This window comes from Equus quagga, chromosome 20, assembly GCF_021613505.1.
Source record: "Equus quagga isolate Etosha38 chromosome 20, UCLA_HA_Equagga_1.0, whole genome shotgun sequence".
In the NCBI taxonomy this organism is placed as follows: Eukaryota; Metazoa; Chordata; class Mammalia; order Perissodactyla; family Equidae; genus Equus; species Equus quagga.
In genome coordinates this window covers 15,336,617-15,479,549 of record NC_060286.1, presented here as the reverse complement: position 1 = coordinate 15,479,549, position 142,933 = coordinate 15,336,617, and the positions used below count along the sequence as shown (strand labels likewise).

The 142,933-nt window shown below is 38.3% G+C and overlaps 1 protein-coding gene across 1 annotated transcript; it reads left to right on the top strand.

Annotated features, from left to right (window-relative positions):
• The first annotated feature begins 38,906 nt into the window (after nt 1-38,906).
• SYNJ2BP (synaptojanin 2 binding protein) lies at nt 38,907-113,756 on the top strand. Its single transcript, XM_046647353.1, has 6 exons — nt 38,907-39,077; nt 62,300-62,436; nt 72,867-72,962; nt 95,052-95,123; nt 111,613-111,675; nt 113,371-113,756. Exons 1-6 carry the CDS (start codon nt 39,014-39,016, stop codon nt 113,485-113,487), a joined length of 549 nt encoding a protein of 182 aa, XP_046503309.1. The 5' UTR covers nt 38,907-39,013; the 3' UTR covers nt 113,488-113,756.
• Nucleotides 113,757-142,933: the final 29,177 nt, after the last annotated feature.

Here is a 142,933-nt window from a genome sequence, read left to right as displayed (position 1 = left end):
ATTGTATATATGTACCACACCTTCTTTATCTATTCGTCTGTTGATGGACACTTAGGTTGCTTCCATGTCTTGGCTATTGTAAACAGTGCTGCAATAAACATTGGGGTGCATAGGACTTTTGGGATTACTGACTTCAAGCTCTTTGGATAAATACCCAGTAGTGGGATGGCTGGATCGTATGGTAGTTCTATTTTTAATTTTTTGAGGAATCTCCATACTGTTTTCCATAGTAGCTTCACCAGTTTGCATTCCCACCAGCAGTGTATGAGGGTTCCTTTTTCTCCGCAACCTCTCCAACATTTGTTGCTATTAGTTTTAGATATTTTTGTCATTCTGATGGGCTTAAGGTGATATCTTAGTGTAGTTTTGATTTGCATTTCCCTGATGATCAGCGATGATGAGCATCTTTTCATGTGCCTATTGGCCATCAGTATATCTTCTTTGGAGAAATGTCTGTTCATGTCTCCAGCCTATTTTTTGATTGGGTTGTTTGATGTTTTGTTGTTGAGTTGTGAGAGTTCTTTATATATTATGGATATTAAGCCTTTGTCAGATATATGACTTGCAAATATTTTTTTTCCCAGTTAGTGGGTTGTTTTTTTGTTTCAATCCTGTTTTCATTTGCCTTGAAGAAGCTCTTTAATCTGATGGAGTCCCATTTGTTTATTCTTTCTATTGTTTCCCTTCTCTGAGAAGGCACGGTGTCCGAAAAGATCCTTTTAATACTGATGTCAAAGAGTGTACTGCCTAGGTTTTCTTCCAGAAGCCGTATGGTTTCAGGTCTCACCTTTAGGTCTTTGATCCATTTTGAGTTTATTTTGGTGAATGGTGAAAAAGAATGGTCAATTTTCATTCTTTTACATGTGGCTTTCCAGTTTTCCCAGCACCATTTGTTGAAAAGACTTTCTTTTCTCCATTGTATGCCCTCAGCTCCTTTGTCAAAGATAAGCTGTCCATAGATGTGTGGTTTTATTTCTGGGCTTTCAATTCGGTTCCATTGATCTGTGCACCTGTTTTTGTACCAGTACCATGCTGTTTTGATTACTGTAGCTTTGTAGTATGTTTTGAAGTCAGGGGTTGTGATGCCTCCCGTTTTGTTCTTTTTTCTCAGGATTGCTTTAGAAATTCGGGGTCTTTTGTTGCCCCATATGAATTTTAGGATTCTTTGTTCTAATTCTGTAAAGAATGTCATTGGGATTCTGATTGGGATGGTGTTGAATCTGTAGATTGCTTTAGGTAGAACAGACATTTTAACTATGTTTATTCTTCCAATCCACGTACATGGAATGTCTTTCCATCTCCTTATGTCGTCATCCAATTCTCTCAGAAAGGCCTTGTAATTTTCATTATATAGGTCCTTCACTTCCTTAGTTAAATTTACCCCAAGGTATTTTATTCTTTTTGTTGCGATTGTGAATGGTATTGTATTCTTGAGTTCTTTTTCTGTTGGTTCATTACTGGAGTATAGAAATGCTACTGATTTATGCAAATTGATTTTATACCCTGCAACTTTGCTGTAGTTGTTGATTACTTCTAACCGTTTTCCAATGGATTCTTTGGGGTTTTCTATATATAAGATGATGTCGTCTGCAAACAACGAGAGTTTCACTTCTTCCCTCCCTATTTGGATTCCTTTTATTCCTTTTTCTTGCCTGATTGCTCTGGCCAGGACCTCCAGTACTATGTTAAATAAGAATGGTGATAGAGGGCTCCTTGTCTCATTCCTGTTTTCAGGGGGATGGCGTTCAGTTTTTGCCCATTGAGTATGATGTTGGCTATGGGTTTGTCTTATATGGCCTTTATTATGTTGAGGTAGTTTCCTTCTATGCCCATTTTGTTCAGAGTTTTTATCATAAATGGCTGTTGGATCTTGTCAAATGCCTTCTCTGCATCTATTGAGATGATCATGTGGTTTTTATTCCTCAGTTTGTTGATGTGGTGTATCACGTTGATTGATTTGCGGATGTTGAACCATCCCTGATACACAAGCGCATTTTTAAAAATTTTTATTGAGGTATGGCTGATATTATACTAGCTCCAGGTGTATAACATGATGATTCAATATTTGTATATATTGCATGTGATCACCACTGTAAGTCTAGTTAACATCTGTTACCATACATAGTTATAAAAATTCTTTTTCTTGTGATGAAAATTTTTAATATCTACTGTCTTAGCAACTATCAAATATACAACACAGTATCATTAACTATAGTCACCATGCTGTATATTACATCCCTATGGCTTATTTATTTTATAATTGGAAATTTGTACCTTTTGACCCTCTTCACCCATTTTGCCCACCCCTCACCTCCCACCTCTGGCAACCACCAATCTGTTCTCTATATCAAGGCCAGGGCATTCTTGATGGTTCCACAGCCTCACATGTTATATGCAGTACAGCATGCCTACTTCTCCTGGCCTTGTTCTACCAACTCCCATGGAAAATTAATCATTTCCACTGTGCCCAGGATGGGCTACTGCTTTCTCCCTGCTTCTAAGTGTCACCCTAGCAATGAGTATGCCCCATCTCCTAGGGTGGTGCCCTTGCCAGGATGGTTCTTGCAGCTACTTCAGTGTGTAATCTCATTCCTCTCATATCAGGGCATATATGTCTTCAGCCAGGTTATGCTCACACAGCAGCCCAGATATGAGGTAGGGCAGCCAGGAAGAACAGCGGGGACAGTTCCTCATGGGAAACAAGCTGTGAGCATTCATATGGATCTGCAAAGCCAATATCTTCAGGGGCATCTACCCAGATGTCACCATCTCATGCTTAAAGGTCCTGGGTTTTCCCAGGATAACAGACTTGCTCTGGATGACCCTGTAAAAGTCTCTGGCACTCTTGGACTCCACCTAATCCTGTGACTGCTCCTCAGCTATGATTTCACATCCACCCAGGAGTTTCGGGCCCTTTGGTAAGCAACCAGAGAAGCCTTCTGGAATTCACTTATAGCCTTTGCCTTTGAGTAAACTAGGGTAGTTACCCTAGTTCTCACGACCTTTTACAAGGCAGCAATACAACTTAGCGATAATCACACAACTCTGCCAAGCACATAGACATTGCTGCTTCCATATCTTTCAAACGCGTAAATCATTGCACGTGAAATAAAGTTCCCTCCACCAGGACCTTTTCCTGGGTCACCACTGGTAAATGCTTCAGCAGTGGGCTACCACTTTTTGATAGGGATAATCTTTTTCTCACGTTACTCTTAGGATAGAGTCCTCCCTGCCAGCGGAGTGTTGATTGAGCAGCTCCCAAACCCCATCCTGCTGTTTTGTCAGGCCACTCACAGCACCACTTGCATCATTTCATGTCCTTCGAGAAGCAGATGGCAAGACAGAATTATACATAAAGGAGGTTTATTGAGGGAAACATCTATAAGGATAAAGGGAGAGAAGAGAAGAAAGAGAGAGCCTTCAGGCCACGATGCATTTCCTGTGAAAGGAAGGGAAAAGAGAACTGCACAGAAGAGCCTCAGCCACAGAGTAGGTCTGAATCAGGTTCATCTAGGCCAGTGGGGAGCCCTTGAGCCAGAGGGACTCACAATTTCCTATGTTGGGCAGCAATGGCCTTATTCAAGTCTTACCATGCCCATACATTGGTTCAAGAGAAACATGGCCTGGAGCGAATGTCTCCATAGATTCAAAGGAGCCTATTGGTCTGTGATACTCCCTGCAGTGGATTCTGCCAAAGGGTGACCTGAGCAGGGCACCTCTGTGGCCCACAGAACAAGCAATTGCCATAATCAATAAGGTTTTTGTCAGGGGCCACACAAGAATCTTAAATGGAAATATAAGATGGACCACTATTCTTAAGTCCTTGAGATAAACATTATCTCTGCAAGTGCCTTACTTACATAGTCCTCCTGTGTTGGGAGAGGAGGCAGCTTAAAGAGCTTCCACTCGGCCTTGGCTGCTATAGAGACCCTTACTCTTTACGCCGGGGAACCCATGGGATCATTCTGCCAGCCGCTGAGAATATCCATAAATTTTTTGGTGAAGTACAAGGAAAATGACAGCAGGCACGTCTGTCAACACTTTGCATAGGATATGAAAGGACTTGTGCCAGCAATCTGTTTGTTACCTTACCTCCATATGCCCCCACACTAATGGAGGATAAATGGTAGCATTTTGTTTCCCTTGTTATCAATGTCAGCTCAGACCCTGTGTCTGACAACACTGGTAAAATCTGAACATCTCCCTTTCTCCAAGATCTGAGCATCATTTGAGCAAGGGGTTAGGGAATGGACTCTATAAACACATTTACTGTTGCCTTCAGAATCTTCCTTTGAGAGGATCCTGCTTCCACTCCAATAAATGAGTCTGGGTCTGAGAACTGGCTCAGGTCTGGCCATTGGGTGAGGGACTACGATTTTCCATTATGGGTACTAACATCATCTTTTAGATCTTTTTGCGAGCATAAGTTATGCTATACCTTCACGGACTCCCCATCTATCTCTATCATAGGAATATCATGTTCTACTAGACATCATCATAGACCCCTCTGGGTCAAAGTTCACAGGGTTGACATTCCAACCTTCCTTAATGTTACATGAATTACACTTTGCCTTGCTTGGTTAAATGTTGCCACCTGGCCCCTGCCATTCTGGAATCATGTCATCTTCAATGAACCTAAGGGGCCCAGTTCCATAGCAGCATCAACCTAAGTCTACAGAAGATAACCACTACTGACCTTCTCATGGGTGCCAGTGCCCCTTTCACCAGTGCATTCCTTGCACATGTAGTGAAGAGATGCCTCTGAGCCCTTCCAGGCAACATGTCCAGCTGGTGGATTTTCTAGTCTTACATGTTAAATTCATTCTAGCATGCCCACCTCTCTGAGCATTAGGCCTGATTTTCATCACACTCTGCCTTTAAGTTTCAGGAGAAGAGTACCCCTTTAAATGGAACCTTTCTGGGTTTTATAAGGTACTCCAACTTGAGAGCTGGCTGATCTGAACATTCAGGGATTCTATAGAAATTTAAAACTGCCATACAATTTCACAATTATAGTTACCATTGCTCCAGGACTTTCAAGAACTAGAGCTCTTACCTAAGCCATTGCATCTCCTTGTTTTACAAGATTTAAATTTCTATCTATAATATAATATTTCTCATTAAAAGTGCTCCTAATCTTTCATAATTGATGTTGCTATTGTAAATGGGAATTTCTCTTCCATTGAACCTTGTAAATAGTAATAGTTTATATATGTGAAAGCCATATGTTTTAGAGTTGTTTTCTCTTGTGTTTAATAACTGAATTCATTGCTGTTTGAGTTTACTTTTAATCATCAATTTAATCATTAATTCACCTGGGGTTTCCATGTATATTTTGACATCAATTGTCAATAAGACAATTTTTATTTTTCACTTCCTAGTTCTTCTGCTGTTCACTATATTATCTTGCCTGATTGCTTTGGAAAATAGTTTTTAAATGTTAAGTCATGTTGGAGATAATGAGCATCTAAGTCCTTTTCCTGTCTTTAGCGGGAATACCTCCCCTGTTTCCTCCACTGTTTCCACCTTCAGTAACATACTGACTTTAGAGCTAAGAAAATATTGACTTTACTGTATTAAGAAGGCATTAACCAACCGCAATTATGTGGAGGGATTTCACTTCTAAATCAGGAATGGGTACTGAATCTTGTCAAAAACATTTCCAATGTTCCTGAGAGTAATCATATTTTTTTTATTTTTAGACATTTTAATGTATTGAATTTTACTGTTTCTCATAATCATGGGGGTTGGTGAGCCAAGGAGTCGAAAGAAACATTTCTTGGACTCTCAAGGTCTGGCAGTAGTGCTCTTTCATTTAGAGAATAGTGTGGAATAGCATGGGGACAGGACCCATGGGCAATCAGAGCTGCTGCTGTATGGGGACAGGACCCATGGGCAGTCAGAGCTGCTGCCATGGGGACAGGACCCATGGGCAGTCAGAGCTGCTGCTGCAAACATGGGTTGAGGGTAGGGCTAAATTTAAGGCATAGGTATGTGAGTTATCTCTTTACAAGACCAAGGAAAGAATATGTTAAAAAGTCATTAAAATGGTATCAGTGCAGGTGGGGTCTGGTTATTGGGTGGTCCTATAACTTTAGATAAGAATCACACTGGATTAAGTCAGGATGTCCTATGCTTCCTGGAGGATGTTGGTGGTGGGGGAGTCAGCTACGTGAGGTTACCAGACAAGCACAATAAACAAGACTTAAGTCCTTGCCGTCCCCATTAAGAGTTTCTAGAGATAAGGTCATCCCCACTTCCTCCTGGTGCAGAGAGGGAGACACCCCCACAGATGGAGACTTCCTTCACAAATGCAAATGTCTCTAATCAAAGGGCAAGCAAATTCCACTCCTCAGAGCCTCCTTCCCATCCACAGTTTTTAAAAGTAACTAGCCTAAAATAATCCTCATCAATAATATCTATCCATCTTTACATATTCAGAATGAAAACTATTTGATCATTCTGTATTATATTTTGATAAGAAATTGGTTTCTGATTTTTCACTTTATATGATTTTTGCATCGCTATTCATAGATTGGACTATATTTCATTTTGTGAAAATTTCAGCAGGTTTAGCTACCAATGTTATATTAACTGTTATTTCCTCAAATAAATTAATGTATAATGTACATAAAATAAAAAAGAGATTTCAGTATATAGTTCTGTCAGTTTTGAAAAAAGTGTATATCCATATAATAACCAATCCAGCTGAGATAAAGAATATGTCCATCACCCCAGAAAATTCTCATACTTATTTTCAAGCAATCTCCCCATCCCTGATCCACATAACCACTGATCTGATTTCTTTCATAAAAGATTGGTTTAGCTGTTCTAGAAGTTCATATAAAAGTAGTCATACCATACCATATGTAATCATGATGTCTGGTTTCTTGCATACAACATAATGCTGTGAGATTCATCCATGTTGTTGTGTGTCTCCACATTTGTTCATTGTTATTGCTGTATAATATTCCATTTTATGGATATACAACATTTTGTTTAGCATTCCACTTGTTAATGAACATTGGAGTTGATTCCACTTTTTGTCTATTCTGAACAAAGCTGTAATGAACATTCTCGCACAAGATGTATTTGGATGTAAGTTCCAAGGAGAGGAACTGCTGAGTCATAGGGTAGGTACAAGTTTAACTTTAAAAAACTGCCAAACTCTTTATAAAGTGGTTGTACCATACTACAGTCCACCAGAAGGGTGCATGAGTTTCAGTTGCTCTACAGCCTCACCCAAACCAACTAATCTTAGGCATGCTAAGGGATGGGAAGCAATATCTCAATCTGGTTGCAATGTCCATTTCCCTGATAACTAATGATATTATGCATCCTTATTATGTTTACTGAACAGCTCTATATTTCCCTTTATGAAGTGACAGTTCAAGTCTTTTTGCCCATTCTTGTGTTGGGCTATTTGTCTTAGTGTTACTGAATTGTGAGAGCTCTTCATATATTTCAGATACATATTTCTTTGCTCTTATGTGTATTGCAAATATTTTCTCCAAATTTGTGGCTTGTCTATCCATTTTGTGAATGAAATCTTCTGAAGAGCTGACATTTTTCATTTTGATGAATCTCAACTTATCATTTTATCATTAATGTCTATTACATCCTAAGAAATCTTTGCCTATCCAAAGTTAGCAAGAATATTTGCTTTATTAAAATTCCTAGAAATGTAAGCCTTTTAGCCTTTATCTTTAGTTGTAAGATCCTCCCAAGATAATTTTTGTGTATGGTAGGTGTAAGAGTCCAGGTTAACTTTTTTCACATAAACATCCAGTTTTCCCACCACTGTGTGTGAGAGACTGTGCTTTCCTCATTAAACTATCTTGGTGCCTGTGTTAGTTTTCCATTGGTCCTGTAAAAATTAGCACATATTTAGAGGCTTAAAATAATGGAAATTTATTATCTTACAGTTCGGTAGGGCTGTATTCCTGTATGGAGGCACCAGGGGGCATTTGTTTCCTTGCCTTATTCAGCTTCTAGAGACAATCCACATTCTTTGGTGCGTGGCCCCCTTCCTCCATCATCAAAGCCAGCAGCACAGCATCTCTCTGACCATTCCTTTGAAGTCAGCCTCTGACTACAGCCTAGAATAGTTCTCCTCTTCTAAGAACTCAAGTGTTTAGATTGGGCTTACCTGCATAATCCAGGCTAATCACCCCATCTCAAGGCCCCTAACCTTAATCATATCTGCAAAGTCCCTTTTGCCATGAAAGATTACATAGTCACATGATCAGGAAATTAGGACACTAACATCCTTGTGGTTTGGGGAGCATTATTCTGCTTGCTTTTTCAAAAATAAATTGATTTTTTTTGATTCTTTAAAATATGTTTTTCCAATTGTGAAAGAAATACATGCAAATTGAAAACTTTTTTGAAAAAGAAAACATAGAAATATGTAAAGACTCGCATAAACCCCCCTAAAACTCTTAAGATAATGCTGTTAAGACTTTTGTGCATTTTCTTCTAGCGTACAGCCTTAAATTTTGTGTTTTTTTTTCATATAAAGTTATGTAATGAACATTTTCCCATAATTCTTGAGGGCAACAACTGTGTTTATCATTTTTCAAAAAATTATTTTATTGAGGTCACAGTTTATAATATTGTGTACATTTCAGATGTACATCATTATATTTCAGCTTCTGTTTAGACTGCATCGTGTTCACCACCAAATGTCTAGTTGCCATTCATCACTATACGTACATACCTCTTCACCCCTTCTGCCCTCCCTCTACCCCCTTGCCCTCTGGTAACCACTAATCTGTTCTCCTTATCTATGTGTTTCTTTGTTTATTTATCTTCCACATATGAGTGAAACCATGGTACTTGTCTTTCTTTGTCTGACTTATTTCACTTCACATAATAGCCTCAAGGTCCATCCATGTTGTTACGAATGGCATGATTTCATCTTTTTATGGCTGAGTAGTATTCCATTGTATGTATATACCACATCTTCTTTATCCATTCATCAATTGATGGGCACTTAAGTTGCTTCCAAGCCTTGGCTATTGTGAATAATGCTGTAATGAACATAAGGGCGCATATATCTTTTTGAATTAGTGTTTTCATGTTCTTTGGATAATACCCAGAAGTGGAATAGCTGGATCATATGGTATTTCTACTTTTAGTTTTTTGAAAAATCGCCATACTGTTTTTCATAGTGGCTGTACTAGTTTACATTCCCACCAGCAGCATATGAGGGTTCCTTTTTCTCCACATCCTCCCCAACATTTGTTATTTCTTGTCTTTTTGATAATAGCCATTCTGATACTTGTGAGGTAATATCTCACTGTAGCTTTGACTTGCGTTTCCCTAATAATTAGTGATGTTGAACATTTTTTCATGTGCCTGTTGGCCATCTGTATATCTTCTTTGGAAAAATGTTTGTTCATATCTTCTGTCCGTTTTTTGATCACGTTTTTCGTTCTTTTGTTGCTGAGTAGTATGAGTTATTTATATATTTTGGAAATTAATCCCTTATTGGATATATGATTTGCAAATATTTTTCAATGTTGTGCAGAAGGCTTTTAGTTTGATGTAGTGCCATTTGTTTATTTTTGCTTTTGTTTCCCTTGCCTGAGGAGACACTGTATTCGAAAAGATACTGCTAAGACCAATGTCAAAGACCATACTGCCTAAGTTTTCTTCCAAGGGTTTTATGGTTTCAGGTCATACATTCAAGTCTTTTATTCTTTTTGAGTTAATTTTTGTGCATGGTGCAAGATAATGGTCTACTTTCATACTTTTGCATGTGACTGCCCAGTTTTCCCAACACCATTTACTGAAGAGACTTTCCTTTCTCCGTTGTATGTTCTTGGCTCCTTTGTCAAAAGTTAGCTGTCCATAGATGTCTGCATTTATGTCTGGTCTTTAAATTCTGTTCCACTGATCTGTGTGTCTGTTTTTGTCCCAGTATTATGTGGTTTTGATTACTATAGCTTTGTAGTATATTTTGAAATCAGAGAGTGTGATACCTCCAGGTTTGTTCTTTTTTCTCAGGATTGCTTTGGCTGTTCAGGGTCTTTTGTTGTTCCATATAAATTAGGATTTTTTTGTTCTATTTCCATGAAAAATGTTATTGGGATTCTGATTGGAATTGCATTGAGTCTATAGGTTGTTTGGGTAATAAGGTCATTTTAACTATGTTTACTCTTCCAATCCATGAGCCTGGAATATCTTCCCATTTCTTTACGTCTTCTTCAATTTCTTTCAATAACGTCTTACAGTTTTCATTGTATAGATCTTTCACTTCCTTGGTTAAAATTATTCCTATGTATTTTATTCTTTTTTTGTGATTGTAAATGGGATTGTATTCTTGATTTCTCTGTCTGCTAGTTTGTTTTAAGTGTATAGAAATGCAACAGATTTTTGTATGTTGATTTTCTACCCTGCAACTCTACTGTATTTGTTTATTATTTCTAATAGTTGTTTTGTGGATTCTTTGGGTTTTCTATCTATAGAATCATGTCATCTGCAAATAGGACAGTTTTACTTCTTCCTTCCCAATTTGGATGCTTTTTATTTCTTTTTCTTGCCTAATTGCTCTGGCTTGGATTTCCAATACTATGTTAAACAAGAGTGACAAGAGTAGGCATCCTTGTCTTGTTCTTTTTCTTAGAGGAATAGCTTTCAGTTTCACCACTGAGTACGATGTTAGCTGTGGGCTTTTCATAAATGGTCTTTTTTATCTTGAGGTACTTTTCTTTTATACCCATTTTATTCAGAGTTTTTATCACAAACGTATGTTGGATCTCATCAAATGTTTCCTCTGCATCTATTGAGATGATTATGTGATTTTTATTCTTCACTTTGTTAATGTTCTGTATCACATTGACTGAAGTTGAAGCATCCCTGCAAGCCTGGAATAAATCCCACTTGATTGTGGTGTATGATCCTTTTAATGTATTGTTGTATTCAATTTCCTAGTATTTTGTTGGAGATTTTTGCATCTATGTTCATCAGTGATATTGGCCTATAATTTTCCTTTTTTGTGTTGTCCTTGTCTGGTTTGGGGATCAGGGTAATGCTGGCCGTGTAGAATGAGTTAGGAAGTGTCCCCTCCTCTTCAATTTTTTGGAAGAGTTTGAGAAGGATCAGCAGTAAGTCTTTGAATGTTTGCTGGAATTCACTGGGGAAGCTGTCTGGTCCTGGGAGGTCCTTTGTTTTATGGGAGGTTTTTGATTATTGTTTTGATCTTCTTCCTAGTGATCGGTCTACAGATTCTCTATTTCTTCTTGATTCAGTTTTGGAAGGTGATAGAATCTATCCATTTCTTCTAGATTGTCCAATTTTTTGGCATACAGGTTTTCATGGTATTCTCTTATAATCCTTTGTATTTCTGTAGTGTCCACTGTAATTTCTCCTCTTTAATTTCAGATTTTATTTATTTGCGCCTTCTCTCTTTTTTTCTTGGTGAGTATAGACAAAGATTTGTCAATTTTGTTTATCTTTTTAAGGAACTGACTCTTAGTTTCACTGACTTTTTCCTTTTTTTTAGCCTCTGTTTCATTTATTTCTCCTCTGATTTTTATTATTTCCTCCTTTCTACTGATTTGGGGCTTTGTTTGTTCTTCTCTAGTTCCTTTGGGTGGATTGCTAGATTATTTATTTGAAATTTTTCTTGTTTCTTGAGGTAGGTCTATATTGCTCTACATGTCCCTTCTTAGTACTGCTTTTGCTGCAACCCATAAGTTTTGGTATGTTGTATTTTCATTTTCATCTTTCTCCAGGCATTTTTTTCAATTTCTCTTTTGATTTCTTCATTGATCCAATAGTTGTTCTGTAGCATGTTGTTTAGTTTCCACATATTTGTGACTTTTGCCACTTTCTTCTTGTAGTTGATTTCTAGTTTCATACCATTGTGGTCAGAAAAGATGCTTGACATAATTTCAATCTTCTTAAATTTACTGAGATTTTTTTTGTTTCCCAAGATATCATCTGTCTTTGATAATGTTCCATGTGCACTTGAGGAGAATGAATATTCCACTGTTTTTGGATGAAATGTTCTATATATATCTATTAAGTCTATCTGGTCTAGTGTTTCACTTAAAACCACTGTTTCCTAGCTGACTTTCTGTCTGGATGATCTACCCATTGACGTAAGTGGAGTGTTAAAGTCCCCTACTATTATTTTGTTATTTTGTTACTGTCAACTTCTCAATAGAGGTCCGTTAATAGTTGCTTTATATACTTCAGTGCTCCTATGTTAGGTTCGTATATATTAATAAGTGCTATGTCTTCTTGATGGGATGTCTCTTTTATCATTATATAACATCCATCTTTTTCTCTTGGTATCTTTTTTGACTTGAAGTCTGTTTTTTCTGATATAAGTATGGCTATACCCACTTTCTTTTGGTTGCCATTTGATTGGAGTTTCATCTTCCATCCCTTCACTCCGAGCATATGTTTGTCTTTATAGCTGAGACGGACCTCTTGGAGGCAGCATATTTTTAGGTCTTGTTTTTCAGTCCATCCCACAACTCTGTGTTTTTGATTGGTGAATTCAATCCATTTACATTTAGAGCAATTATTGATATATGAGGGCTTTATAAAGTCTCATATATCACATAAATACTGCCATTTTACTTTTGTTTTCTCATTTTTCTCTCTATTTCCATTGTTTCTTTTTCCTTTCATTCATTTCTGCCATTTGTTTGTTGGTTTTCTGTGATGTTTTTCTCAGTTTTCTCTTTATTTATGGTTTGTGACTCTGCCCTGATTTTTTATTTTGTAGTTACTGTGACGTTTGTATAAAAGATCTCATAGATGAGATAGTCCATTTTCTGCTGATAGAAATCTTATCTCCATTAGCCTATGCAGTTTCTGTCCTATTCTTCTTCCCCTTCTTTGTTTTTGTTGTCACAAATCATCTTTTTATTGTGCTGTGCTTTTGTGATTGATGTGGCTTTAGTTATTTTTTATGCTTTCTTTCCTTTTAGCCTTTATGTTATAATTAATTGTTTACTGATCTAGTCTGATAAAGAGTTCCAATTTTCAGATTCCATCTGTCTGCCTGTCCCCTTGCCAGAAGCTTTGTAAACCTTTGCCTTTTTGTTTCATGCATGAGCGTTCCTTTCAACATTTCTTGTAAGGCAGGTCTAGTGATGATGAACTCCCTCAGCTTTTGTTTGTCTGGGAAAGCTTTTATTTTTTCTTCATATCTGAAGCATAACTTTGCTACATAGAGTAGTCTTGGCTGATAGTTTTTGTCTTTCAGTATTTTGAATATATCTTTCCACTCTCCCCTAGCCTGTAGAGTTTCTGCTGAAAAATCCACTGATAGTTTGATGGGTGTTCCTTTGTAAGTCATTTTCTTCTCACTGGCTGCCCTTAATATTCTTTCCTTGTCATTGATTTTTGACAGTTTTAATATAATATGCCAGAAGAAGGTCTTTTTGTGTTGAGATAATTAGGAATTCTATTATCTTCATGTACTTGTATATCCAGTTCCTTCCCCAGGTTTGGGAAGTTCTCAGTTATTATTTCTTCGAATAAGCTGTTTGCTCTTTTCTCCTTCTCTTCTCTTTCTGGGATACCTATTATCCTTATGTTGCTTTTTCTAATTGAGTTTGATATTTCTTGTAGAATATCTTCATTTTTTAAAAAATCTTAGTTCTCTCTCCTCCTCCACCTGAATCTTTTCTAGATTTCTATCTTCGAGCTTGCTAATTCTCTCTTCCATATTGTCAGCACTACTTTCAATGCTTTCTATTTTATTTTTCATCTCATTAATTGTGTTCTTCCTCTCCAGAATTTCTGTTTGGTGTTTTTTTAGAGTTTCAATCTTTCTGATAAAGTACTCCTTCTGTTCATTAATTTTACTCCTTAGCCCATTGAACTGTCTGTCTGAGTTTTCTTGTAATTCAATGAGTTTCTTCATGACAGCTATTTTGAATTCTCTGTCAATTAGATAACAATCTTCTGAGACTTCAAGTTTGGATTTTGGAGAGTTGTCATTTTCTTTCTGTTCTGCCATGTTATTGTATTTCTTCATGGTACTTGATGAGTTGATCTTCTGCTGGCACATTTGTGGTAGTAAACACCTTTCTTATCTGGGTAGGGCTTTGGTTACTTTGGTTCAGAGCTGCTTCTGGTTGTATTTGAGAGCCTGTACTTTCCACCATCCACTGCATCTGCTAGAGGCATTGTCAGTGCCCTCCTTGTGCTGTTTGTGCCTCTGAGGTTGCTGGTTCTTTGCTGCTTATGATGTTGCTGTAGTCTCAAGTATCACTATTAAGGTCACCAGGCTGTGAGCACTTCTACTGCTTCCAGAATTGCCTGGGTCTTATGTTCTTCCACTGGCTCTCCATGGGCTCTCCACAGGCTCGGGTGCTGCTGCCCCATATACCCCCTCACTGATGTTCCTGGGTTGCCTGGGGGTGCTGGCAGCAGGTGACAGAGATGCTTGTTTTATGGGTGCTGCTGTTGCTGCCAAGGGCCTGAGGTCTTATATGGAGCCTCTGATGCTGGTAGAGGCAGTGTCAGTGGTGCCACCACTGGGGGCCGGGTTAGGGGTTCTGATTTGGTTTCTGTGGCCTCAGGTCACAGGTGCCACCCACCTCTCCTGGGGGGTGAGGCAGGAGTTAAGCTGAAAGTGAATGTCATTGCTGTTCCTGCAGGCTTCAGTCCCTGGCACACACTGGTTTGCTTGCAAACCTCAGGTCAGGGCATCCCTCTCCAGCCAGGAAAATCCACATTTTGGAAAGTGTTCCTACTGCTGAAAAGACTGGCACCAAGCTGAGGGAGGGAGGTGGCTGAGTCACCAGCTCCACTGTGTCCTGAAGCCTCAGGACATGTGCACCACCTGCCACTGCTGGCGGGGCAGAGGCCAAGCTGTGAGTGAGTTTCATTGCTGCTGTGCAGCCTCTGGTCCCTGGCACACACTGCCAATGTGAGGGTCCCTGTTTTGGATTACTGCTGTAGGGGAAGGTGTAGAGGGCTATTCCTTTAGCTCCATTGCCTCCCAGATGTCCAGTCCACTCACCTTCAGGTGTATAGATGCAAGGATCTCTCTAGCATTCTGGAACTCCGTGCAGGGAGTCCTTTGTTGATCAATGGATGTTCAACTGGCTGTAACTTAGAGGGGAGAGACAAAGGGAACTCACTCCATCATGATGCTGACATCGTTCCTCTTCAATTTTGTATATTCGTTTATCGCTGGATGCTATTTTTTTCAGTTACCTATTTGACCATTCTTATGACAATATACATTATGTTGATTACTGTAACTTCATAATAACTCTTGATATCAGCAATATGTATGCGAGGGATTACTGTGAGCATCTTTGCAAACAATCTACCACAGTGATAATGTAAAGATACTGTTTATTGCATTTAGTTTTCCAAATGTTAATTGTGAGGATGTGGAGATGCAATAGAGTTTCTATATTATACTCACAACTTGGGCAAAATTTACTTATCAATTCAATAAATTCTGCATAAATATCTTAGGGTTTCCTAAATAAACAATCACGTTGTCAGTGAACAGCAACAAAAACAGCAGTTTTACATCTTCTTTCCAAACTCAACATTATGTTTATTTATTTTTCTTGTCATCCTATATTAGCAATTGTTCCAGTAAAATGTTCAATAGATGTGGTCAAAGATGGTACCCTTTATTTTTCCCAATCTTAGAGAGGAAGCATTCAATACATCTCCATTCACTATGAAAATAGCTGTTTATTTGCTTACTTTTGGTGTATGCTGTAGGGGAGAAAGACATTTCCTCTCCCCAAATGGGGGTTCGTCTGGCCGGAGAATGAATTAAATTCACATGAGACAGACTAGCAAGAGAAAATTAAACAAAGCTTTAATGAGGAACCATGGCCCGGGGCCTTTCTTCCCGAAGGAAGAAAGGGCACCGAAGAAGTGGGGTGCACGTAGTGGTTATATACCCCCAAACAGGGTGTTTCACATGTGATTGAAATGTCCCTCCCACAATAGTCACAAGATTGCCCTGTCGGCGCAGTGCTTGATGGGCACAGCAGGTAATGGTCTGCTATCTCGGTGGGCATAGCAGGAGGCAAGTCTATGTCCAGAGTTGGGCGGTCACAGGTGAGCGCAGCAGCAATCGGTTACTAGCCTAAGGAAAGATGCTTAATCCTTAAGGAATGCCAACATTGGGAGGGGGAAGGAAGTCAGTTACAGGAGGTTACCAGACTAGCACAATAAAATGCAGATTTTAAGTCCTTGCCTTTGGTATTGATTAAGAGTTTTTAGAGAGAAGGTCATCTCCTTTCTTCTTCCTGGTACAGAGAGGGAGGCACCGTTTACAGATAGATTTACCTTAGAAATGTAAACGTGTCCTAACAAAGGGCAAGTTCCATTCCTCAGAGCCTCCTTCCCTGTCCCAGTTTATCAAAAGCAATCAGCCTCAAATAATCCTGATGCCAAAGAGACATATCTTGGGGTGGCCAATTCCAGGTCCCCACAATGCTCTTCATCAAATTGAGAAAGCACTCTTCTAGAGTTTGTCAAGTCCTTTTTAAACCATGAATGGTGCTAAAATTTATCAAACACTTTTAATGCATTTAAAAATTTCATATGACTTTTTCATGTATCTTTTCACAGAATACTTAGAATTAACATTGTATCACTGCATGCCAATATGCTTTATTTTAACCACTCCCATCATTTGTGTGATTGTGACCTTATATTTTACTTCTTCATATTTTGTGAACACTGCAATATGTTATTAATATTTCTTGGAATAATTCAATGTTTTCAAAGAATATTAAAACACAAAATAGTCCTGTATATTTACCCTTGTGATACACTATTTATTCCTAGTATCATTTCACTTGTTGCTGAAAAAATTCTTTTAGCATATCTTGTAGTATAAGTTTTAAAGTAACAAATTCTTAGCATTTGTTTATATGAAAATCTGTTTATATCCTATTTTATCCTCAGTTTTATTGAGGTATAACATAGAATAAAATTCACTCATTTACAATATACAGTTCAATGAATTTGGACAATCTGTGCAATCACCACCGCAATCAAGACAGAATATTTTCTTCACCATGAGAAGCCTGTAGTGCCCCATTGCAGTCAATGCTCCCATCCACTGATGCAGAAAAGCAATTACCTGCTTCTAGTCACTATAGATTAGTTTTACCTGTTCTAGAGTTTCATATAAATGGAATCCTACAAATTTATCATTTTGTGCCTGACTTCTTTCAGTTGGTATACAAACTTTCAGATTCATCCATGTTATTGCAAACATCCGTGGTTTATTCACTTTTTTCAGGGTTTTCTCTAGAAATCTTCATTGTCCTCATCAGAACTCAATAAAAGAAGGGAATAGCTGTCTTCATAAGCTCAGAACTAGAGGCAGAAAGTTGAAAAGTCAAAACTTAAATTTATTTTATTTTTAGAAACCAAGCCCTACTAATCCTGATAATTTTATGCACTTTAGCAACTTTTATCCTTAGGAAAAAATCCTAGAATTGTAATAAGAAGTGCATTTTAAGCCTTTTGATCTGCGTTGCTAGGTCAATATTGTAGAGGAGGAAGAAATTTTCCTCTATCCTTCTAGGTTCTTCTGACTGGTCTAATAATTAAATTGACATGAGATAGAATAACAGGAGAAAATCAAACAAAATTTAATAACATGCACACACGGGAGAAACCCAGGAAAACTGAATAACTCACCAAAATGGCTGAAGCCACCACCTTAAATATCACCTTCAGCTAAAGACAAAAGAGGATGTTGGGGGTAGTGGTTTGGGACTTCAAAGAGAGGAAGGCAATTCATGTGGAGATAGAAAAGCAAATGTTTGGTAAACAAATGTTTTCGAAGCTTTGTAGAGACAATGGGACGTGGAAAGAACTCTAATCAAATTGGCCTTGCTAGATTCCTCCCTGTCTGCCACACTACATAGTTTATTTTATACTACAGCTATGTATGGTGAAAGTTCCTTCCTGGAATAGGACTTCTAACTTAAATTCTTTTAGTCAGCTGGGGGGAAGATCAAAGTTTCTTCCTGAGTGTTTTGTTCTTAAAATAATCAATTCAAAGAGACAGGTGGTAAATTCTGTTCCCCTACAATATATATAGCCAAGTCATATTTCTTGGGTGGTATATGACAGGACTGTGTTCCCAACACCCTTACCTATACTGGGGACTCTTCTAAACCTTTGCAAATTTAATAGGTGAAACAGACCTCATCATTTTAAATCACGTTAAAAATTATGAATGAAGATGAACAATTATCTTATGAATATTTCTCATCTATGTTTCTTCTTAAGCAAATTTCTTGTTCATGTCCTTTCTCTATTATTCTATAAGATCGTTTGTCTTTTCTCCTGATTTGTTGGAACCTTTCATATAAGTGACTCCTTTGGTGTTTAAGTTGATTTATATCGCTTGTTATGAAAATGGCCCATTTACTTTAAAGAGCTATTGTGTTTGCAATAGAAGAGAATTAAACAGAAAAGTATTTGGTTTTAACATAACAGCACTAGTAAGACTTTTGGTTTAAAAAAACTGTAAAGTAAACAAGAATTTATTTCTCTTGGGGAACTTTTCCCTTTAGTTTCCATCTCTTAAGTTTACTAGGATTTGCGTTCTTTAATTGGAACTACTGCTTTGCTGTGGCCACAGCAACACATCTTAGCTGCCATGAGCAGCACACACCTTGACAAAATATTTTTTTAGCAAATGGCTTTTAGATAGAATTCATTATCCAATGTGTTCATGGAGAATCTAGAAGAATTAATGTGTGGCAGACCCATAGTTGTATAATAATAATAGTAATACAAATAATGAAATTAATAGTTACTTCTATTGATCACTTACTGTATTCCAGCCACAATGTTAAATGCTTTATGTTATTTCATTTTATCTTCACTGTAATACTAGGTCACAGATGTTATTATCCTTATTTCATACATAAAGAAACTGAGACCAAAGAGCTAGGCAGCTTGCCCTGGGCTGCATAGTTGCTAAGTAGTGGAGCTGGACCTTGTCCCTGATGCTGTGCTGTCTGAGTCTTACAGGCTTATTACAGAATGCCATTGAGGTATACACTTACTTCAACAGTGGCAGCATGTGTGGTAAATTATCTTGATTGTCAAAGCTCGAGTCAGTAATACTAAACTAAGACAAGATGAGGATCAATGGGCCACAGCAAGTCTTCTTCTTATAAAAGTCAGAGATGCTTTATTGGATTCAAAGAGCCAAAAACATAGCTGCCCCAATATATTATACCTTACAGATCTCTTGATGACCATAGAATTGGAATAGGGTCTCTAATGAGGAAAAGATGGAGTTGTAAGACTTCTTACACACTAGGACAGATTGACCACTTTCTGCCCCCACCCCAGGGTTTTGAGGTATAATTGACAAATAAAATTGTGTGTGTGTGTGTGTATATGTATATATATATATAAAAGCATATATATGAAGTGTATAACATGGTGATCTGATATATGTATACATTGTGAAATGATTACCACAATCAACTTATTAACACATCCATCACCTCACATGGTTTTACTTTTCGTGTGTGAGTGTGTGTATGGTAATAATGCTTAAGATTTACTCTGTTAGCAAATTTCAAGTATACAATACAGTATTACTAACTATAGTCATCATTTTGTGCATTATATCCCCAGAATTTATTAGTATTATAACTGAAAGTTTGTATCGTTTGACCAACATCTCTCCATTTAGCTACCCTTCAGCCTATGGCAACCACCACTCTACTCTCAGTTTCTGTGAATTTGACTTTTTTTAAAAAAATTCTACATGTGAGTGAGAGAGTGAAATCATATAATATTTGACTTTTTCTGGCTTATTTCACTTAGCACAATGTCCTCCAGGTTCACCCATGGGTTGTCACAGGTTGCAAGACTTCCTTCCTTTTTATGGCTGAATTTTATATATATATATATATATATAATGTGACATATATAATTATGTGAGATACATATATCATATTTTATCTATTCATCCATTGATGGACACTTAGGTTGTTTCCAGATCTTGGTTATTGTAAATAATTCTACAGTACCATGGGGATGCAGATATCTCTTTGAGATACTGATTCCATTTCTTCCAAATATATTTCCAGAAGAGGGATTATAGGATCATATGGTAGTTTTATTTTAATTTTTTGAGGAACATACATACTGTTTCCCATAACATATGAACCAATTTACATTTCTACCAACAGAGCACAAGGATCCTCTTTTCTCTACATTCACACCAACACTTGTTATAGCTTGTCTTTTTGTTAATTGCTGTCCTAACAGGTGTGAGGTGATACCTCATTGTGGTTTTGTTTTGCATTTCTCTGACGATCAGTGATATTGAGCACCCTTTCACATACACATTGGCCATTTGTATGACATATTTGGGGAAAAAATGTCTATTCAGATCCTTTGCATATTTTTTAATCAGATTTTTTTTTTTTACTATTGAGTTGTATGAGTTCCTTATATATTTTCAATATTAACCCCTTATCAGATACATAGTTTGCAAATTTTTTTTCATTCTATAGAGTACCTTTCCATTTTGTTCATTCTTCCTTTTGCTGTGCAGATCTTTTTGGTTTAACATAGACCCACTTGTCTATTTTTGTTTTTGTTGCCTATGCTTTTGGTGTCAGATTCAACAAATCATTGCCCAGACCAATGTCAACAAGATTTTCCTCTATATATTCTTCTAGGAGTTTTATGGTTTCAAACATTACATTTATGTCTTTAATCCATTTCAAGTAAATTTTTGTGTATGGTGTAAGATAAGGGTCCGATTTCATTCTTTTGCATGTAATTACCTGGTTTTTCCAACACCATTTATTGAAGAGACTAACCTTTCCCCACTGTGTTTTTTCTTGGCACCTTTGTGAAAGACTACTTGCCTGTATGTACATGAATTTATTTCTGGTGTTTCTAGTCTGTTCTATTGGTCTATGTGTCTGTTTTTATGTTAGCATCATACTGTTTTGACTACTAGAGTTTGTAATACAGTTCGAAATGTGGAAGTGTGATGCTGCCAGCTTTGTTCTTTATCAAGGTTGCTTTGACTATTCAGGGTTGTTTGTGATTCCACACAAATTTTATGATTGTGTATTCTGTTTCTGTGAAGAACACCATTGGAATTTTGATAGGGATTACATTGAATCTGTAGATCACTTTGGGTAGTATGGACATTTTAACAATATTAATTTTTCCCATCCATAAATATGGGATATTTTTGCATTTGCTTGTGTCTTTTTCAATTTCTTTCATCAATGTCTTATAGTTTTCAGTGTAGAGATCTTTCATCTGTTTGGTTAAATTTATTCCTAAGTATTTGATTGTTTTTGAAGCTATTGTAAATGGGATTATTTTCTTAATTTGTCTCTCAGAAAGCTCATGTTAGTGTATAGAAATGTTACCAAACCTGAAGTGAGTTTGCTCACCCGTTGTGCAGCAAGCCAATCTCTGACACCAGGGGTAATGGAAGAAAGTAGGGATTTTATTTTTTGCACAGTGCTGAGCAAGGAGAGAGGGCAGCTAATGCTGAAATCCCAAACTCCCCAAAAAGCTAAAAGGAAGGGTTTTCATTGGGAGTTTTAGGTAGGGGAGTGGGTGCATATGGCCTTGCTGGTCAGAGCTTTCTCACCAGCCTGTCTTTGGCCTTGAGACACTTACAGAGAGGAGGGAGCCTGTGACCTTGCTGGTCAGCAGCTTTCCCACCAGCCTGTATCTCTTTGCAGGGAGGAGGTGATCGGGGTGCTTGTCCCTGACGGTGTCTGTCTCCATGGAGGATAATGGATTCTGGATCCAAGAAGCCAGAGAGTAAGCAGGGAATGAGTGTTTTGGTTTTAACCCCATATATGCTGGGTTTAATGTGGGAAAACTGATATCAGGGTCGATATCAGAAATGCAGTTGATTTGGTGTGTAGAAACATATATTGATTTTGTATCCTGCAACTTTACTGAATTTGTTTATTGGTTCTAACATTTTTTTGGTGTAGTCTTTAGCGTTTTCTCTATACAAGTTCATGTCATCTGCAAGCAGAGACAATTTTACTTTGTCCTTTCCAATTTGGATGCTTTTTATTTTTTTCTTGCCTAATTGCTTTGGCTACAACCTCCAATACTATTTTGAACAGAAGTGGCAAGAATGGGCATCCTTGTCTGGTGCCTGATCTTAGAGGGAAAGTATTAGCCTTTTACCATTGAGTGTGATGTTAGTTGTGGGCTTGTCATATATGGCCTTTATTATGTTGAGGTAAATTCCTTCTATACCTAATTTTTTTAGAGTTTTGTTTAATCACAAAAGGATGTTGAATCTTGCAAGTGCCTTTTGTGATCTATCAAGATGATCATATGATTTTTATCCTTTGTTCTGTTAATATGGTGTATAGCATAAGTATTGCTAGTTTCCTTTCATACAAACAAAATAGAGATTGAAAAACAATAGAGAAAATCAATGAAACCAAAAGTTGGATCTTCAAAAGGATCAACAAAATTAAATTAAAGATAAATCTTTAGCTATATGAATTTAAAAAAAGAGAGAAGACTCAAATTGCTAAAACCAGATAAGAATATCGGGACATTACTATTGATTCTACAGAAATAAAAAGGAGTATAAAAGTGTACTATGAACAATTCTACATCAACAAATTGGGTAACCTAGGTGAAGTGGACACATTCCTAGAAACACAAAACCTAATAAGACTAAGTCATTAAGAAATAGAACATCTGAATAGATCTATAACTAGTAAGGAAATTGACTTAGTAATCAAAAATCTCCTGACAAAGAAAAGCCCTAGATCTGATAGCTTCACACATGAATTCTACTAAACATTTAAAGTACAACTAATACCAATACTTCTTAAACTTTTCCAAAAAATTAAAGTGGAAGGAACACTTCTTAACTCATTGTATAAGGCCAGCACTGCCTGATAACAAAGCCAGACAAAGGCTAGAAGGCTACTTAAAAAAGAAAACTATAGACTTATATCCTTATGAACATACATGCAAAAATCCCCAACAAAATACTAGCAAACTGAATTCAGTAGCATATTAAAAGGATTATACACCATAACCAAGTGAGATTTATTCCTGGAATGGACAAATGGTTCAATATATGAAAATTGATCAATGTAATACTCCACATTAGAAGAATGAAGGGAGAAAACCACATGATCATTTCAATTGATGCAGAAAAAGCATTTGACAAAATTCAAAACCTTTCCAGAAATACACACAACAAATTAGGAATAGAAAGAAACTATCTCAATATAATAAAAGTCATGTATGAAAAACCCACAGCAAACATAAAACTCAATGCTGAAAGACTAAAAGCTTTCCTTTAAGATCAGGAGTGAGACAAGGATGCCTTCTTTTACCACTTCTATTCAACATAGTACTGGAAGTTCTAACCAGAGCAATTTGGCAAAAAAAAAAAAAAAAAAAGAAAGAAAGATAAGAAAAGAAAAAGAAAGAAATTAAAAGCATCCAAAATAGAAAAGAAGTTAATTTGTTTTTTTTTTTTTGCAGATGATAAGATCTTATATATAGAAAACCCTACAGATCTTACAAAATAACTATTAGAACTAATAAATGAATTCAGCAAATTAGAAGGATACAAAGTCAACACACGAAAATTAGTTGCATTTCTATACACTAACAATGAACAAACTGAAAAGGAAATTACAAAACAAGTCCATTTACAGAAGCATTAAAAAAATAAAATATTTAGGAATTAACTTAACCAAGGAAGTAAAAGTCATGTACAATGAAAACTACAAAACATAGCTGAAAGAAATAAGAAGACATACATAAATGGAAAGGCATTCCGTACATGGATTCGATGACTTAATATTGTTAAAATGTCAATACTGGGGATGGGCTGGTTGCCTAGTGGTTAAGTTCAGTGTGTTCCACTTTTGCGGCCCAGGTTCAGTTCCTTAGTGCAGACCTACACCACTTGGCAGCAGCCATGCTGTGGAGGTGACCTACGAACAAAATAAAGGAAGATTGTCAATAGATGTTAGCTCAGGGCAAATCTTCCTCAACCAAAAGAAGAAGATTGGTAACAAAGCTTAGCTCAGGGCAAATCTTCCTCAGGAAAAAAAAAAAGTCAATACTACCTGAAGTGACCTACAGAATCAATGCAATCTCTGTCTAAATCCAATGATGTTTTAGGCAGAAATTGAAAAACCCATCCCAACAAAGAATGAATAGACAAATAAGATGTGGTAATACACACACATACACATACACACACAAACAAAATGGAATGGAATACTACTCAGCTATAAACATGAACGGACCTCGAGGGTATTATGTTAAGTGAAACAAATCAAATGTAGAAAGACAATTACTATACGATTTCACTCATATGTGGAAAATAAACAAACAAACACATAGAAACAGAGAACAGATTGGTAGTCACCAGAGGGGAAGTGGGCAGGGAGAGGGCAAAAACAGGTAAAGGGGCACATATGTATGGTGACGGATGGCAACTAGACTTTCGGTGGTGAACACAATGCAGTCTATACAGATGGTGAAATATAATGATGTACACCTGAAATTTATATAATGTTATAAATCAATGTTACCTCAATAAAAACAAAAGAAAAACCCATACTAAAATTCATATGATATCTCAAGAGACCCCAAATAGTCAAAAAATCTTGAAAAAGAAGAACAAAACTGGAGGACTCACACTTCCTGATTTCAAAACTTGCTACAAAGCTAAGGTAATCAAAACACTGCAGTATTGGCAGGAAGACAGACATCAAGATTAATGGAATAGAATAGAAAGCCAAGAAATAAACTCTCACGTACACGGTCAATTGATTTTCAACAAGGGTGCCAAGGCCATTAAATCAGGAAAGGACAGTATCTTCCACAAATGGTACTGGGAAAACTGAAAATCCACAGGCAAAAGAACGAAGTTGGACGCTTCCCTAATATCACATATAAAAAATAACTCAATAGAATTTTCAGTAAAGTTAAGGGGAATGGTAATCAAATTGTGGTCAGAACCACAATATGGGACTGCAGACTCAGTAGTTAGTTAAATTTTAGATGTTTGGGAGAGCTTCCCCAGGGCATTCTCCTTCCTTCATGAGGAAGGTCCCAGTGACAGTTCTGAAAGACAAAGTTTCTTGCGTCCCTCTCTCCTCCATACCTCCCAGGGTCTAAGGCATTCCTTCCTTCAGTTCTATGGTTGTTCCTCTCCTTCTACTGCTACGAAATTGGTCTTTGTCATCCCTGTAGGCAAAAATTCACCTTTGAAAAATCTTTTTTAAATCTCCTACTCAGACCTACACCTTCCTTCTGGAGCAGCCAAGAAAAAGAGGTACCAGGGCATTTTTATAAAATTTAACATGAATTAAGCTTAAATCCTCTAAGCCTCCTTCTATTCAGGCTGCCACCCAGAGGATGTACTGCCAGGGTGGTACACCTGGGGAATGAAAGATGCATCATGCCTACAAAGGGTCATGGCAGAATCCAGAATTTTCAAAATAGTGCTATAAACCCTTCCACCCCTTTTGTCCTGATCATTATCTAGGAAGGAATGATGACTTGGGGATGATGATGAGGGAATGATTCCTTTCTAGAGATAGCTTCATTAAGTGACTAAATCACCTTACTAAATTATGTGAGCCAGGAGGAGATAAGGGAGGTAGAAGCAGAAATATTCTTCAATCAATTTTGGGGGAAGCTGTTCCAACACTCGATAATACCAGATGTCTGTGGATCATAGAGAAGGTGGAAGGTTTGCTGAATACCTTGGCTGTCAGCCCATTGTTGAGTGGCTTTAGTGATAAAATGTGTGTTTTGTGTAGGTCTCAGCCTATCAAAAATGATGCTATTGACTAGGAATGCCTGGGGGCACTCATCTGGGCCCGTGCTACTCCTAGTGAGCCCCCACAGACATTTCCCCCACCAGAGCCAATGTTGTGGCTGGACTGGCCCTTGTGGTTCTTATAATGATTGCAAGACCCACTTAAGCAACCATCAGGAAACTTTGAAAAAAATCAGGTTTATTACTCACAAGTCCTAGATGGGTACACAGCACACCTGGGCCACATGGCAAGGTTGGGGGAGGGTGTGGACCTGGAGTTCTGCCTTTACTGGGGTCAAGGGTGGGGTGCCTAGGGTTTTGCAGGTTTACTCCTTATTGGTGAATTTAAAACATAAGAGCAGGCATTAAAGTGCAGGAAGGGAAAAGTAGGTTCACTCAAGCTGTCAGTTATCTAGGTTACCCAGGGCTTTCTAAAAGGGGAACTTCATGGGGGAGTGGCCTGGCTATATACTTGTATGGCTAGCAATACGTTTATTGAGATGGTATCTTTGTTTTTTATTTTGTTTTGTGTTTGTTTTTTTTTGAGGAAGATTAGCCCTGAGCTAACTGCTGCCAATCCTCCTCTTTTTGCTGAGGAAGACTGACCCTGAGCTAACATCCATACCCATCTTCCTCCATTTTACATGTGGGAAACCTACCACAGCATGGTGTGCCAAGTGGTGCCATGTCCGCACCCAGGATCCAAACAGGTGAACCCTGGGCCGCTGAAGCAGAATGTGCGAACTTAACCACTGCGCCACCGGGCCGGCCCCAGAGATGGTATCTTTGAAATGGATGCCTCAGCAATCAAAAGCTCAACTTCAGGCACTTACAAATTATAATCAGAAAAGCCTATTGTCAGGCACTTACACTACAATGTGCACCATTGTCAGGCTGCAAGTGGTTCAGAAAGCCGAAAACATAACACAGATTAGTTTCAAAGGTCACAACTGTGTGGCTGAGGTCTGTTGATCAGTCTGGAACAGCAATACTGTAACTTCAAAAAGTGTCAACAGTGGTAAGGCACCACTGGTAGCCCCAAGAAGGGATTGTGGTAGATCAGAATTTGCCACCCCAAAATATGTCTCTTTGGCTTGATTTTTTTTTCCTGAGGAAGATTAGCCCTGAGCTAACATCTGTGCCACTCTACCTCTACTTTATGTGTGGGTCACCACCACAGTGTGGCAGATGAGTGGTGTAGGTCCATGCCTGGGCTCTGAACCCACGAACCTGGGCCACCAAAGTGGAACGCGCTGAACTTAACCACTACACCATGGGTTTGGCCACTGGCTTTTTCATTTTTAAGAACAAAAGACCCAGAAAAAAACTTTGACCTTTCCCCTAAGTGCCCAAAAGAATTCAAGATAGAAGGCCTCTTCCAAGAAGGAACTAATATCTTAAGATACCTATAGTATAATATAAACTAGGTGTGATAGTGTGATAGCAAGGCCAATTTGATCAAAGTCCTCCCCACATCACATTATCTTTGCAAGGTATAGCAGACATTTGTTTACCAAACATTTGCTTTTCTATCTCCATGTGAATTGCCTTCCTTCCCTTTAATTCCAAAACCACTGCCCCCAACATCTGCCTTTGTCTTTAGCTGAAGATGGTATTTAAGGTGGTGGCTTCAGTCATTTTGATGAGTTGCTTAGTTTACCTGGGTTTCTCCCAGGTATACATGTTATTAAACTTTGTTTGAGTTTCTCCCGATGTTCTGTCTCACGTCAGTTTAATTCTTAGACCAGCCAGAAGGAACTAGAGAGTAGAGGAATGGTTCTTCCTCCCCTACAGGATCAAAGTTCTAATGTGGTCAATCTGCCAGGAGCAGGTGGGGGCAGCACTCACGCACCATGGGCTCTCTTATTGTGAAACAAACAGGTCAACTTTTAGCAAGAATCACAAGTCTGGCAGGCAGTGGTAGCCTCTGCATCAGAAACAGAGTCTTCTACTTTCTGCCTAGTATAGTAGAAATTGATGTGTCATATGCTTGTAACTCCTGAAAAATAAGCTTGTGCCCAGTATATGATGGTAGATGTTTGGCCATATATAGTATGATGATGGGTCTAGGCAGCAATGACAGCAACCTAGGTAGTACAAGCTCCGTAATTAGTTTGATTACCTAGGATCTCAGCAGAGAACAGGTCTTTAGCAGAGATATCTACATGAGTGACCCAGATGGTTCAATCTCCACAACTTGCTTCCAGAGTTTTGGGCCCCAAAAGGGTGTCATTAATGTGCCAGTCTGTAGTATTCTAAGTGACAGACCAAGCAGGTAGGTCATTGGCAACGGGCAAAAATGAGTAAAAGTACAATAAGGTAAATCAAGGAGAGTATTGGCCAGAGTTATGAGAACAGCCTTGACTTCTGCAGAGTGATAATTTCTGCTTTTGGTTCTGCATAGTTAGTACTGAGGCTGAATAGCCACAGCAGCCTAGTGGATACCAGCTTAGAGGAACCATCAGTGAACCAGACCCAGGCATTTAGGAAACCTCTGCAATTGAGAGCATCCCTGAGGCAGTGGTTTTGCTGCAGGCAGGTGATAGGAGGATAAAATTTCACCCAAAGGGAGAGTAGTCATTTTTTCATGTAATGCTAAGATGCTGCTGAGGTCAGGCTGGTTATATTCTTGAATATACCACCTACATTTGACAAGAGAGAGTGAGGTTTATTGGGCCATTCCCTCTTATTATCTGCTTAGTTCAAGTTTTCCCATTCCAAAGTGGGAATATCATAAGAATTATAAGATCTTCATGGGTCAGCCATTCGGTCTAGCCAAGAGCCAGCAGAAAACTAATAGCTGCTTTTCAAAAGGGGTATACCTGGTAGCCACATTGGAGAGCTAATGAATCTGAAACCTCAAGTGAGAGGGCCTCTGAATAGAAGCTGCCTCCCTTTGCCAGAGGCTTCAATTGTAATATCATCTAGTCATAAAGACTGGTAACTCAAAAGGTTCATGGTTGTGGGGCTTCAAAGGTAGAGAGTAGGCAACAACTTGCTGGGCAGTTTCCAACATAGCCTGCTAGTTTGGATCTTGTCTTGGTCCATTTGGGTTGCAATAACAAAATATCATAGATTGGGTAGCTTATAAACCACAGAAATTCTCATAGTTCTGACAGCTGGGAAGTCTAAGAGCAAGGCATCAGCAGATTCGGTGTCTGGTGAGAGCCTACTTCCTAGTTAATAGCCACTGCCTTCTTGCTGTGTCATCACATGGTGAAGGTCGCTAGGGATATCTCTAGAACCTCTTTTATTAGGCACAAATCTCAGTCGTGAAGGCTCTACCCTCATGACTTAAGCACATTTTAAAGACCCCATCTTTTAATACCATCATCATTGGGGGTTAGGATTTCAACATACGAATTTGGAGAAACACAAGCATTCAAGCTACAGCAGGTCTTACTCAAAGGATGTTGATTTCAGATTAGCCAGTATAAAGAACCAAGTAGGATGCCCAAATGAGGCATGCACTCTCTTCAATATTCAAAGAGTTCAAAAGGTGCTGAATTTAATTTTTTGTGGTTGGGGGTCAAAGAAGCAGCAGTTTTTCTTTGTCTGCCAGAAGGATTGACTTTTGTAAATTCTCCCACAGAACCCTAACTAACTTTGCTTAGTGAGAAGGCCCCTGGATTTTGTCAGGGTTTATCAGCCAGCCCTGCTGGTGTAGGCGTGATAAAATCTGAGTGAGAGCCATGAGAATGTGGCTTCTGACACGCTAACTAACAAGACATCATCTATATAGGGAAATCTTTGGGCATTAGAGGACAGAGACACTTACACTAAATCCTGACTCACTCTGCTTATGGGTCAATGAAATTAACATCTAAAGTTTTTGGCCTACCCAATCTCTAAATCTTCATTGTAGACATCATTTATTTCTGCTTTGAGGATGTCACAACTCAGTTTAGCTACAGCCACAGTGCATTTTAGCTGCGGCTGCAGAGCTTTCTGCCTCCATTGTCATAATGACATCCCTTCCCCATCCCACTTTGGAGGAGAATGAGCAACAATCAAAGAAGCATTTGATTGACTTGTTTTAATCCTAACTCTCGCTGTCCATCCTCTAAGCATTTATTAAAAGTAGGACAGAGGGAAACTCTTACTTCCTTCTTGTCCATCACTTGGGCAAGAGCATTCACTCTTGGATCCTAGGGAGTCCTGTTGTATCCTCTAATCTGGCTTGTGGGGGCCTTTGTTCTTTCTATTCCAGAAAGCCATGTGTCTGTCAGCATCCCATCTTTGTCACCAAAAACTGTCAAGAAATGTGATAGGTCTGAGATTTTACCTACATGCAAGCTAACAAGTTGGCCTGCCACAGTTTTATGGATGCTGGCAGAAGATAATGAGATACTTAGTTCAGAGACAAACAACTTTGTTACTCACAACACAGCAAGGAACATGAGTGTCATGCTCTCATCAACTTAATTTACTTCAAAATCTCATGGGGGCAATGCAAAGGGGTCCTAGGGATACTGCACACATAGTGATTTTACATTGCAGCTGAGGAACTCTGAGCTTTGGGAAACTAAATCTTTTATGGTAGGCTACTAGCAAACCTGCCCAATTTTTGCCCTGGGGGAAGACATTATCTTTATTATATTGGACAGTAAACAAACCTGCCCTCTTCTCTGGAGAGTGAAATTTTATCTTCCAAGTCTGTCCACTATATAAACATCCTTGAAATGATAGTCTGGAATAATATCTGTCAGCACCTCTGCATACAAGATGTACAGAAATTGAAGAGATCCACGGAGAATTGTCCACCAACAGACAAAGATTTAGAAACATAAATATAGATAAACGTATTATCTAGTTCAGTCTTCTGAGAGGGATTAGAAGCAATTATACCACAGTAGCAATGAGCACACTTAATCCTCAGATCTTGTTTTATAAATATCATTATCTGCTCAAAGAAAGCACGGATCCTTGGGAGCAACTGATAATTCCAGAACCGGGGTAGGTAAAATACAAGATGAGTCTAAAACATTTTGTGTGAAAAAGTAATGAAATGCTCAAAGAATGAAGGAGATATGTTGAAAGGACACAGAGGCCAGCTTAAAGGTGCTCCCAAGGGTCAAATCCAAGACAATTTAGCATTAAAATACATAAATAAGAGTAATGGATTATAAACCATTTAATTATATAGAAATCCATGAGTCCACACTGATATAATAAATAAATGAAATAATGGAAAGGGGGAAGCCATTTCTTATAGTAGAATGCCAAACAGTACATGTAGATGGAATTATGGTAGAAAATCATCATTTGACAATATTTATTGTAATAACTGTTTCAGTGGATGATAATCAATGAATGCTGAAATTAGTGGGTGAAAATTTGATGAAGAAAAGAGTAATTACATAGTCTTAAAGTAATTCTCCATAAGCTTCCTATTAATTATAAAGAGAAACTTAGTCACTTGTTCAGTGGAGCCATCTGTTGGACAACACTGCAAGAGTTCAAAGTTAACATAACCAGCAATAGGACCAACATCTTGTTCCTACTGATTAATATGGACTGAGATGAACATAACATCACTGTGGTAGTACTGCTTCCAAAAATAAAGCAGTACATTAACTAAAATTGATGGGTTTTCTGCAAAACAGCTGTTCTGCATTCTTGTCATGAAAAGACAATGAAAGACTAAAGAACCGGTTCAGGTTGAAGGAAATTTAAAAGACACGGCAATTGAATGAAATGTATGATTCTTGATTAGAACTCAGGCGGGGAAAAAAGATATAAAGGGCATTTAGGGAAAAGATCAATATGTCTGTGAATTAGACAACAGTATTGTATTAATATTAAAAATTCTGATTTTGATAACTATACTGTACTTATGTATAACACCTTTTCATGTATTTATGTGTCCCCATCTATCTATCTATCTCCCTCCATTACTCCTTCTCTTCCTTTCTTTCTTCCTACTATCTTCTTTCTTTCTATTAATGTACATTAATACATACATATGTATATATATGCATATATATATATACACACACATACACACACATACCAAGAAAGCAAGAGTAAGAGTGAGAGAGAGAGAGGATAAAGTGAAGGGGATACATTATAAGAAACTGGAGAAGCAGGTAAAAGGTCTATGGAAGTTCTGTGTAATCTTGCAACTTCTCTGTAAGAGCTAATTCAAACCTATGTGGAAAAAGGAAAACACTCCAATAGAATAATGGGAAAAGAGCAAGACTTTTCAGAGAAACCAAAAAGGATAACAAATAAAAAGAGCCAATAAATATATTAAAATAATCTCAACAAGATGCATAAGTGCAAAAATTCAAATTAAAATAAAATATTATTTCCCAACTATCATTTTAGTAAGGATATACGGGTGTGATGATAATTCCAGTATGGAAAAAAGACATTCTCATATAATGTTGGTAGAAGGATGATTGGTGCAAGCTCTTTGAAGTAAAATTTGGCAATATTTTTCCCAAAATTAATACATACCTACACCTTTGACCCAGAAGGTCCACTCCTAGAAATTTTATTCTCCTGAGATTCTCACACTGATTCTGAATTTTCACTTAGAATTGTTTGTTGTGGGAATAAAACTTAAAACAATCAAAAGACCCATCAATGGAAATTAAAAGTTTATGAAACTTCCATAATATGAACTATACTACTACAGATCAAAGTAGATAGCCTAAATATAATGTTAAACAAATCAAGCTGCAGATAGTTATAGTGCAGGAAGTAATACTCTTACGCTTCCCACCCTGTATCCATCTTGATCCACAGGAAACTCCAATTGTCTCAACTCCACGACCACCTCTTAATTAACATAATAGTGAATCTGAAGAGTTAGGGTTTGACCCTTTCAGAACCAACTTTATGGGCCAACACATTGAAAGCCAAGACTCCCTGGCTATTCTCTAGTCTTCTTTCGCCATCCTCCCAGAGGTAGATTATAGTCCTTATCATGAAGCAATAGGATCAGTCATACCTCTCCAGGAAAACCTGCAGGATACTAAAATCTAGATTTTGGGCAAGAGATACCAAGCTTATCTTCAGCCTCATATGTAAGCCATATTTTCTGACACAGTTGTAGGAGGAGCACTAATGTTGGTGGTTTGGGGGTACTTGCTCAAATTAATAAAATTGGTACCAATTTGTGACTCATCTAATGATCATTTCACGTCTACTCTGCTGGAAAGAATACAGAGAGAAAGAGTGTGCTAGTATGACTTGGGTCTCCTACCACTTATAATGTGACACAGAAAAAAATAGTGTATTTGGGTTTGTGTATGTGTTTGTGTATATTTTGCTAATTATTCACTTGTATCACAGTAGTAGGCCTACCCTTCTCTGCTGCTTTTTAATACTAGTACTGGGACTCTGCAAACTACATTTCCCAGATTCCCTTGATAGCTGCCTTCTGGATAGATTCTGCCAACTGGAGATATTAGCATGAGTTCAGAAGTTGGGAAAAGGGATTTCCTTCTTGTTTGTAGTTTCTGTTGGCATTTCTCTCTAGCAGCAAAACACAGTCTGGCTCCAACTTCCACCTTGTTTTGGTGATCCCATCACCAGCAGTGCTGTCCCACCTTAAAACTACCATCACTAGCTAGCTGTGAGCGCTGGGTGGGCAATTCCCTGTATTGATTAAATCCATGTAGTTTGAAATATTAGTATGGCTTTTGTGTTCATGACTAGACTGTGAATTTTGTACTAAGAATTTCTAGACACTTCAATAAAAAATATTTAACAATAGTTACCCTTGGGGAGTGGGACTGATAAAGATGGGGGAAAAGGAAACTTTTACTTTCCATTTTAGTCCTTCTGAATTCTGTTTTATATTTACTATAAACTGTTTTACTCCTACCATAAATTTTGCTATGCTGTCCATGATTTAGTTCATAATAATTCAGCATATAGACTTAGCTGCCTTAATCAGAAGTATCAACTCCAGGGATGACTGGCTAGGACTGAACAGAAAACCCGTACTCCAGAAATGATTACTACTTGTCTTTTAGCTTTCTTTACCCTAATCAACACCAGAGGTTTTATTAATGAGCTTAGTGAATTTTAGAAACAGGTTTTCATTGTTCTACTGAGTGAGGAATAATTAGAAGATCTTTTGAACTTTTGCCAAACTCAAAGTCAAAAAATTAATATCTCATTATTTTTTTATGGGGCCAGCCCCATGGCATAGTGGTTAAGTTTACCTGGCTCTGCTTCACTGGCCTGGGGTTCACAGGTTCAGATCCTAGGCAAGGACATACACTACTCATCAGCCATGCTGTGGCAGCATCCTACATACAAAATAGAGGAAGACTGGCACAGATGTTAGCTCAGGGCTAATCTTCCTCAAGCAAAAAAAAGAGGATTGGCAACAGATGTTAAGTCAGGGTGAATCTTCCTCACCAAAAAAAAAAAAAAAGATAGATATCTCATTATTTTAATTGGTGAATCTGAGTATCTTTTCATATGGTTCTTGGCTATTTTTTTTATTTTTAACAGTGCGTAGAAAAACTTTTTATAACTGAATAAATGTCCCTGTGTTGTATTATTACCAGAATAAAACCAAGCAAACACGCAAAAAAAAAGTCATAAACTACTATATACAATAGAGTTCTACTTTTTTGTCAAAAGAAATATAAAGAGATATACATATATATATTGATATAGATACATAGACACATTTATATTTGTACCAAGACCTTGGGCTAAATATTTGCAACTCTGATCTCATCATTTTCTTTCTCCAAGTTCTCTTACTGCACATAAAGCAACTAACCAACCCCACATTTCATAAATGCTTTATTTTGACTAAAATGTTCTATGGCAGCAGATATTTGACTCCAGGTCACCACTGGTGATAAATTAAGTAACTGTTTTGCCGCTGAATGCTATGGAGAACCAACTGCACATTCCCACCTTAGATTCTATTTCTCTGGAACAAGCTTTGGTACCAATAACTATATCATTCAGCACTCAATCAGGGTTGCAGAATCACTATCAGTGTTTTAGGATAAGGGGTCCATATAAAGAAATTAGACCTGGGCTGGCCCAGTGGCGCAGAGCTTAAGTTCACACGTTCCGCTTCGGCGGCCTGGGATTCCCCGGTTCGGATCCCAGGTGCGGAAGTGGCACTGCTTGTCAAGTCAAGCTGTGGTAGGTGTCCCACATATAAAGTAGAGGAAGATGGGCACGGATGTTAGCTCAGGGCCAGTCTTCCTCAGCAAAAAGGAGGATTGGTGGCAGATGTTAGCTCGGGGTTAATCTTCCTCAAAAAAAAAAAAAAAGAAAGAAAGAAATTAGAACTTAAACAATTGTGGAGAAAGTGGGGAAGTGAAGGTCCAGAAGGGGGTCCTGGTGAATCAGAGAAGGAATCATCAACCAACCAATCTGAGAAGCCACGCACATCCAGCTTCCGAAGTAGGAATATAAAGGGAAGTTGTTGCCTGTGTTCCTCTGTGTGTCTCCAGTCAAGTTTCTGGTGATAGGCCTGGGGCCACTCGATCATCTGGGACAGGAAGAAGAGTTGTCGATGGAACAGAGGAAAACAAGGACAAGCTAGAAGCCACAAGTCACCTCTGCATCTGTCCATCATCATACATAACTGCAAAAGACCTTCAAAAACTACTACTCCACTTCTGCCTTCCAAATCAAGCACACATTTTTCTTTCAGCAAAATCTAATTAGAGCCATACAGGGAGAAGGATTCTGGGAAACTTAGTTTCTAGCGTAATCAAGTTCAGCCAGATTTAGCACAGCACAATTCATGACATTACCACCACCATTACTGTAATTATCACTACTATTTTTCTAATTTCACCTGCTCTATGAGCAGTGAATTTGAAATTCAGAAATGGTTATTAATGTAGTTGGTCCGAATCTACATGCTCATTTCTGAACGCTGAATTATTATAGCAAGCTACCAGGAGTCCTAATTGTATCAGAGTCTCTGGGACTCGGGGAGGGAGACGTACTGGAAAGAACATCAACACTTAAGCCCTAAATTCAGATTCTGACAATGCTTCTTTCTAGTCATGCACTCTTAGGCAAGTCAAAGTCTTCCCTGATCCTCAGCTTCCTTATATATAAAATAGACTCAGTAGTACTTACTCTAAAAGTTACTGTGAAGATTAAATCAAATAATATAGTGAAACAAATCCACTTCACCCCACCACTAGTTAAATGATAAAGTGGACTTCAAGATTGACACTAGAATTAAATTTAACAAACCAAGAGATGATAAAGGCTGCTCTATAATTGGGGAGTGGGCATGAGGGGAGAGCTGGTTTAGAAGGAATAACTGAGAGGGGATCTTGTAGTCTGCTCAGAGATAACAGTTAATAGCTACCTGAGAAATTGATCCTGTCACTCAAATATCCTCTGGTCCAATTCCAGGACACTTAAGTTATTTACTTATTCAACAAATATTTAGTGAATAATCACTACGGATGCATCATTGTACAGGGGATATAAATAGGAAAGACACAGGGGCTGGCCCGGTGGCACAGCAGTTAAGTTCGTACATTCTGCTTCAGTGGCCTGGGGTTCACTGGTTTGGATCCTGGGTGCAGACATGGCACCGCTTTGCAAGCCCATGCTGTGGCAGGCATCCGACATATAAAGTAGAGGAAGATGGGCACGGATGTTAGCTCAGGGCCAGTCTTCCTTAGCAAAAAGGGGAGGATTGGCAGCAGATGTTAGCTCAGGGCTAATCTTCCTCAAAATAAATAAATAAAAATAAATAAATAAAATAAATAGGAAAGACACAATTCCTTCATCTAAAATCTAAGGTAAGTGGACAGATAAAATGTATAGCTTAATACAATGTGATAGAGGCACATTAGAAATCTGAGGTACCCAGATAGAAGGCAACTAAACTAGTCTTGCCTGGGGAGGCAGAAATTGTCAGGGAAGTCTGCCTGGAAGAGATAACCTCTTTACTAAGATGTAACGATAAACTGAAATTATCCAAGAAGAAAGGCTAGAAGAATAATCAGGGTACAGGGAATAAATAGAATATGCAAAGGCAAAGAATTTTAACCACTATGCCAAATGTGAGAAACTGCTTATAATTGAGTATGGCTTGATATGAACTTAGATTCTATTGAGAAGGAGAGTGAAGATAAATAAGTAAACATATAGATGAACAAGATAATTTGAGATGTAGTGATAAATTCTACAGTAAAGAAGAAAGGCCTAATGTTCAGTATTTAGTGGTTAGGAATGCCTCACTAAGGAGACAACATTTTACTTGAGATGTGAACAAGAAGTCAGGCATGTGAAGGTCTGGTAGCAGATGACCCAGTGATGCTTTGGCTGAAAGCAAGAACATGTAGAGAGTAGACCAGTGTGGCTGCAAAATTGGGGGGGGGGGGGGGGGGGGGGGGAGAATGGGGGAGGGTTGCAGAGGATTGGGATAGTAGGAAGAGGGAGAGACTGTGGTAGTAGATGAGCTAAAGAGCTAAAAAGGGACCAGATCATATAGGCCCTATAGGCATCATTAAGACTTTGGCTTTTCTTGTGAAATGGATAGCTATTGAAGGGTTTTGAGCAGGGACATAACATAATCCAATTTACACTTTTATAGCAAGAAAATGTTAGAAAGAAACATAAAGGTCAGGAAAGCCAGATCATGAATTACTGTGTGCCCTACTAAGAAATTTGGCTTTTACCTGGAGGCTAAGAGAAGACACTGATGGATTTTAAACAGGAGAGTAATAGCATAAAATTTGGATTCTAGAAAAGATAACCTGGGAACATGTGGAGGATGAATTTAAGGTGTATGAGACTATAGTCAAAGAAACCATTTAAGAGGTTCCTAAAACAATGCAGATAAGATTTCAAGGATATTAACTAAAGAAATTAATTTAAAAACAGAGAGGAAGAAATAGTTTCGATACTTAAGCACTAGGACTTACTGATTGATTGACGGAGGGAAGGCGGAAGGAAGGAAATTAGAGAGAGAGAGAGTCTGGGCTATCTCCCTGGTTTTGTGCTTAAGTTGCTGGGTGTATAGAGACATGATTCACCTAAACAGAGAATAAAGTAATAGGAACAGATATTTTTTCTGAACGTCTTAACTGTAGGGACTATGAGACTAGTCAAAAGTTTCTTAGACAAATTTATCTCAAGCGCATGTCAAATTTTATTAACTTCTTAACAAACAATTCAGTTAGGTGACTAAAAAAAGAAAAGTGGACCAATTCAGAGACATTATGAAGGATTATATAGGAGAGAAACAGAATACTTACGTAGGCAGCTAACCGTTTTTTTTAAATAAAAAAGATTGAAGATTCATTTCATAAGGTCATAAAAAGATCATGTCCATATCAATTGTTACAAAAGAAGTCTGTGGAAGGATGACTTAAGACGTCAGGCAGGCAAACTCTCTCCAAAAGGAAAAAATAGCACATTTAAGAAGCTATGATAATACATCTGGGTCTGATATTGGAATAACAAGGTTACAACCCAGGAAAATTTTTTGTAAGGTCCTGGGAGCCAACTCTTCGAAACGTAAATAACCAAGGAAGTTAGTGCCCCATCTCCCTGTCACCACAGGAGTTACCCTAGGTGCCTTGCTCCAAGCTTCAAGCACGCGCTTGTTGTGGAGATGGACAAGTTTTATTTTCCCTTGAGATAAGGCAATTAACTAACACAGATGGCCACACCCAGGGTGACCTACCAAAGCAAACGGTGTTAAGTCCTCTTACACAAGAACATGCATGTAACCGATGTTATCTGCCCGGCTATGTAAAAAGGTGAGATTTCTGTATCTTTGCAATCTCATTAGCGGATTGCCTGTGACGCCCATCCCACTCTGGTTTAATGCTTACTGAATAATACAATTCTCTTTTTTTTTTCCTTTTCTACATTTGTGGAGATTTTCTGAGAAGGCAGATTTTATTTTCAATTTTTCCTCTACAATATCATTTATCTCTCTTACCTTTACTATCCCCCACCCCCAACCCCTCCCCCAATGGTAAATTAGAATGGTAACTTCCCGCTAGCTCATCTCACACGTTGCTTTGAGGAGCGAGTAAGATAAAGCAGCACGTCGGCGTCCAGAACCACAACTCCCAGCATTCCTGGCGCGTCCAGCGCTCCCGACTTCCTCTTCCGGTCCGGGGTCTGCTGAAACCGAAAGTGTTGTGCGTTGGGCGCCCGCGCGGAGGTTGGTTCACCTCTACCTGTGTGAGTCGTAGTTGACCCTGGGAAGCAGACAAGCTGTAAAACATGAACGGAAGGGTGGATTATTTGGTCACCGAGGAAGAGATAAATCTTACCCGAGGACCCTCAGGTATGTGCGGAACAGGTCACCTCTGGGAGTAGGGTACTGGAGGGTGTAATTGCAGAGCAGGCGCTTCTGGTGCTGAGCCAGATTCTTTTGGACTCCGAGCAGGCAGGCCGCAATCTCGTGGTTTCCTGCAACGCTTGTGAGCACGTAGAAGGATATGTTGGCATCCATCGTTAGCCAGACACGGATCATCGGAGGGATCCACCTCGTTTTGCAGTCGATCACCACATGTATTTGTAGTTAGGAAGGGTTTCTTTGTGCTACTGTTACTAGAAAATCCTGGACAAAAGCCTGCTTTTTACCTAGAGTACCGTGAACACCCCACCCCTCCTTCCACTGCCTGCTCTATCCGTGTTCCTGTGAGAGACATTAGTAAAAGTGGGGGCATAAGTGGTGTGAACTGTAAACGCATAGGGAGCATGAATGGTGTGAACTGTAAATGCATAGCCGTTTTCTTGCTGCTGTACCCACCTTCCTTCCTTTCATTTCTGGGAAGTTCATTTAGCGTGTCAACTAGAATGTTAAAGCAGAAAGAGAACTTAGAGATCTATTACAGGAGTTCCCCAATCTGGGTCTGCCTAAAAATTACCCGGGGTTTTTTGGTTTTGCTTTTAAAAAGTTAGTTCCTAGGTCCCATCTCTAGGAATTTGGATTCAATGCAGGGTTTTTGTTTGGTTTGTTTGTTTATTTCTTTTTTAAGCAAGTGCATCCCGTGATCCTGATACCGCCAAATCCTCACTTACCCCTCGGTCCTCTTCCCCACTGACGCTTTTCTGTCGACTGGGGTCTTTAACATTGCTGCATGCTGCCTGCTTTGGATTTTGTCGCCTTTTCTTTACAGCTGTCTAGTGTATCGATGAAGACCTTTAGCTTTGGGATTATGTAGGTCCGAGCCTGGTACCTAATCTCTCACTAGTTCTTTGATATTTATTGGCTGACTGACTTTACTGATGTTAGCCTTAGTTTCTCATCGTAAAATGTGCATGATGATAGAATACATTTCATAGAATCCTGAGAATGAAATGAATGAACCTATGTAAAACATTTAGAACATTGCCTGATATGGTAAGTACTCTGTATGTGTTTGCTGCTTTGTTGTTACTGTAAATAGCTGAATGGCTAGATTAACATGGTAAATCCTGCTAAATATTGTTATTCCAAGAGTCTCCAATAAGTCATCAAGTACTGTGAGCTCTCTACTCTGTAAGCCTTCCATTCCTTTCTGTTCCCATCACCACTGCCTAGAACAGTCCGTCGTCTTTTCTCATCTGGAATTTTGCAATAGCTTGACCACCGCTCATGGATTATTCTTCATAAAATATGGCTTTCAGAATCATCTATACTTTTTGTCTTCTTGCGTGTTATAAAACACTGGAAGCCAACTTTATTTATGAGACTATAATTCATTGCTAATCTGCATAGTTTAGTGTCACGCTCCATATAAGCTCCTAAACTTTTGTCAAAAGCTCATTCAGTATGCCCAAGTCTCTTCGATTCTCTCTTTCTATTTTATGTAGATTTTTCCTTCTCTCACTCTTAATATTTATTGAATTTTGAGGCTAACGTGGAAAATTATTGTTAAAGCAAAATCTGTTTTTCTGTACTTTTCATTCCTGAGTACTTGTTCTTCTCAGGGGCAATTAAAACAACGGTAGTTCCTTTCCTGATGCCCGGCAAGTATTTAAAGGCATCTAATTGTTCTTCTCGTCTTGTCTCTTCCTTCTATAGCTTTAATCTCGCTAGTTATTACATTAACTCTCTTGTGATATGGTTTGAGGTTTGATTCTTGTCCCCTTGCTTAAGAATTTAATGTACTTTGACATTGTCCTTTTGCTGCAGCACCTGTAGTGTTTCCAGGATCTCCTGACAGAGCAGAGCAGAACTCTGATATTATCTTGCGCATTCTAGTCACTAAATACATTTAAAGTTCAGTATAATATCACTTCAGCTTTTTGAGTATTTGCATAATCTGTTGCTTAATGTTTGGCTCACCATTCACTAAAATTTCTGATGTTGTTGATCTTGCGGACGTGAAGTTCCTAGTGTTCTCATTTTTCTGAATCACTGGAGTTAGGACAAACTTCAAGGGACTGATGAAGAAGAATAATTATACCTAACTATTATGTTTCCCCCAAAAGTGGTTTAATTTCTGTGTTGTATGTGCATTTATTCCACATGAATGGATTTATTCACCAAGTGGCTTCTTTAATTTTCCTAAGCATTTTCCTGTCTTACTCATATAAGTTGATAAACTTAGAGTTTAGGAGAGTAGAACACAAATTTAGGATTGAACTTGGGTAAAAACAGTCATTAGAACTTTGGTTGGTTCAGTTAACAAGAAAAGGGTTCAAGTTTCTGTTTGTTACCTCCCAGAGCTAATGCCCTGATATGTGGGACTCCTAAGAAGTCGCAGGGTCTAATTCAGCTTTTCTTCAGTGTGTCATCATGAAGATACACAGGTAAGAAGCGGTTATCACCACTAGAAACTTCCAATAATTTTGGTCGTCCCATAGAGATCTTTCTTTCTATAGAAGAAACATGAAAAGCTTCCAGTTCTAAGTATGTATTTCTGTTTGTAGTCAGCATTGTCACTCTTTGTCTGTATACAGCTTCCTATGCAGGGACTTGCTAGTTTAATCAGGTAACCGCAAGAATGCATATACTTTTACTTTTTTGTGCCAGTGTTCTGTCAGAGGCAAGAGTCTTAGATATTTCCAGTTTGGGGGCCCGTTTTGCAAGGCAAATGAGCCTATTCTCTCTCATCTTGCTTACTGCAAGGGAAAAAATAAAATCTTGGGGAAATTATGACAATGAAGTGAGTATCTGGGGAGGCAGAAACAGACTTGGCATGTAGCTTGGCATCTCTCTTACGCCTACTTCCTCAACTGTGTAAGGAGAGGCTTAGGCTGGATGACTTTGGAGGTTTCTTCCACTTCCAAGAGTTCATGATTCTTTGGCCCGTTCTTTGTGTTATTTTATCATTCCTGCCATTTTGGACTGAAAGTGGGTGGTCTGAAGAATCATCAGAGGCAGTGGTCACAATCTCAAATGCCTTTAGGAGTTTGAAGAGTTCACCTTTTATCCTTTATGGGACAGTATTTATGTCTTTTCTTTCTGTGGGAGTCCAGCTTGATTGCAGTCTCTAAGCCTCCCACTTTTTCCTGTATCACATTGAGAGTTCTTGATTTTGGAAAGACTCAATTACTCTAAGAAGTATGACAAGAATCTAATCTAGCTTTTTTTCACTCTTAACCTGTAGAGATTGTCCAAAAAGACAACCCCAGTACACATTGGGTATTAGGATTAGGATTCCTTCTTCAGGACTGAGGCCTCAATGGGGTTCAGGAAGTTGCTCCTGGTATACTGTCTAAAAAGGGAAAAGAATCTGTGTTTTTCTACTTTCTTTAAAGCAGTTGCAGAGGATAATGGGTTGGTACAATGTTTTAATAATGAGTAATTAAGGAAGTATTATCTTTCTGGCACTGTGCTAGTTACTTTGTATACTACCTCCCGGTATGGTAGCCATGTCTAAGGAGTTGACTGCCAAGCTTTCACCTGACCTTTATTTTGTTATATCATGGCTTATTCCCAGAAGGATTTGAGACATCTTAAATGATTAAGACAATCTACAATGGAAAGTTTTTGATTTTTTACCTTTAACAACTTATTTTCTTTAACCCTAAAGATCCAAAATATTTCAGTATGTAATCAATTTCAGCAAGTAATCACTATCAAAAAAAAAATTTTTTTTTTGACTTCTTGTTATGCCGTTTTATTTTTGGTTTTTTTGATCATCCCCCCCCCCCCAAAATTATTATTTTTTTATTGAGGCTATGATAGTTTACAACATTGTCAAATTTCAGTTGTACATTATCATTTGTCAGTCACCATATAGGTGCATCTCTTCACCCTTTGTGCCCACCCACTGACCCCCCTTCTCCCTGGTAACCACTAAATAGTTCTCTTTGTCCATGTGTTTGTTTATTTTCCACGTATGAGTGAAATCATAAAGTGTTTGTCTTTCTCTATCTGGTTTATTTCACTTAACATAATACCCTCAAGGTCCATCCATGTTGTTGTGAATGGGACAATTTTGTCATTTTTTATGGCTTAGAAGTATTCCATTGTATATATATACTGTATCTCCTTTATCCAGTCATCAGTCAGTGGGCACTTGGGTTGCTTCCACATCTTGGCTATTCTGAATAATGCTGCAGTGAACATAGGGGTGCATAAGTCACTCTGTCTGGATTGTTGATTTCAGGTTCTTTGGCTAGACACCCAGTAGTGGGATAGCTGGGTCATATGGTATTTCTGTTTTTAGTCTTTTGAGAAATCTCCATACTGTTTTCCATAGTGGCTGCATCAGTTTGCATTCCACAATGGAAAGTTTTTACAGTTTGCTGTTGGTAGAGCTAAGGGCATATCAAAGTGAGAATCTAAAAACAAGAAACACCATTAAGTCCAAGCATTTAAGGCCCTACAGACCTGTCATGTGATTTGCATTTAACCCTGAGACTGTTGCTAACAGTTTTCTGATCTGTTCCATCATGTACTAAATAGATCTGACATTAAAGTGCTGTATCCTTGCCCTCTTTTCTCTTGATAAATGAAGCCTAGCCCTCATGGAATCTCTGTTCTAATGGAGACATGACATTCACATGTGAAAAGTTAAATCAGTGCAAAGGTGTAGATGGTTAGGTCTAGGATGAGCATGCATGTAGTGGGAGGGCAAAGAAAGTGTGGAGGAGAGTGTGTTAATCTGACCCTCTGCTGGGAAAGTTCAAAGACTGGAGGCATGATAAGGGCCAGACTGATCAATTACAAGAAGGTGGAACTTATGTTGGTCTTATGGACAGGCTTTAGGCTAATACTAGGAACAGGGACAGGTATGACCTAAGCAGTAATAGAGAAAAGAAAAATAAAGCATATTCTGAGGTCAGTGAGTAAACCAGCCTGGATAAAGGAAGCGTCATTTAGGAGAGTTAAGGGAGATGAGGTTGCTGAGGTAGGTAGAGACTGGGTTATGAAAAGTTCTCAATGCCAGTGTGGAAACTTAACCTTTCTCTAAGGTTCCCTCTTGATTCCTTCCACTTCCTATGCGTTGGTTAAGACTCAATTCAAGAGTCACCTCCTCCAGGTGACTTACCTAGGCTTCCTTACCTAGGCTAGATGCCCCCTTATTATAAATATCATACTCCACTTACTGAGTGCCTGTCATGATTTCTCAAACTAAGCACTTTATTTCATCTATTCCCAAGCAGGAACAGATGAAATGGTTATTGTACATTTTTCAAATGAGAAAACCTTGACTCTTATGTCACACAACTCTTGTAAGTGGCAGAGTTAAGAATTGGATCCAACTCTGTGTGACTTAAAAATTGAGGTTCTGAACCATCATACAAAGTTTTTTTCCTCCTTGTGCTCCCACAGGGCTCTCTGCATGCCCTAGCTTACTGTTTTTTTCTACGTTTGGTTCCTTACTTGTGTCTCTTCCTCCCTCTACTTCACTCTGAGCTCTTCTGATTCAAAGGATATGTGTTTCATCTCTTGTTTCCTGGTGCATGACACAAAGTGGTCAGTACAAGTTGATGAAATGACTTAGGCAGGCTGATGAATATCAGAAAAATATGATAGAATGTTAAGAGAACTAGTACCATGGTCTGTTTCAGCTTTCAAAAAGTGATTAACAAGGTTCTCCACTAAATACAATTTAAGAGAGAAGGAATGAATTTGGACATAATGTGTTATAATGGGTAGGAAACTGACTAAGATACAAGAAACAAGGAGATGGAATAGATGGAAAACCACATAGAGCGAGAAGAATATATGGTACCAGTCTCTGAAGATTGCTTCAAGGATCTGTCTTAAAGATTTTTTTCAAGACAGTTCTTAATAACTGTAAAGTAAAATGTCTAGGAGTTACTTTGGAGAAGTAGAAAGGCAAGTTGATAGATGCTCAACTGTAGAAACATTTTGTAAAGCCATTTGACTAGGCAGCCAAGTAGCCAGTGACTGTATTTGAATAAATATGAAATTATTTATTGAGGAGAAAATCTATACTTAGATGATAGAATCAAAAGAAACTCTTGGTTTCAGGAGACTCAGAAACAAAGGGAAACTGTTTGTAGAAATATCATTTAGTGTTTACTGTGTGCCTACACTATGATTAGGAATCATGGATACTAGAATAAAGAATAAGAAATGATCCCTATTTTTAAGAATTTTGCAGTTCAGTAGGAGGATAATTATGAAAGGCATGTGCTAAAGTACCCTCAAGATGTACAATAACCAAAGAGCTATGGACCATCATAAGATATGTTCTGTTGCTTGTGAAGTCAGACTCAATGGACCATTTCAGATAAAAGACCCAGTGATTAAGAGCCAGAATGCCTGAGTTCCTAGCTGTGTGACCTTGGGCAAGTTACCTCACTTGTAGGCCTCAATTTCCTTAGCTATAAAGTGAGAGTATTAAGAGGACCTACTCATAGAGTTGTTGTGAGAATTAAATGCATTTGTTTTTTGTTTGTTTTGCAAATAATTTTATGGTGTTGACTCTGTACCAGGTACTGTTCTAAGCAATTTACCAAAAGATAACTTATTTAGGGGCCGGCCTAGTGGTGCAGTGGTTAAGTTTGCACGTTCTGCTTCGGTGGCCTGTGGTTTGCTGGTTTGGATCCCAGGTGTGGACCTACCCACCACTTGTCAAGCCATGCTGTGGCAGGCATCCCGCATATAAAGTAGAGGAAGATGGGCATAGATGTTAGCTCAGGGCCAGTCTTCCTCAGCAAAAAAGAGGAGGATTGGCGGGGGATGTTAGCTCGGGGCTAATCTTCCTCAAAAAAAAAAGATAACTTATTTAATTCATTTAAAGTGCTTAAATGGTGCCTGTTATTACTGCTGCTATGCAGAGAATAGCTTTAGTGGGGCAAGGGTTGAGTCATCTAAGAAAAGCAGGGTAACCTGTGTCATGGGAATTTTAAGGATGTTGGGTTTCCTCTTTTATATTTTCCTTCTTTTCTTTTGTGCCTTCTTTTTCGAGTTATGAAAAAGCCTCCCTAGAGGCTCACAGAGACATTTTTAACCTTACTAGATTTCCCCAGGCCTAGAGATATTAGGAATTTCTGGCTTAGGTGTTATTTCCAAAGGCATTAATAGTCACTTGACACCAACTGAATTCTGTATATGTACTAGGTACTATATGGGCACAGGAGACATAAAACAAATAAAAGCCCTGTCTGTGCATGGATGTTTATAGCAGCTTTATTCATAATTGAACTAATTATTGCAGTGGGATAAAGAGGTAATTAAACAAGTCATTTCAGTGAAGTATGTTTCCAGGCAAAGGGAGGAAGACATCAAAGGCATGGAGATATGGAACAGCTGTGTGTGGAAGGGTGAAAAGCAGGGAGGTAGGACTTATTAAATTTTTTAAATTAAGACTATTTATTTAGAGCAGTTTTAGTTTCACAGCAAAATTGAGAGGAAGGGACAGAGATTTCCCATATGCACCTCATCCCCACATATGCATAGCCTTCCCCGTTATCACCATCCCCTACCAGAGTGCTGCATTTGTTACAGTTGATGAACCTACACATTGAATCACCCAAAGTCCATAGTTTACATTAGTTCACTCTTGGTGTTGTACATTCTATGGGAATGGACAAATGTATAATGACATGTATCTACCATTATGGTATCATACAGAGTATTTTCACTACCCTAGGTTCTCTGTGCTCTGCCTAAACATCCCTCCCTATCCGCCAACCCTAGTAACTACTGAGCTTTTTACTGTCTCCATAGTTTTGCCTTTTCCAGAATGTCATATAGTTGGAATCATATAGTACGTAGCCTTTCCAGATTGCCTTCTTTCACTTAGTAATGTGCATTTAAGATTCCTCCACATCCTTTCATAGCTTGATAGATCCTTTCTTTTTAGTACTGAATAATATTCCATTCTCTGGACATACTACAGTTTATTTATTCATTTACCTACTGAAGGACATCTTGGCCACTACTGTGTTTTGGCAGTTATGGATAAAGCTGCTATAAATAGGTGTGCACAGATTTTTGTGTGGACTTAAATTTTCAATTCCTTTGGGTAATTAGCAAGGAATGTGATTGCCAGATCATATGGTAAGAGCATGTTTAGTTTTGTAAGGAAATGCCAAACTGTGTTCCAACATGACTGTACCGTTTTGCATTCCCACCAGCAATGACTGAGAGTTCCTGTTGCTCCACAGCCTCGTCAGCATTTGGTGTTGTCAGTGTTCTAGATCTAATAGGTTTGTGGTGGTGTCCCATTGTTCTTTTAATTTGCAGTTCCCTGATGACATATGACATGGAGCATCTTTTCATGTGCTTATTTGATATCTGCTTTGGTGAAGGCGATTATTAAATTTTGTTGTTACTCTATAGTGCAAAGTAGGGAGTGTCCAAAATGGCTAGATAGGTAGATTATGGGGATTTTAAGTTTAAACTTTGTCTTCTAGGTCAGCATTTTCTAGTTTTTTGTTTGTTTGTTTTACTCTAAACTCCCAGTCACATTAACTTTTAATCTTTTTTTAAAAAAAGATTGGCACCTGAGCTAACAACTGTTGCCAATCTTTTTTTTTCCTTCTTCTCCTCCCCAAAGTCCCCCAGTACATAGTTGTATATTCTAATTGTGCCTCTGGTTGTGCTTTGTGGGATGCCACCTCAGCGTGGCCTGATGAGCAGTGCCGTGTCCGCACCAGGATCTGAACTGGCAAAACCCTGGGCCGCCAAAGTGGAGTGTGCGAACTTAACCGCTGAGCCATGGGGCTGGCCCCAACATTTAGTCTTGAGTCTATGCTTAGGATTAAAAAAATTGTTTTATCATATTTGCATAGAAAAGGTACTTTGTAAGAAGTAGGGTAACCAAATTTTCTTGCCTAATTACCACCAAATAATTGGTGCTTCAAGTAACTTTCTTTTTTTTGGCTAATCATAAAAGTCAATTATAGATGCTTAGAATGCTTGCATTTTTGCACTTAAGAATTGCCAGGTTTGTTTTTTAATCAACTTTATTGTGGTATGATTGACATCCAATAAAGTGCATCCATTTTAAGTAAAGTTCTAAGAAGTTGACAAATATACATTTCTGTAATTATGATTTATCACTTCAGAAAATTCTCTCTGTATAGGCCTACAGTCAACCCTACGCTCCAGGCGACCACTGATCTTATTTCTAACACTGTAGATTAGTTTTCCCGGTTATAGAATGTCATAGAAATGGAGTCATATAGTATGTATTAGGCTTCTTTCACTCATCTGTGCTTTTCTTTTTTGTCTCTGAGTAGTGTTTCATTGTATAAATATACCACAGTGTGATAATCCATTCACCTATTAATGGATATTTGGATTTTTTCTAGGTTTTGACTATTATAAATAAAGCTGCTATGAGTATTCATATACAGGTCTTTGTGTGGACATGTTTATGTTTATCTTGGTTAAATACCTAATAACTAGGAGTGGGTTTTATGCTAAGTTTTATGATAAATGTATGTTTAGGTTTAAAAGAAACTGCCAAACTGTTTTCCGAAGTATTTATTCCAGTTTACACTTCTACCGTAATGTAGGACAGTCCCAGTTGTTTCACTTTCTTGCCAATGTTTGATGTTGTCATTCTTTTTTACTTTAGCCATTTTGGGGTTGTAGAGTGGAACTGTGGTTTTTATTTGCATTTCCCTGGTAACTAATGATGAGCATATTTTTATGTGTTTATTGGCCATTCGTATATATTCTGAAGTATCTGTTCATGTAATTTGCCCGTTTTTTCTGGGTTGTTTTCTTATTATTGGATTCTAAGAGTTCTTTATATATTCTGGACAGAAGTCCTTTTTCATGTATATGTGTTGCAGATATTCTGGTCTGGCTTGCCTTTCCTTTTTGAGGGGTAGGGTGCGTGTTTTGAAGAGTAGAAGGCTTTAAGTTTTATGAAGACCACTTTGTCAGTTTTTTTTTTTATGGTTGGTGCTGTTTGGTCATGAAGTCTTAACTACCCCAAGGGAAAGAAGATTTTCTTCTGTTTTCTAATAGAAACTTAATATATTTGCTTTTATGTTTAGTTCTATGATCCATTTCAAACTAATAGATGTTTTGAGTATTGAAGTTCAATTTTATCTCTATCTCATATAGATATCTAGTCCAAACACTGTTTGTTGAAAACGTTATCCTTTCCCCATTGGAATACATTATTACCTATATCAAACATCAGTTGGTTGTTTATATGTGAACCCATTATTGATCTCTGTTTGGCTCTGTTGGCCTGTCTTTCTCTATACAAATACCACGGTGTTGATAAATGTAGCTTTGTAATAAACCTTGAAATAAAGTAGTGTGAGTCTTCCAATTTTGTTCTTTTTTGAAATATTTTAACTATTCTAGAATAGAACTTTAAGAATGTAAATTCCCATGTAATTTTAAAATCAGCTTGTCAATTCCTGCAAACACATCTGCTGGGATTACCTTGAAACTATCCGTGTCAATTTAGAGAGAATTACTGTCTTAAAAATACTAAGGCTTCCAGTCCATGACATGGTATAGCTTCATTTATTTAGTTTTTAATTGAATTCTCCCAGTTATGTCATATAGTTTTTAGTATAGAGGTCTTCAACATTGTTCAGGAAATTTGTTCCTTAGTGCTTATGGTTCATTGATTTAAATGGTATTTTTTTTCTACTTTTTTTTTTTTTTTGAGGATGATTAGCTCTGAGCTAACATTTGCCACCAATCTTCCTCTTTTTGCTGAGGAAGATTGGCCCTGAGCTCACATCTGTGCCCATCTTCCTATATTTTATATCAGGCCTCCCACAGCATAGCTTGATAAGCAGTGCATGTGTGTGCACCTGGGTTCCAAACCGGTGAACCCTGGGCTGCTGAAGAATAGCATGCGAACTTAACCGCTGTTTCACTGGGCCAGCTCCTAAATAGTATTATTTTAAAATTTCATTTTACAATTGATTTTTGGATATTGACTTTGTATCCTGTAACCTTGATAATTTCAGTTATTGATTTTAGTAGTTTGTGTATTTTTTGTTTTTAGACTCATTCACATTACCTATATAGACCATCAGGTTACCTTTGAACAGAGATAATTTTCTTTCTTTCTAATCTTTGTCTTTTATTTCTTTTTCTTTTTGACCTGACTAGGACCTCCAGTACAATACTGAATAGTAGTGGAGAGAGTAGACATCCTTTCCTTATACCTAGTTTTAGGGGTGTTATCTGTTTGTAGATCCTTTAATCAGACTGACAGAATTTTTATCATGAAAAGGTATTGAATTTTGCCACCTGCCTTTTCTGCATGTACTGAGATAATCATACAATTTTTTCCTTATTTTATTAATTGCTGAATTTGTTCATTTTACTGACCAATGTTAAAACAACCTTACATTCCTTAGAGAAACCCCATATTCATCCTTTTTATATATTGCTGGATTCAATTAGCTAATAATTTCTTGAGGATTTTTGAGCCTGTGTTCTTGAGGAATATTTTGTTGTACTTTATTTTTCATATTTTGGTATGAAGATTATAGTGTCCTCATAAAATGGGTTGAGAAACATTTTGTGAAATTACTGAACTGTATTGTGGAATTTTTTGCATAAGGTTAGAATTATTTCTTCCTTAAATGTTTCCCACAATATGCCAGTGAAACAATCTAGGCCCAAAGTTGTCTCTATGGGAACGTTTTTGATTGTGAATTCAATATCTTTAATACACTTGGAGATATTTTTAATAGAAATGGGGATATTCAGATATCCTGTTTCTTCTTGAGTCAATTTTGATAACTTCTGATGTTTTGAAAGAATTTTTTTGTTTTCATTCATTTTCATTCTGAAATACCATAATTATTCATAATATTCTCATTTTAATATCTTTAGGATGTGCAGTGATGATCCATTTTGTATTCTGATATTGGTAATTTGTAAATTCCGCTTTTCTGGATTAGTGTTGCTATCAGTTTGCCAACTTTATTAATCCTTTCAAAGAGCCATCTTTGGGCTCTGTTAAACTTTTTTCTATTTTATTGATTCTGCTGTTATTGTATGATTTTTCTTCCTTCTACCTCCTTTAAGTTTAATTTACTCTTTTTCTAGCTTCTTAAGATAGAAATTTGTATCATTGATATTATACTTTTTTATTCCTTTTCTGTTGTGAGCATTTAAAGCTACAAATTTCCCTCTAAACATTGCTTTGGCTGCATTCATACAGTTTTTAATATGTTGTGATTTCATTGTCATTCAACTAAAATGTTTTCTATTTTCCCTTATAATTTCCTCTTTAACTCATGGGTTGTTTTCCAAACATTTAGCGATTTTTTACATATCTTATTGTTATGGACTGAATGTTTGTGTCCCCCCCCCCCAAATTCGAATTTTGAAGCCCTAACACCTAACGTGACTATATTTGGAAATAGGGCCTTTATGGAAGTAATTAAGGTTAAATGAAGTTGTAAGGGTGGGGCCCTGATTCTATAGAATTAGTGTCTAACGTGACTGTATTTGGAAATAGGGCCTTTATGGAAGTAATTAAGGTTGAATGAAGTTATAAGGGTGGGGCCCTGATCCTATAGAATTAGTGTCCTTATAGAAAGAGAGCCAGAGATCTCTCTCTGTCTCTGCACATACACAAAGAAGTCATATAAACACACAGATCGTCACCACCTACAAATCAAGAGAAGAGGCCTCAAAATGAAATCTATCCTGTTGGTACCTGGATCTTGGACTTGCCAAGCCTCCAGAAGAGAATTTCTCTTGATTAAGCCACACAGTCTGTGGTATTGTGTTGTGGCAACCTGAGAAGACTGATACAATTATTTTTCTGATTTCTAATTCACTTTATCTTTTGAAACTTACTGAATTTATTTTATAATCCAGCCTACGGTCAATCTTTGTGAACATTACCTGTGCAATAGAAAAGAATGTTTATTCTACAGTTGTTGAGTGTGGTGTTCTGTGAAGGTAAATTAGGTCAAGCTGGTTCTTAGTGTTGTTCAAGTTCTATATTTTTACTGATTTTTCTCTTGTTTTGTCAGTAATTCTATCATTTACGGAGAGAGAAGTGCTGAAATCTATAACTATTATTTTTGATTTGCCTTTTTCTCATTTTGATTTTTCTTCATTGGTATTTAAGTTCTGTTATTGGATGCATTTATATTTAGTGTTTTAATGTTGATGAATTGACTCCTTTTTTGTTAGGAAATGTCTCTTTTCATCCCTTGTAATATTCCTTATTCTGAAGTCTACTTTTTATGATAGTAATAAAGCCAATCCAGCTGCTTAGTATATCTATGTCCATCTTTTTAATTTTACCTTGTTTTTACCCATGTATTTATGGTTTCTGGTTGTATTTATTTCTTCATATAGAGCCAAGTTTCCATTCAATATTATTTTTCTTTTGCCTGAAGAGTTTCCTTTAGCATTTATCATAGTGTAGATCTGCTTGCAACAAATTCTCCCATCTTTTGTTTTACTGAAAAAGTGTTTATTTTGCTTTACTTTTTGAAGGATATATTCACTGGATATAGAATTCTAAGTTGACTTGTATTTTTCTTTTAGCATTTTAAAGATGACATTTCATTGATTCGTGGCTTGCATACTTTCTGAAGAGAAGGCTATTGTTCTTATCTTTATTCCTTTGTACATAATGTGTCTTTTTTTCCTCTGACTACCTTTAAGATTTTCTCTTTGTACTTGATTTTGAGCAATGTGATTATGATATGCCTTGCTGTTTTTTTCTTTTGTGTTTATCCTTATTGGAGTTTGTTGAACTTCTTGGGTCTGTTTGTTTATATTTTTCATCAAATTTGAGCCACTCATTTCTTCCACTATTTTTTGTTTCCCTTTTTCCTCTCCTTCTTGAACTCCAGTTACATATATATAAACCACATGTGACTGTGGTTTCTCTACCATGTCTTCAGGTTCACTGATCTTTTCTCTTGTGGTATCAAATTGGCTATTAATCACATCTAGTGTATTTTTCCTTTCAGATATTTTAGTTTTCAAACCTATAAGTTTCATTTTAAAAAAAAATCTTACATTTTCACACATAGATCAATGGAACAAAATAGAGAGCCCAAAAGTAAACCCACACAAATATGGTTAATTAATTTATGACAAAGGAGCTCAGATTATACAATGAGGAAAGCTTAGTCTCTTCAATAAGTGGTGTTGGGGAAACTTGACAACCACCTGCAAAAAAATGAAACTGGACCACTGTTTACAACGTACACAAAAATCAACTCAAAATGGGTTAAAGACTTGAAAAACGTCTTCCATTTTCTCATTATGTTTGACTTCCTTTAATTATTTCTGCATAGTTATAATAGACTTTTATACATCGTTGCCTGCTAGTTTCATCCTCTGTTATTTCTGGTTCTGTTTCTATTGATCAATTTTTCTTTTCATTATGAGTCATGTTTCCTTCTTTAGCATGTTAGTAATTTTTAATTAGATTCTAGATGTTGTGAATATTTCATTGTTGAGTGTCTGCATTTTGTTTTCTTACATTAACATTGTTAATGTTAGATTATTGAACTTTATTTTGGCAGGCAGTTAAGTAACTTGCAGGTCAGTTTGACCTCTTTAAGGCCTCTTTGTAAACTTTTCTATGGTGGTTCTAAAGTAGCATTCACTTCAGGGATAGTTCAGCCCTACAATGAAGTATATTCTAAGTGAGTTTCCACTGAATTTCCAAGTGAATCACTGAGGAGTTCCACTCTGTCTGGTCAGAACTTGAAGGTCTCCCTGCCTTGTATGAGCTCTTAAGAGTTATTCAGCATACAACTTCTTAGTTTTTGTTTGTCCAGCCTTGTGGAGTTTCACTCAACATATGCATGGCCTAGTACCCGGTAAGGACTTATGCAGACATTTGGAGGTCTTTTTTTTTTTTCTTCTAAAGATTGGCACCTGGGCTAACAACTGTTGCCAATCTTCCTTTTTTTTTTTTTTTCCTGCTTTATCTCCCCAAACCACCCGGTACACAGTTGTATATCTTACTTCCAGGTCCTTCTGGTGGTGGGATGTGGGATGGTGCCTCAACGTGGCCTGACGAGCGGTGCCATGTCCGCGCCCAGGATCCGAACCCTGGGCCACCGCAGCAGAGTGCGCTAATTTAACCACTTGGCTACGGAGCCGGCTCCTGGAGGTCTTTTTTTTCTAACTCCCTCCTTTCCAGAAATTTGCCCTGCAGCTTTCAGCAACTTCACCCTCCCCAACCACTGATCTCTATTTTATCTCCTCGGTGAAGCTGCTAGGTTCTGCTTAGGTCCCGCTCCCTGTGGTCATGATCCAGAAATTGCCTCCACACAGAAAGCTAGGGTGATCATAGAGCTACATTGTTTTAACTTAGCAGCATATTGAGAGGATTATATCCCATGATAAAGTAGGATTTATTCCAAGAATACGAAGATGGTTAAATATAAGAAAATCAATCAGTGTAATACAATACATTAATAAAGTGAAGGAAAAAACCCACATGATCATCTCAACAGATACAGAAAAAGCATTTGAGGAAATTCAATACCTTCCCATGTTAAAAACACTCAACAAACTAGGAATAGATGGAAACCACCTCAACATGATAAAGGCCATATATGAAGAATTCACAGCTAACATCATACTCAGTGATGTAAGAATGAAAGCTTTTCTTCCAAGATCAGGAGCTAATCAAGGGTGCCTGCTTTCACCACTTCTATGCAACATGATATTAGAAGTTCTAGCCAGAACAGTTAAGCAAGAAAGAAATAAAAAGTGTACAAATTGGAAAGGAAAAAGTAAAATTGTCTCTATTCACAGATTATATGATCTTATGTGTAGAAAACTAAAGATTCCACACAAAAATCTGTTAGAATTATAACAAATTAAGCAATGTTTCAGGATACAAAATCAATTAAATTTCTATATATTAACAGTGTACAATCTGAAAAGGAAATTAAGCAAACAACTCCATTTACAATAGCATCAAAAAGAATAAAATACTTACAAAGAAATTTAACCAAGGAGGCAATAACTTGTACATTGAAAACTACGAAATTTGGCTGAAGGAAATTAAAGACATGAATAAGTGGGACTACAACCCACATTCATGGATTGGAAGATTTAATATTGTTAAGCAATCTACAGACTCAACGTAATCTCTATCACAATCTCATCAGCCTTTTTGCAGTAAGAGAAAACCTCATCCTAAAATTCATATGAAATCTCAAAGGACTCCCTAATAGTCAGAGAAATCTTGAAAAGAAGGAAGGAAATTGGGGACTCACAACTTACTGGTTTCAAAACTTTCTAAAGGCTACAGTATTCAAACAGTGTAGTACTGACATAAGGATGGATATATAGAGCAATGGAATAGAATAGAGATCCCAGAAATAAACCCTCTCATATATGGTCAAATCACTTTTGAAAGGGTGCCAAGACTATTCAGTAGGGGGAAAGACAGTCTTTTGAACAAATGGTGTTGGGAAAACTAGATATCCACATGCGTAAGAATGAAGTTGGGTCCTTGCCCTACACAATATACAGAAATTAACTAACAATGCATCAAACACCTAAATGTAAGAGCTAAAACTATAAAACTCTTAGAAAAAAAGATAGGGAAAAAAATGTTATGACATTAGGTTTGGTGATGATTTCTTGGATATGACACCAATTGCACAGGCAATAAAAGAAATAAATAAATTGAGTTTTACCAAAGATAAAATTTGTGCATCAAAAGACACTATAAAGAGAGTTAAAGATAACCCATAGAATGGGAGAAGATATTAGCAAGTCATATGTCTGATAATGGATTAATATCCAGAATATGTAAAGGACCCTTCAAGTCAACAAAAACCAAAACAAAAAATTCAGAAATAAGCAAAGGACTTGAATAGACATTTCTCCAAAGAAGATATGCAAATGGCCAATAAGCTCATGAAAAGGTGTTCAACATCACTAGCCTTAGGGAATTGCAGATCAAAACCACAGTGAGATACCACTTCACATCCTTTAGAATATTATCCAAAAAATCCGAAAAGTGAAAAAAATGAAAATAACAAAGTTGCTGAGGATATAGGGAAGTTGGAACCATGGGCATTGATTGTTAGAATGTAAAATGGTGTAGCTGCTGTGGAAAACAGTTGGACAGTTCTTCAGATTGTTAAACAGAATTACTGTGTGATCCAGCAATTCATTTCCTAGATATGTGCCTGAAAGAATTGAAAGCAGAGACTCAAACAGATACTTGTATACCAATGTTTATAGCAGCATTATTCACAATAGCCAAAATGTGGGAAAAAGCAAATGTCCAGATGACTAGATAAACAAAATCTGGTATATACATACAAGGGAATAGTATTCAGCCCTTAAAAGGGATGAAATTCTGATAACATGTTATGACATGGATGAACCTGGGAGACATTATACTAAGTGGGATAAGCAAGACACAAAAGAATAAATATTCTGTTGTTCCATTTATGTAAGGTATATAGAATAGGCAAACTAAGAGACAGAAAGTATAATAGAGGTTACCATGGCCTCGGGGGAGGGAGGAGTTATTGTTTATTGGATGTAGAATTTTTGTTTGGTATGATCAAAAAGTTCTGGAGGTGCTGGCCCGGTGGCGCAGTGGTTAAGTTCGCACGTTCTGCTTCAGGGGCCCGGGGTTTGCCAGTTCAGATCCCCGGTACGGACATGGCACAGCTTGGCAAGCCATGGTGTGGTAGGCGTCCACATATAAAGTAGAGGAAGATGGGCATGGATGTTAGCTCAGGGCCAGTCTTCCTCAGCAAAAAGAGGAGGATTGGCAGCAGATGTTAGCTCAGGGCTAATCTTCCTCAAAAAGTTCTGGAATGGATAGCTGTGATGGTTGCACAACATTGTGAATGTACTTAATGCCACTGAATTGTACACTGCAACGTGGTTAAAATGTTAAATTTTATTACATATATTTTACCACTAAATGAACAAACAGTGAGTTATGTGTGTAATAGAGTTTGATTTGATGTTATGTATATTTTACCACAAAATAATTAAGTAAATAGTGGGTTCTGTGTCTAATAGAGTTTGATTGATGTCCTGGGAAAATTAGTGAGATTGTCTTGGGATAGAAAAAGCCTGCAGGTAGATGGGGGGAAAATAAGGTGTTTGTCAGGCTGTTATTCATAACTCATCAAGTGGCTATCATCATTGGTGTTAATGGACCATTTTGTTTCATTTTAATTCTATCCAGCATTATTTCCAGACTAACAGGTTAACACTGGTCTTTTACTTTATAACCTTTAGATTTTATAGACAAGAATCTGAATGGCCTGAAAGTAAGCAGTAGTGACCCTGATTAAGGCAACAGAACTTCAGAATGACCAGTTCTTCCTCTGGAATATATTACCCTTGGGGACTGTCCTACCATCATTGTCCCAACGTTGCTTATTCAGAGCCAGCCCAAAGACAAGTTGACTTCCAAGAGAGCCAGCAGTGCTTAGCAAACTTCTTTTCTAAAACAGTTGTTCATATTTTCTACAAAGATACAGTATAGCAAAATGGTTTAAAACTCACACTTTGAAATCAAACATCCTTAGTGGGCCTGGGCCCGTGGCCAAGTGGTTAAGTTCACCCACTCCACTTCGGCGGCCAAGGGTTTCACTGGTTCAGATCCTGGGGGCGGACATGGCACCGCTCATCAGGCCATGCTGAGAAGTCATCCCACATTGCACAACCAGAGGGATCTACAACTAGAATATACAATTGTGTACTGGGGGCTTCAGGGAGAAGAAGAAGAAGAAGATGGGCAACAGATGTTAGCTCAGGTGCCCATCTTTAAAAAAAAAAGAAAAATCCTTAGTGTCTTGCCTTTGGGAAGAGCTTGCTGAGTGACCTTTTGTAAAGTTGCTTAATCTCTTCATGCTTTACCTTTTAAATTCATCATAATATATAAGTAATAATCACTTCATGTGTTTATTGAGAAAATTAGATGTATATAAATACATTTATGTGTGTGTGTAATGTATGTAAAGTGTATAGCGTGGTACCAGGTATGTATTAAATGCTCAATAAATATTAGTTGTTGCTGCTGCTGTTGCTGCTCTTATTCGTAAACGAGCTCAAGGTCCTGACCTGCAGACGGGAAGAGTCCGCAAGAAGGCATTTCTTGTTTAATTTTCCAAGGTTCTTATACTAGGCACACTTTCTTTCTCTCTCAGTCCTATGGTGGTATCATTCTAATGTCATCTTTACTTTTTTGTGTTTCGACTTCTCTTCTAAATTAGAGACCAAGAAACGCATTTTAATCTTGCCACATTTTTAAAATCTGTTGATACATTATAACCAGAGTTCACTAAGCAATACTTCTTCGTTCATTCGCTTTTTAAAAAAGTCTATTAAATCCCAGTTTTTTTCTTTCTCCCTCTCCTCTCAGCCCCTTTTGGACTGTAGATGCCAGGAACTGAATTAATTTAATTATGTCTCAGCTCCATAACACATTGTCATCATCAGTACATGCAAGGTCCCTCTCTGGTTTTATTTTTACCCTTCATCCCTAAACCTCATCCTGTATCCTTCCTTCATAGGTACCCACTCTAATGTGTCTTTATATGTCCGTAATGTGCATGCATTTTTGTAAATAGGTAATATGTTTTGTGTGCGTGGGTTTTTAATTTATAAGAAGATATTATGCTATTAATATCATTACATTTTAAAACTCTGTTAACTTTATATATGATTATTCAGTGCTTCTAAATTTTAACTATATTTTAGTTATCTATTCCCCAAAGGATGGACACCTAAATTACCATCAGCACCAAACATGCTCTAATTAGCATATTCTTACATTACCCTTTGTAGATAGGATGATCACATTAGTCCAAATTGAAGTGCTTTTGAAATTGAAGGGGACTATTTTAATAATACTGGGACAAGAAGTGTATATCAAGACTCCCAGACAAACCAGGACATGTGGTCCACCCTATTTATGGAAGATTTTCCTAGGACACGGCCAATAACCAGCAGATGTGCACTGGGATGACCCTTCCCTTTCTGATTATTTCCAGGTGACATCTGTTGGAATTGCTTGGTTCATGTGCTAGACTGATTGTTGCATCTTTTAAATACCACCTTTGCTAGACACTACTCATGAAGGGTATGTCTGGGTCACAGGTTATAGACATACTTAGTTTCAATAAGTTTTCGTTTTGATCCAGCCTTGTCGAATTAATAGGTGGATGGACCTTTTAATTTCCCTGTCTTCCTATATTTCAGGACTTTTCACATTTATACTATATATTTGGTCGTCCTTTATCCATCAAACTATGTGGTTTGGGGCTGTAGCAGACTAGTTTATTGACAGCTACTCTTAATGCGTCTACTCAATATAGCAACCACTATGTACTTTATAAAGGATTTTTTCAGATTTTGTGTTATATCAGGCCAGTCTGGTGGTACGGCAGTTAAGTTCGCATGTTCTGCTTCAGTGGCCCAGGGTTTGCCGGTTCAGATCCCAGGTCTGGACCTACGCACCGCTTGTCAAGCCATGCCGTGGTGGGCATCCCACATATAAAGTAGAGGAAAATGGTCATGGATGTTAGCTCAGGGCTAATCTTCCTCAAAAAAATTTTTAAAAAAATTTTTTTAATGATTTTCTGTTATTGGACCCTAACAATTACCTTTTGAGGTAGAGGGGGCAAAATTTGTGATCTTTATATTACAGAAAAGGAAGCTGAGGGTCAGAGATACACTGACTTGTTTTAGTCCACATATCTGCGAAGTTATGGTGTTGAATTTGTGACCCGGTCTTCCGGCTTTCATTCGCTTATGCAAAAGCTAAAAGGGGCAGGGAAAAGGATAAACTTCTGTTTGTGGTTAAAGCAGGGACTATCCAATTTAGCTTTATGTCTTCCTCAGAACATAGCACACAGTGCCTGGCACATACTAAATGATCAATAGTTTTTAATGATCAGATGACTGGGAATTAGGTAGGTATCCGCAGGGCCCAGGTTTGAATTGGTGATACTGCTACGTGGGGCTTTGGTGACTCCTGTTTATTGCAGCAGTGCTTCGAATTATAGGTAAGTTCAGTTCTGTAAATGTTCTGGCTGAAGAAAGGGACTTCCCGTTGGTCCCGGAGTTCTCGTGTTAAGTGGTGTGGGTCCTTTACAACTGAAATGTTTATAATAGGTTATAAACATGCCTATGGAATGTGATTTCTGTGGGGGAGTAGACTGTAATTGTTTGTTAATAGAAAATGTTGGTAAGATTTCTTCCACTCTCCTTTTCTAGACGCTGATCTGTAGCTTTAAATAACCAGTAACAAAGTTCCTCCTCGCTCTCAATATATTGCATTCAGCTGCGTATAACATGCTTCCTATTCCCAAGATCGCCAGAGGCAGCTGTAGTGTTTGGTGAGGGTGTTGGATTTCATTGAAAGATTTTCTCCACATTGTTCCAGTATTGAGAGAGGCTGATTAGCCTCAGCCTCCTTGCTCAAACCTGTCGCAGTTTTGAAGTCATTTCAAAGCCTTCCATAATTAGGCTCCACCCACCTTTCCATCTTATCTCAAATAATTACCCACCATCGCCTTTCTAATACCTTCCACCGCTATGATACAAATTAAAAGTGTTCTAGGAGAAACCATTTAGTGACTTAGATTTTTCATACCCTACCCTTCAAGGAATTTGAAATAGCCATCTTCCAGAAGTAGTTTTCTAAATCCTGCATTTCATTCTCCAGCTATAGATACTCTGTGCATAAGATATGCTATTTAAATTAGACGTTTCCTGCTGCTTCTCTCTTTGGTCATGTGTTTCCTTAAGTCACAGATTGGTTTGCTAGTGCTTATGTTAATGCTGTGAGCTTTACATGTAAGCTCTCATCCCACCAATAGGGAGAACTTGTTAGAAAGTCCACCTGTGTCTCTTTAAGCATCTGTTTTCTGTCGAAACCAATAGTAGGCTAGTGATTATGGCTCTTCCAATTGTGCCACTGGATTTTTGATTTTTTAATCGTTTCTAAACTCTCTCTTTTCTCTTTGTACCTTGGCTTTGAATTCTGCAGTACCTGACATAAAGAAAACCTTCGGGAAGTTCCTTTTCTTCTTTTCTTTTTAATGCATAGGTAAAATCTCTTTATAACAAAGGTTTTTTTATAGTGAAATTCTTCCCCCAACTTAGTGGTTGGTCCATGGAAATGGTACTTGTCAAAGTGACAGTCAGGTTTTTTTCTTTTTTTAATTTTATTTCATTGTGGTAAGAACACTTAAATGAGATCTACTCTCCTAACAGATTAAGTGTAAAACACTAGTATTATCTGTAGGCACAGTGTCATACGTCAGATCTCCAGAAGTTATTCATCTTGCATAACTGAAATTTTACACCTGTTTAAAATAGTCACACATAGAAGCGAAGAACAGAACAGTGTTTGCTAGAGGGAGGGGGAAATGGGGAGTTGCTAATCAATGGGTAGTCAGTTTTCTACAGTGAATAAAACTTGGCAATCACTGCACCCAAGTATGTGGTTGTTTGCACTTGAGGTAGAAAAGGAAAGAAGAGTGAATTTGGTGATTTAGTCCTATCATGAAGCACTAGTTACCTTTCTAGTTCACCAGTTTCCTGCCAACACCTACACTACTGCCCCCTCAACTCAAAATAGAAACAATTAATGAAACTCCCAAGACCATTTCTTCCCAAACACCACCATACACAAACTCTCTCAAAGGTTGGAAGAAGAGAAGTATGGAGGACGGTTTGGTTAGGTATCTCTCTCCCACTAAATTAAGCACAGTTCATTTGCTAATTAGTTAAAAGTAGTTTCTTCTCATGAACACAGCTAACCCTGTTACATTAGTAGCAGGAAAGTCAAGAACTGGATCCTATGAATGCCACCAGCAGAATCAAAATCAAATGTGAGCAGAAGCACATCTTACAAGAATCACCATTATTCTTTCACTGAGTTCAGTGTAGATCCTTCTTTTTATATTCAACAAACCGTGTTGATCACTTTGTTTGTACTTTTAGTCCTGCCTGGTCTGAGTGGACAACTCTGAGTACTCTTGACCTTTGTTGGTGATACTAGTCGCTGACCTTGTTCGTGACTATACACTAGCTATGTCACAGTCTGACTTGCCAGCCTTCCCTCCCTGCTAGGCCTTTCCTCTCTCTTTATCCTCCTCTTCTCTAACTCCTTTTCTTTCTTCTTCACCCCTATCTCCTTCACAACTCCTCCATGATTTTCTCAGGGCTGGGCTTCAACATCGTCGGTGGGACAGATCAGCAGTATGTCTCCAACGACAGTGGCATCTACGTCAGCCGCATCAAAGAGAATGGGGCTGCGGCCCTGGATGGGCGGCTCCAGGAGGGTGATAAGATCCTCTCGGTGAGAACCGGCTTCGGCCTCCTTCACTGTCCCTGGCTCCCTAGACCCTATTCCCACCCTCTAACCCTTCCTTGGGACGATTCCTGCCTGCCTTGTTGGCTCTGAAAATGTCCAGATTATAGCATTCAGTGGGAGGGACCTTGATCAGTCATCTTCAGCCCTACCAAAGAGCGTGGAGGACATTTTCTCGCTTGACAGACTAGACAAATTAAGTGCAGAATGTGAAATTACTTAGCCAAGGTCCAAACACATGGAACAGGGAGGGTGAGGGACTGATATGGGGGAAGGGAACTTAAAACCCACGCTTTCTGTCGTTCTTCCATTTACTTTATCACCTCCCTTTTGTTAATTAAAACACTAATGTGTGTCTTCCTCCAAAAGAGACAGAAAAGTAGGGTAGCAATTAAGTGTCCTCCTGAGACTCACAGCCCTTTTTCATCCATTGTTAATGTGAAAAATTGGAATGCAGTCTGATTTGGATATCTGTCCACCGTGCTCCCATTTCTCTTTGCTAATTTCTCTAATAAGAGACTTAATACATGATAACCATTAATTGTATTATTTTTGGAAGTTCATCAAGGGCAAGGACCAGATCTTTTTTTAATGTTTTACATCCTAGCACAGTGCCCAATATGTATCTAACAAGTGAACAAGTTAGGAAATTCAGGCAAACTTAGAAAGGTTGGCTGATCCAGAATATAAATATAGTATCATGGATGGTAATATCCTATTTTAGTCCTTTTTACTGGTTTGCCTCTTTTCAGTCCATTAAGCTTCTCCTAGACGTGGTATATTAATCTGTGAGACAGAGAGAGTGATAATCTACCTTTTATCTCAAAAGGATATTGAGAAGTTTAGAAGCAGATTATTTCCTACAGCTGCCAGGAGAAAGACATTCTAAAAACACATCACCTTGAGTGTTAGAGTAAGGAAAACCTGAGAGTGAGTTAAAGTTATGGCATGTCGTTAGAAACTGTGCAGCTTATATTTTGGCACATACCACATTCTCTCTAGAACACTGGGCCCTGGGCTCCATGGGTAAAGAGGGACTTGAAAAGTATAGGGGTTTAGAAGAGAGCCTGTTATTTAGAAAGCTTTGGTTAAAGGTAGGTTATTGAAACATGAGAATGGTTAGAAGTTTTTGAATCCTATATATGCCACACAATATGCTAAGAACTTTAAACTTACTTACTGTTGTAGTAACCCTATGAGGTGGGTACAATTATTATGCCTATTTCACAGCTGAGGAACCTGAGGCTTAGTGAGGTCAAGCAGCTTGCCCAAGGTCACACAACTAGTAAGTGGCAGAAGACTAAAACTTTGGGGTCTGTCTGAATTTGGAGTCTCTACTCTTAAACCAGTCTACTGTACTGCCTCCCAAAAGGTAAATGAGGAGCTAGGATTAGGTATCCTAAACAGAAAGTTGTATGATGAATTAATACTGGATTTTGTGTATGGTCTTATGTAGAAACTGAAATTAATCTTTCCATAAAGGATAGAATTAGACAGGGAAAAAACTTGAATGTGAGAGAATTTATTAGACATAAGCTGAGATGAAGAGCCTTTCTTATGTGGGCCGTTGCGTTATAGAGAAAAGAAATTCTTGGAAGGCCACTCAAGTTTTTAAAAAGGGTATTGTAGGAGATAAATGTCAATGAAGAGAAAAGTCGATGTCTAAAAAACTCAGCTCACTTGACTTTAAAATTTATAGCAAAGAGGATTTTACTTTATCAAAATAGAAGAAATAGTACAAAGATCTATCTAAGATATTAAACATTACAAATATATAAGACATGTTACAAAGAAGATTCAAGTTTATGTTGTGGCCAATTAAGAAGACGTGAAAGAAGAGAGGGGGAAGTAAAAGCAAAAATATAAGACAGATATAGAAAGAAAGGGGACAGAGAAAGAGAAAAAGCTGGCACATATACAAGAGGAAAAGGTCAGTTTATCCTCTCCGTTCTATCCAGGGCTATATTTTTTGACTCCAGTTTCCCTTGCAAGTGTTTACTCCACAATTATTCTTTCTAGATCCCATTCCTTGAGAAACATCACCTCTGTTGCCTGACTCACCATCCTATTCCTTCTCTATCCTTAAGTGAATTTGTTAGGCATAACCATTTAACAGTTACAGCTATAATTCTTTAGCTCACTTCATCCCTTTGATGTACTTACGTACTCATTTATTATTGGCTTTGACATCTCTGTAAAATTATACCAAATTATTTATTAGCCTATATTCCCATTTATTCTTTATGGGCTTTCCTGTCTTCCTCACATGAGTTATTTTTCCGTGTTGTAAAGTATGCCCCAATTCTTTCATTTAAGTTTTGTTAGATAATCAGACTAAGAATATGTCCCTTCTTTAGTACATATCCATTTCGGATAACTAATAGAAATATCATTAAGTGATCTAAATTTCCTGTCAGTTATTATTCACTATTAATTTAATCTTTCCGTTTCTCCCTAAATACAGCCCATGTTTTGTCTTAATTGCAAGTTCTAAGATTAAATAACTGCATGACTTATCATGCAATTTACCTTTCTCATCAAAAGTGAAATTTAATTTTTTGTGATCATTGTGGATGGTTTAAACAAAAAAGAAAAAAGAACAGAAATTTCTTTCATTAGTGAATGTAAATGATTTTTAAGGCCCTGTTGCATTTGACAAAGAACCATTAAACAAAAACAGATATTACCTATAGAAGAACAGGCCTGAAATTGAGCTGAGGGCTGGAGATTTCTCACCCAAAGTTCATTTTGTGTGTATGATTGTGAGGATGGTTTGATATTTGTATAGGTTACCAGGGAAGCTGGGGAAATTTTATTTTTGTGAGGGAAATATAAACTGTCTAGGTTTCTCATTTCCCCTGTGTGTCTACCTAAATGAAGGGAGGTGGATAGTCAAGAATAGTCAACCCTCAGTGAACTCCACAATTTTATGAAGCTTAGGATGATACAGCTGATTATTATACTGCACAGATGAATGTTCCATTTTGACCAAACCTCTTATATAACAAAATGGCACAGATTGGGTCATTAGTCAGCTGCATTTCATATTCTCTTCAAATACGGTTCTTAATTTGATGAATAAAAGAGTTGAGTAGTCATCAGCATTTATCAACTATTGTACTTGATGGCCTGCAGAGCGCTGTGCCAGGGACTATGGAAAATTAAAAGAAAATGAAAGACTAGTCTCTGCCCTTAGCTTAGAAATCAATGAGAATGACCCACCAGAAGCCCTCATCCAGTCAGCTGCAGAGGCGTTGAAATATACAGAATACAAAGTGCCTCTATGGAAGAGTCTTTGTCTTCTCGTCTCTGTGTCCCCAGCACCTAGGCCTGTAGCTGGCACAGAGTAAGCATCTAATAAGTTAATTGCTCTGTGAATGAATTATAGTGTAACAGACTTTTTTTGTTTGGGCTTGATTAGTTGGAACTAGATAATCTATTTTTTTCTTCCTTCAACTGATGAAAAAAGGGGACCCCCCCCCCAACTTTGTGGTTCATTTCAGGTTCTTGATAAAAAATTAAAATATCCAAAGTATAATCTGAGGTCAGTGTTTATTAAATTGAGCCTATTCTTTCTCCACATCATTTACAGCTACATTTGTGTCATCCTATAGTTAGAGCTCCTGTAACTGTAACATGAGCCTGAGATAATGTTAGATTATCCTGAGGCAATTCAAAATTATTAATCATCGGAGAAAACTAATTTTAACTCAGTGTACTCATTTCCTAAGGCAGGAGATAGGAAACTCATTTTTAAAGACTGCTAACAATTATAGTTAAAGCAAAAAATTATATATTTCCCTATCAGTTAACTAGAATACCACCATCCTAATTCTTGAATATTTGGTCAGCAAAATTTTCAAGCACGTTGCAAATTTGCCATATCTCAGGTTCAGAAAAACTTACTATGACTTGAGTTACAGAAGCTGAAGTAGCAAGTTTAGTTAGCAGTGTTCTATGGTTTCGCAGTTGAATAGCTGTTGGTACTAAAGTTGGGGTCCAGGGATCATCTGTTATCACCTGGGAGCTTCTTAGAAATGTAGAGTCTCAGGAATCTTCCCAGACCTATGGAGTCAAAGTTTACATTGTAACAAGATCCCTGGGTGAGTCTGTGAATAAAGTTGAGAAGCACTGCTGTAGGCAAGTGTTTTCCAAACCTTTTAAATTATGACCTGTAATAGGAAATACACACATACGCACATATAATTGAAGCAGAGTTTAACAAAATAATACCTATCTCTTCTATATGTGATGCAGTCTGGTATGTTGTCTTTTCTTCTAATTTTGCTTTTTTAAAAATTAAATACTGGTCTTGACCCACTGGATTGACTTCAACTTCCTCTTTAATGGGTCAGCAGACCCATATTTGAAAAACCACTACTCCAGCAAATGGAAAAATACTGATGAAATCCATGGATGCATAGAGTATGTATTAAATAGGGTAAGTAGGCTGGGTGTGGAGACCAGTAAGAGGACCATTTCAGGCAGTTTAGGTTAAAGATAACTCAAACTTCAGAATTACCTGGAGGGCTTATTAAAGCACAGATTGCCACAATGGGCTCTAATAATTTGCATTTTTAACAAGTTCCAGGTTGATGCTAATACTGCTGGTCCTGGGACCACACTTTGAGAACCTTGGGTCTATAATATTAGTAAGGATAGTCATAAAGAGAGTGGATTCCACATATATTTGGAGTTAAAAAAACAGAGCTTGTTGGTTAGTCAGTGTCAACTGGAATCTATAGAAATGCTTGGAGGAGGTAAATATTGGAAAACAAATTCTGCTTTGGAATAGAGATGACATTGTCAAGAGAGAAAGAATCACAATATACTTTATGGGACTGGTTTACATTGGGCAAAGGATGAGAAAGGGTTCTTTAAAAAAGAAATTCCTGGGCCAGTCCTGGTGGCCTAGTGGTTAAGTTCAACGTGCTCCACTGCAGCAGCCTGGGTTTGGTTCCCAGGTGTGGACCTATACCACTCATCTATCACTGGCCATGCTGTGAAGGTGGCTCACCTACAAAATAGAGGAAGATTGGCAACGTATGTTAGCTCAGGGCAAATCTCCCTCAGCAAAAAAATAAATAAAAATAAAAAAAGAAATTCCCTTTGCAGTTCTGAAAGGCCTCCAGTTTGGGGTTTTATTTTTTAAAAAGCAATGAAAATAACTGTCCTCTTATACTAAGATAGCTTTAGGCTTAACTGAGAGGGTTGTAAGGCAGAACTGGCATAATTAGCCTGTGCCCTGTATAGCACCTGATGTCACCAGTGTTTTCTTCCCTGTTAGCAGAAGGAGTCTCAGGTGAGGACCAAGATTACACACTGAGTCATCAGGATGGAAGCTGCCGTTAGAGTCCATGCCTGGGGCCAGCCCGGTGGCACGGTAGTTAAGTGTTTAAGCAGTTAAGGTTCTGCTTCAGCGGCCCCGGGTTTGCTGGTTCGGATCCCGGGTGCGGACATGGCACCTCTTGTCAAGCCATGCTATGGATAGGCGTCCCACATATAAAGTAGAGGAAGATGGGCATGGATGTTAGCTCAGGGCCAGTCTTCCTCAGCAAAAAGGATTGGCAGCAGTTAGCTCAGGGCTAATGTCAGTCAGGCTTTGTAGAGTTATAGCCTTTGCAGGGTGCACTCTGCAACCAAACCTCAGGAAATCATGTGACATTTATTACACTCAAGTGTTGTTCAAAGCACTATCCAGGTATGATAGGGGTTATAGTGATGGGTTGAGATAAAGCCTCTCCAGGTTATTTATAGTAGCCTGTAAAGTGATAATCATATAAGGCAAAGTTCAGTTTGAGCTTTAAGAGAGTAATGTAGTGTGGAGATTCTAGGAAGGAAATCAGTCACATCTAATGGAGTTATCTAGAAAGGCTTTGTCAATGAAGTGACACTTAACTAAATTCCTTTCTTAATTTGATGTTACTTCAATATATACAAATGAATAAAAATATTAATATATACACACCTTATGTTTTTATACAACTGTAAAATTTTAAAGTGTATATAATGTATAGGTACAAATGAAACTGCAAAACCAATACAGATTCAATTTGCAACATTACTGTGATGGATAATGATATGTGCTGAAATAAATTCCTTGCTTACAATGTAAATTTCTATAGTGTTTTAAAGTAGAGGCTTTGGGGCTGGGCTGCTTGTATTTGAATCCTGGTTTTGCTATTTCCATTCTACGTGCCCATGGACAAGTTGGCATGGCCTCCCTAGTTTTATCACCTATAAAACAAAGGTTCTTAACTTATAGGGCTCCTTTGAAGACTTAAATAAGTTAGTGCATGTAAAATGAATTAGATAGCTCCAGACATAATATGCAATGATTTCTGTCAATTATTACTGACACTATGGGAAAGATTATTTTGAACTCAGTATTCCTGCCATTGAGTGTCATGTAGTGACTCACTTCTTCCACTTGCATTCATATTACTATGAAACTTGGCTCTGATATTGAGCTATGACATTTTTCGCATTCATTGACATAACTGCATCACGAACTTACTTGTTTATCTCTAAGAGAAAATACCTATTTCTTTACAATGATAAATAGAGTTATCACGTGGGCTAGATTAGTCAAGTGAGCATTCACACTACAATCAGCAATCTCACACCTATTCTCTCTCCTGAGGAATTACCTAGAAAATGGGTTCATTGAGAATTTATTGTGATGGTTCTAGAAATCCTAAAGTTCTTTCCCTGTGGCATATCTACCCAAAAAACCAAGGCATAATCAGAAGGAGGCTTGGTAGCATGAAATCAAAGTCCATCAATTAAAAACCCTGTATTCATTTCTACATTATAGGTAGCAGGACTGATCCTATTTAATATCAATCTTGGAAGATAAATAGAGTTTTTTTAAAAGGGAAGGGTATTCGGATGGTGGATATAGCTTGAGCACAGTTATGAAGGTAAGAATATATGTTTTATGTCCCAGAGTCAGTGAGTTCTGTGATTTAGCTAGACCATAGGATATATCAAAGGGCGTAATGAGAGATTCAACTGGGAAGGTAAGTTGGAGCCAATTCCTAGAGGATTTTGCCTACCAGAATGAGAAAACAAGCATGCACTTTCCTCCCCTGCTTCCAGTTTTGTTTCTGTTTTTGAGTGGTAAAGTGAGATAAACAGAATTGCACTTTAGGGAGATTGATCTGGAGACTTAGTATTTGAATAGGTTAGAATGAGGGAGGACCTAGAGGAAAGTAGATCAGAGAGAAGGTGATCACAGTAGTTCATCTAAAAGTATCCACAGCTTAGAGAAAAATAGCATATGAGGAATGTCATTATGTTGGACTACAGGATTTGGCAATATATTGTATATGAAGATTGACAGAGTGGAGAGAGTTTTAAAATATTCTCAAAATTTTTGTCTGAAGGAATGGAGTGACAATAAGAGGGAAGTTGTGATAGTCTGCTTTTGTGGGAAGTAATAAAGAGGCTTTGGAGATGTTGAATTGGGGTCTAGCCAGAATATCCAAGTACAGGCACTTGGCAGGAAGTTCACAAATCCAGAAGTAGAAGTAGGGATAAAAATTTGGGAGTTGTCTTGCAGATTACAGTTGAATTTGTGAAAGATCACCATAGGAGAGAAGATATGAGGACAAAAGACTACCGACATTAAGGAATATTTATCTACCTTAAGAAGGAAGGAAGGGAAGAGGAATCTGAAAAAGAACAGTTCAAGAAGTAAGGGAGCTAAGTGTTCACAAGCTAAGACAGGAGAGAACTGCAAAAGGGAGGAGGTGGTCTGAAGACTGAAAAAGAGCTCTGGGACTTGGTGATTGGAAGTCACTGCTGACCTGCAGGACAGCATGTTCTTCCCTCCTACCTCATTTATTCTGGGATTACAATGGAATAAAGAGTGAATGGATGCTGAGGAAGTGGAGGTAGTGCATACAAACAGTTCTTTCAACAAGTTTTACAATGAAGAAAAGAGGAGAGAAGATGGGAGGAGGATGATAGTGGGTTCCAAGAAATATTTGTATTGTTTACTTTTTGTTAGTGTTGTCAAGTTGATCTGACTCCTAGTGACCCTGTGTACAGGAAAGCAGAACGCTGCCTGATCTTTTTGCACCATCCAGCACTATATCAGACAGTGTTCTGCTACTATTCATAGGGTTTTCGTGGCCAGATTTTTCAGAAGTGAGCAGCCTGGTCCTTCTTCCTAGTCTGTTAGTCTGGAAGCTCCACTGAAACCTGTCCACCATGGGTGACCCTGCTGGTATTTGGAATACTGGTGGCATAGCTTTCAGCATCACAGCAGCACGCAGCTACCACAGTATGATAACCAACAGATGGGTTGTGTGGTTCCCTGAGCAGGACACCAACTCAGGCCGTGATGTTGGGAGCACCAAATCTTAACCACTAGGCTACCAGGGCTAGCTGTTTTCTTTATGGATGAGGATAATTTTAGTTGAGAAGGAATGGAGAGGGATATAATTAAGGAATCAAGAAGAGTAAATGACTGCTTATTATGTAAGGAGGCTAGAAGGTATATGATCAAGAGCACTAGTGGATGGTTTAGCCTCAATAGAGGAAATAAATCTAATTCAGAAATAAGGAGAAAGCAGCAGTGAGAGGATATCAAGAAACTTTGAGAGGAAAGGAAAGAAATTGGAGAGAGTGCCTGTGAGAAGTTCTTAATATTCTCAAGAAAGATAAGGCAAAGGAATGCTAAGAGGAGAGATGGGATTGGAGTTGGGGTTTGATGATAGGATGTGGAACAGCTACCACTGAGTATTACTGAGTTCACCAGATGAGTAGAAGGGTTGTGAGGATATAGCTGGAGTCAGCTAGCATGGATTTGTGGTGGAGAGTGTGACTGTGTGTCTTTCTCCAGGAATATTAAACTCAGTGATGACAAGGAAAGTAAATGCAGTGTGTTGCCCAGGACTGGAAAGATGACAGAAGACCATGGGGACACGGGATTCTAATAGTTTACCAAGTGGTTTGTTGAAATAACAACAGGAACTCCTAGATGGGTAAGGATGCAAGTCAAGTCTAAAAAGGTTAAAAGCTTTGATGAGGATAAAGAGGAAATTCAGTAGAGGAATAAGAAGTGTGAAGGAAGTAGAAATGGTAGCCAGTTTTTTAAAGAGTTTTGAGATACTAGAGCTGAAGCATGCCTACTGTTGAAGTCCAAGGCTTCTGCCAATTGGTGACTAAAGTAGACTAGATCTGGAAACTATTCATTTGGGAAGGTTGACATACTGTAAGGCCAAAGTATTGTTAGATTGATTCACCAAGGATATTGGCAGGAGATAGAGTGGAGGGATGACTATGAACCTCTTAGAGAAGGGAGACTGTGACAAGGAAGATGAGAGGGTTGAATATATCAACGGCTTGAGCTTCAGCTGAGTGGAGAGTAGTTGGTGAGTCAAGATGGAGGAATAATAGTGCAGAAGGAAGAGTAAAAGGAAAAGGTACTTTCATCTTCCTTCCGGTATTTAAAAACCCTAACCCTAGCTCCTACACCTACTATGACTTTGGATAAATTACCTAACCTTGCTAAGCTTCAGTTTCTTCATCTGTGAAAACATGGTAAAAATAGTATCTACCTCATAGGATTATTATGAGAATTAAATTAGATAATGTATGTAAAGCATTTAGCACAGAACCTACCAAATAAATATATTAGATGTTCTTGCTGCTGTTGCTGTTGTGTGAAAGATATGTAGATCTTGCATAAAGTGGGCTATGCTGTGTCAGTATAAGCTAGATATCACTTCTGGTCAGTGTCGCTTCTGACACTGAAAAGTATTAATACTGGAAGTCCGTCACATCTCTTACCTCTAAGTGGTAGGACTGACCTACACTAAAACATTTTTTAAGAGTTTATATCATCACAGAAATATGGTTTAGTAAATTTGAGGAGGATAGGAGTATCCATGGAATCAAGCGAAATCATTCACAATAGAGCAAGATCAATAGAATGGGCTAGATTTGCACCACATTGGAATAAATTGTGGGAGAGTTTCATAGTGTTATATTTCTAGAGTTGAAGCTGGCAATGCCAGGGATTAGGAGTATGAAGGATAGAGTGGTAACCTGGAAGACTGCGTTAACTCTAGGGACGCAGGCTTCTGATCGTGGAAGACATAGAAGTCCAGTAACAGAATCCAAAGTGTCAAAACGAGACAGACAGTAGAGCTAGGAGGAAGAGGAGACTACCTTTTTTCCTTTTTTGACTTAGGAGCTCTTCAAATGGCCCATGGAACCTCAGTTCTAGGAAGATAGAGCTTTGAAAATGAAAAAAGTTATTCTGAGTTCTAAGTCACTTTACCCATTCTCCTAGCCCTTGGTGTCAGAGTTTGTTTTCTAACTGTTTGGTCACATGAAAGTAAATCTTTGACTTATGAGAGTTCGCATTCCCCCTCTCTTACTCCTTTTCACTGCTGTTTTGACAGGTGAATGGCCAAGACTTAAAGAACCTGCTGCACCAGGATGCTGTAGACCTCTTCCGTAACGCCGGCTATGCCGTGTCCCTGAGGGTGCAGCACAGGGTAGGTAGTATTTGCAGCCAGCAGCCTGGCACCAAGCTTTTGTCCTATTCTGGTGAATAAACCCTGTGGTGTCACCTTCAGGAGTGTGTTTGCCTTTCTTTCTTTCACTCTCACTCTGCCGAAGGGCTTGTCTGGCACAGGCAGGCGTCTTCTGGGACTACTTCTTGTTATTGAAGGAAATTCGTAACAGTACACCTGCAACCCAGCCCCTAGCTTCAAGGTAATGTGCCTTGAAGATAAAGCTCAAGAACAAAATTAAAATACACGGGGAAAAAAATATAACCAGAATCGATTTTAATTTTTAGTAGATAAGGAAACATATGTCTGCCCTTGAGCATTTTTATTTATAAAACTGTAAGTACATGTGGGTTTTCTGATACCCGCTGTGTACTTTTCCCTGTCACTGCCGTGAAACCCTTTTTCATCACCTTGCTGACCCTCTTGACCAAGGCTCAGGTCCCCAAAGGGGAGCTCCAGGAAAAGGGAAATTGAATTCAGAATTCAGTGAAGTTGATACCTATCCCTGCGTCCACCTCTTAGTTCCTGGGCTTTTATAATTTGGATAATGGGAAGAGAAGCCTGGATAGACATAATTCCTCCCACAGCACCAAGGACTTCAGAGTACATATACAACACAGGTTCAATGTGCTTTTAAAGTTACTCCCTCTTAAATTGATGCTGTCTTTGCCTCACTCAGCTCCTGAGTGAGGCTTCAGAGGCTGAAGAAGAGTTCAACAGGAGATAGTAAAAAAGTAGAGAGAGCAAGTCATGAAGATCTCTGAGAAAACAGCTGGGGTTGCAAGCAGAATCTGGGTTTAGAGGGATTAGAAAATAGGTCAATGGGAGACACTCTCGGTCATCAACTGCTTCTCCCCTGGCTCTTCTCTGTTTCTAAAACATGGGAGAATTTATGCAATAGATAAAGGCACGTAAATATAGGCATACACTTCAGCTGTGATTAGAGTTCTTTTTGAAGGCATGTGGGGAATGATTTCTGAAGTTCACTCTTTAGGAAACATCCATAAATAGCTCCTAATAAAACAGATTCTTGTGGTCAGGGAGATTTTTCGGGCCTAGCCCTACAAACCATGTCTTCTATTGAGCACGCCCACTCAGGACATCTCATCAGGAAATGAATGAAAGATGTAGAGGTGAGAGAGAGGATAGAAAAGTAGTTTGTGGAGTCTTGCCTTTCAGATTGAGGGGTCAGAGTTTCCTGGATTGTAATGAGGTTAAATCTAACTGAAACAAAATGGTGCCATAATTGTTGCAAGTTAGCTATAAAAAGTTAATATTAAGAAAGGCCACCTTTAAAAAAATGGCTGAAATGAAGAAAGACCATCAGCCTCAAAAAGGAATGCTTAGACAATGGAAAATTATAACCACTAGGATATGATTTCTTTTTACTTATTTAACTCTGAGTCTTTTACCTCTGTTCCATATAGTTTTCACCTTTATGTGTGTCTAGTATTACAGATTAGGGGATGAAGAACTCAACCCCATCTTAGGATGGAGTGGGTGCCTTTTGAGAATTGGCAAGTATTTCCAAATAATGGCATTGTACCTGTGGTAACATTGCTCAGATCTGCTCTTATTGCACTCTGATGACTGGTAATCTTTCTAAGTAAACATTGCTAGGAAGATAGACACCTCCCACCCCTGCCTGATAATTTCCACGTTCCCTATTGGATCAGTAGGCTTCATCTCATATCTTCATTTTCCTGATGATAGAATACACATGTAGTTTGGTGGAGGCAGTACAGAAACAGAGGTTATCTGACTTACCCTCAGTGGTCCCTTTAGGTCAGAAGCACAGCAAGATTAAATGCCTCCCCATCAGACTTATTTGTTTCCAAAGAATCGGTGACACTGATGTATCAACTCAGGACAAACAGAGGGGATTCCTTCTGCTAGATAGTGCTTGGGGTCTACAGCTTTGGGTGGCCTAGAGACTATAGACCCAGGTAATATGTCAACCTGGACATTTCAGTTGTGGTAAACACATATTGGTCACTAGAGTTAACATGTGTCTTTCCCTTCTAGTTACAGGTGCAGAATGGGCCTATAGGACATCGAGGTGAAGGGGAGCCAGGTGGTATTCCCATAGCTATGGTGCTGTTGCCAGTGTTTGCCCTCACCATGGTAGCAGCCTGGGCCTTCATGAGATATCGGCAGCAACTTTGAAAAGCTTGCTTTCTTCCAGTGCTCGCGATGAAGATACATTTCTATTTCTCTCATCCTGTTCCCCTGCCATTCTCCTAACCTTTTCCCTCTCTCTGCATAGCCAACACGTGACTTAAAGAGACTACTACCCAACCAGAACCTTGCTGTTCGACATCTCCCAAGTCCTCGTATTCTGATGAGAGAGTAAAGGCATTGTTTGAAGGAAAGCTAAAGAAAAGACTTGCTTAGAACAAATGAGGAGTTGTATATTTTACTAGGACCACCCACAGAAGTTCAGCTACAACCCAAAGAGGGAAAGGTCCAGTCTTTCCATCACCACGGTTGATACCTTTTTCCTTAGTTGGCATGCCTCAAAGGCCAGCGGTGTGACAGAAGAGAAAAAGAAGATTTTTCTTTTTAATGATCTTCCTTGGGAAGTTTTTGTGGCCTTTATTTAATTTCTAACTACATACTTGGGTGCCTATATCAAACAAAGGATAATAAGAAGAGCATTTTTACTTTTTTAAAAAAGGAAATATATGTATACACACACACACACATACATATGCACATATGATAGTATCATAGTGATGCCTTATGGAGAATTAAAGAGGTGGAAAGCTACTCTGTGGTTTCTAGGTTTCTGATGTAAGGGGTGAACTTAGTTGAAGAATTTGATATATAGTGGGAATGAGAGAGTGAGCCTTAAAAGATAATACCCAATCTGAGTCATCAAAAAAGAAAAGAAAACTGGAGCAACTAACTAAAAATCTTAGAACAATATTTCTTCTCATAATAGCTATGGTGAAGTTGAGGTTGGTTTTTAGTGCCGTCGAGTCACTTCCGACTCCTAGTGACCCTGTGTACGCAGAGCAGAGCCCTGCCCGGTCTTTTTGCTCCATCCTCTCACCTGATGCTCTTATGAGACAATGCTCTGCTGCTATTCATATGGTTTTCATGGCCAGTTTTTTTGGAAGCGAGTGGCCAGGTCCTTCTTCCTAGTCTGTCTTACTCTGGAAGCTCCACTGAAACCTGTCCACCATGGGTGACTCTGCTGGTATTTGAAATACTGGTGGCATAGCTTTCAGCATCACAGCAACATGCATCCACTACAGCCTGACAGCCGACAGATGGGTGGTGAGGTTCCCTGACCTGAAAACGAGCTTGGGCTGTAGTGGTGAGAGTGCTACCTCTTAACCACTAGATCACCAGGGCTGAAGGTGAGGTAAAATGCCATAATCCAGCTTTGCACAAGTCCGTCTGTTCAAAAAACTTTGAGATGTAAAGATAAATCTTACCAATCTCTGAACTACCTTTTGGTACCTCATAGTCCTGTTAAAGGATCAGCTGGAATGATTGTGGTCAGAGCTGTGGTGGTGGGGCCAAACCAATTCAGTGAAAAAACACTGAAAGGAAAAAAGATAGTGCCTCCAAAGTGTCACCTGACCCTCTCTGGCTGTCTACCAGTCTTTCTGGTTTCTAGTAACAGGCAAAATCTGGGAGAAGGAACTGCTCCCTGGCAGGATGGGCATGAAATCAGTTCTCCTTAACTGATTCTGTTAAGTTTGAAAGGGTTTGGATTGCTAGTTTTTTGAAAGGCTCTGAACAGTGGTTATGGCTTTTAATGAATAAACCATTTTGCAGGGAAAGGGAAGAAAAAGAGTTATGTTTGTCTTAGGGAGTAGGAAAGTTCGGTAAATATTTCATGGAGAAACCTTGAGAGAAGGTTATGGATGAATGGATGCTAGGGAATAGCAGGAATACTAATGAGGTGGGAACCATCCTGTTCATGTGGTATTGAAAGTTCGTTCTAAAACACTAAGGAGAGCTGAAGCAAGGCTAATTTTCTGACTTTAAGAAAATCGTTTCCCTCCTCCAAATGTACTGGCCAGACTGTAGGCCTTATATAATCTTGACAGCAAGAGCGTGAGGACTTTCCCTCAGGCAGCTAGTTGTGTCCACTTTTTAGCATGCGTGATCTAGTGAGTATTTTACAAATGTCGATTGGACATCAGCTTGTTAAGACACTTTTACAAAGAAGTAAAATACGTAGGCTCCATCCTAAAGGGCTTTTTGGTTCCAGTTGGGAAGGGAATACTTATACATGTAAAAGTGGAATTAGCTGCATAGGCAGGCCAGCATAAGTTGGTGCTGAGTTTATATTGCAGACAGCAAAAGGGAATGCTGAGACACTTGAGGAAGTTCCATGGAGGAAGGGGACAAGTTAAGGACCCTTGAGGAGCTTACAGTCTAGTTAAAAGAATTCATGAACAGATAAGTTAAAAGTATATCACCAGGTTAAGAAACAATTGAAAGCCATAATAAAAGAAATGGTACCTTTCAGAATACAGTGTGACAACAAAGATGTGCAGGCAACCATTGCATTTTTTTAGTAATTTAGGAAAAGAAAGCTGTCACAAAATGGCATCAGACAAGAGTGGAAAGAGAAGGCTTTTAAAAATAACAATCCCAGAAAGACCTACCTCTGGGTCAACTATTGGTATAGGGAGAAACTTGCTTTAAACAATCCTGATGTGGCTTATGCCTTTAGACCTGAACTGTTGTGTCTTTGAGACTCGTTAGCTAACTGCACTGGTAGGTTCCACAGAGAAACACTGACAGTATTCCAGTTATCACCTCAACCAGCCCCACTGTGGAGGCACAACCTCCAGTGCCCTCTCTCTATCTGGAGGCGTGTGCAGCAGCTTCTGCAGTGGGCCTGCTTACCTCCCACGATTCGTCTCAGGGTTTGGACATTAACTCCTGAGAGGACCTTGAGACACAAAATGAAGCAAATGGCAAGCAAGGAGGAAAGCTATTTAGTTTTTATTTGTTGGTTTATGTAAATAAGAAGAACACCTATCCTATCCCATTGTTGGTAGAAGTTTTGCTTTGGTTGATAAATAGGGATTCTGATGCACTTTAATAATTTAGATTTTCTCTGGAATTAAAGAGCATTTAGAGATCAATATATTAAAGTTTTAGGCAGGTATGCTATTCTTATTTCTGATTCTCTAGAAAACTAAATTATCATAGATCAGGTATCGGAGTCTATTGTAGGTCATTAGAAAAATTCATGCTCTTTATAGGTTGTATCTAATATTCTTACCACCTAAATTACTACAGTCAAAGTTCTAAAAACTGAATGAAAGTGTTTTAAAGACCATCTACATAAAACACTTCTGTGTTTATCATCCTATATTATACGTGTGATTCTAATAAGATATTGTTTGCTTCAGTTGTCTCTCTTCATTTCCTGCCAAGTTTTAATCTGTGCTGTTGATTTAGCTTAATTAATCACAAGGTTTAGCAATTTGTGATGGAAAAAGGAAATTAATGTTGTTACTGCATTCTGTGCCAGGCACTATACTAAACCCTGATTGGTACACTATTTGTTCATGCCTCACAACTCTGATATCTAAATATTGTTATAAAGACACTGTAGAAAAGAGAATAAATTACTTTCCTAAGATCGCATAGGTGGTAATAATAGGATCAGGGTTTAAACTCAGGATTTCAGATGCCTCCATCAGTGAGATTTCCTCACCGGCAGTGGTTCTCAAAGTGAGGTCTGGACAAAAGCATCAGCATTTCCTGGGAACTTGTTAGAAAAGCAAAAGCTTGGGCTTCACCACAGACCACTGAACCAGAAACTGAGTAGGGCATCCAGCAATCCGTTTTAATAATCCCCCCAGGTGACTGATTCACGCTAAAGTTTGAGAATCACTGCTCCGTGCCAATACAGATCTTCCTCGACTTAACAGTGGGATTACATCCCGATAAACCCATCGTAAATTGAAAATATAAGTTGAAAATGCATTTAATACACGTAGCCTACCAAACATCATAGCTTAGCTTAGCCTAATTTACACATGCTCAGAACACTTGTATAGCCTATGGTTGGGCAAAATCATCTAGCGCAAAGTCTATTTTATAGTAAAGTGTTGAATGTCTCATGTAATTTATGGTACACTATACTGAAAGTGAAAAACAATGGTTGTACAGGCACAGAATGGTCCTCGATGTGTCGCTTGTTTACCCTCGTGATTGCATGGCTGACGGGGAGCTGCAGCTCCCTGCTGCTGCCCAGCATCACGGGAGTACTGTACTGCATATCACTAGCCCAGGAAAAGATCAAAATTTGAAGTACAGTTTCTATTGAACGTATCACTTTTGCACCATCGTAAAATCGAAAAATTGTGAGTCAAACCATCATCGTAAGTCGGGGACCGGATGTAATTGTCCCCTCCTCAGGTTAGAATCACCTGGAGAGCTTATAAAAATTCCAATGTCCAGGCTGCACCTAGACCAATTAAGTAGACTAGGGATCAAACTGAGACAGCAGTAAAATAAAGTTCATCAGGTGATTCCAGTGTGCAGTGTCAGTAGAAAACGCTCTATGGCATTTAAACCTGGACACTGTTTAAATTATTAAATTACATACAGGCATTGCTCCTGCCAAAAATGAGAATTTCACTTGGGCCTTTTTAGACCCCAGCTCTCTCTGAGCTTCTGCCCCAAGTACAGATGTGGAGTAAGAGGTGCAGCACTCTTTGGCTTCTGATTTGCTAAGGACTGATCAACCTCCAGCCAAATGTGTTAGTGAATGTGTCAGTTTGTGCATCTGTTAAATTAGAACCAAATCATAGAATATTGGAGCTAAAAGGGAACCAGAAAGATTTCTAGGATGAATCTGTCTTAGGGATGATAAAATCAAGGCTCAGAGAGGTGAGCTAACTTAACCCAGATCAGAGACTTAGTATGTGGCAGAGGTGCACTTTCTGTCTCATATTTATGTTTTGAATGTATCCACTACGTGAACATACATAAAACTACCCTTTTCATCTCAGTCCCCTTCCATCTTTTCTCTTCGGGCCTTGGATAAAGAGCAGGAGAACAGATTGACAACTGAAGCATGTTGCAAGCATCATACAAAATTGGGAGATTCCACAGAATAATCTGAGAAAGACCCAATATCAGATTCAATCAGATGAGTTCTTCTGAGACTAATTCCAACAGTTCTAAACTAGAGAAATATGTTTTTTGATATTGGGCATTGTAAGCAATTTTTAAAATACATTTAAAGAAATGAAACAACATAAGGAACATTAGTGTGTCAAGTATGTGGGCAAGTGGACTTCATGTAATTTCATGTGGGGCCGATGTTCTGTTCTAGTCAATTTCAGTTGAAATTCCTCTTTAGACAGATGAGGGTTTTCTCCATTCAACAAGTGAGTGCCTACTATATGCTGGATGCTGCAGATAGAGAAATAAAATATAGTCACTCTAAGCTGAAACAGCTCATCTGAAAGTGCAGGAGTGTTTGTTGCTGATCTTGAAAAGTATTTTTCTATCACCTAGGAGTAGAAGACTGAGTTACAAAGCTCTCTACCTCTCACCTGTAATAGATTTAGAGTTGGTTACTATCCTGGGGTAAACCCCTTTTGCTGTTTCTCTTATCTGTAAACTTTCTGAGACCAGCACTCACATCCACAAGGGCAATTTTGATCAAAAGGAAGACAGTATTTTAAGGAATTCTGTTCTGATGGGAACCAGGTTCTTAACTGCCATAGATTTGCCTGATGTTGATATTTTTATATAGACTACAAAGCACTTGATCCACTTACCTGGTGCACTTGATACTGTAATAGCCTATATTACAGTAAAGCATTGCTGTGTCTAAGGAATCAAGTAATAGCAAACACTAGGTCCTGTTTCTAAACGTTTTCCTTACTGTTCATGTTCTCTTTCTTTTTGCAGGGGGAGAGGGATGGGGAGAGAGCTGAAATGTGTTTTCAAATGCAAGTCGATCAGTAACTAACGAGTCATTTGCAAAAGAACTTTGTATTTACTGTAATCATTAAATTTATTGACCAATCACAGGAAAATGGGATGATCCTTCTTCCTGGTTTGCAGATTTGCAAATGGAATCACAGAATCAAATCCCATTTTATTTCTGTATCTGCAATGCTGATTTGAATATGAGTTTCTTATTACTGGATATATGTGCATTTTACCCCCAGGCCATGTTGATTCTTATAAGATTATTTTCCTTATGAACCTTATTTTATTTTGTTTCCTTTGTACTTTGATCCTAATGTCACATTGCATGCCTGGATCTAAACAGCAATCAGTTTCTCAGATCGAATAGATGCCCTATTGAACCTTGGAAAACACATGGACGTAAAACCATATGATCTAGGGAATATCACTACAGATCAAATACATTAATGAGCCCGTCAAAATAGACAACCTCCCCTAAGCTTTGCTCTTTGATACTAGGTATTGCAAATGAAATAACGGTGTATCTAACTTTGCCTAGCCCAGTATTGGCATTCAATAAAAACTTGTTGCATTTGTCAATGAATCTTTACAATCTTTTCTCTTCCACCTTATTTTGGAGACTGTTGAATAAATATCTCATTTTTCTGCCAACTTCTTAGAGTAGAACCTCTGACAGAAGAATGAAAAGAGGAAAGAAAGAAATCGAAATGATCAGTTTGAGGCTTAGCTTTGACATAGGAGAGAAGGATGTACTATCATGTACTGCTCATACTGATAATAAGTGGCTAACAATTATTGAGCTCTTATCAATACTTCACCTACTGTTCTAAGCATGTGTTTAAGCCTCACAACAACTAAAATAATTGCTGTTATCCCCATTTTACAGATGAGATAAGTGAGGCATGGAGAGATTACACAGCTAGTAAGTGCCGGAGCTCAGATTTAAATCCAGAACCTGCATACATAACCATGACACTATACTGTCTCTACTCTCCATGATACCGGGCGCTACGTTGGGCCATCCTTTTCCATGTAACTAATAACACATTCTCACAACTGCAAGACAGTATCAATAGTCCCTTTTTTATAGATAAGGTAACTCAAGGCTTAAAGAAGTTAATAACTTGCTCAAGATACATAGTGCTAGACCTGGGAATTTACTTCAGGATAATGAGGAGTCCACTCCCCCCCCATTCCAGAAAATTGAAGTTTGTGATACTAAATTTGGTTCAGCCATGCTATCCCAGCCTGCCATTATGGATAAAAGGTGATTGCACGAGATTAAATGTCCTACAACAATAGCAGGAGGAGTACTATTCTGTATCTATATACAAAGTTTGAAAGCAATTGCCAACATTTACTATCTTACTCGCATCCCCTCCTTTCCCTAAAGCCTTACAAGCTATGGAGAAGGCAGGGATGATTTGTGCCAAAGGATGGAAAAGGACTTGTCAGAACTGAATGTTGACCTTTAGCCTAAGTTACTTTGCATATAGCTGATTTTGATATAAAAAGAAAAGGCTGTGTTGCGGTAAAATATTTACAAGACAGTAGGCCCTGCCAGGCCATAGTCTGAGGACCACTGACAACAACTATTACAGGTTGAGGTGGACTTTTAAGAGTAAGAATGAGAGGAGAAAGCTCCCAAACGTTGATCCCTTTGAGTCCCAGATTGAACAGCATTGACACATTTCCTAGGAGTGGCTTTTTGAAAAATCTCTTATCCTCCAAAAAAAGAAAAGCCAGGGAAAGTCCAATATAATTTCGCTTGGTGTAATTTTGGAAATGAGTTGAAGAGTGACCATTGTCAGACTTGATTGAGCACCCATCATGGCCAGGAGACCATCCAAATTTCAATAATTCACATAAAAATACTAGCAATATTAAGTACTCATCAGGCACTTTATAGAAGTTATTTATTGCTTAAATAATCTTATTAGATTGAAGTTTTTCCCCCATTTTAAAGATGGAAAAATAGAACTTCAGAAATGTGAAGTTACTGTCCCTAGTTAGTATCATTAGGTTTTAACGGTCAAGATTTGAAGCCAGAACCAGAACTTTTTCTGTGCTCCTTATACCACACCACATTGCCCTTGCCTTTTGAGTTTAAGGAAAAAATTATGTAGAAGAAAAACTTATTCATGGAAAAATTATTTGCTAATAGTCACAAAAAATAATGTCTCTTCAGGTACAAAAGGGAATAAGAAAGAATTCGTTTTCTACCTGTTTTAAATATTGTGTACTAATAGAATACTTGAGGTATAATAAGGCCAAAAGATCAGGAGACAACTGGCATTGAAAAGAGTTTGGGGGCCTGCCCGGTGGCGCAGCGGTTAAGTGCGTACATTCCACTTTGGTGGCCCAGGGTTTGCCGATTTGGATCCTGGGTGCGGACATGGCACCGCTTGGCAAGCCATATTGTGGTAGGCGTCTCACATATAAAGTGGAGGAAGATGGGCATGGATGTTAGCTCAGGGCCGGCCTTATTCAGCAAAAGAAAAAAAAAAAAGATTGGCAGAAGACGTTAACTCAGGGCTAATCTTCCTCAAAAAAAAAGATGGTTTGTTACAGTTCCCAAGTGAAGGGGACACACCATGTCATGGGGGCCACACAGGGACGCACTGGTGTTGGTCACAAGGCAGAGAAAGGGAGGAACTGTGGGAAAGAACCATTTTTGTGGTTTCTGGGGGAAGGAACAGGCAAGGCCAGGTATGCAGGGTTAGGATTGGTTAGTTTGAATAATTTCAGTGGTTTCTGTGGCACCACGGTGTCCCTAGTTGTCTAGTACCTGGCCTTGGGGTGATTGGGGCATGCAGATAATGACCCTCCGTGGGAGAGCTCAATAACAGAGGTAGGTAGAGTGCGGGCTTTGGGTTGGTTGGTTTGTATTTGAAAAGTACTCTCATGAGAGAATTGTCTACTATTCTAGAAATTGGCTACCTCTGGGAGGAGCAGTCCCTCTAGGGTCAGCAAGATCCCAGATGTCAAAGCCTGAAAGTGCGGAAGCTAAAAGACAGTGAACACACTACCACTGCTACTATAGTGGGTGTCTATCCCTCTAATCTCTGCCTTTACTCCCAAACCTACAGAAAGGATGGATATCCAAAGGTAATCTGAACTATCTAGAAAACAGCCAAGAACGAGGAAGGAGGCAAAGCAACAACAGCAAAATGTTAAAATCCCCGATCAACCAAAACAAACAGCACCAAAGCCATGCACAAAGAGTCCTAAATTTTATTGTATATACCTTTCGAACAAGTTTGTTAGCTGTTTTCCTAACCCATAATCAATTACTGGTTAAAGTAACGGCGAGCTCTGCTGCATGCTAGCGTCTGGCAATATGCACCTGCCAGGCCCCAAGCAGTTATCGGGAAGCGATTCTTCCATATCACAGCTTTCATCCGCCTTCGACCACACTGGACTTGCATTTCAAACTTTGTACATGAGGTCAATGGTTAGTTAGAAACCACTCTATAAAGTCTTAAGCCGCAGCAACTCTTGTCTCCAGCCACATCAAATGACCCTGGGTACCCAGTAGTTCTTGGGCCTGTTAACTTCAGTGACATGTTGCTGTAAGCATTTTTATTCTGTCTCCCACTGACTATTCCCAACCTCTCACGTGGTTCCTTGAATCTTAGTCCAGACCACCGTCCAATTTACTTGAACTACTGCATTAGCTTCCTACCTGCCGTCTTCACTATCCACCGAGTCCCCCTCCAGTTTGCTTTCCATAGACTAGAGATCCTGGTAAAACGTAGATTTGATCATGTCTCTCTGCTTCGAAATCCTTTAGAAATTTCCCGTTGGCCTTAGAATTCAGTCTAAAATACTTAGCATAGCTTATAAAGCACTGCATGATCTAGTTACTGCCTACTTTTCCAAACATTTCACTCCACACTCCATCCTTTCTGATCCCTCTCCTCCCTGGCTATTCAGTTGCTGAAAAATCCCAGAATCTTCACCTCAGGGTCTCCCTACAAATCGTAAAGTTTGTATGTTTTCTACCCCATTGATTTCCTGGCTAAATTCTCAGCTTAATGTCATTTCCTTAGAAACCTTCTCTACTTTCAAGCTTGTCTGGTCCTAAGAGACCTTGGTTCCCTAGATACACTCTCCACACCCTGTCCTGGTCACAATGCACTTCAGGTACCTTCCTTCTCCCCATAGCCAATCTGCCTCTTTGCAGAAACCTCCAGAAATTAACCTTTTAACATCTAGCTGCTTCATCCATCAGTCCATCCTAATACCAACTGCTCATTCATTTATGCTTGTTTTCAAATTTGCGTTTTTTCTCATTATTGCTCTAGTCTCCAATCCTTCCCCTTGGGATTCTAAATTTTCCCTGGGCATCAACTCTGGGCTTCAGAGAAAGTGATAATTTTCTGTTTGAGGGACACCCAACAAGTATACACAGTGAAGAGCTTTGCACCCACAGAGGACATGAAGGACAGGCCATAAGAATTCAAATGCTTCCAGAAACCTTCAAACGACTGTCAAAGAAAGTTGACAGCTCTGTGATCACAGTCAGGGGGAAAGGGCTCTTGAATCCATGAAATGGTAAATTCCTTTAAGGTACAGTAAAAAGTGCTTATGTAGTAATCTCCAAGAAGATCTTAATAGAGGAGGAATAAAATTTTGCACAGGGGTGGGGGTATAGGAAACAAGTGTATTTTAATCTGGCTCAGGTTGGGGAGGGGGTGCTGGTGTACAAATATAAGGAAATTTAACAGCATCATTTAAACAACGGGTCATTTAATGCTCGTCTCGGCTAGAACAAAGTAAATGACAGACTGCTGAGATAGGGGAAGTATAAAAAGCTTTTCTACATTTCAGCATTATTTTACAGAGTCAGGAAATTTATTTTAGACTTTAAATAAATCTGGATTTCTGTGGATGTTCTAAGTAGAGGTTCATCCTTTTAGATAATGAGTACAAGATCATGAAGAATCTTTCCAAGGAAACTTGTGCTGTGATAGATGTTGAGCAATAAGTAAAATGTATTTTATTCCCGATGTTGTTAAACTTTGCCCAATCTATTTACCCTGTCATTTGCTAAAAGGACCAGTTTTTCGCTGGACTTTTGAAAGATAGTTATGGTTTGGCTCAGTTAAGATGAATGTTTCCTCCTATGTCACAGTCAAGGGCCTGGTCCTTCTTCCTGGTAAATTTCCAGTTTCCTTAGTAATTGGTATGTTCAACTTTTAAATAGTCATTCATGTTTTTATCACAAAACCATCAATTTCTCTAGCTGTTCAATGTATTGTAATAGAACAGAACTTGAAATTCTCATGTAATTCTTTTTACTTTCTTATTTATCTATGTTTTTATTTTCTGTCTCATTCCTAACAGATTTAGAACGTTTTTCCTTAATCTACTGATTGATTCTAATAACCAAATTTTGGTTTTATAATAATCCATTCTTCTGGTTTTGTTTGTCTGTTTTCCATTTCTTTTATTTTAGCTTTTATTTTGACTAATTCTCTCTTTATACCTTCTTTTGTTTTTTTTTTCTTTCTTAGTTGAATATTTTCTGTCATCTGAATTCATAGGATTTCATATGAAGTTTTTTTATTAATTGCCATACAACTTATAATTTCTATTTTGATAGCATTCTTGATTTGGAGGTTATTCAAAATAGTGTTAAATAACAGTATTGTAGTAGATCCTAAAAGTTCTCATCACAAGGAAAACAAAATTTGCAACTATGTACATAAAATCATATACATAAAATCATTTTGTTGCACACACTAATCTTATATAATATGTCAATTATATCAATAAAACTGGGGAAAAAATTAAAATTTTTTAATTTTTCAAATGTGGTTAATTTAAGTAACCACTTCATTTAAGTAAAAAGTGGCCAATCTACTTACTTCACTCAAGTCTCAATTTACTTCATTTAAGTAAAATTTAAGTAAAAAGTGGTTAATTTAAGTAATCACTTCAAAATCGAGTAACAAGTGGTTACTTTAGGAAGCAGACTCACTTTTGAGGTGCCAAGTTCCAGTTTTATTGGATGTCCGTTCTGTTTTTACTTATAGGAAACTTTATATGTACGATGATATTTGACCTTTTTTAACCACCGGTGGACAACAGACAGTACTCAAACACTTCAAACATACATAGGTACAGGCCATTTTTTAATGGTCTCCTTTTCAAAAAGTTCATCTTGAGATAAAAGTACATTTTACTTGCTCTGGATTCAAACATATGTCTTTACATTTTTAAATATAACTTTTTCTGCAAAGTTTCTTCTTTTTAACATAAATGTCAATAGATAAAATCCTGTTTCACCTTTGACATATCGCAAAAGCACACATCCACCTACCCAAGAAGGAAGCCCTTCTTAATTTTAATTGATAATGTTTAGAAAGCTTTCAGATGGGCGTTAGTCCCGTGGCAATTGGAAGGTTAAAGTTTTCCTGATTTGCTCTACCTGATAAAATTTGTGGTCATCTAGGTAATAGTGCACTTTGAGACAATGCGGTTAGCTTGGGATTCTTTTAGGTTTCATTAATTTGTACAGAAGAGTTACCTTTGCTTCTCTACAAAGTGTTACACAGCAGGCTTTGGTTTGGTTTAGGAATCACTAAGGAGGATTCTTCACTGCATAGCATGATACGGGAAGCTCTTGCCACCCTTCCAGTTGTCATTTCATTTGTTTTTCCAGAAATTATGGATTGTGGTTTAGGGCTACGAAGGAAGTCATGAAGGACAGAAATATGTTAAACATGGTCCCATTCATTCCACAGCTAATACTCCATAAAAAGCAATTCAACAAATACAGAATAATTCTAAAACTACAATGTTAATGATCACTCTCATAAGAAAAATGTGCGTCCAAGGAGAAACAGTTGGTCATCTAACTGAATAAGGTTAAGGACTTAATTTTAACTGGTTTCAATTTGGACTGAACTGGAAACAGAGTAGCCAACTCTTAGCCACTCTGTTCTAGCCATAGGAATTAGACAGACTGCAGGGAAGGACCCCCCACCACCACCAAAAAAAAAAGGGAAAAAGAAATCTTTGTGGTATGTTGACTTTGAGGTGTTAGAAAACCATTTAGGCTACTGGAAATGTACCAGAAGTCATTCACACTATGATACAATTTGAAGCCATGGTGAAAGTTGAGTATTCCCAGGGAAAAAGGATAGAGCAGTAGTTCTTACAGTGTAGTCCCCGGGCCAGCAGCAGCAGCAGCATCTGGAAGCTTGTTAGAAAAGTCAACATTCAGGTTCTATCCCAGACCCCTGAATCAGAAACTTTGGGAACTGGGCCCAGAAACCTGTGTTTTAATAAGCTATTCAAGGGGTTCTGTGCACACTACAGTTTAAAAGTCACTGGGACAGAAAAAAAATGGAAGAGGGCTAAGGAGTCCAGTTAAAGGTCTACAAGGCTGAAGAAGACAAAAAGAAGTCTCAGAGTTGGAGAGGATCCATGGAAGCCAAACATCCATGGAAGCCACAGGAGGAGAGAATTTCAAGAAGGAGATAGGCAATATTGTCAAATGCCACAGGAAGTTTAATTCCATTTGGGGCATTTGTACTACTTCACAAAGTGACCTTGTGCAAGCCTCTTAACCTTTCTGAGTCGCAATTTTCTCACCTGTAAGATGAGTCTGGAATCATGCTCTTCCAAACTTTATAAGGTTTTTGAGTGAATCAAATTAGATATTAGATGTCAATTATGAAACCAAAGATTCGTGAACTAGCTAATCCTTCCATACCATAACCATCAAATTTGGCCATAGTTCTAAAACCTAAACTCAATGCTAAAGCTCTCAAGATTGGTGATTTTGGTGACAACTCTCCCATATACTTGGATGAGTTAAGTGCTAGGTAGAGCAGATACTGGAGGATAATATAACTTGCTCAGATATTAAGAAGGTACAGGGGCCAGCCTGGTGGTGGAGCAGTTAAGCTCACACCTTCCGATTTGACAGCCTGGGGTTCGCCAGTTTGGATCCCGGCTGTGGACATGGCACCGCTTGGCAAGCCATGCTGTGGTAGGCATCCCACATATAAACTAGAGGAAGACGAGCACCAATGTTAGCTCAGAGCCAGTCTTCCTCAGCAAAAAGAGGAGGATTGGCGGCAGATGTTAGCTCAGGGATAATCTTCCTCAAAAAAAAAAAAAAAATACAAGTCCTTAGGGGCTGGCATGGGTGGTGGGGATGCCTTGCTCCTTGAACATACATTTTTATATCCTCCCACTTGGAAGTGTGATAGTTAAGACGGCTGACTCAACATTCTGACTACTTAGTAACACTGGAAAACACAAAAATGAGATCTGACTCATATTTCTGAGAAGGCAACAGAGCCCATGCTGATGAGCTATTCTGTGTTTTTTGTGAGAATTATAAAAATGATGACAAATATCACTCTGATTTAACAGATAAGCTGAGGTATACAGTAGTGATGTTTAAGGTGAGCGCTAAGCAACGACAACAGAGTTTACCACCTATATAATATTATTTGATAGGTGCTTGAATTCCTCACTGCTCCAAATTTTGTGCCCTTACAATCTTCCAGCATCCTTGTAATTCCTACTATTTAGTCTAGGGCCATCCTCAAGTTTCTCCATAAATGCTTATTTGAATGACTGAACAAATGAGAGACTGAAGACCTATATTCACTTAAATTGAGTATATGCTTTATCTGAAAAGGTAACAGATTATTAGCTATAGCATTACCTAGAATATATATATATACACACACACACATATATATGATTTAATCCATTATTAACTATTAGCTGAGTGTAGGGCTTTATTGGAGTCGAATTCAGTAGGGTGATGTCTTACGTGGTGAAAAGGTAGGAAAAGGTGTGGGCTTTTATAACAGTGCCCTTGGCATCTCCCATCTGAAGGAAAGTAGGAGAAATAATACACTTAAGTAATCTGGCTGCTGTATAAGTTCTGAAATATCAAAAGAAAGTGAATGAGGAAGAGGCAATGCCATATACAAATTTTGCATACTTCACAATGCATTCTGTAATAAACCCTGTGCTCCTTCTCTGCATAGAGTTGAATTAAACAGACAGACAACAAAAAGCGTAAATCAAACAATCCAAAATAAAGCACAAAGGAATCACAACTTTAAAGGAGACCCCATTTATAAACCATAGCAACCATGTTTATAAGCCCATCCCTCCAATTCTAAATTCTGCATACTACAACTGCTGAGGAGGGAATAATTTAATTACCTGTGGAGTAAGGGAGGCTTCAAGAACCTGGTGTCTGTGAAGGTGCATTTTGAAGATGTGGATGTTCATGGAATACTCAAGAAATAATTATCTCCTCCAGGATGGAGTATGGTGTGAATGAAGAACAGTGGCAGAAAAGGCAGACCAAAGTCATATTACACGGGGCCTTAAATTCTTTGCTTAAGAAAATTGAAGTTATTACTGTAGGCAAAAGGAGGGAGAATCTCATTTATGCTTCGTAAATAACTTTCAGCAGTGTGGAAGATAGACTTGAGAATCACAATGAGAATTTTTTGTTTGTTTTTCGTATTTGACCCGGTGTGTACCTATAGATTTGGGTGTTATTGGAGCAGCCTACAGGTAGATCTGGAGTTTCTCCTCTGGAGACTACCTAGGGACAACTTTCATAAGATGATAAGGGATTAAACCAGGAACGTTTCAGTGGCCATAGAGGGCAGGGACAGATGGAAAGATTTCAGGGCTATCATGGGAAATGTTACTCCATGCCACCTGCACTCTGTCCTAAGTCATCTCAAATAGTACCTAACAGGCGAGGCTTCCCGTGACTCACCACGGCAAATGGCACATGTGGGGCCTGTTCCCTAAGCTGTCACAGTGCTCAAGACACGTTTATTTGTGTGCCCGTTAGATTGCCAGCTTCTTTAAAGCAGGGATATTTCTTCATCTCTGTGTTCCTCGAGCCTTCTAATGACCCGCGAAAAGATGTGCTGGATGGTTGCTGAATGAGTGGAAAATAGACATTCATAAATGACTGGAGATTATTATTTCACAGTAAAAGAATTAGCATTAAAGGTTCAGTGATAGCAAGACAGTACGCCGATTACCAGTCAACTGAACATTTTGTGACCACTTATTTCTAAAAATCTTTCTTTTTTAAGATTTTATTTTTCATTTTTCTCCCCAAGGCCCCCAGTACATAGCTGTGCATTTTTAGTTGTGGGTCCTTCCAGTTGTGGCATGTGGGATGCCGCGTCAGCATGGCTTGACCAGCAGTGCCATGTCCGCGCCCAGGATTTGAACGAGCGAAACCTTGGGCCACTGAAGCAGAGCGCAGGAACTTAACCACTCAGCCACGGGACCAGCCCGTAAAAATCTTTATTAAGCTGGTAAACTCCCCATCCCACAAATAGCCATAAAGGCGAGAGTACTAGCTCCAAAGTAACTTTTTTTTGTCCTTAGCTGATTTTATCCAGCGGCAATGTGAGAAGGAGTGTTCTAAGAAGACGCTGGTCAAGACCCCGAACTTGGGAGGTACTGGTTTCCATATCAATTGACGGTGACTACAAACACGACTTAAGTCCCTAAGTCCCAACGGCTAGGTGGCGTGCCGGAACCAAACCGCGGATACTCGAATTTCCGGGCGGACGTGGGCGGAGGTTACGATGGATCGATTGCTTTCGCCTGGCGGAGGCCTATCAGGAGAGAACCATGCAAGAAGAGGTCAAGAAAGGGAGGTGAGTCTCGGACGTCCTTGCCTGGCCTAGAATTTGAGCCGCTGAGGTCGGGGAGGCCGCGCTGGGCGCGTTTGGCGGCTTGTCCGAGCGGGTCGGAGAGTTCACTCATGTTTCCACACGCGGTGATGCGCGCCCTGCGCAAGAACAAGACCCTTCGCTACGGAGTCCCCATGTTGGTGAGTGCGGCGAGGAAAAGCGTGGAGGCGGGGTTCCGGAAGGGGTGGGACTTCTGGTCCGGCTGGAGCGAAACTGCGGGGACTTTGTAATACCCGCGGCTGGGACCAGCAGCCTGGGCTGCAAGGGGCTGGTGGTAGGTTGAGGACTTTTAGGCAGTCCTTCTAGTCTTCTCCCCGCCGCGGTAGTGGAATCTCGAGTTCCCCTCTTTCCTTCCCTGGTAGTTATTAGGATGTGCTTCACAGAGCCATGTCAGAACCAGATTTTCACCCACGTTTGGACGATTACTAAACTCACATTTTTTCCCCCGCTACAGCTTGACGATATGCTAGATCATTGAGACTAGATGTATTTACCTAATTTAACTGTACGGTCTCGGGCATCTCTGTATTTCAGGTTCCTAATTTGTGATCTGGCTTAATTTTTCCAGAGTGCTGTTATGAGTTGAATAAAACCTGGTGAATTGAATATTTAGCACGGCCCCTGCGTAGCAGCCCTTTAAAGGTCGCTGAATTACAGTGGATGTTTTTAAAGCACATTGAAGATAGTTTTGGTGTTGATGTATTTGAGCCCAATCCCACACTGAGTTCCCTGAAGATCCCATTCGTCATGAAGATTCAGGTTGAGGTTGACATAAAACCAACCAGAGTTTTTTATTCAGTTCTCATTATCTCAGTGTGGTTGATCGAATCACTGGCTACGTGACTGAACTCAGTCTATAGCACTGCTCTCCTCCCTGGACATCTGGAGGTCAGGTTGATGTCACATGGCTCAGGGCCCCAACCGTCTAGTCACATGATTGGTCGTTCCAGCATGGCCAGCCTCTATCCTAACTATTTAGGGGCCTACCATGAGTCACCTCGTTAGTGTAAATTCAGGTGTGGTCCCAAGGGTTCGTCATGAATAACAAAGATAGTCCTCTCACTCAGGAAATTCCAAGTTAGTAGCTCCCTCCCAGGAACCTGGGACAAAGACTAGACAAATTCTTTATTATTTATAGTAACATATGGGTACTGTGGTTTCAGTAGTCCAGGAGAGGGATGATGGTGGCCTGGCCTAGAGTGTTAGAAGAGCATATAGTCAGAAATTGTCAGATTCAAGAAATATTTTGAAAGTAGAGGTGACGGAACTCAGGGATGGATTAGATGTGAGATATGAATGAGAGGAACTAATGATACCTACGAAGAAGTTGGCTTGAGTAACTGAATAAAAGTAGTTGACATTTACTGGCACGTTGAAAGATTGGTTAGGGGCAGGTTGAGGCAGAAAGAGTGTTGGGGTAAAAATCAAGAAGGGTTTTTAAAAAATTAATTTGTGTATACTTGTTAGAGTTTCAAGTGGAGACGTCAAATAGAAAGGCAGGTCTTCAGTTCAGTGGGCTATTTTCCATTGAAAATGTACATTTGAAGGTTGTTAGGTTATAGAGGCTATTTAAATCCACAGAACTGGATAACGTCACCCAGGGACTCAGTGTTGGTTGTAAATAGGTAGAACAGGTTTGAAGACTGAGCCTTTTGGGATGGTCCAACATATTGAGGTTGCGAAGGTGAGGAAGAATTAATATAAGGAGACTGAGAAGGAATTAGGAAACCCAGGGGTGTGTCTTTTCTTTGAAATTAAGGGACAAAAGTTATTTTACTTACACAAAGAATTCTTACATATTGACATTGCAGGCATTAGCTGCTTATATATAACAGATGTTTTTCCTGATTTGTTGTCTTTTGATTTCATGTTGTTTGTATTTCATTTATTTGTCAGAATAGACATTTTAAATTTTTATGAGGTCAGATTTATTGGTTTTTGAAATGCATAGCCTCAAGGTTTTGTTAGTATGCCAACTTCAAAATTATAAAATTTTATATTGTACAATGTCTTATATCTTTTTATATTTCTTTAATTGGTAATAATATGTTGATATAAAAAAGAAGGTAGGGGAAACAATAAGTGTTGGAGAGGATTTGGAGTGAAGGGAACCCCCGTACACTGCTGGTGGGAGTGCAAACTGGTGCAGCCACTATGGAAAACAGGATGGAATTTCCTCAGAAAATTAAGAATAAATCTACCATATGATCCAGCTATTCCACTGCTGGGTATTTATTGAAAGACCTTGAAAACACAAATGTGTAAAGGTACATGCACCCCTATGTTTATTGCAGCATTATCCACAATAGTCAAGACTTGTAAGCAACCTAGGTGCCCATCAAGGGACAAATAGGTAAAGAAGATGTGGTATATATACACAATGGAATACTACTCAGCCATAACAAATGATGAAATCTGGCCATTTCTGACAACATGGATGGACCTTGAGGGTATTGTGCTAAGTGAAATAAGTCGGAGAAAGTCAAACACCATGTGATCTCACTCATAAGTAGAAGATAAAAACAAGGACAAACAAACACATAGCACCAGAGATTGGATTAGTGGTCACCAGAGGGGAGGTGGGGAGGGAGAAGGGCGGGCAAAAGGGGTGATTAGGCACTGGTGTGGGGATGGATTATTATTAGTCTTTGGGTGGTGAACATGATGTAAGCTACACAGAATTCGAAATATATTACGAGATACAGCTGAAAGTTATATAATGTTATAATCCAATGTTATTGCAATAAAAAAAGAAAAAAAATGAAAGTGGGGAGCAAACTTTATTTTTTTCCAAATTGCTAGACTTTTGCAGCTTTAGGATGAGGGATGAAAGCCCATTAGAGTATTTGAGGAGATGATAAAGCAGCAATGACAATTTAAAGGATCTTTTAAGGTTTACTGCATGTTGAGAAGTGTGGCATATTTCATGAGATTTTTTTATCACTTGGTAAGAAGATGGAAAAAAACGCTCTACAATTGGCTTATTTTGCAAAACCATAAAATTGAAAGAATTCCAGTCTTGAACAAACAAGGCCAGAATTTTATTGCTGGCTTTGCCCAGTGTAATCAGGGGCAAGTCATTTAGTTACCTGTGCTTCTATTTCCTCATCTGCTAAATGTTTTTTTTGTTTTTTTTCTTAGATCATAAGTCTTTTGTAAGGATCAACTAATGAAATGCTTATGATAATGTTATTTAAACCATAAGGTCAAGTAAAAGTACTGATTTTGGTATTTGATAATGTGCTCAAGTGTTTCCCCGTGACAGTATGAACTACATCTACTCTAACGGATGGATGGTAACTCACCAGGGAGGATGATCTGTAGGATTTTGTATAATCTGTCACTGGTGGCATTTAGATGAGTAATCTGTAGATAGACTGAATTCTGCCCTTCTATTTTGTTTAATTGTTTCCTTTCCTTGTTTCAGTTGCTGATTGTTGGAGGTTCCTTTGGTCTTCGTGAGTTTTCACAAATCCGTTATGATGCTGTGAAGATTAAAGTAAGAACTGTAACTGGAGTTTGACATGTGTCTGTGTATACGTGTGTGCTGGCTGAGGGGCCGTGAATACTCAGTACACTAAGCAGTCTGAGTTTTGTCTTGCTGTTCACAACTGATAGATGATCTTTGGGTTCTTCTTTAAAATAACATTAATGATCTGTAAGTGAATCATGAAACAAGAATTTAGTAATCTTTCTCCTTATTCACTAGAAAATTTGCAGTACTGTTAGTTTTCTCCAACAAAATATGCTCTGGTGTAGTTGTTTTTAGGATTTAGAAGGGACTAAAGAACATGGGACAAAAATTTCACTCCATTTTATTACTCCAATTATAAATTAGCTATTTCATATTAATACCAGTAATTTTATTATAAGTTATATTGATATGTATCTTTAGTAACTAAGACTAAAAGAAAGGAAAATTCCTTTTTATTATGAATACTGATACCTTTTTATAGGTGTCGTTTTTATAGGTATGCCTTTGGGTTAGACTGTACTAGTTCCTTATGTATATGTTATTGTCTTTATTTTACAGGTGAGGAAACTGAGGCTCAGACAGTTTAAGTAACTTGCCTAAGATCATGTGGTTATTTAGGGGTAGGGCTAGGATTCCCACTCTCTCCCACAATTACTGTCAAATTCTCGTCAAGTGTTACATAAGAAGTCTGGTTAATTCATTCAGAAGGGTATAATTTTTGTTTGTGGCATACATCTGATATTTGAAGTTTTTTGCATTATATATATGTGTGTGTATATATATATATATATATATATATATATATATATATATTTCATTAGCAGACCTCAGTAATATTGGTGGGAAAGTAAAGACTGTTAAAGGCCTATTCAATTTTCTCAGTTACTTTACAGTTTAGGAGAAGCACTAACTCCATCTCCATGGCAGGCATTAGAGTAAATATTACATTTTAAATGAATATATAGTTGCATGAGGGAATAGAGCAGTTATCAACTGTGTTAAGAAGTTTCTGTTAGCATTCCAATTATTAAGGAATTTTTCTCTTTCCCTTTAAGGTGAAAATTATAAATCTGACTTTTGAAAGTGAGATAACATGTACATATTTGAAAAATAATTGGATATTTGTCAATTGGATATAGAGCCTACATATAAAGTTTAAAGAAACTGGTTCTTACAAAGCTTATAGCATAATCGAGGCTGGAAGACATCTAATATAAAAATGTTCTCAAACATATAATATAATGGTGCCCAGTAAAATGCTGTATTAGAATTTTGCATAAAACATTTCTAGAACTTCCAAGAAGAGGCATACAGTTTAGACTTGGGAAAGGGGTATCGGAGAAGGTTTGTTTGAGGTATCAAGTTTTGAATTAAGGTGAGTAAGAAAGAGTAAGAGTTAGCTAAATGGTGGAAATGATTAATATTCTGTAACATAGAGGGAGTATTAGGCATATGGTCGGATTTTCATTTTGGAAATATCTCTGGCAACGGAGTACAGGATAGGTGGGGATTGGAGGAGCAACAGGATGGAAGAGATTGCTTCAATTGGAGATGAAGAGACCTGTTAGGATGCTTTGGCAGTAGTATAGATGAACAATGTTGGAACCTGAAATAAAACATTTTCAATGAAGATAGAAATGAATGGGTTCCAGGAAAACTTTAGCAGCAAACTGATAATATTTGATGACTAATGTGATGATTATAATATAAAAATATGAATAAATCTTGGATGGCTTGAAGTTTTGGTTTTGAGAACTAGATAAATGGTGGTGCTGACCACTCAGTTAAGGAGAAAGATTGAGGAAGATTGTGATAACGGGAGAGGCCTACAAGATGGAGTCAAAGTAAAGAGAACGGAGTTAACTAAAGTTGAGAGAGTAATGTTCATTGAAGTTGAGAGGGCAAGGTCAGTTGAAGTCAAGAGAACGAAGTTGAGAGCATGAGGTTGGTCAAGGTCTATGGAAGGAGGCTGAGAGGACAAAGTTGAGGTGAGAAGGATTAGAGGACAAGACTTACTGAGATTGAGAGGTCAAGGTTGGTTGATGTTGAGAAGTCAAACTCAGGTGAGGTCAAGAGTCAGTACTTGGATAAGGTTGAGTTCAAACAAGGTAGAGAGGATGAGGTGGACTAAATTTGAGAGGAATTGAGAGCATTTCTGTTGAGTTGACAGGGGTTTACCAGGGTTGAAAGGTGAGAGTAAGGGTGTCAAGAGGGCAAGATTGCTGAGGTCAAGGAGAGTCAAGACTGGGATTGAGAGGACAAATACTGTTGAAAAGGACCAAGAGAGGATAAATTCAAGTGAGAACTTTTGAGAAGGGTGGAGAAAGACGGTATTGATTCAGAGTGACCAGATGTCTTAGTCTGCCTGGAACTGTCCTAATTTTAGGACTGGAAGTCTGGTATCCCCAGACACAAAAATTCCTGCTTTTCAGTCATGGAAAGGAAAGTACAGAACTCAGGAGGTGGGCTAAAAAGAATAAGCTGAAACCAGCAGCTTTCAATTCTAGTGTGAAATAGATGTGACATAGTTTATCCGCCTTCCTTAGTGGCTGTTGCTCTTTTTCTCCTGTTCCTAATGCTAACGACCCTGGATCCACAATAATAGATCATCCATTGTTGGATCACTGCAATTAAGTGTGCAATTAAGTGCATTGTAATCCCGGGCATTAACAGTCTTTCCTTTTTTATTTGCTTGTCGGTTGTGCTTTGTAAGGAAAATTGTGCTAGTTTAATTTTTAACATTGTAAATATCATGACCATGTTTTCTAAGATTCGGATAATGAAAGTGAAAACAATTACAATATTAATGCCAGTATGATCCAGACATCACTGAAAAAGAAAGCTAAGTGACTGTGTTATTATTTTTTTTTTTTGAGCAAGATTAGCCCTGAACTAACTGCTCCCAATCCTCCTCTTTTTGCTGAAGAAGACTGGCCCTGAGCTAACATCCATGCCCGTCTTCCTCTGCTTTATATGTGGGATGCCTACCACAGCACGGCTTGACAAGCGGTGCATAGGTCCGCACCCGGGATCCGAACCAGCGAACCCCGGGCCACCGAAGCAGAACGTGCACACTTAGCTGCTGCACCACTGGGCTGGCCCCATGACTGTGTTATTTTAATGACAGATGGAAAGACACGTACAACTGGATTAGGGAGTTAAGTAACCCAAACAGAGCATACTGCAAAATATGCAGAAAAGAACTTGAGATTGGGCGTGGTGGAGACAGGGATGTGAAAATACATGAAGGAAGACCAAATCTCACAGGTCCAGGGTGAAACAGGCAAGTGCTTGTAAATCAATCAAAAGTTTACTGATCTCCCCCAAAAGATGCCAATACTCAGTCGAAAATAGAGCTGCTGAGTTGCCTTGTGCACAGCATGCTAATGAGAACATGCATTATCATACTATTCCCTTAATTGGTCTATGAAACTGAGTAAAGTTAGATTTTTCTGATTCAGAGGTTAGTACTAAATCCTGTGGGCAAACAGAAGAGGAAATTTTGGTACCAGATGCGTTGACCTCTTACAATATAGAGCTGCTTGTGTTAAATCTTACCAAAGACCATGCTTTCTAAGTAGTCAAGTGATAAATTGAATCATGGCAACAAAAAATGTTCACATTAGTTCTTACGTACTCTGAGTTGAAAATGGAGTTTCAAATTGTCTTCTGATTTCTGTGAAGATTTTAATGAAACCACAGAAAACATAAAACAAAAAATTGTTGATATCTTGTGAAATGCTGCTTTTGCCCAGTTTTCTGTCTGCTTCCTTTATAGGACTCCAATCCAGATGTACGTTAGACTCTTTATGTCCAACATTTCTATTATGCTTTTTTTCTCCTGTTTTTAAAATTGTACATTTTCTATTGTCCTAACTTCTAGTCACTAAACCTGTCGTTTGCTGTGTCCAATCTCTTATTAAAGTCATCCTTTGATTTTGTGATTTCAGTTACAATATTTTTTAGTCTTGAGATGTATGTTTAATTCTTAACTATATATTCTAGTACTCTGGAGAGATCTCCCATAAAGTCATATTTTTATTTATTTTTTCCATTAATGTTTTGAATTTATATGAGTTATAGTTACTTTAAAGTCGTGTCTCCAACGTAAAGATCAACTATAGATCTGCTTTTATTGTCTAATTTTTCTCTTGGTTTTTTGGTTATATGGTTCTGACTTTGAACATGCCTTGTAAATTTTCTTATTAAATATTGGATGTTGTTTGTAAACAACTATAGAGGTTCCAGATGGTATTGTTTTCCTCCAGAAAGGCTTTATCCTTTTATCTGCTAGGCAGATAGAATAGGGGGCTGACCTCTTAATCCTCTCCAGGAGTGAGCCAGATCTGGTTAGGCATCTCTGCTTCTTCCTGATCCCTGGGGCCTGACCCTAGGTGGCTTTCTGCTGAGACTCCAGGAAATTCAGCTTCACTTTTCAGAGATTTCCAACCTTGCTGTATACTCTTGCCTTATGCAGTTTCAGAATTTAGGAACTATCCTCGGGGGGATCCATGTTGGATATTTAAGACCCTTGATCTGTCTTTTTGTCACTATAGCCTTGTGTGATGGTTTCTCTAACTCCCAGGAGCAGCTCTCTACCTGGTTTCAAGCCTGACTCTCATCCTGTAGCTGTTTGAGGTTTAGCAAGTATACCCAGGGCAAAAGTGGGCTTTCAGCTCTCAGTTCTCTGGCCCCCTTCCTCTTAAGCCCCAAGAGACTGCAGGGAATGGTTTGTTGTTGTTGTTGGTTTCGATTTTGCAAATTGCTTTGACATCATTAGACATCTTTCTAGTCCTATTTTGTACAGAAAATGAAGGCACAGGAAGATGGTTTATCAAAATGTTATACAGTAGAGTGGCATCTTTGGTAGGGGTTTGGTTTAATGTTTGCCAGTATGACAGAAATTGTACAGTTGCATACTATCAAAAATTAGTGCTGAAAATCCCTTTAAAATCACCCAAAGTACAGACATATGATCTGTCAATAATACAACCAGTTTATTCCCCCACTGGCATTAGGTCTTTTGCCATGTTCTCAGTTGAAACCATATGAAGGAGTTGACTTGTATTGTAGGTTTTATTCCCTTTACATACATTCAGTGATTAATATAGTAATTCATTATTTTATTTCTTTAAGTTGTTTTCTTGTGGAATATAGCACAGAAATCAAGGAGTGCATTCAACGTACTTAAACAGTTTAATTATTATAAACTGAACGCTGAAGTAACCACTATCCATGTCAAGAAATAGAAAATTATTAGCACTCCAGAAACCTGCTCCCTTCTCCATGCCCTCCTCCTGCCCCAGGGGTAGACGTTACCATGCTTTTTATAGTAATTACTTCATGGCTTTTACCATTTCGGACTACGTCCCAAAGCAGTAAGGTTAATTTTTTTTGCTTTGAATTTTGTGTCAGTGGAATCATATATATTCTTTTGTCTGACCTTTTTTTGAGATATAATCGATGTGTAACATATTGTTTCAGGTGTACAACATAATGATTTGATATTTGTATATATGGCAAAATGGGCACCATGATAAGTCTAGTTAACATTCATCACCGTACATAGTTAAAAAAAAGTTTTTTCTTGTGATGAGAACTTTTAAGATTTTCTCTTAGTAACTTTGAAATATTCATTACAGTATTATTAACTATAGTCACCATACTGTACATTACCTCCTCATGACTTATTTATTTTATGACTGGAAGTTTGTACCTTTTGACCCCCTTCACCTGTTTCACCACCCCCACCCCCCAGCATCTGGCAACCACCTATCTGTTCTCTGTATCTATGAGCTCAGTTTTTTTTTCTTTTTTTTTAGATTTCACATATACAGTGAGATCATACAGTATTTGTCTTTCTTTCTCTGACTTGTTTCACTTAGCATAATGCCCTCCAAGTCCATCCATGTTGTCACCAATGGGAGGATTTCTTTTTTATGGCTGAATAATATTCCACTGTATACATTTACTACATTTTCTTTATCCACTCATCTGTCAGTTGACACTTAGGTTGTTTCCACATCTTGGCTATTGTAAATGATGCTGCAGTGGACATTGGGGGGCATATATCTTTTTGAGTTACTGTTTTTGTTTTCTTCAGATAAATATCTAGAAGTAGAATTGCTGGATCATATGGTAGTTCTATTTTAATTTTTTGAAGTACCTCCATGGTGGCTGTACCAATTTACATTCCCACCAACAGTACATAAGGGTTCCCTTTTCTCCACATTCTTGCCAACACTTGTTATTTCTTGTCTTTTGGATTATAGCCATTCTAACAGGTGTGAGGTGACGTATCATTGTGGTTTTGATTTGCATTTCCCTGATGATTAGTGATGTTGAGCATCTTTTTCGTGTAGCTGTTGGCCATCTTTATGTCTTCTTTGGGAAAATGTCTATTCAGATCTCCTGCCCATTTTTTTATTGGATTTTTTCTTTTTTTTTTGCTATTGAGTTGTATGAGTTCTGTATATATTTTGGATATTAACCCCTTATCAAATATATGACTTGTAATTATTTTCCCCCGTTCAGTATGTTGCCTTATCCTTTGGTTGATTGACTTTTTTTCAATATTATGTGTGTGAAATTCAGCTGTATTTTGGCTTTAAATTCAGAGGTCAGCAAGCTTTTACTGTAAAGAGCCAAATAGTAACTGTTTTAGGCTTTGTGAGCCATAGACTCTTTTACAGCTATTCAACTCTGATATTGTAGCATAAAAGCAGCTGTGGACAAACATAAACAAATGAGCATGGCTGTGTTCAAATGAAACTTTATTTACAAAAATGTGTTAAACTAGATTTGGTCCATGGGCCGTACTTGCTGACCCCATGATTTTTCAGTGCTGTATTGTATTCCACTAAATATACGATAATTTATTGATTGATTTTACTGTTGATAGACATTTGGGTTGATCAAAAGTAAATTTGAAGATCTAATTGGCTTTATCAAATGACTTGTGAATCGGGCAGCATCTCATCCAGCAATTAGAGGGGTTGTACATCATGGAAGGTTTTTATAGGAAGAAGAGTTGGTCACGGGAACTATTAGCAAAAGAAAGAAAGGATTATTTTTAAGCCAGGACATGTTCTTTTTTGCCAGAAGGGACAGGCAAGGGTTTTATCATGTAGATTGCCTCTTCTTTCTCTGAGGGGTGGAGAGGACCTGTAGTGACAGATTGTTTCATTGGTGCTGATTGGGAAATTCCAGACTGATTGATTAAGATTTACATTTCTGGGAGAAGTTGACACTGCAATTGTTAGGTCTTAAACCTAGGTTTGGTATCTGGACTTTAGCATGAGTGACAATGTTTTGGGCTTGTGGTTCTCTCTTTAATAGAACATTTCTTATATATTTCTCTTGTAGCACATGTACAAAAAAGGAATTGCTAGGTTGTAGGGTATACGTGTCATACTTCACCTTTATTTGATAATTTCCAAACTGTTTTTCAGAGTGATTGAATCAGTTGTAGGGGAGGAAAAATAGTGTTCCCTTTACCCTTCTAGGTTCTTGGGTGAGAACTCCCTGTAATAAAAAGTTAACAAGAGAAAAACAAACAGAAGTTTAATAACATGTATACCTCCTGTATACATGGAAGATACCCAGGAAAACTAAACAAAACTCTCCCCAAAATGACCTAAGCCATCACCTTAAATACCATCTTCAGCTCAAGACAAAAGAAGGATGTTAGGGGTGAGGGTAGGGGAGCCAGTTACGGGACATTACCAGGAAAAGCACAGTAAATAGGGTAAGGTTGTTATGCAGATTTAAGTGGATGCCTTCTCCCTTGATAAGAGTTTCTTGTGTTTTAGAGCCATCCTTCTCTTCCTGGTACAGAGCAGAAGACACCCTTACAAATAGAGGTTTCCTTTATGAACGTAAACGTCCCTTACAAAAGGGACAGAGCTTCTGTGTCTGCTGTTTCTTAAACAACCAGGTCAAAGTAATCCTTATGCTTTCAAAAGGGCATATTTTGGGGTGTCATATTCTGCTTCCTTTCACAATCTACACTGCTACCAACAGTTTTTTGTTCCCAAGATTCCAAATACTTGCCAATACTGTAACCACAGGCCCACTAGAACCATACAAACTGACCCCATCTCTTATCAACAGAGTGATTAAGAGTTATTTTTCAGAAAATTTGCAAAGTCACATAGCCAGAGCATGCACAGAATAGGAAATCTTGCACTGAAATGACACCAGTACTAAAGGTTCTCGCCACTGTGGAACCAAAGGACTGGGACATAACTGGAACTTGAAAGTCAGACTCTCATCAGAGGTGAGGGGTCCATTGTCTAGGAAGATCTGGTGTTAAAGCCCCTTCCACATCTTACCATAAATGTTTAAAACCTTACCATAAATGTCTAAAGCCCTCCAATCAAAACCTCCTGCCAGCTTTTCCACAGGCAGCCTGTTCTCGCTAATCACTTAAATTTCATCCTGAATCCTGAGTCAGGGAGACATCTGAGAACTTTTGCCTTCTGTCTCCTTGCAGGTCGACTTTGCAGTAAAGCCTCTTCTTTTCTCAAAAGCTGATGCCATAATAATTGGGGTTTTTTAAATGCACATTGGGCAGAGAACCCCACTTGTGCGGTAACAATGCTTGGTATTGTAGGGTTTTGGGGTTTTTTAAAGCTATTTTGGTGGGTGTGTTATAAATTGTTACCTACTTATGTCATGAATTTTGATGCGGTCTCAGTGAGTCGAGGAGTCGAAAGAAAGATTTCTTGGACTGTCAAGGTCTGGCAGTAGTGCTCTTTTATTCAGAGAATAGCATGGGGACAGGACCCATGGGCAGTGAAGAGCTGCAGGCATGGGGACAGGACCCATGGGCAGTAAGAGCTGCAAACATGGGTTGAGGGTAGGGCTAAATTTAAGGCATAGGTATGTGAGTTATCTCTTTACAAGACAAAGGAAAGATTATGTAGAAAAAAGTCATTAAAATGGTATCAGTGTAGGTGGGGTCTGCTTATTGGGTGGTCCTATAACTTTAGATAAGAATCAGATTGGATCAGGTGCTTCCCAGAGGATGATATAGATTGGTATGTAGGACAAGTCACCTTGAGCTTCTCTACCTGGGGCAGCCTTGATCCTCATCAAATTTGAATTTTTCTTGATGATTGATGAGGTTGATCACTTTTCATATGTCTATTGGCCATTTATATTTCCTTTTTTGTATATCTTCTATTGCAATGTTTCAGGTCTTCATTGCTTTTTTTTTTCCACTGGGTTGGTGGTCTTTTTCTTATTGTTTTGTAAGATTTCTTTATACATGCCAGGTTATAAACCTTTTGGTCTTCACTCTTAGTGATATGTTTTGATAAACAAATTTTCTTGAGTTTAATGTAGTCTATTTTATTTCTTTTTTACTTTATGGTTACTTTTTCTTTTGGTCTTTTTAATAAAAATTTTTCCTACTCCAAAATATAATTATTTTTCTGTATTATTGCTAAAAACTTTGTTTTTGCCTTTTATATTTGGGTCTGCATTCCATCTGGAGTTGATTTCTTTGTGTACCATGTGAGGAATTATGATATTGTTATTTATAAGAAATATGTACATTGTTGTTGTCCCCCTTTCTGGCAGGGAGATCCTAAAACCCTTGAAATTTCCTAAATGATGAGAGCAATCAAGATGTATTTTGTTATGTTAATGAGGTGACTTTTGGAACCCGCCCTGGGTAACCTAAAGATGGGAGCTGGTTGCCCAGGCAGTCAACCCTGTGATCAAAGGATTGGAACTTTCAGTCCTACCCCCCTAGGCTCCAGGGAGGGAAGTGGGCCTGGAGGTCAAAGCAATTTCCAATGACAATGATGTAATCAATCATTCCTATATATTGAAGCCTCCATAAAAACCCTAAAGGTTAGGGTTCAGACAGCTTACTGGTTGGTGAACACGTGGAGGTACTGGGGGAGTGGCCTGCTCAGAAAAGGCATGCAAGCTCCAAGCCTGTTCCCCATACCTTGCCCTATACTTGTCTTCGCTCTGCTGTCCCTGGGTTATATCCTTTTATAATAAACTTGTAATCCAGTGAGTAAAATGTTTCTCTGAGTTCTGTGGATGGCTGTAGCAAATCAATTGAACCAGGTGTTACCACCCACGGTGTGGGGGAGTCATCTGCCTGCCACAAGACATGCCAGTAGTCAAAAGGCAAGGTGGTAGGAGAGAAAGGGTTTTATTACAGCTCACTAGCAAGGGGGAAGATGGCCAACTAATGTCTGAAAGAACCATCTTACAGAACAAAGACTACAGGCCCATTATATAGGGGGCTGGTCTCCAGGTATGGACAGATATCTGGTCTTAGTTCCTGATAGTCTTTTGTTTTACTGGATGTCCATCAGAGACCGGAGCAATGCCCTATACCCTGATCTTTCAGTTGTCATTGATGATGACTATCAGCACAGACTCTCTTCCCGGGGGTCATCACATCCTAAGGAACTCAAAAGAACAAAGTTATCAACTTATAGCAGTTAGGAGGGGCCATAAAATCTACAGAGCATGTCTGGGTTAGTTAATCAGAGGTCATTCAAAGTTATAATATAGTTTCTTTTCTACAATGTGGCTTCCCTCATGTGAACGTTGTGTTGAACCAGTATCACAAGAGGAGGGCATTGAAACCTCTAATCTATATCCAGTCAGTCAGAAGCACAGGTGACAACCGCTACTTGCATTTGCTGTCTGAAGTTGGGGGAGGGGGAAGTCTTGTAGGACTGAGCCCTTAACCTGTAGGATCTGACACTATCTCCAGGTAGGTAGTGTCAGAATTGAGTTGATTGTTTGGTGGTGTGAAAAAAACACACACATTGAATGAACGTTTTCCCTAATGTATGTAACAAGTTGTCCAAACACCATTTACTGACGATAACATCTTTTTCTTCCTGCTCTTCTGTGCCTATTTTGTCATAAGTCTGTTTCAGACCTCTGTTCTGTTGCATTAGTTTATTTGTGGATTGCATTGTGGTTTTCAAATTAACTTTGCATTCCTGGAATGAACTCAGTTGATCATGGTATACTGTGTTTTTGGTACGTTGCTGGCTTCTTTTTATAGTGTTTTCTTTAGGAATTCTGCATTAGTGAAATTGGCCTATTATTTTCTCTTTCTGTCTTTTCAAGTTTTGATATCAAGGTTATTATGCTCGCCACATAACTAGAAGATTTTTTGTTGCATTGATGTTATTTCTTCCTTAGTAGAATCCATTGGTAAAGCCATCTGAACCTGGAGTTTCCTTTGTGTGAGGTTTTTAATTATAGATTCAACTCTTTATAGGTTATAATAGTATTCAAATTGTTTATTCTTCCTCTTTTAGTGTTGGAAAGTTGTATTTTTCTATGAATTTGTCCATGTTGTCTAAAATTTCAAATTTATTGGCATAAAGTTATTCATATTATCCAATATCTGTTTGTTGCACATAGAATTTATGTTGATACCCTTTTCATTTTGAATGCTCTTTTTTGTAACTTCTCTTTCTTCTGTGTCAGTTTCACCTGAGATTCATCAACAGCTTTTGGCTTTGTTGATTCTTTTGTTACACACTTGTTTTACCTTTAATTAATTTTTGTTCTTTATTTGCTTTTTCCTTTGGGTTACTTTTTTTTAAGTTTATGAGGGTAGGTTCTTAGCTCATTCACTTTCCATCTTCTTTTGTAATATATGCTTCTAAGCTCATGAATTTAATTTTAAGCATGATCATAGCTGTGTCACACAGTTTTAATATGTAGTATGTTAATAATTACTCAGTTTTATAAAAATTTTCATTTACCCATGAGCTATTTAGAAATGTTTTTGCTTAGTTTATAAACATATAAGATTTCGTAGTTATTTTTTATTGATTTCTAACTTAAGTGCATTATAATCAAATATTTTCAATAAGTTCTTTTGTGTGTGTGTATGTGTGTGAGGAAGACTGGCCCTGAGTTAACATCTGTTGCCAATCTTGCTCTTTTTGCTTGAGGAAGGTTGTCGCTGAGCTAACGTGTGCCAATCTTCCTTTGTTTTATGTGGGATGCCGCCACAGCATGGTTTGACGAGCGCTGCTAGGTCCACAGGTGGGATCTGAACCTGCGAACCCAGGGCCGCTGAAACGGAGTGCGTGACTTAACCACTAGACCACTGGGCAGACCCTTGAGTTCATTTTTTTTGTATTTGTTGAGACTTGCTTTATGACCTAACACATGATCAGTTTGTATAAATGATGTGTGCTTGAAAAAAATGTATATTTTGCAGTTGTTGGGTACCTAATAAAAACTTAGCCATTTGGTCAAGTTTGTTATTTGTGTTTTTTCAGATTTTCTGTATTGTTAATTTTTTAAATCTGTTCCGTTACTGAGAAAATTGTGTTAACATCTCTCATTGTGACTCTTTGTTTCACCATGATATTAAATGGTCGTATAATTTCAGAATTATTGCATCTTTCTGGTGAATTGAATTTTTCTTCTAATGAAGCTTTGCTTGCCAATAATGCTCTTTCCCCTTAAAGCCTATTTTGTTGCATATTAATATGGCTTCACCAGCTTTCTTTTTAATCTCACCCTTTCTGTAAACTTAAGTTTTACATGTATCTCTTATAAATAGAATAATGCTTTTAATAGTCTCATCTTCAGTTGGATCATTCAATGTAATTTTTTTGTATATTTGAGTTTAAATATACCTTCTTTTTATGTGTTATTTGTTGCAATCGTTTCTTTTTGTCTTTTTTTTTCCTCCTTTGGATTACTAATACTTTATTATTATGTTGTTGTTCTGTTAGTTTGGAAGCTATACTTTATTCTTCCAGTAGAGGTTACACTAGAGATTATTATGGTCTGTAGTTTTTGGGTTTTTTTCCTTTTACTGTCTTGGTCTTGTGGGGGGGCAGAATATGCTACCCCAAAATGTGCCACTTTGGCGTGTGTATTGTTTTGAGGTAAAGGCAGTTAAGACCTAGCAGGCTCAGGAAAAGCTTTTTACCTCTCTTTTAACTGCCTAAAAGAGTTTAGATAGGAGGCCTGTACCAGGAAGAGAGTTATTACCAGACATGACTTTTTATATCAGAAACAGTTATCTGCATGGCAGGGCAAACACTTGTTTACCAAACATTTGCTCTTCTCATCATCCTGTGAATTGTCTTCCTCCCTTTTGGAACCTGAGAGCTGTACCCACTTTTTCCTTAGCTCGGGATGGTATATAAGCCTCAGTTGCCTTACTGCCTGTGAGTCTCATAGCTTTGTGGAGCTCCCATACATACATAATTAAATTTGCTTTTCTCCTGTTAATCTGTCTTATGTCAATTAGGCCAACCAATGAACCTAGAAAGGAAGAAGGGAAAGGTTTTCCTCCCCAACAGTCTGGTTTTGGTATCAGGATAATGCTGGCTTCATAACATGAATTGGGAAGTGTTCCCTCCTTTTTTATTTTCTGGGAAAGATTGTGTACAATTGGTATTACTACTTCTTTAAATATTTTAGGGAATTTGTCAGTGAAACCATCAAAGCCTCAAGTTTTCTTTTCAAATGTTTTAAACTATAAGTTCAGTTTTTTAAATAGATAACACTATTCTAGTTAGGTATTTCTTTCTTTTACATTTTCTAATTCGTTTTTACTTGAGTAAAGAAACCCTATTGATATTGTTTGTGGATTTATGCACTTTGATTTTTGTGTGTTGATTTTGCCACTTTGTTGAATTCTCTTAACTGTGATTGTAGTAAATATTCTTTTTTTTTTTTTTTTGAGGAAGATTAGCCCTGAGCTAACTACTGCCAATCCTCCTCTCTTTGCTGAGGAAGACTGGCCCTGAGCTAACATTCATGCCTATCTTCCTCCACTTTATACGTGGGACGCCTCCCACAGCATGGCGTGCCAAGCGGTGCCATGTCCGCACCCGGGATCTGAACCAGCGAACCCTGGGCTGCCGAGAAGCAGAACGTGTGAACTTAACCGCTGCTCCACCAGGCCGGCCCCAGTAAATGTTCTTAATAGAGAAACTTTAGAAATATTCTCATTAAACCTAGGAAGAAGAAAAGAATATCTATAATTGTAACTACTTTTCAGTACTATTTTGGATATCATAGCCTATGTAATCAAACAGCAAAAAGAAATAAATGGTATGAAGTTTAGAAAGAAAGAGATGAAAATGTCATTTTTATGTGCAGATGAAATGTTGTATACCAAGAAATTTGTCTACCCAAGAAGATTAAAACTACTAGAATGAAAAACTTCAACAAAAACAGTGTGGCTCTTCACTTCTAAATACTTCATAATTTTCACTTTGATTTCCTCTTTAACACATTAATGTATTTTAAAACCTTTTAGCTTTCATGTGTATGGATTCTTACTGCAAATATCTTTTTGCTATTGATTTTTAAGTGTTATCAATTGTAGTCAGTGAATGTGGTATGTATGTCAATATTTTCTACATGTGTGAATTTGCCTAGTTTTCCTTTCTGCCCTAGAACAAGTTTAATTTTTATAAATATCTTGTATGTATTTGATGAGAAATGGCAATCTAAATTTGCTGGGCTCAAAATTCTATATATACCTATTAGAAAACTTGTTAATTATTTTAGTCATCTTTCAGTAATCATGATTATAATCTGCTTAATCTGTTATGTTAAGCTCTTCTAGTATGTTTTGTGTGTTTATTTCTTCTTATATTTTTACCCATTTTGCTACATAAATTTCTAAGCAATGTAGTCACATAATATTTTATAATTCTAATATCTTCTTGAAAAATTGTTTTATTTATCGATATAAAGTATTCCTTTTTGATGGTGTTTGCCTTGAATTCTGTTTTGTCCATTATGAATATTGCTATGTATTGAGCCCCCTGGCCCCACTAGTTTTTTATTGGTATATCATTTTTGTAACCCTCTACCTTCCAACCTTGTGCTTTCATTTTTTTTCTTTTAGTGCATTTCTTGTAAGTAGTGTATAGCTGGATTTCTAAAAATTTGAGTCAGAAAATTTCTGTTACTTAATAGATTACTTCAACATTTACTGGGATTATTGATATGGTTGTATGTATTTCTACCTCTCAAAACAGTGATTGAGAAAAAATCAAGTAGAAACCAAGAAAGAAAAGAGAAAATATGAAAGTAAAATTGAGGTTCAAAGTAATCATCTCTCTATATCAACATTGAAGATGTAGCATCATCTTATTGTAGCATTTGAAGTTGCTTATGAGTAGTCTTTTTTTTCTAATTCTCATCCCTTTGTTAGTAGGCTATCTTTTCATTCTTTTTGAGATTTTCTTTTTATTTTTAATATTCTAAAGTTTTACTGTTACTTGATTAAGAATGGGCTCTTTTTTTGTTGTGGTGGTGGTTATTTGTTTATTTTTGAGGAAGGTTAGCCCTGAGCTAACATCCACTGCCAATCATCCTCTTTTTGCTGAGGAAGATTGGCCCTGAGCTAACATCTGTATGCATCTTCCTCTATTTTATATGTGGGACACCTGCCACAGCATGGCTTGATAAGCAGTGCTTAGGTCTGCACCCAGCATCCGAACTTGTGAACCCCTGGCCATCGAAGCGGAGTGTGTGAACTTAACTGCTATGCCACTGGGCCAGCCCCTGTTGTGGTTATTTTTTATTTTGTTCTTTCTGTCTGAGAACTCATGTCCTCTCTATATATTGTATACTTAATTACTAATTATTTAATTATTGCCCTTCCTCCATTCTCCTTATTCTCTAATTCTAAAAGCCCTAACAGACATATATTAGAACTTTTGAATCTAGCTTTCATAATTTACCTTTTCTTTCATTTATCCCAATGCTTTCTGCATCATTCTAATGGAATCCTTAGGTTGTATTTCTAGTGTACTAATTTGGTCTTAAGCTATATTCAGTCACTATTCTGCTATTCCATTTATTTTAATTTGGGTTTTGTTGTTACTTATTAATTTCAGAAATCACTTTCTTCTTTCCTAAAGCCTTTGCCACACATAGGTAACAGGGCATCAGCTCCTGTTTACCATTGTGGAATCTTGTCTAGTTCTTTTTAGATACTTCTTTGTTTCTGGTATATGGAAGGTGTTCTTTTTTGTTTTCAAGGGCAGCATTATATTTATTAGTATTTTTATATCATTTCTATGTATAATAACATAATTTAGGATGGTGGTTGATAGCATGGACTCTGAAAGCTGGGAGCCAAGGTTCAGAGCCAAGGTTCAAAGCCAAGTTCTGCCTTTTTGAGAAGTTAACTCAAACCCCCTGTGTCCCATTATCCTTACTTGTGATCATCATAATAATACTTACCTCATAGGTTTTTGTGAGGATTAAGAGATAATATATGTCAAAACGCCTGGCACATAACAAGTGCTCCCTATCAATTGATAAGTAAATCTTAGCTGCAGTTACTTGTGGTGGTTGGTGGTGGTGGTACGTTAGTTATCATTATGCGATTGGATGGATAGTGGAGATTTTTGCCATCTTTTTGTAATCCACCATACCATCCCAGCCATCCCTTATGTAACTTTTTAAATTGAAAATTGAATCTAACTGACTTAAATAACTTTTGGCTCCTCTTTCTTTTCTACAGATTGATCCTGAATTAGAAAAAAAACTGAAAATGAATAAAATATCGTTGGAATCAGAGTATGAGGTACAATATGTTAATATAGTCTCTCTTTTGTAACAATCTTCCATGGCAGTGACTGGTTCTGTCTGCCTAAAGGTAAATTTAAGTTATTACCAGTGCAGAAAGAAGTTATTTCCCTTGAACATATGGTATTGGGACAACTATGTAGTCATTTGAAAAGAAAATAAAGATGGATATGTATTTTATATACTACAAATGAATAAATCCTAGATGGATCAAGAATTTAAAAATAAAAAACAAAATGCTAAAAGTACTAGGAGAAAAGAATGGAGATTCTTTCTTGTGGTCTTAAGTCAGAAAAGCCTGTTTAATACAAAACCTAGAAGCTTTTTTTTTTAAGATTTTTTAAAAAGATTTTATTTTTCCTTTTTCTCCCCAAAGCCCCCCAGTACATAGCTGTATATATATTTTTTCAGTTGTGGGTCCTTCTAGTTGTGGCATGTGGGATGCCACCTCAGCGTGGCTTGATGAGCAGTGCCGTGGCCGTGCCCAGGATCTGAACCAGTGAAACCCTGGGCCACCAAAGCAGAGTGTACCAACTTAACCACTTGGCCATGGGGCCGGCCCCAATACAACACCTAGAAGCTTTAAAAGTAAAGGTTGATGAGTTCATACATAAAAATTCAAAAGTGCAGTCTAAAAAAAAAATGTATATAAAGTCACTAGTTAAATGAGAAATCCTAAAAATATTGTTTATCTTATCATGATGAATTAATTTATTTAAATATGAAGAGCATCTATAAACCAAGATGGAAAATTTAACTCAGTTGGTCAGTAGGAACATGGGCAAAGCATGTAAAGAATTCAGAGAAAAGGAAATAAATATCATTCTTAAACATAGGAAGAAATGCTTAACTTATACTAGGAATGTCAGTTAAAATTATAGTAAGGTGACGTTTTTCACGTATCTGATTAGCAAAAATCGAAGAGTTTAATGGCACATTGTATTATAGGATGTGGTGAAGGGAGGATGTTCCATCTCTTTTAGTTCACTTTTTGTATGAAAATGCATGAAAGTTACCGTGGGAGTGGTGACAGAGGGTGAAGAAACGTTTGTGTTCTTGCCTTTTGTCCTGCGTTCTGTTGTGCTTGAGAGACACTTCACACTAACTGAAGGTAGATGATGCAAACTGGAATTGAAGCTGGTTTTTATTGCCCAGAAGGGCTTTGCTCGTGGCAGCTATGGGGAGTCTACTCGTACTGAAGCCCAAGCTCATTTCTCAGGTGCAGGACAAATCATCTTGTTCTCTTTTCTTCCTTCTGGCAGACTTGAGGATCACCACGTTTGTTCTTTTCTTCTCATTTCCTACCATCACCCATGCTAATCTCTGCTGGTCATTATTATGCTAGATCAGCCTTAGAAGTTGGACTTTGTTTTCCCAGTTTCTTCCCTTTCTTTGTGTTCTCAAAAATAAAGCTTGTGGACTCTTTTTCTGTTTTAATACTTTTATTCTTAAGGGGGAAAAGATAGGCATTAACATCAATAGCCCGCAAGGAAAATTCTAAATCCTAAGAAATATGAACATTTATTCAATTATTATGCTTGATATGCAATTGATTTATTTGCTAATATTACAATTGAGCGCCTGTTGGATTCTTTCCACTCAGTTATTTATTCATTCAGTGATGTCCTAATCAAAGTGACCGGGCTCCTACACTAATATATGTATATATACTTTAATTTTTATGGCTCTATAGAAAATAAAGGACTCTGCTTTTGATGACTGGAAGAATATTCGAGGACCCAGGCCTTGGGAAGATCCTGACTTCCTCCAAGGACGAAATCCAGAAATCCTTAAGACTAAGACAACTTGACTATGCTGATCCTTTTTTTCTTTTTTTTAACAAAAGTGTTCTCAACTGGAATTCCCATTACATGCTCCTATCATGTAAGGATGGGAAGTAAAATGGGAAGAAAATTTCAGACCTGCAGAAGCCTGGATGTGAGTAATTTGATGTCAGATGATCTTGATAAAAAGTCAAGTACTGGTTTTTATACGTCCCAACTTTTCCATTTGCAAATGAAAATAATGATGTTGACTACATATACTTTATACTGCTGAATAAAAACGTGAATACTGCTACTTAGAGAGTATTGTTTATTCCACTCCCAACTACCCTCCCATTTTCTTTTCCACCAGCTACCAGAGCAACATTTTGATACTTCAGTCTGATTCCTAATGAGAGTAGCAGGTATGGAACCAAAGTTCTCACAGGAACATCAAGCAGAGATTTTATGTCAAACCTAGTAGGAAAGTAATATTGATCACAGTCTGATAAGAGTCTTGGTTTTATTTATAATACTTCAATGGTATGCTAATCAATTTCCAAAGCATCACCTGATAATTTTAGTGATATCATTAAAATGTGTTAAGGAAATTATATTATTGTTCCTGAGTAAAGCAAAAAATCATGTAGTACATATTATATGTAGATATGGCAAAAGTATTGAGGTAATCCACAGATGACTGCAGTTTGCTAAACACTGATTTAAGCTATGCTTTATGCCTTAACATAATTTGCATGCAAATAGTGTAGTTTTTTTTTGTTTTTTTTGTTTTTTTTTACTTGGGGTTTGCTATGATCTAAACACTAGGCAAAAGGGTAGAATTGAGGGAAGTTAATTTTTTTTCAACTCATGTTTTTCTCTTCACCCCCGTCTTGGGCAGCCTTGTCTTCCTACCTTCTGATATTTTCATGCTGAGAACCAGATGCCTAAAGTCTCAATTGAAATACACCTCCATAATTGCAAAAAATTATAAATCCACCTCACCTCTTCCCTAATTAAAAATCTCTATTTTCGGTGGGTTAGTTTTAGCAAAAAGGAAAGCAAGCTGATTATCTAGTGCTGATAATTTGTGATAGAGATGATTCATTAGTTACCTGAGGGACCAATTGGATTTCATAGGCAAACAAAAAAGAGAACCTCTACCTAAACCTCATTCCTTGTACTAAAAGTAACAGAAGGATGAGATTTAAATGTAAAACATAAAACCTTCAGAAGAAAATGGCGGAAAGTCTTCAGGACCTATTGTATAGTTCTTGATAAATAGTTTTTGCCAAAAAATTCATAAAAGAAAAACTTGACAAAAAATTAGACCTCGTCAAAATTAAAAGCTTTGGCTCTCCAAAGATACTTTTAAAAGGATGTAAAGGCAATCTTAAGACTGAGAGAAAATATTTGTAAACTACCTATCTGGCGACAGATTCATATCTAGAATATGTAAAGGACTCCAAAAACTCAATAGTAAAAAAGCAAACAATCCAATTAGAAAATAGACAAAAGAATACAGAGACATTGCACTGAAGAGGATATATGGATGGCAAATAAGCACATGAAAAGAATATTTGACATCACTAGCCATTAGGGAAATACAAATTTAGACCACATTGAGAAATCACTACATACCTGTTAGAAGAGCTAATATAAAAAGTAGTGACAATACCAAATGCTGGTGAAGATGTGGAGCAACTGGTTCTGTCATCCAATGCTGGTATAATACAAAATGGTACAACCAGTCTGGAAAACTGGCAGTTTCTTAAAAAGCAGCACAGGGGACTTAGAGTTTCCTGTCCAACATGTAGGAACCTTGGAAGTCATAGCTTCCATCCTAACACAAAGAAAAAAGCTGAAAAACTTAAAATCAACTGTTTGATCTATGAGAGAATTGAGGTCACAGGACAAATCACCACTCTGAAAACTTGACGCACTCTGAAAACACTGACAAATACAGAGAATCACAGTACCTGAAGGAGAAACCACTGTTGGAGCCAGTATCAGGCAGGAATACTTAAGGGGTAATTGACTAATTACTGAAGACCAAGCACGACTAGAGAGTTAAAAACTCCTGGAGACCAGGCAGGGGTACACTTTTGTGAAGTTTACTTCCTCGAGCCCCGCCAGATTCTCACAGTGAATATCAGAGAAAAACTCTCTGCTTCCATCAGGAGGAGGAGAAAGCAAACACTTTGAAATATGCCCCCCAAATTCTGTTCTTAACAAAAGTGTGGCCTCAAAGGAAACTATTTTACTAGAGCCCAATGACATTGGGTCTTAACAGTCTAACCAACTGCAGTAAGGGAAATATCCAACTCCGGTTCCCTTTAGTCTTCCTGTTTCACTGAAATGGGGGAGGGGTGTGGAAGGAAGACAGAAGCAGTTGTGAAGGTCACTCCCAGGGGCCCATGATCACTAAAAGACTGAGACCTAATCAAAAAACTATAGGATGTTCCTCTCCCCCTCCATATTACCACCACATCACTAAAGGCCTATTCACTAGAGTTTTATGCAGTGCAACTGGGTATCATGTCCAACTTTCCACAACAACAAAAAAAACAAGGCATAGTCAAAGAGAAAAAGCCTAGTATGAAGAGACAAAGCAAGCATCAGAATCAGATTCATATGTGCCAGCGATGTTGGAATTATCAGACTGAGAATTTAAAATAACTGATTAATATGCTAGGAACTCTAATGGAAAAAGTGTACAACATGCAGGAACAGATGGGTAATATAAGCAGAGAGATGGAAGTTCTAAGAATTAACAGGAAATTCTAGAAATAAGAAATTCTGTAACAGAAATGAACAGTGTCTTTGATGGGGTCAGCAATAGGGTAGATGTGACTGAAGAAGAAAACTGAAGAATAGAGAGGGAGGGAAAGGTACAAAGACATATACCATGCTAACACTAATCAGAACAAAGCTGGAGTAACTGTTTCAGGCAAAGCAGACTTCAGAGCAAGGAAAATTATCAGGGATAAAGAGGGAGCATTATGAAGTGATAAAGGGGCCAATTCTCCAAGAAGACATCATAATCTCTAGTGTGTTTGCACCTAATGACAGAGCAGCAAAATACATGAAGCAGAAACTGACAGACTATCAAAGAGAGAGAGATGTATCCACTATTATGGTTGGAAACTTCAACAGCTGTTTGTCAGAAACAGATCCAGCAGGGAGAAAATCAGTGAGTTGATTCAACATAGTTGAAATCAACAACACCATCAATCAACTGGTCTAATTGACATCTACAGAATACTTCGTCAAACAACAGCAGAATACACTCTTCTCCAACTCAGACAGAACATTTCCCAAGACAACATGAAACACATTAACAAATTTAGAAGAATAGAAATCGTAAAGTATACTCTCAGACCACAATGGAATTAAATTAGAAATCAATAACAGGTAGTTGGAAAATCCCAAATACTTGGAGATTAATCAACACAATTCTAACACATGTGTCAAAGAAGTCTAAAAAGAAGTGAAAAATAATTTCAATGAAGTTGAAAATACAACTTATCAAAATTTGTTAAATGCAGTGAAAGCAATTTTTTGAGGGAAATTTATAGCATTGAATGTGTATATTAGAAAAAGAAAATTCTAAAATTATTAATCTAAGCTTCTACTTTGGGAAAATAGAAAAAAGGACAAATTAAATCCAAAGTAAGCATAAGAAAGTAAATAATAAAAATTAGAGCAGAAATCTATAGGGAAAATCAAACAAAACCAAAAGCTGATTCTTTAAAAAAGATCAGTAATATTGACAAACGTTTAGCCAGACTAAGAAAAAATGAGAGAAAAGACACAAATTACTAATATCAGAAATGAAAAGGAACATCACTACTGACCTCATAGACATTAAAAGGATAATACAGGAATATTATGAACAACTCTATGTGCACAGATTTGATAACCCAGGTGAAATGGATAAATTCCTTGAAAGATAATCTGCCAAAACTCACACAAGAAGAATTAGATAATCATTGAATAAGCTCGTCTATTAAAGAAAATGAATCACAATCAATAACCTTCCAAAACAGAAAGCACCAAGAACAGATGGGTTCACTGGTGAATTCTACCAAACATTTAAGGAAGAACTTACACCAATTCTCTACAATCTCTTTCAGAAAATAGAAGCAGAAGAAATACTTTCTAACTCATTCTGAGGCCAGCATTACCCTAATAGCAAAAGCAGACAAAGACATTACAAGAAAGGAAAACCATAGATCACTGTCTCGTTAAGATAGATATAAAAATCCTGAACGAAACATTAGCAAATCAAATCCAACAATGTATAAAAGGAATTATACACCACAACCAAGTGGGATTTATCCCAAGTATTCAAGGTTGGTTGAACATTCAAAAATCAATTAATGTAATCCATCACATCAAAAAGCTAAAGAAGAAAAATCATATGATCATATAAGTTCATACAGAAAAAGCATTTAGTGAAATCCAACACCCATTCATGATAAAAATCTCAACAAACTAGGAATGGAGGGAAACTTCCTCAACTTGATAAAGAACATCTACAAAAAATCTACAGCTGACATGCTTAATGGTGAGAAACTGGATACTTTCTCAGTAAGATCAGGAACAATACACAATGTCTCCTCTTAACCACTCCTATTTAACATCATTTGGAAAGTCCTAGCTAATGCAATAAGACAAGAAAGGTAAAGCCAGACTAGAAAGGAAGCAATAAATGTGTTTGTTCACATGTGACATAGAAAATCTTGAAGAATCAACACAAATACTCCTGGAACGAGTAAGTAATTATAGCAAGGTTGGAGGATACAAGGTTAATATACAAAAGTCAATTGCTTTCCTATATACCACAATGAATAACTGGAATTTGAAATTAAAAGCACAATTTAATTTATTAGCATAAAAAACCTTTTGGTATAAATCTAACAAAATATGTACAAGATCTAAATGAGGAAAACTACAAACCTCTGATGAAAGAAATCAAGGAAGATCTAAATAAATGGAGTGATATGCCATGTTCATGGATAGGAAGGCTCAATATTAAGATGCCAGTTCTTCCTAGTTTTGTCTATAGATTCAATGTAATCCCAATTAAAATCCTAGCAAGCTATTTTGTGAATGTCAACAAACTTATTCTAAAGTTTTATGGAAAGAATTAAAGGAAGATATGATGACAATGATTCATCAAATAGAGAACATTGATAAAGACGGAGAAATTACAAAAAAGAAACAAATGGAAATTCTGCAGTTGAAAAGCACAATGGCCCAAATGAAAAATTCACTAGAGAGGTACAACAGTAGTCTTCAGTACAGAAGGAAGACTTGAATAACATGAAGATGAATAGAGATTATGCAATCTGAAACACAGAAAGAAAAAATAATGAAAAAGCTGAAAAGAGCCTCAGAGAAATGTCAGACACCATTAAGTGCACCAAATATGCTCACCAAGAGCAAGAGAAGGAAAGGAGAGACAGAAAGGAGTGTAAAGATATCCAAAGAAAGAATAAAAACTTCCAAAAATTGATGTAAAACATTAATCTAAATATCCAAGAAGCTCAACAAACTTGTAGCATAAATGCAAGGAGATTCACATTGAGACACATCATAGTCAAAATGTTGAAATTGAAAGAGAAAATCTCAAAAGCAGCAAGAGAAAATACACTAAGATTGACAGATAATTTCTCATCAGAAACAAGTCCAGAAGGCTGTAGGATGAAATATTCAGGTGCTGAAAGAAAAAAATAGTCAACCAAGAAACCTATATCCAGGAAAAGTATCTTTAAAAAATGAAGGTGAAATGGCTATTTCCAGATAAACAGAAGCTGAGAGAATTCTTTGCTAGCAGATCTGCCTTATAAGAAATATTGAAGAAATCTCTTCAGGCTAAAAGGAAGTAGTAAGATAGTAATTTCAATCCACAAGAAAAGACAAATAGTGCTGATAAAAGCAATTAAATAGGTAATTACTTTTTTTTAAGTATAATTACAATTTCTTTTCCTTTCTTCTCAATTCATTTAAGAGCAAATAAAACACTTTCTATAAAATGTACTTTGAAGTCTTAACATATAGAAATGTAATATATTAGACAATAATAGAACAAAAGGAGGAGGTGGAAAAGAAACTTTATTGGAGCAAGGAAATGACACTCAATGGAAATTAAATCCATAGGAAGCAATGAAGAGAACCAAACATGGTAAATAGGGTTAATATAAAAAGTTTATAAGTAAGTTTTTAAAAAACTTATCTTCTTTAAAACACATCAGATAGCATAAAGCAATAATTATAACACTTTTCTTGGGCTTGTGACATGCATAGATGTAATTTATATAAGAATAATACCACAAAAAAGAGGATCAAGCTAAATGTAAGGAAAATTTGTATATCTTATTGAAATTAAGTTAGTATAAATCTGAAGTAGATTCTGGTAAATTAATATATATTCTAAGCCCTAGAGTAACCCTTAAGAAAATCACTCGAAAATATAGTTGAAAATTATAAAAGGAATAAAATGTTATATTAGAAAATACCCTCTTGATACAAAAGAAGGCAGTTATGGAGGAATAGAGAGAGAAAAATATGTAAAACATATAGAAAACAAATAGTAAAAATGGCAGAAGGAAGTCCTACTTATCAGTTTCCATTAAACATAAAAGAATTAAACTCTCCAATTAAAAGGCAGAGATTGACAGAATGAATAAAAAACATGATCCAACTATATGCTGTTTACAAGAGGCTCACTTTAGATTCAAAGACACAATAAGTTGAAAATATAAAAATGGAAAAACACACACCATGTAAATAGGGAACAGAGAGCTGCATTGGCTATCTAATATCAGGAAAAGTGTACTTTGAGGCAAAAATTATTACTAGAGACAAAGAGGAGCATTCTATAATGATAAATGGTCAATAGTTCAAGAAGATGTAACAATTATAAAACATATGTACAACTTAAACACAGCCCAATAATATAGGAAGAAAAAATTTAGAAAAAGACAATTCTATGATAATAGTTGGAGACTTCAATACCCACTTTCAAAAACTGATAGAACAACTAGGCAGAAGATCATCAAGTAAACAGAAGACTTAAAAACATTGTAAGCCAACTAGACCTGAAAAACATCTATGGATCGCTCAACCCAACAATAGCGAATACACAGTCTTCTCAAGGGCACATGGAATGTTCTCCAAGATAGACCCTATGCTAGGCCATAAAACAAGCCCTCAATAAATTCAGAAGGATTTCAGTCATACAACATGTTGTGGAATTAAATTAGAAGTCAACTATAGAGGGAAATTTTTGAAATTTACAAATATGTGAAAATTAAATGCAATTAACTGTCCAACTGGTCAGAGAAGAAATCACAAGGTAAATTAGATATACTTTGAAATGAATTAAAATGAAGACACAACATATCAAAACTATGGGAGGCATCTAAGTAGTACTTAGATGGAAATGTATATTAAAGAAAGAAAAGATCTCAAATTAGTAACCTGAAATTCTACCTTAATACACTTGAAAAAGAAGAGCAAACAAAAACCTAAAGTAAAGTAAGCAGAAGAAAGTAAACAATAAAGATAAGAACAGAAGTAAACAAAAGATAACAGAAAAATAGAGAAATCAATGAAACCAAACTTGATTTTTTTAAAAGATCGACAAAATTGACAAGGCTTTAGCTAGATTGACCAAGATAAAAAAAGAAAGAAGACTCAAATTATTAAAATCAGAAATGAAAGAGGGGACATTACCAGCAACCTTACAGAAATGAAAAAAAAAAAAGGACTATAAGGGAATGCTTTGAACAATTTTTTGCTGATAAATTAGATAATTTAGATTAAATAACAAATTCCTATAAAGACACAAACTATCAAAATTGATTAAAGAAGGAATATAAATCTGAATAGACCTGTAACAGGTAAAGAAATTAAATTAGTATTTTTTTGAAGTCCATGCCCAGATGGCTTTGTTCAAAAGACTTTATTCAAAAGACTTAATACCAATTCTTCACGAACTTTTCCAGAAAAACATAAGAGGGTAGAATACTTACTAACTCACTCTGTGAGGCTATTATTATCCTGATACAAAAACCAGACAAAGATATCACAAGAAATTTACAGACCATAACTTTTATGAATGTAGATGCAAAAATCCTCAACAAAATACTAGCAAACCAAATCCAGTAGTATATAGAAAGGATTATACATCATGATCAAGTGAGATTTATCTCAGGAATGCAGGATTGATTTAACATTCAAAAATTATGTAATACACTATATCAGTAGAATTAAGGACCAAAACCATGTGATCATATCAAGATGCAGAGAAACATCTGACAAAATTCAACACCTCTTCATGATAAAAACACTCAGCAAACTAAGAATAGAAAGAAACATCTTCTACCTAATAAAAGGAATCTACCACAAACAAAAAAACCACTTCTCAATAGCTAACATCATATTTAATAGGCAAACAACGAGTGCTTTCCCCCTAAGATCAGAAAGACAAGAATGTCTGCTCTCACCATCGCTATTTAACGTTGAACTGGAGGTTTTAGCCAGGATGATTAGGAGGGGGAAAAAGGAAATAAGAAGCATCCAGATTAGAAAGGAAGAAGTAAAACTATGTCTCTTTGCAGATGACATGATCTTGTCTATAGAACATTCTAAGGAATCCACTAAAAGCTATTATAACTAATAAATGAATTCAGCACTCATAGGAGTTCTAGATACTTAAGAATTGGATGAGACTGTCAGCCTCAAGGGCAGAGAATGTTTCTTTTAAGTATCCTGCCCCATCTCTTCTCCTCTCTCCTCTCTTCACCAGAACACCAAACACAATGCTTCTGAGCTGACCTGAAGTTAAGTAGGTCCTTTTCCTGGTCTTTCCAAGCTGCTAGTAAAGAGTGAATATATCAATTTAAGACATTGATATCTTTTGTCTTTGAGAATCCATGGGAGCGTTTCAATTTACAATGCAGTTGACTGGCTGTGTTCTATCATTGTCTTTGAGTTCCCCACCCTAAAGAAAACTCAGCTTTCTGACACAAAGTATTAGTAATCAATGTAAAATTTACAGAAGATTCCATAGAGAAGAGAAGGTTTACACTGCACACCACACAACGAGTAACTCAGGAAATCCCCTTACTAAATTTCTCTTCCCCACAAAGCCCATCACGAGCACCCCATCCTCTCCTCACTTGGCCATTTCCCTATGTAGGGCCCAGCCTGGATGGCTCTTCTGTTGCTCCTAACCCATACCCTCCCAGCTCGTTCCCTCTCCCTCCCTCCCTCCCTCAAACTCATTACTTTTACACACAGCAAATTAACTTTTCCCCAGATCCTGCAAACTGGCACGTCCCTCCCCAGATCCTCTGCAAATAAGTTCATTTCTGTCACAGGGAACTAGTGAGGAATATTACATTCCATAAATTAAATATACATGTATTGGGAAAATTATTTTGCTACTTCGTGCCTCAGTTTCCTGGGAATAATAACAACAGCAGTGACATCATAGAGTTGATGTGAATTAATTACATAAAGTTCTTAGAATGAGTGGTGCAGATGAAGCACTGGACAGATGTTAGTTGTTATTATCAAATAGAAAGGGATTATTAGTACCAACAAAAGTTCTTGTCAAAATGTCACATCTAAAATAATATTTTAATAACACTGCTCAGCCACCTATTAAATTAATAGCAGTTAATCTTTTTTTTAAGATTGGCACCTCAGCTAACATCTGTTGCCAAACTTCCCTTTTTTTCCTTCTTCTCTCCGAAGCTCCCCAGTACATAGTTATATATTCTAGTTGCGGGTCCCTCTGACTCTGCTATGTGGGACGCCACCTCAGCATGGCCTGATGAGCCGTACTATGTCTGTGCCCAGGGTCCGAACTGGCAAAACTCCAGGTCACTGAAGCAGAGCGCATCAACTTAACCACTCGGCCATGGGGCTGGCCCCACTTAGTAATTGATCTTGTGAGGAAAGATCTATCTAAATGATCTTATATGTCTGTTCTGCAATTAGCAAAATTCAGTGGGAAAACTTGCAAGCTGATAGAACTGAAGTGGAATCTTGGATCTGTCAGTTTGTCAGACTACACACTGTGTAGTCTCACACAAATTACGTAGCCTACTTGAGTCTCGGTTACCTCATCTGTGAATTGGAGTTTTTCGTTCTCTGTGTCAATTATCCCAGGTGAGGTATGCAAGGAACTCAGCAAAGAAGATAGGTGATAAATGAATGGCGAGTATTATTACTGATTAGTGGATGAAAAAGAATCTGCTTACAGATGATAGACATTCTGTCCTAAATCATTTCTTCAAATAATTCAGTTAAAAATATTTCTGTGGTTTCTTTCCTGCTTTTTGACCCTTAAACAATGTTTAACCTGCTGGATGCATCACCAAATGATGGAAGGTAAGTGGACAAAAGATTTCTGAAATGGGATTTTCAATTTCCTCTAGATTGTGAGAGAGGAGACCAGACTCTGACGACAACAGGGTTGAGAGGCATAACTCTGGTGTGTGATGCTCCCAACAGAAATCATCCTGGTATGGGAAAGCCTTGGAGTCACTGCCTCACACCACCAGAGGGCAGGCTAAGACCACAGAACACTGAGTTTTGGGGCGCTGCCTCTTGGATGAAGTCCAGCTCTGGTATAGGGGTGCTCTCTCCCATAATCATGATTCCTGACTTCCCTCTCTGAGTTTTCATTTTAGATACTGTGAGGCCAGGAGATTCCAGGCTAGGTGAATCACCTTGGTGACTGCATCCTCTTTGTGCAGAGCTGCCTTCCCAAGGAGTGTAGCTCTGTGGCCTGCCCTCAGTGTAAGCTGCCAGTCTATCATATCCTCAGGGAGCACGTTTACTACAGTGCACCGAAGGGACAACATCCTTGCATATTGCATTTCCCTTGACCTGGGGAGTCTCTTTTGGGCAAGTCAAAGTCTTCCTCAGGCATTGGGAGAACAAAGTAAGAAACTTCAAACCCTACAGTGGTGTGAGAAGATGCCCAGCTTTCAGAAGTCCCGGCACTTTGCCAGCAAAGATGCAGCAGTGAGGTTCTTCAAGGCTTGTTTGGTGATTTTTATGGGAGGGGGCCTGGGTGAGCAAACTAATTATATTGGAGTATGACCCTCTTTAAACACACAGGAAAAGAATCTTGACCAAACCCTTGTAAAGTTGTCTATGCCTAACCAGTTCATTGGACTTTACAGTATTGTGAAGGCCCCAAGGGCAGCCTTCTTTCCCCTACCTGCTGGCTTCCCCTTCTCTCCCCATCAAGGAAGGGCAAGAAGCCACCACAGTTGTCACCCCTTTTCCCTTCTTCCTTTGCTATGCTCTCTTAATTGCTTTTACCATGAGCTGTCTCTGAAATTCTGGTGTGTGAGACCAGAAAGGCCTATACAGATGGCTAAGTGCCATACCATCCCATGGGCCCAGGCAAGAGTTCCTGATGCAGCCCCAGAAAATACTGTCTCCTACATACAATTCACTGGGGAAAAAAAAAAAACTTAGGCTCTTCATCAATTTCCTCCAGCTAATAACCTCAGCTTTTCCTACAACTGATACAGGGCCTACATCTATTAACAGGGGCTTTTCCTACAGGGCCTACTTTATTAAAGCGTCAGAAAATTAGGGAATGTGAAATTAAGAAAGAAGCTTAAAGATCACCTACCTTCGACTAAGACCCTTATTTTACAGAAGGGGAAGATAAGGCCAGAGAAGAAAGGTGACTTGCCCAAGGTCACATAGCTGGTTAGTAAAAGATTCTAGACTGAAATCCAGTTACCCTGCCTACCAGTTGAAGACAGTCCTGTTCACCCTCAGTTTAAAGTGTTGGGTGGGAACTGTTATTTTTTTCCCAAAGGTGATAAAGTCTGCATGTCTCTATTTGTGAATGTGGGGTGAGGAGACAAGCCCCTAGGAGCAAGTACAATGTTTTCAGCATTTAGAATGGTACTACATGAATACATACTAAAAAACATTTATTAAATGAATGGATGGACATGTGTGAACAGGAGGATGGAGAGTGGCCATGTGCACAATATTACCCATGGCTCAACAAAAGCAGACAAGTCAGGGGCACATGGGTGTTAGGGAGTGTGTTTGTCTCCTGGGTATGAAGCCTGCGTGAGGTAGAGTGTGTCTATGCATAAGCCGTGTCTCTAAGTACCAGGTATGCTGAGAGTCCAGTCTGTGACCCCAGGATTGGACTTAACCTCTTTGGGCTCCATTCCTTTATCTTGCGTAACATTAAGTAACTAATGTAGATCTCCAGGAATTGTCCCAGACCTATGTCAAACCACAAGCCTCAAGGAGGGAATGAATTTCACAGGAAGGTTATTTTGTCTTGTGGTCTTATAACACTGCGCTCTTTTTTTGGGAGGGGAGAGGCGGGTGGGGAGGCGGTCTTCCTGGAACATGTAATGGGTAGAAACCCAGCATTCCCACCTCTTAGCCTCCAACACATCTGGCTCCACTCCAAAATCTCAAGTCCCACTTCCCCCTCTCCTCTGTTCATGAGAAATGAGAACTTGGAAAAGAGAGAATTTTGAACTGCTTGTAGATGGTGAAACAATCTTAAAATAACCAGTGGGCTGTCTAAATTTTTACTACCTAGCTGGCCACTGATTTCATTTTATATCCCTTCCATATCCAGTGAAATCAGTGTCCTGTAACCATTTATTCTTCTTTTATCTGTTATGGGAAAATGTTCCTAAAACACAAAGGAGCTGGTTTCTTAAATTACATTTCATACTGCCATCCCCAGACCACCCACCACTTATGAATATATCTGTCCCAAAGTTCTAGTCTTGCGACATCAGGTAGATGATGAGATGGGAGAGGAGACTGGAAGAAGAGGACCAATAGAGAGCAGCTCCTGTCTTTTGAAGACAAGGTTCCTGGCACTTGACAGATCAGGTAAAGGAGAGTTGTGGCTCTGAAGGTTTGCCGAGTGGGTTCTGCCACTGCCTCCAGTGTCTGGAGCAGGCTTGACCTCCCCAGCTGGGGCTGTGACCCCAGCACAAGCAGCTATATTACCATGGCTGGAGGTCGTCCTTGCTACTGAGTCAAATTGTAATATGTTTCTCTGGAAATGAAAATTAACCTGAGCTTAATTCCTATCTCTATAAAAATAAACACCAGATGAATGAAAAGGTGAGATACCCTAACTCACCATGATATACAGTCAATTTTGTGCAGGGAATGGGCTCATTTAAGTTCTCTTTGATCTCATCAACAAATGGATATCACATTTAAATTCAGGTTCCAGCCTCTTTGCTCTAATCAGTTTTATGATATGTTGCAATGCACAAAAATGTACCTGGGTGCTAGGGGTTAGGTTTCTGATAGGCTCAGCGGTTACAGTGGGAAAATAGGATCTATAAAGAAAAATATTAGAGATGGAAACATTTAGTCTGAGACTGGTCAGGATAAGGATGACATAAATATGCCCCCAAATGTGGGAATTTTGCAAAGCAACCGCTGATCAGTTTTTGTTTGTTTGTATCACCTTGTAAGCCTAAGGAAAGACACAAAGTGCTTTACTGACAGCAAAACATGACAGATCCTGGACGGAATAAAATGTTAGGACGTCAGCAGTCAGGCAGCTCAGGGGGTTTCTATCATGGACAAATTCTAGCAGAGAAGAGATGGTAAGGATTAATTAATGTGACAGTTTTTTATTGAGTTACTACCATGAGCCAGGCAACAATTTCCCATTTGTAATACATCAATGTTAATAAAAGAAAAAGAGCCCTGCCCTCATGGACCTTATATTCTAGCATCTGGATATAGATATTATGATATAAACATGTAAGTAGGTAAATTCTGTGGTATGTTATAGGAAAAAAAATAGAGAAAGATGATGGAATTTGGGAGTTTGTAGGGGAAGAGACAGCCGTTACAATTTTAAATAGTGTACTCCAGATAGGCCTCAAGGGGAGGTTGACATTTGAGTAAACACCTGAAGGAAGTAAGGCAGTTAGCCACGTGCATATCTAGGGTAAGTGGGCTCCAGGCAGAGGAAACAGCCAGTGCAAAGACCCTGAGATAGGAGTGTGATTGGAGGAACATAGGAGGCAAGCAGGATTGAAGCCAAGTGATTCAGGGGGAGGGTAACAGGAGGAAAAGGGAGTGGGGAGGGGCAGACCATAGGCTTTCTGGGCCATTTTAAAGCCTTTGGATTTTCTCTGAAGGGCGTGGTGAGCTACTGGAAGGTTTGGGGCAGAAGAATGACATGATCTGATTTACACACAACAGTCTCTCCGGCTGCTGGGTTGAGGCATACATCTGACCTGAGCCAAAGCTTCCTTCAGAGGTTCTTACATCTCACAGCTAGATAAACAAGCAGATGAAACACGGAGATGCAGCACAGGGCAGCAAAAGGTAGTTTAAGGCAGCTAGAGAGTTAGTTATGAAGAGGATTGTTTTGAACAATCCTGTGTTGAAATTCCAGAGATATTTCCTAAGATGTACTAAGCCTTTTAGCAGTGGCTGTCCATTTTTGTGCCCTAGAGAATGTGCTTACTCTAAGTGTGCCACTCCAAGACTTTGGAGTCATCATTCATTCAGTGAACATTTATTAAGCACTTGCCATACACTAGGGACTTTTCTAGATGTCAGGTCAAACAGTAACACTCTCTCCTCTTTTCATGTTGCTTATATTCTTATATATAGACAAGGCACTGACTTTACACATAAAAAATAGTAGACTATGGGGCCAGCCCCATGGCGCAGCAGTTAAGTGTGCACGTTCCGCTTTGGCAGCTGGGGGTTCACTGGTTCAGATCCTGGGTGTGGACATAGCACTGCTGACAAGCCATGCTGTGGTAGGCGTCCTATATATAAAAAAGTAGAGGAAGATGGGGACGGGTGTGAGCTCGGGGCCAGTCTTCCTCAGCAAAAAGAGGAGGATTGGCAGCAGTTAGCTCAGGGCTGATCTTCCTCAAAAAAAAAAACTAAAAAAAATTAAAAATAAATAATAGACCATGATAAGTGCTTTGTGATATATATGAGTCAAAGGTTCTGAGGCGGGATTAACTTTCATTGCCTGCAGAGTAAGGGGGCTTCATGAACCCCATTTCCTTGGAGCTGGCTTTTGAAGTTGTAGAAGTTCATGGAATACTCAGGGAATGGTGCCTCCTCCACAAAGGAATATGGAGTGAATAGGGGATGTGGCAGGAGCGCAGATGAAAGTTATGTTTCAAAAGGCATGAAATTCCTTGCTAAGAAAATCAGAATGAACACTGTAGGCAAAACCAGGAGAATCCCATCATCATTTGTATCTTTTAGGTAACTTTCAGCTGTTTCAAAGATAGGTTTGAAAATCACAGTGAAGTTTCTTTCCTTCTCTCCGCCGGCCCCCCACCACCCCATTTTTGACCCTGTAGTTCTGTAGACATGGGTGTTACTGGAGAAGCCTAAAGGCAAGAGACCAAGAGTTTCTTCTCTGGAGACCACCTAGGGACTACTTTAATAGGTGGATGATAAGAGTTTAAACCAGCAAGGTTTCCATGGCAATAGAGGGGCAAGGACAGATGGAAAGATTTCAGGGATATCATGGGAAAGGTTACTCTACGTCACCTGCACACTATACTATTATCTCATGTCAGATAGTGTGACAGGCGAGGCTTCTCTGACTCATCCTGGTAAATGGCACGTGCGGGGCTGTTTCCTAAGCTACCATGTAATCTAGGCGCACGTTTATTTGTGTGCCCATTAGGTTGCCAGCTTCTTTAAAGCAGGGTTATTTTTTCATCTCTGTGTTCCTCGAGCCTTCTAATGACCCGCCAAAAGGTGTGCCAGATGGTTGCTGAATGAGTGGAAAATAGACATTCATAAATTAAGATCACAGGCTATCTGGCAGTAAAAGCACTGGCATTAAAGGTTCAATGATAGCAAGACAGTACGCTGATTACCATTCCACTTAACTTTTCGCAGCACTTCTTTTTTTAAAAAAATTTTTATTAAGCTGGCAAACTCCCCATCCCACAAATAGCCATAGAGGCTGAAGTACTAGCTTCAAAATAACTTTTTTTCCTAGATCATTTTATCGGGCGGCAATGTGCAAGGGAGTGTTCTAAAAAGACGTTAGTCAAGATGTAGAACATGGGAAATCCCGTTTCCCCCATCAAATTGACGAGGAAGCGGAACCCAAATCAAGTCCCCAGATCCCAACTGCACGCCGGCGCGGCGGAACCAAACCGTTGACGCTGCGGTTTCTGGGCGCTCGCGCGAGTAAGCAAGCACGGACCGATTGCTTTTGCCTGGTGGAGGCCCTTTAGGAGAGGACCGTGAACTCGCAGGCTGCGGAAAGGCAGAGTCTAGGACGTCCTGGTCTGTCCCGGAGCTTGAACCGCTCAGGTCGGGGAGGCCGTACTGGGCGCGTTTGGCGACTCGTCCGAGCGGGTCGGAGAGTTCACTCATGTTTGCACACGCGGTGATGCGCGCCCTGCGCAAGGACAAGACCCTTCGCTGCGGAGTCGCCGTGTTAGTGCTGGATTGGTGAGAGGCAGGAGGCTTGAGGAAGCATCGGCGGCATTCCGGAAGGGGTGGGGCCTCCTGCTGGGCCGCAGAGAAGTAGCGGGAATGTGTAGTAGGGGAGGCCGGGGTCAGGGGCCGTGGCCCTGAGGGGGCAGTCGATGGCTGGGGAGTTATTAGACAGTCCTTCTGCTCACGGCTGAGAGACTTGCAGGCCTCACAAAGTTAACGTCCATCAGAGCCAGACTGTAACCCAAGTCTGGATGATTGCAAAGCCTGCATTCTGCTACTTAGTACAGCGTGACGCCTCTCGGGATCGCTGGGACTGAATGCAATTACTGCGTAATCATACCATTTGGGGCATCCCCATGCATCAGTTTCCTAGTTTGTGAAATGGGCTTAATCCGAATTTCACATGGTTGTGAGGATATACAAAGTGTTTAGCACAGTGTCTGCCATGTGGACTCCCAGAGTGGTAGCTGTGTTATCCTTTGTATTTTTCCAGCTCCTTGTATGTACCCTTAGTGTGTTACTACTCACATGATATTCGGTTGTTTCTTTATGTGCTTGTACCCCTTTCTACACTGAGTGCCCTGAGAATGCGGGTTGACATTGGTATAACCATGGAAGGATTAGGCCTTGGAATCAGACCCGACTTGAAATCCGGACAACTCCCTTTGTTTGCTCTGTGGCTTTGGGCCAGTTGTTTGCTTTTGTAATCCTCAGTCTTGTCCATAAACAGCATAATTTGGATAAGCTTTAGAACAGGCGGTAGGCCTTCCAATCTGAGTGAAGTCCAATGATACTAATGAGGCCAAGGACAAAGGCGACTTCGTTTTAAACACAAAACAGTTTGGGAAAGGTTATAAGGCTTATCTCTGGTGGCCTGTCAGACACACTAATTGACCTATTGGCACAGTTGGAGTCAGGCAGACAAAATATTGGATTCAATGCTCTTAAACTAACAGAACTGCTGGAATGAATGCAAGTAATAGGTCCTCTTTCCCATGTAAGAAGGTTATGTAAAGAATGTCATGTTTTTACATAGATTCCATAATTACTATGACACCTTCAAGGCAGATTATTTCCTCTGATAAATAGTAGGAATCTGTGTGGAACAACATACAGAAGAGGATTTTAAGGTACTGGGTATACACTAATAATTTTATCCTTTCCTTCCTTGATAAACCTCTTGAAAAAAATAATGAATTTGCTGTGTCAGCTTCTTCTCTACTATTCCCTCAATTGCCCCTGCTGATGGCAACAGTGACCCACTACTTTCTAAATCCAATGCTTTCTCATCTTTATCCGCCCTGACTGTTCTGTACTACTAGTGCTGACTTCCTGCTTTTCAAAAACCCTGTTGTCTTACCTAAAGCCAGTGTGCTTCCATTTTTTTTTGCTAGCTTGCAGCTCATTCTCATTTTCCGTCATGGTTTTCTTTGGTCTGTCCATTAATCTGTATTTTTCAGCACTCCATTCTAGCACTGCTAATTCCACATGTCCAGAACCAAACTTGATTTCTTTTCCAAGCTTTGTTCTTCACTCTTCACCTCCTTCAGCCACCGGTACCAGAGTTCATCACGGTCTTATTCAGTCTGTCTCTCTGTCCTCTCATCTATTTATTTTCCCTACTACCTTGGTTCGGTCCTCAGTCATGCCTTATGTTTCTACTCACATTCTCATGTTTCCTACTCAATGGGCAGGAAATTTGAATGGCTGGGGACTAGGATTATCTTGAGGCTTCTTCGTGCACAGATTTACTCCCTAGGCTGGAATGATTTTTGTGGCACCTACTCATGGTCCCTCTCTGCTTCTCATAGCATGGTCCTGAGTCCCCAAAGGAGCATTCTGAAAGAGAGTATCTGGAGACTGAGTTCCAAGGGAACCAGGTGGGAACTTCTTTATTTTTAATCTAGACCTGGAAGTAACCAAGGTTCAGTTCTGCTGCATTCTCTTAGTTACATGCAAACCACTCAGGCCAGCTGAACCCAGATTCAAGGGGAGAGAAATTAAGACCCCATTGTTTGATGGCAGAATGACAAGGTCACCTAGCATAAGAGAAAATGGGATGAGAGAGACCTTCAGAAAATACTGTCAAATATATATAATATATGTGTACATAGATATTTGTGTGTGTACTTGTGTGTATACACAGAGAGAGAGAGTTGTTTTTTTCCCCCAGAGAACAATAATATTAGTCAATTAGTCTGACCTTTTTTTTTCCTGCTTTTTTGCCGGAATCAAGGTTTTGCCCCCATTGGTGCCACTTCCGTCTCCCCTCCCCATTATTTTTGTGGTAGCTGCACATGGCTACTATACGCAAAAACGTATCCTTAGACTAGGTAACCACTGTGCAGGCAAAAGGGCATTTGCCATAAATACTTGGAATGGCCATTCTACCCAGCTCTTCACCTGAGTAAGTGAAGCTTTATAAAGAGGAAGGTGGTCTGGCTTCTCAGCCTTCATCACTAATCAAAAATAGAGAACAGGTTTTCCTTCTCCCTGTAATTTGGATGATACATGTAATCTCAATTTATTGAGGTTTCCCTAGAGCCCTTTAGCAGATTACCAATCCTTTTCATAGTGCCCTCTTTCCTGAATTCCAACTAATAACTTTTTCACCACTCCCATGTTGCTTTTCGCCATTGGAGGAATGTTCCTATCACATGCTTGAAATTATATTAATAGGTAGGTAGGTGCAATTTTGAATGTAACACAAGGACTTTGGAATTGCTGTCGTGGTCTCCTAATGTGACCTCTAGGACCAGAGAAGGTGCTTCGTATTCTAGTTAACCTCTGTTTGCTATGATGTAGTTAGGTTAAGAGAAAGTTTCCACAGAAGTGAAATTCCTAATTTTGTCCACCTCCAAGATAACCCCACTTTCCACTGGCAGTTATGGCGCTAGACATGCATGTGTCCCTCAGTATCCTCTCAGCACATAGTGCTTCCCAAACTCTGTGTTCTGCTTTCACATTTTTTGGTAATATCTGTGTACACCTTTACTATCTGTATCAGTTTCCTATCGCCATGGTGACAAATTACCACAAACCTAGTGGCTTAAAACAGTACAGATTTAGTATTTTGCAGTTATGGAAGTCAGAAATCTGACATGGGTCACAGGGCTAAAATCAGGGTGTTGTCGTGGCTGCATTCTTTTCTGGGGGCTCTTGGGGAGAATCCATTTTTTTGCCTTTTCTGGCTCCTAGAGGCCAACCATATTCATTGGCTTGTGGCCCCTTCCTCCATCTGCAAAGCCAGAAATAGAGGTTTAAGTCCTTTCGCATCACTCTGACCATTTCTTCTGCCTCCCTTTTCCACTTGTAAGGACCCTGGTGATTACATTGGGACCACTGGATAATCCAGGGTAATCTTCCTATTTTAAGGTCAGCTGTTAGCTACCATAATTCCATCTGCAACCATAATTCCTTTTTGCCACGTAAAATAACATATTCACAGTTTCCAGTGATTAGAACATGGACATCTTTGGCAGAGCCATTATCCTGCCTACCACAAGGAGATTTTTATTATTTTGGAGAAGTCCTATCTGAATATGATACCAAGATGATAGGGAAAAGGTGTAAATATCTCACAAATAACAATCATCATCATAATCTTCCATTAAAACTGACATCTCTAATATGTTTGAAAAGTAAGTGATAAACTTGTACATATATATATCAACTCACTAAAATACTTAACGATATAAAACCATCTACAGGTTACCACTTAAAGTTTTTTCAACCTTAATAATATCCAAAGAAATATGAATCAGCGAGATCTTAAACAATATTCTCTACCTGTTGGATTGGCAAAGATTTAAACAGTTAATAAGGTAAAGAGTTAGTGAAAATGTGCAGAAATATGTATGCTGTTGGTGTTAATGAATTTCATAAATTTATCAAAATTTAAAATGGGTATCCCTTTGACCTAATATTTCTATGTCTGCAAAGTAAATATTCAGATGTTCTTTACAATATTATTTGTAATTTGGAAGAAAAGGAAAAAGGAGATAATCTATATGTCTAAAAGAAGCTTTGGTATATATAAATTATGATATATCTATATGGTAGGCTAACACCTGTCCCTTTAAAAATGTATGGATGGAGGACTTCTAGTTCTGGCCAAGATGGAGTATCCCCCTGCCCCCCGCCCCCCCCCCCCCCAGTCTTCCCTTACAACTAAAAAACCCTGGGTATAACACAACAAACAAATATAGGAAGACTCTGAAAAGTGGAAGGAAGATTGCAGACGGCCTAGGGACCTCATAAAACTCCATTAAGAAATGAGACAAAGTAGTTACCTGGCTTCTGGATAATAGATATTTTCCTCATTTCTTAATGCATATGAATCTTTTGGTAAATAGCAAAGTGTATTTTTTTTTTAAAAAAAAGTCCTTTATGGCAAAGTCAGATCATCCTAAGCCTCTACAGGGTTACTCCTTACTTCTGGAGTTGATGCATTTGTCAACAGCTGAAAATGAGATAGTCCCTGGGGAGTCCCATGCTTCTGAAGAAATGTTCTTATTATAAAAACTGTACTTATGTAAGTAAGTGAGAAATGTAATCATTTTTATTAACAAGTCTCTAGTTATACTTGACAGAGGTTTGGGGATACTTGGCTCATATAGCAGCTACTGAAGGAATCCTTTTGAAAAGCAGTAGAATTTAAATAGCTCGGAGGACGATGACAGGGAAGTAATATGGGGGTTTTGGAAAAGAAAAATATGTGGGATGGATCATAGTCCTGTCAAGCAGGGCATGCCAGGGCAAGGAAAGAAGGAAGTCACAGTAGACTCTGTCTTACTGGGTCATTTTAATCACTTGTGTCATCTGCTTAATCCTTGGAAATAGAATTATTCACTTCATTTTTTTTAGTCTTAGTTCTCTCTCCTCTGTCTGCATTTCAACATGTCTATCTTTGATTATGCTGATATGCTCCTCTGTGATGTCCACTCGAGCATTCAGGGAATCCATATTTTGCTTTATCTGTTCCATTGTGTCTTTCATCTCTAATATTCTGATTGATTCTTCTTTATAGTTTCAATCTCTTTTGTGAAGTAGCTCCTGAACTCATTGAATTGTTTCTCTATATTCTCTTTTACCTTGTTGAGTTTTCTATGATAGCTATTTTGAATTCATTGTCATTTAGATTACATATTTCTGTATCCTCAGGACTGAGTTCTGGGTGCTTCTTGTCATCTCTCTGGTCTGGAGATTTGATGTAGTGTCTGATGTTGCTAGTGGTGGGTTGGGTCTTTTGCATTCTGATATTATTTGGTTGCAGTTACTGCCTACCGCCATTGGGAGGGGGTCAAGAGCCACGTATTCTGAGCCCTCTGCCTTTGGCTGACATCCCAGGCAGTGGAGCAGCCTTGGGGTGGGTGGGGGCAGGGGTGCTATCTCCTGCGTGCTCTCGGGGTTTTCTTGCTCTGCTCTCGCTATCTGGTCTCCTGGTTTGTTGGTTTGATGAGGTTACCCCCAGACAAAACTTTTCACCCCGTTAGAGGGCCTCTCTCTAGACTGCAAGGGCCCTAGGGAGTCCTTGATGATCCCGCAAACGAACATCCCCTCCCCCCGTTCCTTCCCTCATGGTGCCACTGGGGTCATGGATCACAGTCTTTAGGGGAGGGAGTGAAGTTCTCACTTACCCCATTCCAGCTCCTCCAAGGGGGGCTCTAGCCTCTCTGCTCACCATCGTATGGTTTCATGTTTCTCTGCTATTTTTTTTTTTTTTTGAGGAAGATTAGCCCTGAGCTAACATCTGCTGCCAAGCCTTCTCTTTTTGCTGAGGAAGACTGGCCCTGAGCTAACGTCCCTGTCCATCTTCCTCTGTTTTATATGTGGGATGCCTACCACAGCATGGCTTGCCAAGCGGTTCCACGTCCACAACCAGGATCTGAACTGGTGAACCCCAGGCCACCTAAGCAGAACATGCGAACTTAACTGCTGTGCCACTGGGCTGGCCCCTCTCTGCCATTTTTGTGTGTGTTAGGATGTCCTCTGTTGGAGTATGGATGCCCCTTTTTGTTGTATGTTGGAGGGGAGAGAGTCCTGGGCAAGTTCACTCTGCCATGATGCTGACCGACTATGTAATTATTCACTTTTGAAATGACTCTGGGAATCAAGAAACCTCTTATAGTTCTACAGGATTTCTACTTCAATTTTTGAAATACTGAAAATAGACTGAATTCCTTTATCAATTCCTTCACATAAGCAGCTTTCTCTAAAATTTATCATAACTTTGTCCTGCCCTCCTTTCCTCAGCTTTCCCCACTCTTCTCTATTTCCACCCCTTTTCCTATTTGTCTTCCTGTTTAGCAGTACCAGTACCTCTGCTTTGTCAAGGAGCAGATCTAGCATCAGTGCCCAGGATCTAGCATTGGTGGTATCAGTGACACAAGCTGCAGTGTCTGGGCCTTTCAGCAGCAGTGATCATGTCTACTCTGAACCATGTGTGGAGCCAGGTCATAGTTACTATGGTTGGCTCACTGGCCTTCCCAGATTCTGTGAGCAACTTAAACTACTCAGAATCAGTTGTATACTTGAAAACAAGAGCCTAGACTGATATAACCGTTTATAAAGCATCTACTAGGTGAGAAGATCTGGTGCTGCAGAAATGAGCAGGATGCAGTTCTTTCCCTTAGTGAATTCACAGTGGAGTTGGGGAAAATGGTCAACTAAACAAGTAACTATAAGACTTCCACTATCAATAGCAATAAACTAGATAATTCAGATCAAACTCTGAGAAAAGTAGAAATCTAGACAAAATTTATTTATAATAAAAAATCTACTTGAAGGCATAAAAGATAGAGAATAATTGTCAGGTTGAGAACAGAGAGAAGAAAGGAATCCAGAGAGTTAAGCATGAAATTTGATGATGTTTTTCCCCTAGGAGTGTTTGTGTCTGCTATAGGCTGAATGTTTGTATCTCTCTAAAATTCAGGTTGAAACCTAATCCCCATTGTGGTGGTATTTGGAGGTGGGGCCTTTGGGAGATGATTAGGTAGGTCATGAGGGTGGAGCCCTCATGAATGGCATTAGTGCCCTTATAAAAGAGGCCCCAGAGTTCTTGCTCACCCCTTCTGCCATGTGAGGTTATAGCCAGAAGACTCTGAATCACGAAGCGGGCTCCCACCAAACACTGATTCTGTCGGCACCATCATCTTGGATTTCCCAGTCTCCAGAACTGTGAGAAATAAATTAGTGTTGTGTATAAGCCACCCAGTATATGGTATTCTGTTGTAGCAGCCCAAATGGAGTAAGTCAGTTTCCAATTTTGGAAGAGGTAGCTGAGATGCTGAGAGATCAAGCAGCATTTGTGACATTGTTGCAGGTATAAAGATAAAAACGTTAAAACCCAGGACCCACTGCAAAGAGAACCTCGTAAACTATCATGGCTTTGGATTGGAAGGCCAGAGATCTGCACTGACTGACATAGGAACTTCAGCCCAGAATCCATTCACCTTGAAAACAGGTTGACAGTTCCTTAAAACGTTAAACGTAGAACTGCCATATGACCCAGCAGTTCGTATACTCAAGAGAAATTAAAACATATATCCACACAAAAACTTGTACACCGATCTTCATAGCAGCATTGTTTATAATAACCAAAACTGGAAATAATCCAAATGTTTATCAACTGATGAAGAAACAGAAGTGGTATATCCATACATTGGAATATTATTCAGCAATAAAAAAGAATGAAGTACTGACACATGTTACAACATGGATGAACCTTGAAAATATTATGCTAAATGAAAGAGTCCAGTCACAAAAGATCACCTATTATATGATTGTTTTTGTGTGAAATGTCTAGAAAAAGCAAATCTATGGAGACCAAAGGTAGATTAGGGGTTACTTAGAATTGGGCAGGGAATGGGGAGTAAGTACTAATTGGTACAGGGTTTGTTTTTGGAGTGATGAAAATGTTCTAAACTTAGATTGTGGTGAAGGTCGCACAACTCTATGAATAAAAACTCTTAAATTGTACACTTTAAATGGGTGACTTTATAGTATATGAATCATGTCTCAGAAACACTTTTTAAAAATGATTATCTCAATCCCCAAATATGGATCAAGGTATTTTGGATTACTATTGCCTCTAGGCACTACCAGAAAAAAAAAAAAGGAAATCCCCTCTGGAGAATGAAAACATCATCTCAGGCCACAAATTAATTCAAAAACTATTTTGCAAGTACAGTGTTCAGTTTTAAAAAAAAAAAAAATGACTAGACACACAACGAGACAAGGTGACATAAACAAAAACCAGCAGAAACAACAAACATTAGATCCACAAGGACTCCAGCTAATGGCATTATCAGGTAGAGACTTAGAAAACTATGCTTAAGAGATTTAAGGTGATAAAAGACAAGATTTTTAATTTTGGCAAAGGCTGGAAGCTGTAAAAGACATAGTAAATTTGAAGAAGAACCAAATAGATATTCTAATATGAAAAATATAATAACCAGTGTTTGAAACTCAGTAGCTAAGATGATAAGAAGTGAAACACAACTGAATAGAGAATTACTGAACTGAAAGAAAGGTCTGAAAAAAATATCCAGAATAAACCATGGAGACATGAAAGGATGAAAAATAGTGATGGGAGGGTAAAATACAAAGAGGATGCTGTGAGAAGATCTAACTTACCTATAATTAAAGTTCTAGAAAGCAAGTACAAAATGAATGAAACAGAGGCAACGTGTGAAAAAAATAACAGTTGAGAATTTGCCAAATCTCACAAAAGATATCAAGCTGCAGATTCAAGAAGTGTTACAAATACACGCAGAATAGTAATAGCAATAATAACAATAAGTGCACATCATAGAAAATCTGCTAAAAACCCACGACAAGGGAAATAACCATAAAAGCAGCCGCGGGGAAAATTTTAGGTTGTCTAGCATACTAATAGTACTAAAAATGGAGGGGAAGTTTCTTATTCTGATGCAAGATAGTCCTTAAGAAAACTACAGCAAACATCAGGCTTAATGGTGAAATGTTGAAATCATTCTCTCTGAGATCAGATCAAGGATTCCCACAGTATTCCACTATTACCACTTATGTTCAACAATGTGGTGGATGTCCTAGCCAATCCAATATGGCAAGAAAATGAAAATCATTGGTGAAAGATGGGAAGAAAATTTAAAATGCTATTATTTGAATATGGTTGGGTGAAAAATCCAAAAAGCTCTACAGATGAGTTATTAGAATTAATAAATGAGTTTAACAAGTTTGCAAGATACAAGATCAATAGACAGAAATCAATGGTATTTCTATATACCGGGGTAAAAAGATTGAAAGAAAAGATACCATTTGTAATAGCATAAAAATACCCAATATTTTACATTGTATAAAAACTATTTAAGAACTCTTCACAGAAAAATAAAAAATATTATTGAGGTTAAAAAGTGACCTAAAATAAATGTAATGATATACCATTTTATAGATTAGAGGATTCAAAATCATAAAGATATCATCTCACTCATTGATCTATAAATGTAATGCAATCTCAACAAAATTCCAGCAACTACTTTGTGGAATTTGAGGTTATTCTAAAGTTTATGTTGGAAATTCAAAGGGCCAAGATATTCCAGGACAGTAATTAGGACATATGTGCAGGACTGGCCCCATGACTGAGTGGTTAAGTTCATGTGCTCCACTTCGGCAGCCCAGGGTTTCGCTGGTTCAGATCCTGGGTGCAGACATGGCACCGCTCATCAGGCCACGGTGAGGCGGCGTTCCACATTCCACAACTAGAAGGACCCACAACTAAAATATTCAACTATATACTGGGGGGATCTGAGGAGTGAAAAAAAAAAAGCAGAAAAAAAAAAAGATTGGCAACAGTTGTTAGCTCAGGTGCCAATCTTTAAAAGAAAAAAATGTATGTGCAAGGATAGACAAAATAAAAAATAATAAGAGATTCCAGGAAAAAAAGACTCATATATATCAATACTTGATTTATGAAAAATATTTAAAAGATATTAGAGAACACTAGATAAAAGATCTTTTAAATATATAGTGCTGGGACAGAGAAATATTTACCTGGCAAAAAACAGAATCTTGATTCCCATCCTGCACCACATAAAATCAATATTCCATTGGCTATACATCTACACATAAAAGATTTTTAAGTTTTAGATAATAAATTTTAGATAATATTAGATAATACATTCAGAGCAGAAAAATAATTTTTAGGTGGGACATAAAAATCATTAATTATAAAGGAAAATATTCATAAATTGGAGAACATTAAAATTAATCTTATGTTCATCAGAAGATAACATTAAGAAAGAGAAAAAACAAGCTTTAAACTGGAAGAAGATATTTGCCACATATAAAATCAATAAGGGGCTTGTGTCCAGAATATAAAATGAGCTTTTTATAAATCAGTAAGTAAAAGGACGAAACCTTCACAAAGGAGGATATCCAAATGTCCAATACAAGTGTGAAAACGTGCTCAGCCTCATTACTCAGAGAAGGAAATGCAAATTAAAACTACAATGAGATCCCACCACATGTCTAGCAAAATGGCTGAAATTTTTTTTTTTTCAAAGATCGGCATGTGAGCTAACAACTGTTGCCAGTCTTCTTTTTTTTTTCTCTTCTGCTTTTTCTCCCCAAGTTCCCCCAGTATATAGTTGTATATGTTTTTTTTAGTTGTGGGTCCCTCTAGTTGTGGCACGTGGGACGTGCCTCAGCGTGGCCTGATGAGCAGTGCCATGTCCACACCCAGGATCCGAACTGGTGAAACCCTGGGCCGCTGAAGAGGAGTGCAGGAACTTAACCACTCGGCCACAGGCAGGCCTCAAGGGCTGAAATTTTTAAAAAAGCAGAAGAACAATAGCAGGAATTGGCAAGGATGTGGAACAACTAGAAATTTCACACACTGCTCGTGGGATATAAATTGATATAATTAATTTGAAAATAGAAATGTGTGTGTGTGCATCAAAATACACATATAAGATTGTTTGTAGCTGCATAATAGCATAATTCATAGCAGTAAAAAACTAAAATCAACCAAAATATCCACTATCAGTAGAATGAAAAGAATAAATTTATACAATGGAATAACTCTACAACAATGAAAATCAATAAACTACAGCTATATATAATAACATGGATGAATTTCACAAATGTATTATTGAGTGAAAGGAGTCAAATATAAAAAAATATATAGTGAACACTTCTATTTATATAAACGTCAAAAATAAACCACTGCGTTGAGGGATGCATGCTTAGATGGTAAAATTATGAAAAAAAGCAGTTACTGTGTAAGTCACAATAGTGTTTATCTTTTGGGGTAGGTGGGAGATAGTCATTAATTATGGGTTATATGGGAATTGATCTAGGTCACAGTTGGCATATTATGGCCCACAAGCCAAATCTAGCCTGCCTCCTGTTCTTGTCAATAAAGTTTTATTAGAACACATCCATATCCTTTTGTTTACTGTTATCTGTCACTGCTTTTGCTATGACAACTCTGTCGTAGTTGTAACAGACTCCATATGTCTGCAAAGTCTGAAACACTTACAGCTGGCTCTTTACAGAAAAATCTTGCCAATCCTTGCTCTGGGTGATGGTTCCATGAATGGGCTTTGTGATCATTCACTGAGCTTTACAGTTTTGACATGTGCACTTTTGTTTGTATTTAATATATCACAATTTTTTAAAGCTAAAAAGATAAACACTGGAGTGTAACAAGTGCTCTAATGCAAACATTTCCAAATCACTGTGGAAACACAGCAAGGGGCTCAGAACTCTTGAGGTATGAGTGTGAGAAAGAGCCCCAGAGGAAGTGATTTTGAAGCTGAGTCTGGAAGCAAGAATAAGTTGTCACAGTGGCCTGAAATGGGGAAAGACATTAGCAGCACAGGCATGAACATGTGTGAAGACAAGAAGTGTGAGAGAAAAGAGCACAGGTTGGAGAAGAGATGTGGTTGAGTAAGGTGTTGTTCAGGCAGAGTGCTAGGAAGTGAGGCTGAAGAGGCACCTTGACAACAAATGGTAGGGTCTGTCGTGATGACAGGGCTAGAATTGACTTTGTGGAGGTAGTAGTGACTAAAGGGCATCAAGCAGAGATGTGAAAAACTCAAACTCACATTTTATTAACATGATTTTGGCAACAGTATAGAGGGTGAGTAGGAAGAGGACAAGACTGCAGAGGGGAAAAAGTAGCTAGAAGACTGTTGTGTTGCCCAGAAAGAAGCAATTTTAATAGGCCTCTACCCCTGCCAAGGCCATTTAGAAGCCGTTTTTGTGTTCTGCTACGACTGTGTTCACTGGTGCTGTCTTGAACTGTTTATCTCAGTCTCTCCCTCACATCTTGCTCAGTTTGGATCTTAACTCATTCAGCAGCTAATCTTTTACCTTGCCTCGCAGATTTGATGTATGATCTTGTCTTCTCAAATATGACTTTGACTCTTCTCAACAACAAAGCTACCTTTGGGTAACACTCCTCCAGGATTAACCTGGTCACCCAGACCGTCCCATCACCCACCCTCCCTCAGGCAGTATTCCCACCTGGCTTTGGTGGCTAAAATAAGACTATGATACAACAGGTGAGAAATGGTCAGGATGCTAACTGAGGCAAATAGAGACAGAGCAGAATAGAGGTGAGGGAGTTGAGAAAGATTCCCTAGTGGAACTGACTAGATATGGTGACAGATTAGATGTGGCCATGAAGAAGAGGGAGAAACTGAGTGAGGTTCCAAGGTTTCTGAGTTGTGTTGGTCACCAGTATAGTAGAAACAGGAAATGGAGCAGGTTGATCTCATTTTGTTTGTTTAACAGACATCACTGAGCACCATCTGTGCCCTAGGCACTCTGCTAAGATCTGGAAATTCACATGTGAGTCAGAGTGCACAGTCAGCCGAGTCTTCATTTGAGCTTCTCAATAGCCCTTTTGAGTCCAGACAGTCATGGACATTTGACAGACACATGGGCTCCTGAGGCTCTGAAATGTCCTCATAGTAAGTTAATGGTGATTCTGAGCCTCAATTCAAGCCTCTTTGC

Coding starts and splice junctions, on each gene's coding strand:
- SYNJ2BP (XM_046647353.1), top strand. CDS start 39,014: ATGAACGGAAGGGTGGATTATTTGGTCACCGAGGAAGAGATAAATCTT. Junction 39,078..62,299: donor TCTTACCCGAGGACCCTCAG/GTATGTGCGGAA, acceptor TGATTTTCTCAG/GGCTGGGCTTCAACATCGTC. Junction 111,676..113,370: donor CGTTGGAATCAGAGTATGAG/GTACAATATGTT, acceptor ATGGCTCTATAG/AAAATAAAGGACTCTGCTTT.